General features: G+C 42.4%; 5 protein-coding genes across 8 annotated transcripts in view; 1 reads left to right on the top strand and 4 right to left on the bottom strand.

The window, feature by feature from the left end:
- tollip (toll interacting protein) overlaps positions 1-9,909 on the bottom strand; it is a 14,022-nt gene extending 4,113 nt beyond the window's left edge. The window contains exons 1-3 of the mRNA XM_083917709.1: positions 9,630-9,909; positions 6,090-6,239; positions 2,051-2,233 (exon numbers count right to left, since the gene is read on the bottom strand). Of these exons, the coding sequence (XP_083773835.1) occupies positions 2,051-2,233; positions 6,090-6,239; positions 9,630-9,662 (366 nt within the window). The 5' untranslated portion in view covers positions 9,663-9,909. The remainder of the gene's footprint in view (positions 1-2,050; positions 2,234-6,089; positions 6,240-9,629) is intronic.
- Positions 9,910-18,250: 8,341 nt separating this feature from the next.
- On the bottom strand, positions 18,251-58,845 carry celf1 (cugbp, Elav-like family member 1). The gene is made up of 14 exons (XM_083913002.1): positions 58,703-58,845; positions 54,019-54,138; positions 37,551-37,738; positions 34,869-34,951; positions 32,350-32,398; positions 30,570-30,704; positions 28,227-28,306; positions 27,944-28,105; positions 27,739-27,808; positions 27,067-27,189; positions 26,109-26,222; positions 24,776-24,961; positions 23,198-23,341; positions 18,251-21,145 (listed from the first exon to the last, which is right to left on the bottom strand). The coding sequence occupies exons 2-14, from the start codon at positions 54,120-54,122 to the stop codon at positions 21,018-21,020; spliced, it is 1,566 nt and encodes a 521-aa protein (XP_083769128.1). The 5' UTR covers positions 54,123-54,138; positions 58,703-58,845; the 3' UTR covers positions 18,251-21,017.
- A 5,729-nt stretch (positions 58,846-64,574) lies between these two features.
- LOC310946559 (alanine aminotransferase 2-like) lies at positions 64,575-103,039 on the bottom strand. Of its 3 annotated transcripts, XM_083913058.1 has the most exons (18): positions 102,678-103,039; positions 99,305-99,394; positions 98,299-98,407; positions 98,045-98,178; positions 95,558-95,801; positions 91,759-91,838; positions 89,447-89,583; positions 87,636-87,810; positions 85,553-85,708; positions 84,286-84,398; positions 73,150-73,347; positions 70,024-70,146; positions 68,959-69,061; positions 68,796-68,871; positions 68,622-68,713; positions 68,453-68,531; positions 65,995-66,068; positions 64,575-64,911 (listed from the first exon to the last, which is right to left on the bottom strand). In XM_083913058.1, the coding sequence occupies exons 1-18, from the start codon at positions 102,948-102,950 to the stop codon at positions 64,729-64,731; spliced, it is 2,439 nt and encodes an 812-aa protein (XP_083769184.1). In that variant the 5' UTR covers positions 102,951-103,039; the 3' UTR covers positions 64,575-64,728. The 3 variants fall into 3 exon arrangements, with proteins under 3 accessions (XP_083769184.1, XP_083769186.1, XP_083769185.1); XM_083913060.1 differs by lacking the exons at positions 64,575-64,911; positions 65,995-66,068; positions 68,453-68,531; ... (3 more) ...; positions 70,024-70,146; positions 73,150-73,347 and adding an exon at positions 76,012-76,313; XM_083913059.1 differs by lacking the exons at positions 64,575-64,911; positions 65,995-66,068; positions 68,453-68,531; ... (3 more) ...; positions 70,024-70,146; positions 73,150-73,347 and adding an exon at positions 81,719-82,300.
- Positions 103,040-104,315: 1,276 nt separating this feature from the next.
- txlng (taxilin gamma) lies at positions 104,316-125,106 on the top strand. Its single transcript, XM_083918477.1, has 11 exons — positions 104,316-104,358; positions 107,064-107,172; positions 107,776-107,923; positions 110,912-111,003; positions 111,992-112,162; positions 112,542-112,736; positions 114,896-115,015; positions 115,133-115,207; positions 115,340-115,432; positions 115,516-115,611; positions 120,679-125,106. Exons 2-11 carry the CDS (start codon positions 107,080-107,082, stop codon positions 121,045-121,047), a joined length of 1,452 nt encoding a protein of 483 aa, XP_083774603.1. The 5' UTR covers positions 104,316-104,358; positions 107,064-107,079; the 3' UTR covers positions 121,048-125,106.
- A 1,016-nt stretch (positions 125,107-126,122) lies between these two features.
- On the bottom strand, positions 126,123-140,719 carry LOC310949238 (histone-binding protein RBBP7). Of its 2 annotated transcripts, none has more exons than XM_083916602.1 (12): positions 140,570-140,719; positions 139,565-139,709; positions 137,697-137,842; positions 135,813-135,989; positions 135,589-135,704; positions 133,792-133,952; positions 132,147-132,273; positions 131,972-132,049; positions 131,093-131,169; positions 129,935-129,992; positions 127,280-127,390; positions 126,123-127,077 (listed from the first exon to the last, which is right to left on the bottom strand). In XM_083916602.1, the coding sequence occupies exons 1-12, from the start codon at positions 140,583-140,585 to the stop codon at positions 127,006-127,008; spliced, it is 1,284 nt and encodes a 427-aa protein (XP_083772728.1). In that variant the 5' UTR covers positions 140,586-140,719; the 3' UTR covers positions 126,123-127,005. The 2 variants fall into 2 exon arrangements, with proteins under 2 accessions (XP_083772728.1, XP_083772729.1); XM_083916603.1 differs by having other exon boundaries at positions 135,813-135,986.
- Between the last annotated feature and the right edge of the window lie 3,460 nt (positions 140,720-144,179).

Genomic DNA, 144,179 nt, shown 5'->3' with positions numbered 1-144,179 from the left:
TTAGGGCCTGTGTGTGTGTGTAACATGAATAACAATAACAGAGTGAAATATTGAATTTCCCCATTGCGGGACAAATAAAGGAATTCTTCTTCTTCTGTTTGTTTGAGGAGGTGGTCCGAGGGGCCGTAGGTGCTGATTAGCTGCCACGCTTCCGTCAGTCTGCCCCAGGGCAGCTGTGACTACCATCGTAGTTTATGTCTGCGTGAATGAATGGAACCTGGACTCTGTAAAGCGCCTTGAGTACTGAGAAAGGCGCTGTATAAATGCAGTCCATTATGATGATTATTATTGTCCTCCGACTCTCTGAGTAAACATTACTACTGCAGCAAAGCTCGGGGGGGGGGGGGGGGGGGGGGGGCACCTCAGTGTCTAATGAGGGAGGGGCAAGCACGGCTTAAGTGTTGTTATGTGGAGACTGTGTTGTTATTTTAATAGATGTTGTTTAACACAAGTCCATATGTTTGTTAAGTTTATTTGTAGGCTTTACTGACAGGAAATGCAACTGTTTAAATTAGGCTTGGGCCAGTGTAATTCTTTTCAAACAGGTTACATATTGGGCTAAAGCCAGACTGGACCGGTATGCTGACTTTTACCACCAGATGTCGCACTTGATACAGCAGCTGCTCTTGCATGGAAGTGAGAGTCCATGAATGAGAGTGTAGCAGCTCCAGTCAACTATGTGGCGGTTATGCAAAAAAGATTTTTTTCCTGCAGTGTTGACCCTTTGCCAATCTTTTTCAGCTTACCTCTTTTGTCAGCTTCAGATCCAATATGCAGCGCAGTTTTAGATTTCTTTGCGACTAACTCAGAGATATAATGTCTTGTTACCCCAAAAAAATAGATTTCTAGTAAATACACTGTGTGTATTTACGCACATGGAACAGTAACTTTATGAACCAAAACGTTTTGTTGTGTTACATCTGTCAACAGGTTTCATAGGTTATTAGTGTATTTGGCAATATGCAGTCAAATGGAGTTGTTGATGGGACAGAGGAGCTGCAGCTTTGCACACAAGCAGATCAGTTTCCTCAGCAGAAAACACTCGCTTCTCCAATTTCCCAAACCTGATGTTTTAATGTTCAGTGCGCGAGAGAAAGAGAGAGAGAGGGAGAGAGAGAGACCCGACAGGGCCATTTTCTACCTGCTAAAACGGCCTGCTGAGCGACTGACATGCAAATTAGGGACGTTTTTGGCGAGATGGACCCGCCTTTTTCAGGGTAGTCGACCATTGTGGAAACACACCTAATGTTAATCCTGTTGTCATATTGTTTAGTATCAGTGTTGGGCAACTCAGTGTAGTCTATATTAAATTAGTCTTCACTACACATATTACATGTCTGTGTGTGGCGGTGGTGTCACTGATCCTCAGCAGTTTTATTTCAGATCGCAGCAGATAGCTCCGCTGCACTCAAGCTTCAGCTACTGAGAAAACAGTGACTCTACTGACTATAACAGCATCACAGTGCTAAATCCACATTGTGTTGCGACAGTGTTGGGCTGAAAAGCTCTGCTCTCTACTCTCATTTTATGAAGAATTGTGCAACTTTCAAGTTCCATTGACAGCTCGTATAAAGTGAATAGGCTATTTTATGACAAGTCTAAGTGTCCTATAACTTTTAGTTTAGTCTACTTTTATGTAAAATATTAGAGCGTCTCTCTGCCGTCTGTCGACAGCAGAAATTTACTAAACCAAAATAGTTTTCATGTCAGCTCTATGGGAAGAAATAAACGGCAGTCTGATGTGGCTGTGAGTCTCTTCGTATGTTGACAGGCGAGGGGGGGGTGCTACTGTGCTACTGTATACTGTGAGTACCGTAGGCTACACCTCGGCTAACACAAGTACTGTGCAAAGACACCTACAGCACCAACACAGCTCTCTGCTAAAATCAACCCCCCTGTAAAGAATGAAATAATGTTAAATAGGGAGAAAGTTAGTCTGGAGCCCTGTATACAAAGTTCAGCTGCAGTTCAACAGAATCTGAAAGATCGACAATCCCTGACACACACTGTACATAATTAGCAGGTCAGATGATCCACAACACTTCCTCACCTCATCAAAGATCTCCAGGTAGAAGGAGTCCACCCCAGGAGGCACCGTACACTGGATCACCTTGTTCCAGCGCGGGTTCTTGGCTCCGTTGTGAGCAGTTGGTGTCTCATAGACTGCATAGCCCAGTCGGATCCGACAATACGGATCCATTCGAGTCATACCGTAGTTTTTAGCCAGCTTGGCCTATACAGAAAAACAAACAAAGTGCCTTCAGTTAGGCGTCACAGTTCAACTTGGCACGTGTTCCAATGTATTCAGTAGATTGTGGTATACAGGTGGATGATTTCAAATGTACAATGGAGGAACCTGCAAATGACAAAGCTATTCTACATGATACAGAGGTCAATGGGATCATTTAGTGCCCTGTTCTAAAATCAGTACTATTAGTGTTATTTGTGTCACCATAAACAAAATCAGATAAATAGCATCTCATTGTGCATTTAATTGCAAAGATGTTTGATATTTGCTTGATTCTGGACGTCAAACTCAACTAACCAGAGGAGGAGGTAAGACAGGACTTTTGAAGCTGCAGCCTGCAGGTCTGAGGGCACAGCTACAGGGGAAATGAGAAGGGACAGCAGAGGACTTTCTCCGTGAGGAAAGTTCCTGTGGTTGTACCGGGAACTTCAGGTGGAAATGCTGCTCATGTCTGCACCCCCACCTGGGGATACAATACGCTGTACCATACACGAACATTCCAGGCAGCTACAAAGCCCTTCTCCGCCCCACTCTGGACAATAAGTTCAGATTTCCCTGCATCTCCTGCCTATTTACTCCCAACTGATTAAAAGGGGTCAAACTATCAGAAGAAGACAGATGAAGTGTGGACAGATGGGGCCACAGCAGCTCCACAGACTCACATAGGTTCAGAGATCATGCTGCCCAATAGAACCACATCAATCTTAAGGAATATACAATATCAACACTAAGACAGACTGACAGCTAGGAGGCATCAGGAGAGACTGGAGACAAGCCTCAACACCAACACCACAGATACAGTGGCCATGGAAAGTCGTGATACCCTTTTTGAAATAGTCACTTTTATTGTTTTACAGTCTGAACTGATAATACATAAACAAATATATTTTTCCAGTCTGATTTACACATTTTGCCTAAAGACATTCAAGTGAATTTTTCTTCTAATTTTCTGAAAATGAATAGAAAATGAAAAACTAGAACAGCAGTGTTGTAAAAGTGATGATTCCCCAGATGTAATCCTTTGTGGAGGCACCTTTTTCTCTAATTACAGCCATCAGGCTGTTTGGATCTGTCTCTACCAGCTTTGTGCACCTAGATTAGGAAATATTTCCCCATTCTTCCTGCAGTACTGTTGGATTTCAGTCAGATTCTGTGGTAAGCGCTGATGGACTGCACTCTTCAAGTCCATCCACAGATGTTCTGTTCTTTAATTTTCATAAATTTGATTTAAAAAAAAATCACTTGAATGTTGTAAGGCAAAATATGTAAATCACACTGGAAAAATATATCTTTTTTTATGTATTATCATTTTAGGCTGCAAAACAAAAAAGTGATTATTTCAAAAGAGTATTGTGGTTTTCTATAGGCACTGTATGTGGCAGGCGATCCACACCACCCAAGCCTGCAAAAGCAGAAGCCCCTCAAACTTCCAGCAGCTCCAGCGATTTGCGGCAGGGTTGTGCGAGAGTGTCACTTTAATGGACCGTTTGTGTTGTGTCCCGTTGTATTCTGCAACCCCCTGATGTGGCACAAGTAGATTTTATATTACACAATCGTTTATTTCGTTGTTATGACCTTGACATTTCCAACTGCGCTTGAAGGTGTCACAGGTTGTGTCCGTATGTGGTGTAAGAAGAATGTCACGGCCACAAAGGTCTTGCTCTCACTCTGGTTTTCTCTAATCTGGTCTCTGGTATAGCAAACACATTGATAGCCTCTGTTGCAGATTACAACAGTGGTTGCATTTTTACATCTGCCAATCAGGGTGTTGATAAAAAAAATGATGATATTATTTTATCAGGCCGTTCTAGAGAGACAAATCAGGTTTGACGAATGTGCAGTTAAAAAAACAAACTGTTCCAATTGATTCATACTTCATGGAAAATTATTGGTGTCAAGGAGCACTTTGAGACAAGCTAACAGACTAATTTGAGACAAGCCAATAGGACACAGAGTGTGAGCTGCTGTTGAGAGATCTCTCTCAACTTTTCGCCCACAGGCCGCAATGTTTTTCTCAGCACCCTCTTGCGGCCCCCACCACCTAAATTCCCAACCCCTCTCCAAAATGAATGGGAGGCTTTTTAACAGGACTGCCTGATCTAGTCTGAATGCGCACTAAGGGCGCACTAACACTGTCCTTCCGTACCGTGCCCCAGGACATTTCACGGCTAAAGTGTAGTTCGTTTGACCAGTGTGAGTGCACGTCCACGGCCCTTTTGGGAGAGCTGGGCTTTTGTAAAGCATGTTTGCACATGTACAAGCACGAGCGTGCGCACGTGTACGAGCACGAGGCCTATGGCGGTTCTGACGTCATTTTATGTGCGCCTGTTCGGACATAGAAAAAAGAAGGAGGGACCATGCTCGGACATTTAAAACAATGGCGGCGAATGCTCACGTTGGTGTGATGCAGAGCACGGGGCCCCTAAAGCACGGGGCACGGTACAGACGGAGAGTGTGAGTGCGTCCTAAGGCCACTTTGCCAGTTGATCTTAACACCTTCTATACTCGCTTTGAAAGAGTCAGCTGTCAAGTCTACTCTGCCTCCAAAGCCCGGCCCCTGCCAGTATCCACAGCGGATGTGAGAAAAATTCTGATGAGAGTGAATTTGAGCAAAGTTGCTTTGCCTGTCACTGACAGCATTTTAAACACGTCACTGTCATAGGAGAATTTCTCCACCTTGTTCAAGCCAGCCACCCCGTCGCTGTCCCTGCAATGTCTGCAGTGTCTGGTCTAAAACAACTACCGTCCTGGTCCACTCACCCCCGCTCTTATGAAGTGCTTTAAAAATGGTTCTCCAGCACATCAAAAACAACACTCCAGCCCTCACCAGGACCCTCAGCAGTTTGCACACAGAGCCAACAGATCCACAGAGGCTACATCAGAATGCTTATTGGGGATTTCAGCTCAGACTTCAATACAATCTCCCAGGAGAATGAAAATGATCGGCAAACTTAGCTCTCAGGGCTTGAGTAATGAAATCTTCAACTAGGCGCCAGTAGCTCAGTCCATAGGGGACTCAGAGATGCCAGTTCATCCCCTGGGCACTGCCGAGGTGCTGTTGAGCAAGGCACAAAACACTGCAAGGCACTGCAAATGCTTGGGGCGCCGATTCCATTGTCAGCCCCCGATTGACATGTCCCCATTAATTCCATGTAGAAAGGTCCTGTTTGTGCATGTGTGTGTGTGTGTATTCCAGGCCTGTGTGTGTAACATGGATAATAATAATGACAGAGTGAAAGTGCAGGATTTCTATAAGTTACCATTAAAATAGATGTTTTTGTTTTACACTTACAAAGCATAATAGTTATTTTCTTAAAATACTAGTGACTAGCATGATAATCAGAAAATTATGAAAATTATTATGAAAGGTAATTCATAATATGCTTTTACTGTATATCATAAAGGCACAATGAGTAGAATTAGTCAGTTACGGTTTGTCAACAACATTCAAAGTTGGCCCCTCTCCACGGCTTTACAGGGGTTAACTAATGTCTTGGCCACAGACGTGACGTCAGCATCACACTTGTGTACTGACAGTGTTCATGTGACACTAAAGTGAGTGTCTGTAGCAGTTCCGTCTGGTCCAAAAACTGGACCAGTTCGTCCAGCAGCAGGACAGACAGTGAACCTGTCAGTAAATGTACAGTGTGTTACAGTTTGCTCATGAATAAACACTGCAGCTCCTCCATGTCTAGTGTACTGTCTAGGCCTGGTGCTCACCAGGGGGTGAAGGCTCACCGGAGATTATCTCTTGTTTAGGAACAACCTTTGTCCACTAGTGGTACAAAAATTTCAATGAGATGCAATTGTATTTCTAACAGTGAAGCTGAATTGTGTTTACCTGGACCACAGTAATGCTGAGTCGCCCTACGGTGCCTATGGAGCCTCCAAACTGCAGCTGCCTGGCTGCCTGGGCATCCAGCTGGACCTGCTGCTGCTGCTGGGTGGGAGTGATTCGCAGGAAGTCCTGGGGAAGCTCCCCAATATACACCTGAAAACACATATATACTGTACATAAAGGGGTTTAAAGACAAAAACATGCCTCCATCACACTACTACTGATAATAGTTTCAACTAAAAGTGCTAAATTTAAGGAGGCAGTTAATAAAGTATGCTTGAATTTAGGCCTTGAGATTATGGCACAAATCATCTATTCCCGTATAGATCTAAATAACGAAATCCCGATATATGTACTCTGGTTATATAATAAATACATAGTCTATATAAAAAGAAATACACGGTCATCTTTATATATATATATATTGCCGTAATGCTGTTCGGCTACTGGTTTTGTGACACTGCAATAAACAGATATAGAAAAATATATGCAATAGCAATGTAATTGTTTTAATGAGATCTATTGGTCAATATGGCGATTTTGATTATAAAACCAAAACTGCATTTTTCAAATGATATTCCCTCAGGTATTTCAGAACCATTTTTTTGAGAAGTTTGGGTCAATGTGCTTGTTATTGTCATTTAGACGACAACATTTTATATCACGATATCTCAAAATAGGATTTCATAAAGACATGATTCCACTGAAAGACTATAAAGTATCATATTGAATTATTGCCCAGCCCTACTTGAACTGTGCCCATCTTTCATTTTGGAGATTAATGAATGAATGACTCGGTATGTTTTTATTTGAGACCATGGAAATAAGACATTGGAAACACTGCATGTAGCTCAATTTGACTAATAAGTTGAATGATACATTTTTTTTTTGGGGGGGGGGGGGGGGGGGTATTGTTGTTGTACTGTGATATGTATTATTCTGTTTTCCAATGTGCATGTTGAACTCCTGATTAAATGACTTAATGCTATGGCCAATTTGTATTCTCGTGAAAGTCATGTGCGTGTGATCAGCAGAAAGTGATGAAGTATGACAGACCTTCACAGAATCACCAGAGGCTCTTGTAGTTCTAGCCACGTCCTCTCTCACACTTTCTATGAAGACCACATCTATAGTGCATTATAGGGGCATTTTGTTGGTGTTACGTCAGACTGAACACACTTGAATTTATAAATCCTAATAAGTTTCATCTCAAGACACCTGTGTTCATGTGAAGACTGACAGCAGCATAAAGACCACAGTGTAGAGGATATCCACTCAATATCTGTAACATAGTTTACATGCAATTGCCAGTTTACTCAGTACACCTAGCTCAAACTGATGCAGTCCTGATTTAACTTTTCAGAAACGTGCTGGTGTTGTCACTGTTGCTCCTTATCACAGGCCCTTAAAGTGAAATTCCGCTGCTTTCCATCTATTATTAACTTACATTTCACCAAACTGCCACAAACCACAAAGTTTACATGTTTTGCTGGAATAAATCATCAATGGGCTCCTTCTCTTTGGATTGTATTTGGTTGTTGACTTGAATGGAGCAGCTGGTACAGGGGCCAGAAGGTAAGTCTTTAAAACACTCTTTTAATAAACTCTGGGTTCACTAACTACGTTGTTGGTGCTTTGTTTTCTGTGTAGGGACTCTTCTCATGCTGCTGCAGAGGTTTGCCGTTATTTTGAACAGTATTGGTGGTTAAAAAAGACGCTTGAATGCGTTCAACTCGCCGCCCAGAGCTCAGCGGTGTTAACTGCGACAGGCTGTTAGCGTCCCTCTGGAAAATCTATGTTAATAGTTTATACACAAAAAAAAAGACCCTGGGATGATTTTGCACCGGAATTTCCCTTTAAAGCTGTAATCTAATACATGTTCGTTTAAATAATCACCAAGTTATCTATCGGAACAGATTTTAGGGGCAACTGTGGCGCAGGAGGTAGAGCGGATAAAGACAAAGATATATAGTTTAGTATATCCACCGTTTGTCAGTTATTTGTATAGACCTTTTCAACAGAATTCCATTGCTAGGCAACAGCCTTGGTCCTTGTTAACTTCCTGTCAGCTGATGTCATTCACATTCACGGCAACAGGAAATAAACTAGGACACATTTAGAATGTTTATGTTTACGTCTTTGAAAAGGTCTGTATATATATTTACATTACGTTTTAGCAGTTGGCATTTCACAGATTGGCACTTTATGCTAGGTCTATGTGCTTTAAACCACAAGGTTGGAGGTTTGATTCAAGGCTTACCTTCTACATGTTGAAATACCCTTGAGCAAGACACTAAACTTTCAGTGGGGAGGCACCGATTCAATACCCGATACCGGCTCTGAAATCGACTAATTAGCTGGGTCTGATATGGGATGAATGAGGCCGATCAAGCATTCTGATCCAGTCACATATTTTTTATTAATATCAGACACAACAAGTTAATTTAGCCATTGTTTGTTGGGTTAAGGCAGCTGCTAGATTTTATATTACATTTGAAAATATCTGTTTACAGTGCACTTTACATGGTGTTGTTTATTTTTGCTACTTAAAAAATAATATTAAGTACATTTATACCTGTGTTAATTTGTTACCTTTTTTAAACAAGGCTAAATGTTTATATCAAGCCTGTTGCCTTCCCTTACATGGACAGGTATACGCTTCATTCATTCAACAGTAGGATCGGATCGGTATCGGGTATCGTTACGCTCAGCCCAGGTATCTGATTGGATCGGAACATAGTGGATCGTGCATCTCTAATTTTTTGGGGTCAAAAGCAGAAGTCAAATTTCACTGCATAGTTCTAACAATTGTATGTGACCACTGATGAATAAAGTTTTAAAGTAAAAGTTAATGACCATCTTACCTATGGCCCACTGATGAAAGTATGGCAATATCTATATATCTGCAGTGTTATAAACTGCGTGACCACAAATACCCCTTTTCTATAGTTATGGTTGCAAAGTTATAGCAGTTAGCCCAGTTATCCCAGAGGAGTGTGACTTGGAGGAGCCACACACTGAACATTCCTCCTCAGTGTAAACACTGACACACTCTGCCTCTTCCCCACTCCTGTTAGATCATGTGGTTGTGACAGGCACCATTTCAGCCATAGATGGTTATGTCTCCGCTAACGTTAAACTGGGTTAACATCTGGGTGTATGGTCACTGTGATGAACTGTCATCATCCTCTCTTCAGAAACAAGTCATCAGTGAGCCACTGACGTCAGCTGAATCACTACTGTATTAGCTCCATTGTCGACAGATATCGTAGTGATTTAACAGCCATAAACTCCTAACGTTAGAGCGTGGGGACTAACGGGAACATATGCTAGCTAACCGAACACTAGCTCGGTCTGCCGTTACTGGTCATTTCCTCGCTAGCAGTGTCGGTGTTGCTGTGTTACAGTGCCGTTCTGCTGGTGTCTAAGGACTACGGGGAGTTAACTATCGGAGTTATTGATGAAGTGCAGTCTGGGCTAGTTCCGCCTAGCTGTCTGCCGGAGCCTCTGCCCTGAATGAACACACCGTAAGCCGCTGTTTACCTGTCCCCGCTGAGTGCTGACGGTGGTCGCCATGTTGTCTTCGGTGTTTGGGGGATTACCGTCGGGTTCTCGAGTCTTCTTTAGCCGCGCACGTCCTTAGTCATGCAATAAGAACTTCAGACACGAGCTCGAGCCAAAAGCTGCTCCCTCCGATTAATGGTTCATTTAGACGGGCCCCGACCCGGAAGTGTTAGGGCGGTGTGTTCTTGTTGTTGTTGTTGTTGTGCTTTTAAAAAAAAGTTTTAAATCTTTATTTATAACCAACTCCCACATTACATACAAACATAATCATATAACTGCAGTTTTTTGGTGGGGTCCTTGTTAACTTCCTGTCCGCTGACGTCATAAGCTTTTAGTTTCCTTGGTCTGCAACAGGAAGTACAGCAAATGTGAATTTTGTAAGGTTAATGAAGATTATGCATTTATTCTGGGAGTGGCAGTATATTTTTAACACTCAATACAGTCATTGGATTTAATTGGAAGCAAAAGATGTCATTACCTGCTCTGAAAACTAAAACTAAACAACACAGTGGATTCATTGAGGATTGATTAATATGAAATTAATTCATATTCAACTTCGACATTATTTTGAGGCTATCCAAATGATAAATAATAAGAATTGTTTTAAAGGAAATGTAATAATATAATCTCTTTGTATATAAATATTTCTTATTATTTCTTATTATTTTCCACCCTTTTGTTTTATTGAGTGTTGAAGTCCTCTCTTTTCCCAAGTTCACTTATGCTCTGTCCTTATAATTTAAGATTGTAATGCTCACTGAAACGAGAAATCCCTGCCTTTATATGCCCTTTTCTCTTTGTCAAGTGCTTAACCGAAATGTTCTACAAATGTTTTTATTATTAGATTCGTGAAAACAAGCAAATAAAGTTTTAAAAAAGCAACAGGAAATACACATCTATAAGGTTTCTGTTTACAAAACACTGAGCAGAATCTAATGACATAAAAAGGGATGCAGATAAGTGAATTTCAACTTGAGTAACATGGTAATAATAATAATAATAATAATAATACATTTTATTTATAGGCGCCTTTCTTAGCACTCAAGGACTCCTTACATTTGTTAAAAACAGTGCAACACAAACAACAATAAAAATGGGGAGTAAACAAAATTAACAAAACAACACAGTGCAAATGAGATCAGAGGGAAAAGGCAGTTTTGAACAGATGGGTTTTCAGTGTGGATTTGAAGTGAGGGAGTGTTCCTGAGTTCAGAGCAGAGCGGCTGAATGCTTTGCACCCATGGTGGTGAGACGGGCAGGTAGGACAGTCAGGTGGATGGAGGAGGAAGCAACGTGGAGGAGGTGGGGGGGGGGGGGGGGGGGCTGTGGGTGGACTTAAATGCTAAGAGGAGGATTTTGAATTCAATGCGGAACTTGATAGGGAGCCAGTGGAGCTGTTGTAGGATAATAATAATAATAATATTTCTCTTACCACAGTTTCTTAATCATTGTATGCAAGAACATATAAAATAAGAATAAAATCATGTATGGAGCTTTTAGAGCTTGGGGATTGTTCATCTTCTTCAGGGCTATCATGATGGTATGGTGGGAATATATTTACAAATATATAGACTACTCTAATGATTTAATAGGCTATATAAACTGGAGATAAACATTACAGAACAAATTATTAAAACTTGATTTATTCTGAAATATTGTTTTTTATTGTTCATTATTTGATAGAATATCCTCTGTGGCTATCCCACTGCTGTACAAGCATGTTTGTTTTTTAAATAACCAAGGCACTTCAACAAAAACCTTTATTTAGAGAAAAAAGCAGTGATCATAATTAGAGAACAGTAACCATTGTGTCAGAAGAGAAGATTTCAACAATGTTTTCTTCTCTAGGATTCAAAAATGAACAGGAAGTGTAGAGGCCACAGCTTTGAATGACTTCAGCACATCTGTGCCCACAGGACATCACTAGTTTCTCACACTGCTCTGCTTTGATCTTGGTCCATTCTGACTCAGTCTCTTCCACAGTTCACTAACTGGAGTGGGTTTCTTACACATTACTTCTCTATGGGGTTGAAGTCATCTATTGCCTCTTCAAAAGTTGGTTTGAATATGTTGTAATTTCTTCGGCATGGAACAAATCTATTATTAAACCCATTCCAAAGTCACCAAGAAATTACCCTAGAATATGCATCAGTTATAGGGGCATCTGCCTCCTCAGCACAGTTTATAAATCGCACACTAAATAATTGGCTCACACAATATTTAGAAATGGGGCCATATCTTGCTGATGAACAGATGGTATTAGAAAGAAACCTGCCTGTATCATACACTCTGTATCCACTCTTATTTGATCCAGAACCGCTATAGGCAAATCTACTTTTGTATGCTTTGTTGACTTTTATAAGGCATTTGATGGAATAAATAGAGACTTACTTGCCTTCAAACTTCTAAGGCACTATAAAAAAATAACTCTTGTCCTGGCCTGCCTAACGTTACAACCCTTCTGTTGCTGAACATGTTTGTTTGTTTTGCTAGTCCCACTGCCACAAGGCAGATTAGGCAATTTGACAGGTGTCAGGACAGTCGCAGTCATTTCCTAATCTTAATTTAGCAAAACATAACATCATTATTACATCACGGATGACCTGACTACAGTATAATCAGAGGAATCCATTCAATTGTGTGTGTTTGTGTGTGTGTGAAAACATAGATATTGTGACGTTGAAGGCCCAGTGGCAGACCCCACAGTTTGCTGCTGCATTTTCATTTGCTCTGTGTTGCAGCTGTTTCCTTACAATAATACCGTTTTCTTCCTGTCGGTTGATCCTTTGGTTTGGTTTGAGGGCTTGGTTTTGGTGCTGTGGTCACAAGGCTTTCCAGGGCATATGGTGTTGTCTGGACAGAGCCCCAGGACCAGGTCCAGCTCCTGGCAGGTCAGGAGGGAGAAGGATTGAATATAGACTGCACCCCTGCCTTACCCCATGACTCTGAGAAAAGAGGGCTGTTTGTTTGTGGGTTTTTACTGCACATTTACTATTTGAGCACATACATATAGTTATGTTGTTATTTTTAAGCTGATTTTTGTTCTGCTTAATTATGCCGCTATAGGCCTAGTCTGCAGGGGGATAATACTTTTCCAGATACTCTGAGCTTCTCTCCTCTCTGTCTGTATCATTCATGACTCATCAATGCATGTTACTAATTCAACTCCATGTTTGCCACCGTAATTATTATTTTTGCCGTGTTCTGGCACTCTAGCTGTGCCTGTTTCTGGCTGTTCTGCTGTATTAACTGCCATAACATATAATTCATATTTACATTACTTTAGCTATCACTATAGTCACTGTTACTTTGTGGTAGCTTGCATCTCTGGAAGTGTGTCTGTCTGTCTGTCTTTGTCTCTCTCTGTCCGTCTGTCTGTCTTTTCTCTCTCCCTTCCTTCCTCCCCAACCGGTGCAGACAGATGGCCGTCCTCCACAGAGCTGGGTCTGTCTGATGTTCCTGCCTGTAATAGGGAAGGTTTTCGTTGCCACCATACTCTACAGAGCAATTGTTGGGTCTATGTAAATCATAAATAAGTCATAAAGTGTGATCTTTACCTAGTCTGTAAAGTGTCCTGAGATAACTTTTGTTATGATTTGGCACTATAAATAAAATTGAATTGAATTGAAAATTGAATTAATTACATCACATGTTTTCCAGAATGCCACTGTTGAACAGGAATTTCCCTATTTTTCAACCTGGACCCTCTTTCCCCATGTATTTCTGTCTAAGTGAATAATGGCAACAACTTTTTTTGAAGTTGGTCCAGTATTGATTGTGAGCGCTGCAGCCTGGCCGCTGTGAACCAAGCTGCAATTTAATCCAACGGGGCACCTGTGCAGGGAAATATATGTCAACTAAAAGTGTTTTTACACAGACAGGCTCAGATTGTTATTATCCCATCAATGCATGTCACTAATTCACTTCTTCCCCAGGAGTCGTGTTGTCATCTCTCAGGTATCTGCTGATTGTGGTGGTGCCTGCTGCAGTGGCCCTGTGTGACGCTTCCTGCTTCTTTTATTATTATTCAATTCAATTAAATTTTATTTATAGTGCCAACTCATAACAAAAGTTATCTCAGGACAATTTACAGAGTAGGTATAGACCACACTCAATGACTTATTTATTTATGATTTACAGAGACCCAACAATTCCCCCGTAGAGTACGGTGGCAACGAAAACCTTCCCTATAACAGACAGGAACGTCAGACAGACCCAGCTCTGTGGAGGACGGACATCTGTCTTGATCCGTCTTAATAGGTAATGATAATGTATCTATATATACATTATCATTACCTATTAATTCTAATATTCACTGCCATTTTTGAAGTATTACAGCTATTATTGCTACTATATATCCCTACTACATATCCCCTTAACTGCCATTATTTCTAATATTCATATCATTCAAGAATATTAGCTGCTGTGACTTGTTGGTCATATTCATGTTATTGATATTACAGTTGATGTTAACCCAGTGTTAACTCAAAGAACAGGTTGAAGTGGAGGTGCAGTGCCTCTTTAAGCTGAAGATAGCCCTCCATCACCATCCCACGGGCTGATGATCCAAACATTTCTAACAGAAGAACGTTGTAAAAATAAGGGGACTCATTTGTCACCAATCCGACCCCGTGTATGACACGAAATATTATTATATTTCCATGAGATGTATTGAATGAATAATCATTATTTTTTAGGTGGCTTTTTGCTAATCGGCTTTAATAAAAATCAGAAATCAGACTGATTACTTTATTAAATATCGACTTCCAATCTACCAACATATTTCCTACGTATTTTATTTTTAAGGATTGTGACCAGTTTTCCGTTACACTTGTGCTTATAAATGAACACAGTAATACAGCAGCCCATAGTGTAATGCTCATACAGAACAGGAGTGTCATGGCGGAGTAATATTGAGTGATGCGCACAGTGTGGTGTCATTTGAGCAGGTTCTTAATATCTAGTTGACCAATCAGATTGCGTGGTCTGTTCTACGTTGTCTAATGTTTGCATGTATGTTGTATGATAGTATTTTTTAAGCTGTATGTTTTATTTACGTTGTTTTTATGTGTTTCTTGTGTATGTTTGAAACTTGTGTGTACTGCTGCTCTCTTGGCCAGAGTATACACATCAATAGGTATGAGTAGGCCACTCATGTTTGTCTGTGAGCCCTTTACGTCTGTATGTTTCCACACAAAACGGACTTGATGTTGCAATTAGCCCAAAAGAAAATAAAGCCTGAGTCAGCAAGTTCAATAAAAGGGGAAAATACTGATTGTGCAAAACATTTGGCACCAGTTTATTCATCATTTAACTTAACACAAACTAGATCACATTTGTCAAGAACTTCAGTGCAGATATATATATATATATATATATATATATATATATATATATATATATATATATATATATATAAAAACATGCATACTAAATACACTGTGAAAAAGCCCCAGAACAGCATCATGTGCTTGTGGTGGTCAGGGGATAGTCGACTTAAAGTAAAAACTCATTTTTACACTGACAATAAATGTGACCTCCTCATTACACCGCTCCGGGGGAACTCTGAAGGGTGAACCTTTAGTTATCCTAGCATTAAATTACTAATCTCTAACAACATGTGACCATTAATTGAACTGAAAAGTGTTACTAATTTAAGAGACACACACACACACCAGTACTCTCACACAACACCAGAGACAGATAAGCTGCTTTCACACCGGAAACACAACAAAGCCAGATGAGGGGGCACTGGGATGACTGCTCCACAACACAGGAGATAAAAAAACAAAACAACAACGTTAAAGTCTTTTTGCAAAAAATCTAGTGGCTGTGTGAGTAAGTTTGAGAATAATCGATTCTCTTTTTTGCTTGTGATAATCAGAATGGAACTTTCAAACATGTTCAGGGGCAGTCTTTCTCGTGCCCCTGTTGGCTGCACAGAGGACACATGGGAAAGGACAAAACAAAACCTCCCAGGAGTTAATGCCAAGCACAAGGTCAATGGTGAAAGCATCAGAGAAGTGCAGAAGACAAGGACTGGACGATGAACTGTGACGCCACATCAACATGCTAGGGCAAACAGGAAGAGATCTAGAAAACAAACAAAAGAAAAACACAACAGGGAGACAAACCTAGGTTACACCGTAATGAAACATGGACAGGAGAAAAAGAAACCAAGAATGATCAACACTATGTGGTGTCGATTACAGTCTAAACACTCAACGGTGAGGATGAGCCACATGCTACCAGGAACTGAGGTGCACGACAACAGCAACACACACACACACACACACACACACATATATGACAGTCTGCAGAAAAATGCCAGCACAGAATCAGTGACGACATGCAGGAACAGCTGCTGTAGTCCAGCATGTAGTTTAAACTCAGTATTAAAGACTGATCTGGTACTAGCATTTACATTATCCAATTAAAAAACTGAGCATAAAAATGAAATGTTCCATACTCCATGCTACTTCCAATCCGTCAATGGATTTGGAAGCGTTGCATGTTTTATCCTATTTACTACAAATGATATATCTGAGGCCACAGCGAACCAGAAAATGTTCCTGTTCAGATTTCTGGATGGAATCTTTCTCACAAGCAGTTCACTAGTTTCTACTTATTTCTGTAACATCTGAGCGTTGCAGGCCCATCACTGTGAACATGATTGGGTTCTTTTTTTTTGTCACAGCTACATTATTGTTGCCAAGTTTTTTATTACAGATTCATTTGAAAGTCTGTGTTGCTTTACTGCACAACAGAAATGCAGCTTTGTCGAAGATGAATGCACATTTTGTGTGCACTCTGATGGATTAGACCAGGCACCTCCGACCCCTGCTCCTGGAGGGCCACTGCCCTGCACGTTTGGGGTTTCTCCCTGCTCCAACACACCTGAGTCCAATAATCAAATAAACAAACCTGTGAGGAGCTTCAGCTGCTTGATAATGAGCACATTAGAATCAGGTGAGAAACCTCAAATATGCAGGGCGGTGGCCCTCCAGGAGCAGAATGGCAATGCCTGGATTAGATCATTTGAGCAGGGTTCTATAGTTTGCCATTTCATTTTCCTGCCATAAAGAGATAATAAAAACCAATGGCTGTCTGAAACAGAAGGGGGAACCCTGAAACTACACAGCGTCATTTCAAAGGTCAGTAAAAATGTAAAGTGTACATGATTGGAAGTTAAAGCCCCTGAACCCCCACACAGGTGTTTCCAGTTCACCTGGTTGATTAGACCTCTTCTCAGGACTGTGTGGGTGTGTCTACTGTGATTGATTGACATCTTCCTGAGTCTCCTTTAAGCTTTGTTTCACCTGTGAAGGCGAGACAAAGTACACCTTTATCGTTTTTAGTGGTAGACGGACATTTATGACCTCTTAAATCCCCATCAAAGCCCCGCCCACCTTCAACCCAAGCAGAGGTCTAGTCAGCCGGAGTAACCTGTGTGGGTGTTCAGGGGCTTTAAAGTTTCTTGGGATGATTTTGCGCCGGAATGACACTTAAAGGATCTTTTATATAGTATTTTCAGAATATCTTTTACAATATACAATTTACCTCAACGTCGATACTGTAGTTGAACTAATAATTGCAATACTTTTTTTTTCTCTCAGCTGTCCTATATAAATGAAGGCACAAAAGGCCAAAAAGATAGTTAAAAAAAAAGATATATAGAAGTGCATGAAAAAGGATTTATTAACCCTAACACTTTAAATCTGGTAGCTGCATATTAATGTGTTATAATGTACTTGTAGTTTAACAATAAACATGTTTATGATGATGCTGTTACAGGACCTTAATATAAAGTGTTACTTCAAAAAAACTTTGACATTTCCTTCATCACCATGAACACACACACGGTAGTTTATTTGGACTTAACCCCACACACACCGTCCTGCTGCCACAGATACTCGCCACAGCACCAAATGAGGATTAATAGGCTGCTGAAAAAAGTCCCCAACAAATGCACTTTCCTCCTGTTTCAGTTATGTTAGCTAAAACTGTTTTTGGAAATAGTGATTCCATCTTCCATAGGGACAACGGGCTCAGGGCTGAGAGCCAGCTGGAGTAGGGGAGACAGAAAGTACCGAAGGAGAAGGACAAACACACACTGTTTTTATGTCTTTTCATTGGATTGTTTGGGGCTTCAAAAGATGTCTCTTATGCACACGCAGCCAGTGAGCCGCAGTAAAGATGAAACAAATTCGTTCTAAACAGGATCTGTGAGTGGCAAACTGTTGACCTCTTATCTGAGCCAAAGGATGCTCCAACCACATTGATGCAGAAACTGAAAGTGATTTTAGGTGAACCTATAAAACGTACCACCAGAAGGTTTGCTTCAAAGGGCTGACAAAGTATAACATGCGGTGGAATTGGAACCCAACCAGTCTTAAATCACAACACAGCAACGTCTGCTATGATTACAGTCCCTGATATAGAATTGTGATTTTTGTGAAATAGCAAGGATGCGTTGATATATATATATATATATATATATATATATATATATATATATATATATATATATATATACCAAGATACTTCTAGTGCTAACATAAAAGTGACAAAATGGGACAATATTACCCAAAACGTGGCGACTTTGACTTGGTGGTGGCCCCTGTAGCAGTAAGAGACTCTTAGGATCTTGTTCATACTCACATCACACATAGTTTTACTCAGTCTAGACTCATCTTTGGATTTGGACCCAGAATCACTTTTAAAACTAGTTCTAGCACTAGAAATATGCCCGAGATATTGTCTGGTATAAAGTTCTTGACAACACATAAGATCATTATTTATTCACACAGACAGACAGGACCAACAGACATGTATAGACATGGACTTTTAGAATAAACTATGCTCCCTGTGTTTTTGGAAAATGAGTGATTTATTTAGATGAAGGCATGTATGACAGAGAGGGGTTCTATGAAGTCTGTAGCAGCACTGATGGATCCTACGCACAGCCCATGCCACACTGACAAGTAGTACACATCACCAAAAGGAAACAACGCAAAACAGGCAAGAAGAGGACACACACCAGGAGATCAAATGGAGTTATTGGACTTTACATTTGTCTTTCAAAATAATTTCAATTCAGATAAATAATTTAGGCAATAAATAGTTCCCCAACACACAGGGGAAGTATAAAACCTATATAAAAATAGAAAAGGCATAATAGTTTAAATATACATCTCAACAATTGTCTCGCTTCCTAGTTCTATAAAAAAAAAACATGATTTCTAGCAAGTCGAAGCAACTAACAGGTTTGCCTTGAGCAATTTGACATGTATATGAATTCTCCAATCACAGGAACTAGTCAGTGAGAGACACAGTGGTGTAGCCCTCTGTAGATTAGCCAGCTACCAGCTAGCAGGACAGTGACTGAGGGATGTTGATGCATTTTTACAAAACACCTGGATTCAAGGTAGAAACTAACTAGAACCCTCCAATGTAATTATACGCAGCATTATATCTGCATCAGACAGACTCATGTATATTAAGATGAGTGGAACAGCCTATAGTGTTTGGTTTCTATGGCCAAACTTCACAGTTTTGCTAGTTACAGCTGACAGTTGGGCTTCACAGCCACATGGGCCTGACCTTTGACCTGTCACTCAGAGTGCAACAGCACAGGAGGAGCACCATTAAAACATGCTGGGTTTAGTCCTCTAGAAACGTCTATACTTACGGATCTTAAAATACAATAAATGCAGTGAGCGCACTGATGGACAGAGGTATTCGATCTACAGAAATCAATTCCAGCCAATGTTTGCATACAACACAACCCATACACAAAGTGAAGCCACTGCCTGAGGCTACTTGATGATTGTAAGCCAGGTAACATCTGCAACAACCACACAAGTCTGATAAAAACAAGCATGTAGCTCAGAAACAGGTGGCAACAGCTCAGTCAACAGAGCTCAGAAGAGAAAGGTCACCAGAGGAAACCATCTCCTCTCTCCCTCTCAGCGGGAAAGTTATGGAAGTTAAGGACCTGTTTATACGACAACGCTCGCGGGTGAGAACGACAAAATACTTTATCAGATGCGCCTTTCATTTAGAGGGTATTTGGGGCTTAAAAACGCAAGAAAGTGAAAGAGTAGAAATCTTAAGAACGCACCACCGCTGTGTTTCCGTGTAAAGGGGTAAAAACACAAAAGTGAGCTCTGATCTGCTCACGCTGGCTCACGTGGCGTACATTTTTCCGTAAAATCCATGTGCAGAGAACAGGTAAACAACAACAAACATGTGGGACTATTTCCATCAGTGGGACATTCAAGTGTCCTGGGTGGAGCCGAGGCGGTGGGAGGCTGCAGACCGTGCTGCAGATCCCTGTCACACTGTACAGCGCCCTACTTCTCCGCTGTTAGGGAGGGAAGGAGAAGGAAGTTTTGACGCATGCACCAGCTCTGGGTGCTGTTGTGTGGCAGTGCTTCACAGCTCCACCTACACACCTGACGTGCATACTACATCCAATTTACACACTTTTGCGGCACCGTATGCACGCAGAGTTCCCCCCCAAAGGCGTTTGTCTAAACGCAGAATAAAAAGTGAGAACACAACTCTTTTCTAGATTGTCTTTGTCTAAACAGGGCCCAAACTGTCTTCAGTGGAAACACCAGAGATCAGGAGCAGCAACACAGCACACACAGCACACACACACACACACACACACGCACACACACAGAATAAGTACAGTCTAAACGTTGTGCATGTTTTAGTGGAGCTCCTCCTCATGAACAATGAAAGCTTCTGTACCTCACAACTAATTTTGATGTATATCACAGACATTGCCTCCATGTCAAAAGATAATACAGATATCTAATACAAAGGTAGGGAAATCCACCCGTTTGGTCTGTGGAATTTTAAAAGAAAACCTAGTAATGATTTCTGTTTCCTTATCAAATGTGTGTCTTTTTTCTTCCAGCTGCTGCCTGCTTTAGGAGCGTTATGCTAAGTGTGGGTGGAGGAGAGGAAGGAGAAGAAGTAAAAACAAAGGGATTTGGCACCTACAGTATCTGACCTGACTGTCAATGTGCAACACATCCTAACAATCAACTCATATGCGTATTATGTACCACAGCAAACTGATAACATTTCAACTTAAATGAAAATACACCTGTTTCTCACAAAGTGCGTAAACCACAACATAACACAGGAAGAACCCAGTCTAGCCTGAAAACTCTCGCATGTAGCTTCATGTGACTCGGTGCCTGGACATGTTATAATGACCAGGGGAGGCAGTGCAGCAGACATCACCCTGTAATGCATAGACAAGTTTCCGTGTGGACCAGTCTGAGTACTGTATACTCCACTTACCATAACACCACCCTGTCTAACTAAGTCTGCAGTGCCTCAGCACCTTCAGTAAGGCTTGCTGTCATTCTTTGAACGCTTCAGCTGCACCTTGAGCCTCTTCATTCCAATCTGGAAACCATTCATTGACTGGATGGCTGCCTGTGATGACACAGGGTTGTCATAGCTCACAAATCCTGAAGGAGAAATGGAAACATTTAGAATGGCAACAGAAGTTGTCTTAAAATCCTCTCAAAGAGCGAGCAGTGACACGACGTGAATTATTACAAATAACCAATCCTACGTTATTCACAAGAGCTTGACAATCTCTCCTGTCCCCCAAGGGGTCAGGTTGCAAGATTGTAATCAATCATTACTGTAGTAAAGGATAGGTCCACATTTTTTCAAAACAACAGTCAGGTGCCTGTATGTCCATTGAAAGATGCTTTTCTGGATGAACTCCTCCTATCCATGTGGGCCCTGAAAAGATCCCTTCTTAAAGTGTAATTCCAGCGTAAAATCATCCCAGGCTCTTTTTTCTGCAATAACATACATCAAATAAGCCATCGAGACAGTTTTTTTAGTCTATAAACCATTAACGCTGATATCCGGAAGAATTGCAACAGACGCTAACAGACAGACATGACTAACAGTGATTAGCTTGAGACTTACCTACTGGCCCCTGTACCAGCTCCTCTCATAGTAAAGTCCAGTCACTCAAAAGGAAGGAGCCCATTGATGATTTTTTCGAGCAAAACACGTAAACTTTGTGGTTTGTTGCAGTTTGGTGAAATATAAGTTAATAATAGATGTAAAAGGTTTGGAAAAGTCTCAGACAGCACTTTCCCTGCAGCACTGAAATGTCATGCGAAGGGGTGGGGACGTCTGTTGAATGGGTGAATGTGAAAAGTAGTGTGAAAGCACCTTGAGTAGTCAGAAGACTAGAAAGGCACTATATAAATACAAGTCCATTTACCATAAAAAAGCTGTTTTAATGCCTTCACCGTACTTCCCTGACTCGTTAGCGACTTGGACCGGGATTTCTCCATTAATAGTTTCTACACCAAAAAAACTGTCTCAATGGCTTATTTGATGTATGCAAGTGTCAAAAAAGACCATGGGATGAATTTACGCCGAAATTACACCATTTTTCAACCTGGACCCTATTTCCCCATGTATTTCTGTGTAAGTGAATAATGACAATAAGTGTTTTTGAAGTTGGTCCAGTATTGACACTTGAAATGAACCTTGAGCCATCTTCTCAGGCAGTGTTTTGCCCCACCTTTATTTTGCTCCAATACCAAATCAAAGTGAGCAAACCTTCCTAATAACTGGACCAGTCCCAGCCTGGTCAGATGCGTACATGAACTGATGAAGCCTCTTGGATGAGAGGTGAAACGTCTTCCTAGACAAACAACCAGTCCAGTTGTTTTTGACTGAAATTGCTTTGAGGATAACGATGACCTGGACGAATGAGAACATTCACAGGCTTCCTACTAACTGACCTACTTTTAACTAACCACCAGAGTTATGCTTGTTTCAGTCCTTTCTCTTGTCCTCATTAACATATATTCAACCCTGGCTTCACTCCACTGGCTCCCTGTACCTTTTAGAATTCATTTTAAGATTTTCCTGATCACTTTTAAGGCTTGTCAAGGTCTAGCCCCAGAATACATCCTAGACATTGACCCCATAACACCCCCCCCCCCCAACCCCAATTAAATCAATGAACATTTATTTAACAAGAAATTAATAAGCTAATAATAATTTATTTTGTCCTCTGTACACTTTTATACAATGATGTGTAATGTATGTTGTACCTCATTGGATTATACTATTATTATTCTTATTATTTGTTTTGTTTATACTGTATTTGTGTTTATATTTATATTTTTGTTATGTCAAAGCACTTTGTAACCTGCTGTTTTTAAAGGTGCTATACAAATAAAGTTGTTATTATTTCTTTTTTTTTCTTAGGGCTCAATAAAAACAACTAAGCTTCCTCATTAGCTCTTTTATTTTGCTGAGCCTCAACACCCTTTCACCGGTCACACAGACACAGAGTAGCCACAGCAGGAAACAGGTCAAATGTAACTGTGCTGAAAGTCCATTAACAATTACGATATTTAATAAATGATTTTAAGCAATAAGACAAAATCCAAGGCCAAACAAGGTGTAAAGTCATTCAACTGTATTTTCGAAGTTTGAAAATGTATATATATGAGTGTAAGTGTAGTTTGTGAACTCACCAAAACACTTGCTGAGGTTTGTCTGTTTGTCAATGAAGACTTTAGCAGAGATGACATTTCCAAAGGGCATAAACATCTGGAGCAGGTCCTGGTCTCCAAACTCTTGGGGCAGGTGGTAAATGAACAAGTTGGCACCTTCAGGACCTGCCAAGCAATCAGTCTGTTTTACCAATCCCAGAAACATTAACAACAGTGATATCTTAACAAATGACTCGATAAATCCATCTTATCGGCCCACACGGATGAAACACTAACACAAAAACAAGGACAAGTCTCCTGTTCTGGAGTGAAGCTGTTGATCATGATTAGCGTGATTATCTGAGGCCATGACAGAGAGAAGTTGGTGAGCTCTTACCTGTGGTGCGACTGTTGCTGGCTGACGCAGCAGATTTAAAATAAGACAGAATCCTTAGCAGAGGGTAAGATCAACACACATCACACACATCTATACCAACCTGCCCCCAACAGTACTGTAAAGAGTAACCAAACCAGACCTTTGACTGAAGTGAAGGGGGGCTAAGGCGGAATTCACACAGACTCAGGTAGATCCGTCAAACTGCCGCAGGGTATTCCGGCAGAGGAGGTTAGGATCTTAGGTTCTTTAACCCCCTAATGTAGCACAAGTAGACTTTGTATTTCAGTTCTCATTTTTGTTTTGACATGTCCGACAGGAAATTAAGGCAGTTTCATTTCACGGAGAAAAGAAGAGAGAGTTTTTTTCATTTTTTCACCCTTTTTTCTGCGCCACTCTGCCGCTTCCATCGCCGCAGCATAAACGGACGATGGGGGACTGTTTTGCCCTGACTACCTGAATTGGTCTGAATGAGGCCTAAGAGATACCGACTCCTCTCCACCGTCTTCAGAACTGAAGAGTTGGGAGAAGTTGGTTAAGGGGGGGGGGGGGGGGGGGTTGTTTGGTCTGCTGATCCACTGGGCCACTGTCCTGCATGTTTTAGATTTCTCCCTGCTCTAATACACTTGATTCCAATGATTAATAAACCCCTGACAAGCATCAGCTACTTGATAACGAGCACATCATTGAATCAGGTGTGTTGGAGCAGAGAGAAACCTAAAACATGCAGGACAGTGGCGCTCCAGGAGCAGGGTTCCCCACGCCTGCACTAGAGTTATCTGCCAGCAGGTCAGCAAATAGCAAAATTATTTTGCAATAGCTGGGTTTCAAACAGTAGAGGGCAGTCTCTATGTATATTTCCGACACAATATGTAGAATATTAGCACTAAAGGATTTGGTACTTGGCCCTAAAATGTCAAGATTTAAGCTAAAAAATGGGTTTGGGGTTTAATTATTCTTTAAATGACGTTATGAGCACCCAGTTATTACTGTTTGCTTTCTTACATCTGCAAAGGGAGTCTTTGGCAGCCTATTGGAAAGCTCAGTTTATATGCAAAAAGGCAGATTAGGAAAATTATTGTGTTCAATTTGATTCCAAAACTGGAGGGAAGAAAGGACCAATTGGAAGCATGCTCATGAAGTGGTTATATAGTATATAGCCCCCAGCTCCTCTTTAACCTCTCCAGTCACTTTATCTGTACTGTCCCCCTGTCATCTCAGCCCACCTTCCTTTTGGCTGCCCGCGGCTGAGACACTCTGCTGGGACAGCAGGCTCTGGTTGTACAGGCTGGGAAGGGCAGCAGCAGCATACTGCTGGATGCCTGAGTAGGCCTGGCTCAGTGCCTCCATGGTGTTTCCTGAGCCATTAGACAGGCCTCCAGAGCCAAGGCTGCCATTCAGTGCTGCCATGCCTGCAGGGTTACATTGGTGAAAAGGTCAAATCTCATCATTTAAACTCATAGTACTCAGAAATAACAGGAGTCAATGTCAGTGTCCCTGTTTATTCATTAATAATGATAAACTTTAATTATAAAGATAGATTAATAAATAGATAGATAAAAACTGAAATGATCCCAAGGAATTTTCAGCTGTTTAACTATTACACTCAAGTAGCGAGCAGGACATTTACAAAAATATAGAAATATAATAGAATTACGAACTACAAAAGCACTTTAAGATACTCAAAGATGCTTTACACAGCACATGAAATAATGCATCTAATAACTGAACTCTTACACATACTGTCATGTTACTATTACACAATTATAAACACCTGGAGGGCATTTAAGTGAGGCATTAATTTGTTTTGATACTGTATAATTTCTTGCTGCTGTACCTGGAGTGCACATTCACATTATATTCCATGTGTCTGCTCTGTAAATCTCTAAGACAAAGACTCACAAGTGTACTTCCTCACAGTCATTTAGGGCGTGATCACACTGCCCTTTTGGCCGGTTTTTCAGCTAAAGCCTAGTACCTTTAAGCCATGTGAGTGCACCCGCTCCGCGCTCAACTGCGGCCAGCGGGCCGTCCCAGCCCGCTTGAAAGAGGTGGGCTTTAGCGGAGCCGTTTGCACATGTACGAGCACGAGCGTGCGCACGTGTACGAGCACGAGCACGAGCCCTACGGCAGTAGCGTTATGTCCGCCTGTTCGGACATGTAAATAGAAGGACGGACCATGCGCGGACATTTAACAATAACAACAATGGCGGTGAAAGGTTCACGTTGGTGTGGTGCGGAGGTGGAGTGTTTACTGCAGATTTGGTCGGATGAAAATATTCAAAAACAGTCGACGCACAAAAACTCTGAGGTCTGTGGAAAGATTTGTAAACAAAGCCACACACACGCGATCAATGCGTGTGACGTGTTACGGCGGGATGGCGTATGGACAGCAAGAAGCATTGGCCGGCCCTGGCAGTGTGAGTACAAACGGGGCTGGGGCGCGGGGGGGAGAGGGAGGGGGGACAAGTACCCTAAAGTCCGGGTCGTGGTCCGGGAGGACAGTGTGATCACGCTCTTAATCAGTGGAAAAGTACAGGTTGAGTGTAGGTTAAGTACCTGCCAGTGAGCCCATGTTAAGGCCGGCTCCACCACCAGCAGCCAGAGACTGCAGGGCCCCCAAAGAAGCCATGGGGTTCATTGATGAGTTGCTGCTGGAAGTGGGGGAGGAGCCTGCTTGGGGAACATTTACTGTTAATGTTGTATTAAACACAACTGCAAAATATTAGCCAAAGCTTTGTTTCAGTCTGTATGTTAGCACTCAGCAATGTCAAAATGGTCACGCCATCATTTCAACCTCGAAATTAGGTTTATGTCATTATGTCTGTAACAAGGGAAATCATAAATAGGCAAAAAAGTAAAGTTTGGAGAATTAATGTTTGATAAACAACAGTTGTTGATTCATGCCGGTTTATTTATATATGATATAGTTGATATCTATCTAGATAGATAGATAGATAGATAGATAGATAGATAGATAGATAGATAGATAGATAGATAGATATGTCAACATACCACTAAAGGCTTCCTCATGTTCTACATTAGACATGCATGCGGATACTCGGTACGGTACTCTGCTTACATTTCGTCCGTATTTCTGCACGTATCCTGCAAGCTTGCGGATGCGTACCTATACGGACCAAACGTTGCAGTACCACCAGAAATCGTGGAGGCAGTGTTGAGTATTGTACACAAAAAGTGTTATAAATATTAGGAATGAGCAAGTCATCTAAAGCTCCGACGCACATCCTGAAATACTGAAAGTGACGTTCGTCGTCCTCAAAAGAGGCGGGTTTGTTGTTGTCATGAACTCTTTTTTTCTCCAATAAGTTTATTGGAGTAACTTTTGAATCTCAGCGACGCCCTCCAGAGGATGTTTTACTTTACGTCCATCCCGACATAAAGGACGTATAAAAGCATGAGGGCCGCGACGATTAGAACATTGTTAACGTAAGCCTTAAGCCCTACTGCATGTTCCTTGATATGAAACAGTACTGTAAATTGTTTTTTTTTTTACCTGAGCTTGTTAGTGCACTTAGGGGACTACTAGATGTCGTCATGGCGCTGGAACCTGTGGGCGTGACCTGCGTGGCAGTTGCTGCTGCTGCTAAAGCAGCCAGGTTCTGCATGGCATTAAGACCTGACAGAGAGAGACGCGCACGCACACGCACACGCACACGCACACGCACACGCACACGCACACGCACACACACACACACACACACACACACACACACACACACACACACACAGTTAAGACCAAGACTCCACCACTCCCTCTGACCACTATATTATATGAAAACAGTACATATGGATGTCTCTCCTGGAGTTTGCTGGCTGTTCAAATACCCAGAAGCCACTCAGGATTATTATTCAGCAAGCAAAACATTTTCACATATTCAAATCTAAATCTGCATATTTGGACTTGTTAATGAATGGTATATGGACTTGTACTTATATAGCATCTTTCAAGTCTTCTTAGGTTTTACACATCCTGTCACATTCACCCATTCGCACACAATCATACAGATGGCAGAGGCTTCCTACCATTGTCTAATCTAATCATTCAAACCTCTGGGGTTCAGTGTCTTGTCCAAGGACAATTTGTCGTGTGTGGGCTCTACCTCTGAGCCACAGCCGCCCCTACACTGTTGAATGTCTGTTAAAGCATATGTGTGAGTGTGTGTACCTGAAACAGGGTGCAGGTTGTTGAGTGCATTCCCCGTGGAGGCTGACTGCTGCAGCAACTGTAAGTAGAGCTAAAGGCAGGAGATATGAGAAACAAACTGCTAAAGTGGAAGTGACAGGGAAGTTTAAACTGGGAAATTGCTTATCAACAGGCTGATTTTTATAGTTTACATCAACACGCATAGGGAACCTTTAAACACACTCACTGCTAGGTATTGTGGCCCCAGGCTGTTGAGCCCAGTGAGATTTCCCCACATTGAAGCTGCACTGAGTTGCTGCATCTGCTGCTGCAGCTGTTGGGCCATGCGCTTTTGCTCCTTGTCTTTCTGAGTGTCTGCGAACTTCACCACAATGGGAGATGAACAGCCCTGAACACGGACAAAGGAAATGTTTTGTACTCTGAGAGCTTGTTTTTACTGATCAATTTTGAAATCTGGGTCACAACTTTACTACATCACATATTGCTTTTAGTCTTAAGTTGAAGATCACCTCCATGGTCTGGGACTGGTGCATGGACTTGATGGATGACTGGGCCATTTGTCGGGCTGTGAATGTCACAAATGCACAACCTGAAAGAGAGAAACCCAATATATCATGACTTAGAGAGATTTCTCGGAAGAAAATTCTATGTTGCAGCATCTCACATCACATGCTTTATCCAAGAGTGAACTTGATTTTAACTTGTTCCTGTATTAAATCCAAGCCACGCATCTCGTGTGAGCATTATGTGCCAGCAATCTCGCTGACACTGCGGCAGGATGCGCATGTGGTGTCCACACAGAGAGCAGTTGCTGTTGCAGCACCGCCTTTCTGCGTTAAATTTATGATTACAGCCATAAATAATGTAATGTTTAAAATCCTTGTCTTTCCACAGAAACGCTGGGATTTTAATTTGAAACAGAAACAAGAAGTGTTGACTTAAGTTTCTAGTGAACATGCTTTTATACTGGAGCAGCTATCAGCTGAGATCCAAACGAGCCAGGTAAATAATGGCCCAATAAAAACAACATTTCAGTTCAGGCCTGTAGGATTCCTCTGTAACCTTTACGCTACCAGTATCAGGTATCGGTCTGACACTGTGCTCATGGACCTGCCAACTTCGCCGAGTTGACTCATTTGTCTGGCGTGGTGACATGAAACTGCGGTTCTCGGATGACAAAACAATCAAGCCAATCTAGGTCTAACCGTTTTGTCCTTTAGTTGTACCGAGTTAGGTAAACTTGTTTGGCTACTAGAATCTAATCGCTTTGGAACATTTGGAAAGTCTAGAAGAACCACACAATTTAATTTTTATTCTTTTTTAAGCTTATTTTTGGAAGTTTTTCAAGCCTTTTATTAGTTAGGACAGACAGGAAATAGGGTGAGGGGGGAGGGGGGGGAGCAAAGGGCCGCAGGTCGGAGTCGAACCCACAGCAGATTTGGCGACAAACTCTCCGGTGATTGGATTCTCCACAGCATCTCCCCGTCTCTTCTTCTCTGTTGTTGGTGTATTTCTGTGGCAGTTACAGCACCACATCTAGGCCTGGCATGTGCACTACAGCGTTTTAGCCGTTTAACTGGTTTCATGTGGAGGCAGAAATTTTTTTGTGCCGAGGCCGTGTGGACGGAAAACTTTTTAAGAATGACGGAGAAAAAAAAGGTTGATTTCGATTGTATGGACGTACCCTCATTGTCACATATTATAGATTAAAACAGAAACAGACTTACAGCTGATCATTTAGAGAAGCTTCTTTTCATCAAAAAGAATCTTGATTTATTCTGAAATACAATATATTATACTACCGTATTTTTCAGATTATAAGTCGCAGTTTTTTTCATAGTTTGGCCGGGGGTGAGACTTATACTCTGGAGCGACTTATGTGTGAAATTATTAACCATTATTAACGTAAAATATCAAATAATAGCCCGGGCTATTATTTATGTCAGTCACGTAAGAGACTAGGCGTATATCAGCAATCGTCACGCACACACACAGACACGCGTCAACCAATCAAAATTCGTCGGGGGCGCGTCATGGCAGAAGTGCACTGTGAAAAAAAAGATGCTAGCTGCTACTTCTGTACCTATGAGTTGGCGGAGTTGTTCAGAAGTGACACAGAGGAAGAAGAGTTCATTGGATTAAGTGATTAGCAGTGACAGAGTGTTTGGTAAACGTATAGCATGTTCTATATGTTATAGTTATTTGAATGACTCTTACCTTAATATGTTACGTTAACATACCAGGCACGTTCTCAGTTTGTGCGTCATATAACGTACATTTATTCAGCCTGTTGTTCTCTATTCTATTTTTATTTAAAATTGCCTTTCAAGATGAAATGTTTATTCTTGGTTTTGGATTTTATCAAATACATTTCCCCAAAAAATGCGACTTATACTCTAGTGCGACTTATATATGTTTTTTTCCTTCTTTATTTTGCATTTTCGGCCGGTGAGACTTATACTCCAGAGCGACTTTTAATCCGAAAAAATACGGTATATACTAATAATTTTTTTATTTTTCAGAATTTGATAAAATATCTGCTGTAGCTACACCACTGCTTTTTTTTTAATAACAAAGGCACCTCAACATAAACCTTTATTTTGTGAAAAAAAAAAACAGTGAACAAAACTAGAGAACAGTAACTATTGTGTCAGAAGAGAAGATTTCAACCATGTTTTCTTCTCTAGGATTAAAACATGAACAGGAAGTGTAGAGGCCACAGCTTTGAATGACTTCAGAACATCTGCTCCCACAGGACATCAGTAGTTTCTCACACTGCTCACACTTGAGCAGTGTGTGTGTGTGTGTGTGTGTGTGTGTGTGTGTGTGTGTAAGAACAGAATGTGTCTTACCACGGCTGAGTCCGTCAGGGCCTCGAAGTATCCGGCACTCCTCTATCTGTCCGTATGGTGAGAACATCAGTCGGATGTCATTCTCGTTACACTTCTTGGAGATCATACCAATAAACAGCTTCCTGTCCTCCACTGCTGTATTCAATACAACACAACATCAAACACCTGCTCTGTGTCAAGGTAAATGGTGCAATATACAAGATATGTATTCAAGATGCACATGTGTTTCACTGGGGATCTTTTGCAATTTATGTTATCAAAGTGACATGATATGAGTTAAGTTTAGGACAATAATTTCTAACAGCTGAGTTCTGTGCCACTAAAAGGATAGGTGCACGATTTCTCAAGTCTATCTGAAAACATAAGTCAGGTGGTCTTATAATAATTGAATTCCTCCTGTTCATACTGGTCATTAACAGATCCATTCCTAATGGTAATGTGATTCTAATGTAAGTGGTGTGGGACAAAACGCACACTTTTCCTTCTGTGTTAAAAGATTTGTTTCATTTGAAAAACTCTGACTTCTGAAGCCTCATATTAGCTTCATTCTGTAAACTTTGAATACATTTTTGCAAAAAGCAAGGACTTTTCCCTATCACTTACATTTAAAGCTCTTTTTTAGGGGGGGGGGGGGGGGCATTGACATTTGACATGGCATTTGACATCAAGCAGTATGCCAGGAGTGAGTGTTACATTGACTCACTGATACAACGATCTACAGCACCACATGTCATTTGGACTAGATAAGTGTGGTCTGATGTTATCAAAGAACGGTAAGATGGGCACAACTGATGGGGTGGAACTTCCAGAAGGCAACAAGGTAGCAGATGTTCAGGACAGCTTTAAATACGTTGGAATCCCTCAGGCAAATGGAAAACATGAGGAGGCCACAAGAAATGGCCACAGCCACGCACCTACTTAGAGTAAGGCAGGGCTTGTCCTTTGACCACCCAGAGCCTCAGACCCATTAAGATTACCACATATGCCTGCTGTAAATTACTCAACTGTTGGTTGGAACAGGAAATCTCAACACAATGAAATAATGGCTGATGCGAACAACCTGTGTGTTACAAACAGCAGTGGCAGTAATTTAAGTATGACAGAGAAATCTATAGTCAGTCGGGACAACCTCATAAAGTATGCCGATATTTGCCTTGTTTTTAAAGTTTCGCATAATAAAACACCCCCACCTCTTCAACAGTGTTTCACTCAGAGGTCAGATACAAGCCGGACAACCAGAGGCTCCTCAACTGTGTTATGAGTTGTGAGGACGTTAGGACTGCAAATGCTTCCCCTGAAGGCTTCTTGCTTACAGTCGTGTCCTGCCTGTTTCTTATGTGATCATGTCCTGTCTTGTGCTGTGTATGTTAGTGTGTAAATCAATGTGTTGGTGGTGCGTGTTTGTGCTCTTATGTAGGTGTGTTTGTCCTGTTTTAATCTGCAGCAGCATAGTGTTGTAATGTCCACAGGGTATAATGTCTTATATGCTGGGTATTTATTTTATTGTCTATTTTCCTCTGTCTGTCAATTTGTTCTTACTATGTTGTTTCTTTATAAGCATGCATAAGCCTGCATAAGCATGCATTTGATTTCATTAATTTTAGGTTGCCTTTTGAATATCTGGTCGTGGACTACAGATGCAAATAAGCCTCTTTGGCTAACTTTGGCTCACTAACAGCTTGGCTATTGGTTAGTGTGCAATGTCCCTGAAATAAACCAATAATTAAATAAATACTATCAAAGGAAATGGAAGACAGATTAAAGTGCTAGAAATCCTTACCATTGTTTTTCTCACTGTCCGCTGGCTTCATCTGGATTGGGTGGTGCATCTGAACAAGGCGACAAATAACACATTATAATCATAATGCTGACATATGCACATCTGTGGTGACATGCCTAAAACAGTTTATGAAGGGAGACTGATGACACAATGTTAAATCCAATGTAATGCAAAGCATTTTTTCGACCTCCTAAGAAAGAGCCTAGTCCAGTCCTGTGTTAACCTGACGCTCGCCAGATGACTTTCGTTCTGCCTTGCTTCCATCTTGACTGCGCCTAGCTCCACTCAACTATCTGGATTTGCTCCATAGGAAAGTGATTTCAGGGTCTGCAAAAATGGTCAGGCCAATCAGAACCCCCGGGCGGGGTTTTATAGCTGTGAGGTAGCAGAGAAGCGACTGTTGTGATTCAGACAACAATGGCAGCTCACATCAAGGAAGCAGACGTCGACATGGATGCTGCTGTTTCATCAGTGTTTCCAATCTAAAGAATCTTTATTCTTTAAAAGAACCAGAGAACGGCTCTGAAGGCTTTTGTTGGTGGAAACCATGTTGGCTTTTCTGTTTGGCTTCTCCCTGCGTCGCTCACATCAGAGTTACAGGTTGGTTTCCATGTGAGTGGTTTAAGTAGCACGTCAATAAAGCTGACGGACAAGTGGTTTATCCAATCATATGCAAGGATTTTTGATAAGACCCATCCATCTGGGATTGCTGCATCTAATAAGAAATTTCAGAACGATGGGTCTTATAAAAAATCACCAGATGGATGAGTGAAGCAAGGAGGAACAAAATTCATCTGGTGGGAGTCAGGATGTGTCAGGATGTGATCCTCAAAGAAAACACAGCCAGCACTGAATGAACAGGATTACTGATGACAAAAAAAATGAATTGTCAGACTCATATATGATTCAATAGTATATTCTGTATACTCTTAATGCTTCTACAATGGATGTTTGATTGGTGGGCTGCAGTGATTTCAGAAAAAAGTTTTCTTGGCCTTGTTTCTGAAATAATCAATGAAGCTGCTGTTTGTAGTGTGTAAATGTGTACACACTGTGTGTCTTTACGAAAACCTTGACACACGTGCCTGATGAAAAATGATCAGCTGGCTGCTGCAGCAATGGACAGCAGCTCTGCTCTCTGCTACATTTATATAATGTAATTAATATTTTCATTAATGATGTTCGGTGCCCACAGACAAAACTGCAGTCCACACGTCACTTCTTTTTGCACCACTTCATCTGTAGAGTTGCACTTTTTGTTTACTGCTGTAGTGTGTTCATGTTATATAAAAAGTACAACAGCTTTGGGGACAATTCTTTAAGTGTAATTCCGGCGTAAAATCAACCCATGGCCTTTTTTCGACACTTGCATACATCAGATAAGCCTTAGAGACTATTTTTTTTGTGTAGAAACTAATAACGGAGAAATCCGGTAGAGTCGCTAACAGTCACTAACAGCCGGACGTGGTTAGCACTGATTAGATGGGCTCCTTACTTTGGGATTGACTTTGGTAATCCACTTGAATGGACTTTACTATGAGAGGAGCTGGTACAGGGGCCAGTAAGTAAGAAAGTCTTTCAAAACACTCTTTTAATAAACTCTGGGTTCACTAACTACGTTGTTGGTGCTTTGTTTTCTGTGTAGGGACTCTTCTCATGCTACTGCAGAGGTTTGCTGTTATTTTCAGCAGTATTAGTGGTTAAAAAAGACCTTTAAATGCCTTCACCATTAATAGTTTATACACGAATAAAATTGTTTTGATGGCTTATTTGATGTGTGTAAGTGTCGAAAAAGGCCATGGGATGATTTTACGCCGGAATTACACTTTAATGCAAAGATTCATATTTCTAATAATGCACCTGGTTAGAGGGTACCTTGTACAATTTACAACATTTGTTGTCCAGAATCTCTTTAATATCCAAGAACAATTGGCTTCATAACTGAAATATACCCAATCTAATCGATATTGAAATTAAATTGAACTGAATCAGGACCTGGTCAATTGGAATCAAATTAATTCAGAAATGAGTGGCGACGCCCAGCCCTAGAATAAGTATATGTCTTATGGAAAACATATATATAAATAAGTAAATAGATATAGATATGGGATACCAATAGTATCTGCTGTTTCATCAAGCAATATAGTTTTACAAAGTGATTTTTTTAAATGCAAATAAGGTAATCCTGTTGGACCAACTCTCAAAGTCTTGAGCAAACCCACAGAACAAATACCACAACAACTTTCTTTGAAAAATAACATATTGACAAAATGCACACACTCTGCCAGAGCAGCAAGAGAACACTTATATTATTTTGTGTCATTTGGAGCACTTATAAACCATGAGGAATTACATGTTTGGTTGATTTGAACCAAACTGACCTACTGAAACAGAGCTCATTCTAGATGCAACATCTCAGGTAATCCCAAGCTTTTTTTGGTGAGATAACAAAATAAACAATGTGCTTCTATATGAATGACCATGCATTGAAAGTGTATATTAGGGAGGCTGTCACCTACCCCTGGCAGAATCTTCATGTTGTGCAGAGCATTCTGTGCTTCCAAAGCGGATTTGCGAGTATAGTACGTTATAAAACAGCAGCCTGCCGGGAATAAGAGAGAAACCTGTGTCACACACTGAACTACTTACTACATCTTATGCTGGCCCCAGAACAGTTTGGCAGTCCTCATCATTCAAAAAAACTATTGATAAAAAGAACATCTAAACACAAAAACAGAATTTAAAACATTCTTCTATCCGAGACAAATAGAGGGGTTCTTTGAAAAAAAGCCAACAAAAAAAAGAGTTTGAAAGGTTGGGGAAGCAGCATGGACCGTTAGGGGTTGGCCAGCTATGTCCATGCGCAGTTCCTTTATGTGTGGCTGTAAACGGTATCTTCATTGAATCACCTGAAAACAACAGCAATCTAGCAATCTCAACATGTCCACTTCCCTGCCCTCACAGAAGCCGCACGCACATACCTCTGGGCTCCATGTCCACCTGTCGACAGTGAACATCTTTTCTCTGCTGCAGCAGTAATGGCAATGCAAAGAGAAATAGGGTCCTATGCAAGAAAGCACAAATGCTTCTCTTTGTCACTAATGAAGTAGGCCGGGACTTTAGTGGCACATGGAAACAAAGTACATTTACTTTGAGAGCATTAAGTTGGAGTTTTTTCAAAGACTACAGTATCTGTTAGAAATATGTCAAGGTCTATTACGTATGTTTCTGATATTTTGTGTGTGTGTGTGTGTGTGTGTGTGTGTGTGTGTGTGTGTGTGTGTGTGTGTGTGTGTGTGTGTGTGTGTGTGTGTGTGTGTGTGTGTGCGTGCGTGTGCAGACAACAGTATCTATTAGAACTATTCTTAACGTTGTTTAATGAGGAAATAGTCAGAACATACATCTGATGCACACATACACGCACCCGACAGTCCCTGCCCGAATCGCCAACTGGCCAAAGCTTCTTTTTCTTTCACATTATCCTCCATAAAGTCTGAGTCACAGTTAAGAAAATCCTTCTTCTTTTTTTTTAACACATGCGCGATATTGTAGGCAATCCTGAACAGTGCTGAATGAGTTCATTAGACAGCCACGGTGACTGAAACGGAGAACTAACTTTACTCATGTGTTCACCTGTATCAGTCTGCTCACGCCTCACTCATTTCAATCGACCCGTTCATGATTGTGATTGTTAAAATTACAAAAGGGAATTTACTGCAAACTTGTAGGTCTGTGAAGACTTTTCAGGTGGAATAGTATGATTCAGGACTCTAACGTAGCAACATAAACCTGAGCTTGTATTAGCAGCAGCCGTATGCCATTAGCTACTGTTAGTGAGAGGCTAAGTCTTCTGTCATGTGGTAGATTCTTTGCAGGATGAAAAAAGAGCTTTGGAGAGACGCAGAGGCCTGATCTTCTCTGACATCACTTCATTTACATTATCCTCAAGGTAATTTTTGCCTAATACTGACAAGAATAAGCTGCCTACTGAGCCTTTAATAGACATTACGGTCGGTTTTCCATGGATATTGACAAGTTTATTAGTCATAAAACCTTGTCAGGATATTAAGTTTTATGATCCTTAGCTATGGATGATCCAAACTTTTCCACAGATGTGGGTTGATCTGGACTTTCATTCAAGTGGACCTATTATGTTTCTCCTTATTTACTGTCAGAAATAAGCGTTATAATATGGGCTGTTCATGCTAAACATGACAAAAGTCTCAAATATTGAGGTAAATGTGTTTATGGGTAATCAGTCTAACCCCCCATGAGCAGATCTGCAGACTTCTTTCAGACACTTCTACTTTCTCAGCGGTCTGACATCAAGGCTTCACAGATTTTTAAATAAGTTAATCTGTTCCAGGCACGACATGCCAGGCAGGCCCATGAATTACAGCTCAAACAGCTCTGGTAGGATGAGCTGCTGAAAGCCAACTGTAGCTACGTGCTCACGGCAGACAGAGCTGTAATCTTTGTTGTTTGTTGTTCATTGCTCCCTAATTTAGGACCACACTCCTGCTGCAGCTTGTTCAGTGTTTGGTTTAGAAAGAGTTCCTTTTGATTTCTGACAGTACAAAGTTCTTCTATATTCCACCACAGTCTACTGTTAGCTACATGTCGCTTCATGCTCACAGCAGTAGCACAGAGACATAGCAGGGAGGAGACCAGGAAGTGCCTGACCAATCAGAGCCGACTGGGCTTGTCATGGGGGGGGCTTAAAATAGACAAGCGCTGCAACAGAGCGTCTCAGACAGAGGGTGCTAAATCCCTAAATATCGGCCATAACAACAATGGTAATATCGGTATCGGCTAAAATTTTTGTATCAATCCATCCCAAGTTTATTAAAGGCATTATTTTAAATTATTTTTATTTTAAATGTTTTAAAATATTCAATTATTTAAAAAATAAATATATATAAAAATATATATTTTTAGGACTGTAAAAAAAAAGAATAACCAAAAAACTAAACCTACCTACCCAACGAATGTATTTCCAAATATTCTAAAATTCGTGTCCTGCCCCACCCCTCGCCTATACCGAGTGGAGTTTTTCCAGTACGTGAGAAACGTCTCACACAGATCTCCTGTTTTGTGCTAAATATTTAAAAGAGCAACTCAGGACAATGTCCAAACCTGATTCGTCAGACATTATCCAGAGCTCATATGAGAAAAGGGCTTTTTTGATACCACAGGCTGACCTTTGCTCTGTGGTGGATTCTGGCTGCGGTCTCGGAGAACATTAATCTCATAGACTGCTCCGTAGGGCTCAAACAGCTCACGAAGCTGCTCTTCAGACCAGGACCGGGGAATCTGCCCCACGAACATCTTAATGGCGTCAACATCTGGTTGGTCGGGGTGGTCCAGAGAGCCATTCATCTTCTTCCCCCTATAAAGACAAATACCGTGGCATTAGATGGAGGCATGAAACACATGTTTATTTCCTAGACTTATCCCTCACGCACGCACACACTCACGCACGCAGTTTCAAGTATTCCATACCATCAGACTATATTCACCTTCAGATAAAATTTAACAGAAATCTTGATTAGGGAATGCACAATATATATATTTACACAGTATATTCGGAGCCAGCAAAACTGGGTCTGAATAAGGGTTTCTGCCTCACCACCGCTCTCCTCTGTTCTGCTCTCTAATGTCAGGGCTCAGAGTTCGCGCCCCACACAGAGGCGGCAGCAGTTCTGAGCACAGGCCACAGTTGAAAGAATGGAACAATGCTCTTTTTCACCAGTGCAACTAAATCCTCCAGTCAGCGAGACAATACGTGAGTCATAGGACTACTGCAGACAGATTAACTTCTTCCATGGCTGTCAGCTCTCTGTCCTCTCGTCATCCACAGCCGCTCTTTTGTACCCTTTACACTGCTTGTTAATAAAGTCAGAAGTAACAAATCAGTGTGTTGTGATTTAGCATTTTAATATCATTCATTTTTTTTTAAAGTTTTTCAGCTTTTTGAAAATGATGGAAGTCAGTGGAATGAAGTCTGGGTGACAGGTGCAACGGAAGATAGTTGCACAATTCTAGCCAGGATTCACAATGTGATTTAATAATTTACCAAGTCTGGGTAAAATCCAGTTTGTTCTTAAACATAACAGTTCACCAGACTTTAACATTCAAAACTTCACTTCCTCTTTTGTGCTTCAACAAACAGCATTTTATTGTTCTCCTTTAAGTTTTTAAATCTCCAGCGGCTGCTTATGCTCTTCTTCCACTTGAACTGACTGCTTCAATGACACCAGCTTCTTGCAGCACTTCCACTGACACTTCAAACCCTTTCAGCTTTTACACTTCAACTTCTCTCAGTGTTTACACTGGAACTGACTGTAAACTGAGAGTAACAAATCACATCACAGAAATAATGCTTCTCCTAGCCAAGCATGCGCCAGTCGTTCAGAAATGGACCATCCACCAAAAAAATGCGCACACCCAAGCCGCTTCAGTTTGTGTTTACTATTTATCTGACCTACAGTCACAGAGACAGATGAGATGTGCCTGACCTTAAAGAAAACTTTAAGGTTCAGGTATGGCAATCCTTTGGCTGCTAAGATCTGCCTTATTGGCTTTTTGGCCACATGTGGGCACCTGTTCCCACTATAAACTTTCTTAAACTATAAGTAAGTAATCTTACACTGTCATTTCATTGCACATACTTTGTGTGAGTATATCTGTATATTGTTGTAGCTTCAAGAGATTACAACTACAACCCTGTGTGAACCTTGAACCTCATCGCCCTATAAATTAAATATGGCGAACATGTCAGTAAAGAGTTGTTTCTGTCCATCTGATGAATAACATTGCCATCCAATATTTACTCTCTTTAAGCTGTGTTTTAAATATCTGTGCCCCTAGTTTCCCATATAAGCGATACTACGATCTCTCTGCGATTGTCAACACATTCTCATCCTTTACAATCTTATATTTCGTCATATCAACGGCCCCTAAGTTGAGTTGAAAGTAATGTCTCTAGTGACATGGTAAATACATTAGAGTTTGTTTGAACAGACAGGCTAAATCTTTTGTGAAATATATCTATTTGACAGTAAGCACCAGTGCTACTTTTATAAAATAGGCTTATTTAAATGTATTATGGAAAAGTAATGTCTTCATTTAAGTCCCACTCCAGACACGTCTTAAAGTATTTAAAAACTACTCTAATATGATTCATATTCAGTTTGACATTGATCTACCACATAAACTTCAGCGATGGAGCTCGAGCAACATCTACTGTTTCTCCCTCAATGTTCAATTCTGCGTTAGGCCTGCTCGTAACCACGTTTAACCGCTAGCTTCAGACCCTATGGTAACTATGTTCTACGTCTACTGGAGGTTTCCAAAGAGGCCCCAGGTTTAAAGAGAAGCATGTGAACGATGACTAAACACATTAGAGAGAATCAGCCATCGGCCTCATGTTTGAGCTTCAGACAGGACGCAGCAGGGCAGCGCAGCCCCTTGGGCGGATCACAGACTCGCAGTCTGGCAGGTGCAACTCCTGGAGCCCCACAGGTGGGCGGATAGACACAGAGCCTGAGCTGCCTGCCCATGGAGTTAATGTTAGCCATCTGGAACTAGTTATAAGCTACTGCATCCTGACCCTGGTGTCAGTCAGACCCAGAGTCAGATGAAGAATATGTTAGTATCTTTTCATAGTTTTTGTTGTTTGTTAGCTTTTTAGCTTGTAACTGTTAATGCAAGCTATGATGGCAGTGTGTTTTTGCTCTGTACTGACAGTCCACTCTGTCTTGGTTTATTTACTAGTGATAACATCCAGGGGATTACCAAAGCCACCATGACAGAGTAAAGCCTATCTCCAGTCTGATCTACCAGGGGACCCACTGTGTGCTGAAGAGGCAGCACCCTGTACGGCTTTAGAAGTTAAATCACCGATGGCCTGACCTCACTACACACTGTTCATCTGAGAGCTCATTCCTGTTCTTTTTTCCTGTCCAACTGAAGAAGGAGTCATTCTTTGATATGTTATCCCTGAGGACTCCGGAGGCAGCTGCAAGGTACCGACAGGCCCGAAGGGATGGATATAGGGTGAGAAGTTCAGCCATCCGTGAGGAACTCGGAGTAGAGCCTCTGCTCCTTTGTGTTGAAAGGAGCCAGTTGAGGTGGTTCGGGCATCTAGTAAGGATGCCCCCTAGGCGCCCCCCTAGGGAGGTGTTCCAGGTACGTCCAGCTGGGAGGAGGCCTCGGGGAAGACCCAGGACTAGGTGGAGAGATTATATCTCCACACTGGCCTGGGAACGCCTTGGGATCCCCCAGTTAGAGCTGGTTAATGTGGCCCGGGAAAGGGGAGTTTGAGATCCCCTGCTGGAGCTGCTGCCCCCATGATTCCGGATAAGCAGTTTAAGATGATGAGATGATGAAAAATGAATAAATGAAATAAAAACGTTGGGAAATTTGCAAGAACTCAACTTAATTCAAGAACGAGGGGAATTTGATAAAATACAGCCCGACCCAATCTCTAGCCCTATCAAGTTCGGGCTTTGGGGAGCACAAAAGTACTGAATATGTTCTCATTTAATTAAGAACGTTACTGCAAAAACAAAATCATGGTTTTATTGCAGTTAAATTATTCTCCTCCATTATTATGCGGCTAGAGTCTAATGATAAACAGTAACGTTAATGGCGGAGCAGCTAACATTATCGGTCCTGCCCGTCTAACGTTGCGATGACAATTTAACAGGAGAACACACTAATGTGTCTGAAAAGCCAACCAACAACGAGACAGAAACAGTGGCTGCTGCTATACCAACTCTATTTAATCAGAAGTGATAATATGGTGCCACATCACCAGAAACACAGAAGATTTTTTTTTATATATTTATTGCTTTATTGGCTTAATCTGAGGAGAGAGCTATGCCATAAGCATAAATATAATAGGCCTGTATATTTAGCAGAGTAAGTAACAAATGTGTACAAAGTTGCACAAAGTAAAAAAAAAAAAAAGACGCCTCATGTTGCAGCGCACAGTGTCTCCACTCGCCTGCATCCCAACTAAAGTGCAACATGGAAAAAAAAAAACCAGGAGAATGAACTTTGATCAAGTCTGTAGGAAAGTCTGAGGGATGGAAGCATTTCAAACAAGTCGTGGGCAGTGACAACATACTGTATGTGTGGGCTTTGTCCGGTGCATTAAGGTTCATTCTTCTTCCTTCAGATCCTTTTGTGATCAATTCCATTCTGTAGCTCAAACAGCTCCGAAATATGAGAACGTCAGATAGAACAGGCCGCTTATCATGATCATATTTTAAAGAAAAATACTGGTTAGCCCATTTGACACAAACCAGTTACAACATCTGACGTGTTATTTTATTGTGTCTGTTTTTATTATGTGTTGTTATACATTATTGTAGAAGCTGAATGTTGACTTCTTCTGCTCTGAATGCACTGGTGCCATGCATGTAGATCATGTGCTACAGATCGTCTAAATAAGGCCCTGAGTGAGTCGGTGCAATCTCAGTCATAGAAAAAAGGGTATTGACGAACATATTTCAAAATAGTTTTCAGTAAGAAAATGAACACTAGTTAATGCTAAAGCTTTAAAGTTATGTACAATTACTGTTTTTCCAATCTTTCTATTTCCTTTGATTCTTCATTTTTCAGTGTATAACTTCTGCATACTTTCACCTACAAAAACTATTCGATTATTTAAATGTTCAGATCTTGAAGCACATTTTGCTCCAATTTAACTGGTTTTCTACCTTTTATAATTTTTCAAATATTAAGCATTTTTCATATTTTTTTAACCCCCCCTCTTAAATATATTCCACTTTGACACGCTAGTCGTTCCACTTACACACTTCTTTTAAACTTTAAACCGATCACAAGACTTCGAACTATTAAGGCATGACTCTGCTTTTTGATATCTTTAACAGTTTGTGAATTATAACAATTTAAGTTTTATGATTTTTGGAAACCTGATTTAAGTTTACAATGAGTGTGTGTGTTGCGCGGCTAGAGCGTGAGAAAGCCGTTTGATCTTGCCTCACTAGAACTTCACTGTACATTTCTTTTTACATAACTAAAACTCCGGTAGGTTCCATAACTTTCGCTTCTCATACATATTTATGAATCAAAATGAATATATAGGGGGTGTGTATATATATATATATATATATTATATTATATATATATATATATATATATATTAAAAAAAAAAAAAAAATATATATATATATATATATTATATATACAGTATATATATATATAATATATATATATGAGCATAAGGATTTATAGTTTTTTAATTCTGTGGCTTAAAGCACCAAGAGAGGCCTCTTCCCCCAAATGATTCATAGAATCGAATTCTTTTTTTTTTAATTTATAAGTAGAGGTTTAAGAGCTGCTTCTCGTCCTTTTCTGACTTCTTGCGTGACCCAGATATTGCTTGAGCAACATGGAAATGTTTGATTGCAGTGTCTGCAGGTGTGTGTGATGATAGCATCAGTGCAGTAGTGCCATGACTCTGCTGTTTCCCCTCTAGAAATGGACAGGTTATTTTGATGAGAATAGAGCTCCATCGGTTTCTCCCTCTGTCTGTCTGTCTCTCAGTTTGTCTGTTGCTCTGCCTGCCTGCCTGCCTGGCTTAGAGGGAACTTTACTGGCCAGTTAACTTTGCCAAAGCAATTAGAAATAAAATATATACATAACATAAAAGTACAAACAAAGAAGAATTTAATATTTGCCATTTCAAATAAGTACACATAATTACAAAACTAGAAATATAAATTAAACATGGCTTCTTTGTATGGTGTGTGTATGTGTGTAACGTGTGTGTAACGTGTGTGTGTGTGTGTGTGTGTGTGTGTGTGTGTTTAGGAGGCTGTCCCCAGGATCTTCAGGCTCTGATAGTTATTGCTGCTATCATCTGGAAATCATGTTTTTCTCGCCTCTGTCTCTTTCTGTTGTCTTTCTCTCTGTCTCTGTCTGTGTGTCTGTCTTTCAGCTAGAAAAAACATTCAGCCTATTTCAACTTCTGCCTATGATATTTTTTCAAATATTAAAGCTGTACTCCATAAGATTTCCATCTTTTTTATTGCCTTTTAAGTTCCTATCTATCACAGAGTGAGTTTAAACAATGGTGATTGATCATGTGACCCACTAATGAAGGCACTTGTTGCCTTTTTGCTGAGTATTCTAATATCTGTGTCTGTGGCCGGGCCAGATGAAAATAAGCCTCCATGTTAGTGACCCTGCTGACAACGGTTGGTCTGCCAGCCAAACTCGTCACTCGTCAACAGTTTTGCTGCATTCATTTGTAATTGAATTTCGGGAACTTCCAACTTCTAAGTCTGGCTTGTGGTAAAGGCAGAAGTGTAATAGGAACATGTGTGTGTATGTGGATTTAAGAGGGGAACATATAGGGGACGGATGGAAGTTGAGAAGTGAATGTGTTTCAATAAAGTTTATAGAAGAGCAACAAAAAAAAAGTCAGCGCACATAGTGACCGTGAACGTGACAAGACAGGGGCTCTGAAAGAACAGGCTCACATGCAGTAACATCTTACCACCAAAGAGGCAGCTAGAAACAACATATCTCAAATCTTATGGAGTTTTTTTTCCCATATTTTTTCAAACCTTAAGCTTTTATCATTGTATTTTAAATATTACTTTTTTTTCATGTTTTTGTTGAATATAGCGAGCAATGAAACATGAATTGCAACCAATCAAAGTAACAAAACGTGACCTACACCCAATCAGAGCATCTAACCTAAAACCAATTAGAGCAAAGAAACATGAACTACAACGAATCGCAGCAACAAAACAGTGAGACAAGTTGCGCTGGTACATGGTTGGTGCCTGTTGGTCCGTTTTGAAGCAGGAAAACAATAGTAGCCGGGTCGCAAATTTCCTAAAAAGTCTCAGTAGCTCATTTACTATAGGTGTCAATGAGCTTAGCTGCACTTAATCTGATTTGCAATAAGATTGAAATAAGATGGTTTAAGGAATTGTTTTTATCTGCATTTTTCCAACAGAACAGGGCAACACACGTTCCCTGCTTTTGTTGTTTTTTCTTTACTGCAGTACATATACAGATGGACCTCAAAGGGAGACAGAGCACTTGCTGTTTGGCCTCCTAGAGAGACAGAGCCATTTTTCTGGAGTGTTTTTTGTTATTAAGCTGTATTACTAGTTATTTTTTTCAGTATTGTCTAGAGGGGAGTGAAAAGTTGAAGGAATTTTGAAATAACAACAAAGTAGAGATCAAAATTAGAGAAAAAAGAATTAATTCTTGATTTATTCAGAAATACTCTTATTTTTTACAGTTCAGAATGTGATAGAGTATCCGCTGTAGCTACATCACTGCTTTTTTTTTTTTTAAATAACCAGGACACTTCAACAAAAACCTTTATTTGCTGAAAAAACAGTGATCAAAATGAGAGAAGAGTAACCATTGTGTCAGAAGAGAAGATTTCAACCATGTTTTCTTCTCTAGGATTCAAAAATGAACAGGAAGTGTAGAGGCCACAGCTTTAAATGACTTCAGCACATCTGCACCCACAGGACATCACTAGTTTCTCACACTGCTCTGGTTTGATCTTGGTCCATTTTGACTCAGTCTCTTCCACAGATCACTAACTGGAGTGGGTTTCTAACACATTACTTTGTCACAGAGGATTTTCCAGAGATTCTCTATGGGGTTTAGATCTGGACTCTGGGGTGGACCTTTCATTGTTTCATTATTCTCAGCTTCAGTGAACTGCTTCACCTGTTTTGCAGTGTGACAGGGGACATTGTCTTGTAGGAAAATTGCAGCTGATTGGAGACAGTTGCAGTGAAGGTGTTGCATGTTGCTGAAGGAGGTTCACATAAACATTTGCATTCACCCTGCCATGGAGCTGAACAAGAGGCCCAACTCCTGCTACAGAAAAAAAAAAAAAAACATGACACACTCATCACTGAGGTCACTCTGGACCAGTTCTCCTCTCTCCACACAACATGCTCCTCAGATAAGGAAAGTCTAGCCTTTTTATTCTTTCTGCTGATGAGAGGTTTGGTCACTGCAGAGTGGGCTTTCACTCCGAAAACTCTTAAACGATGAGACACTGTGCAGAGACAGATCCATTCTCTGTTCATAACTGAACTGGTGACCAACTCCAGCTGCAGTGTTGAACGGATTCCCCATTGAGAGTCTTCTCATAATCCTGTCCTCTGTTGCACTTGTTTTACGTGGACGGCCGGCCTGTTTGAGGGACCTAAATGAATCTGTGTCCTTGTAAAGTTTCAATCTTCTTGAAATCACAGACTGTGAACGCCCAACCTCTCTCTGATGGCTGAGAGGGTCATCCCTTTTGCCTTCATCTGGACAACCTGCTGTCTCAGGGTTTCAGTCTCCTTAGAGCAGCTCGCCATCTTACAAAGTCACCAGGAGAGCTGCAGATAAATAGGGTGTGTCCAACAATAAAGTCTATTGTCACCAGGTGCAGATTAACAACAATAACTGGGAGGGATCTGAAAGTGTTCTCTAATCTTGCTCACTGCTTTTTTTTTCACAAAATAAAGGTTTTTGCTCAAGTGCCTTAGTTATTTAAAAAAAAAAAACATGCTAGTACAGCAGTGGGATAGACACAGCTGATATCCTATCAAATTATGAACACAGCACAGCAGACTAGTGCAGGTAGATTTTTTTTCTTGAAAGGTTGTGACTTTATTTACATTAATTCATCACTGTTATAATAAATAAACAATAATAGTTAGATTTTTTTAAAGCACTATTCAAGGGACCCAAGCCGCTGCACATGAAGGCCAAGAACAAGTGACACACAAATAAAACTAAATAAATCGATCGTGGTTGCATGTTCGAGGGAATGAAATTATTTAAGCAACGTTAATCTTCACCAAGAACAGAGATATGTAGGATACGTTTTGAGTGTGCAGAAAGTTTTGAACATGAGCAGAAATCTTGCTGAGACACATACGAAATATTAAAATCCGGGGCTTATTCGACACTTTATAGTGTCAAAATATAACAGAAGTCATCTCAGGACACTTTTCATAGTAACTCTGGCCTACATTTGTGTTGACTCAGCAGGAGGGTTGGCTGATACTGACAACTGCCACAATCTACAGGTTTGGGAAGTTGATGAATTTACTGTTGGCAGACCGCTGGCAGACACACCCCGCTGCCAGTGTTGCAAGCATGGTAAAAACTGACTAACTAACTGGATCGTTAGCTAGCTTGCTAATTCCCTCCTGCATTAATGCTACACTTGTTAAAGCAGATGAGGTGAACAAAGTTGTCACTCGTCCTTGAATAGCAATGTGCTTTCCTATGTTGTGTCAAGAGTGTGGGGAAAAAGATTACCCTTTACTCGTGTAAAGCTAGCAGCTGGCTAACAACGTACATCACATCCAGCAAACTTCAGGGAGAACAGCAAGGGCAAAACAGCCTCACCGAACATTCTCCCTCTAGCTCCGCTAAAAAAAGCCAAATCCATCAGCATGCTAGCGTGTCAAGCCAAGTCAATTTGTAACCAATCGGCTTCCTTTGTTCAACTGACTATTGGTTTAGCTAACAGACACTTGACTGTCCTGCAATTATTACAGACATGTGAACTAAACACAGACAGCCTCGTTCATGGACACAGAGGTGCACTGCTGTAGGCTGAAGAGGCCTGAAGAAACCGTGTGCAAAATTCAGAACTGGCGTTGCATACTAAGACATTGTTCTGTTAACATGGCCAACCAATACTGTGTTAAATAATATCGCCCTAGCTGATTCAGCAGAGATAACATTAAAGTCATATTCCATACGATTTGAGATACATTGTTTCTAGAGGCCTCTTAGGCAGTAAAGTGTAATTGCAGGCGAACCTGTTCTTTCAGAGCTCTCCGTCTTTTCACATTTCCTGTCACTATGTGTTCACTTTATTTAATTATTTTGTTTGCTCTTTTGTTAACTTTATTCACACACATTCACCTCTCTACTTTCAGTCTGTCCCCTATATGTTCCCCTCTTAAATCCATACACACACACACACAATCCTGTTACACTTCTGCACTTACTATAAGCCTGACTCAGAAGTTGGAAGTTCCTGATTTCTGTTTACAAGTGAATGCAGTATAACGGGCATTGACGAGCTCGGCCGGCAAACCAACGGCCGCCAGGACACAGTGGTTAGAGCAGTTGCCCCATCTTAAAGGCTGAGGGTCCTCGAGGCAGCAGCCACAGGTTCGACTTTGACCTTCGGCCCTTTGCTGCATATCTCCCCCTCTCTCTTTTACTCCATTTCCTGTCTGTCCTACTGTATTTAATAAAGGCTTGAAAAACTGCCAAAAAAATAATCTTAAAAAAACAAAACAAAAAACTGCTGTCAGCAGCGTCACTAACATGGCGGGATAGTTACATTTAGTGAGGGGATGTCTCCACAGACACACAGATAGGAATACTTGGCAAAGAGGAAACTTGGCAGACAATGAACTAGATGAAAATCTTAGGGATTCTAACTTTTTAAAAAAAGACAATTTTTATGAATTTTGGCCCCAGCCCCTCTAATATCCTTCGTACTCCACTGCTGTGGTATACAAGGATATACTGTATACTGAGAGATTAAAGACTTTGGTTTATTATTTATCTAAAAAGACTTTCTGTCTGCAGTCCCTCCCAGTCATTTCCATGTTCTTCATCTACCCACCAATGGCTTAGAGGAGCTGTACTCTGAGCTGGGATTGTTTCCACACAGCTTTCACTCACCATCCCCCAACTTGACAAATACTGACGCTTTGTCACGGCCTCAATGTCTGATACTGACCGATGCACAAGACACTCACATGCACTAACATACATTTTATAGACCAAGCAACTAATTGATTAACTGAGGTGGCTGGAGTCTCCCTTAGAGAGAGTGTGAGAAGTTCAGCCATCCGTGAGGAACTCGGAGTAGAGCCGCAGCTCCTTTGCGTTGAAAGGAGCCAGTTGAGGTGGTTCAGGATCATCTAGTAAGGATGCCCCCTGGGCGCCTCCCTAGGGAGGTGTTCCAGGCACGTCCAGCTGGGAGGAGGCCTCGGGGAAGACCCAGGACCAGGTGGAGAGATTATATCTCCACACTGGCCCGGGAACGCCTCAGGATCCCCCAGTTAGAGCTGGTTAATGTGGCCCGGGAAAGGGAAGTTTGGGGTCCCCTGCTAGAGCTGCTGCCCCCGCGACCCGACCCCGGATAAGAGGTTGAAGATGAGATGAGATGAGACAATCGACACATTATTGACAATGAGAATAATATTTACTTGCAGCCAACACAGAGGGAGAGTGACTTCATTCTCTACTCAGGACGCCATTACTCGACTATATAATTACAGCAGATGGAAAGACCCTTCTTTAGGAAATCATATCATCATCTTGATGGTGCAGAGCGGCATTTCTAGTATCTGCTAATACATTATCAGATATTTTAAACCTTCAAACATCAATATCAGCACCTGCCTTTAATTTTGTTTTTCAAAATGTATTGTGCAGATATTCAAACTAATTCAATTCCCAATATACACACATACAGTATAATGGCAATTTGTCATTGTTCTCTTAAAATTCATCGCATAAACTGATATCTGTCAGTAAACTATCAGTCAATAATCATCCTTTCACTCAGTGTGGGGCGTCCACATTATCTACAGTAGGTATCCCATGGCTAGAGTGAAGCTATTTAAGGCTCCCATCGAGCCCTTGAAACCAAGAGAAAAGTACAGGCCTAAGAGTGTGCTGTGCCAGGGAACAAGTTAGTATGAGGACGCACGATACCAACGGAATAACATATCACAACAATTGGGATCAATCCGCATTCGGCGATGACGTTACTTTAGGGATGACAATTGATGCTTTCACAGGAAATTTGCTCAAAAGACTATTTTAGGAAAGGAAATTACTGATAATTGTGGTTATCATGACTAAAGTAGGACAGACATTCATTGTTCGAGCAGCAGCCTATTGAGCACTTCTGGTTCTCACACAGATACAATGAAGAATCATCAGAGACAGGTTTCCATCAGAACAGGAACTGATCACCATCTCAATTGGAATCATAATCAAACCTTAGAGGAGGCATATGGAGAGGCACCACAACATGCTACGTGCTATATGGAAGAGAACTGTGACTACAGGAGGCCTTTTATCACCATGACACAAACTACAACACAGCTGCTCATTATTATTACTAATTACTGTATATGCTAAAGCACAAAATAAGTCCATTCAAACTGTGTTTCAGAGACACAGTGCAGCCTTAGGAAACATACACTGTAATACTTACAAAGATGGACAGAGTGAGTTACTTACACAGGACTAGAAGTCAAAGAGCAATGATCCACCATCATCTCAGGGAGAAAATCCAACTTAAAAGAAGCCATGGTGGCAAAATCAGTCTCTTTTTCTTTCTTCTTCTTTGAACAAAACACAGCACAGCAGCTAAATTGACACAGTGATCAGAGGGTGGTGGTAAACTCCAGATTTTACAGTTGTTGGTACGTCCCTGGCGAAGGCTATAATAAGGCCAACAGTGCACAAAAGGACGGGAAAAACAGTGCGCCGCGACAAACCAGTGCACATGGAGAACCAGTCCACTGAACACAAATACAACAAAACAAAATCTGGCTGAGGAGCCACCTTCGTTTGAGATGGAAGAAGAGCACAAATGACAGACACAAAGTGACAGGCCCTCAGGTCGGCTTTCCAGGTTCTGGGACTAACCACTGCATGGAGATCATGGAGGGCTGCTGGGATCACTGGGGCCAGAGATAGTAATGGCCATTTGGGGTCCCACAATCAAAGTGCTGATGATCCACGGCCTTTGTGAACATTTCACCTAGGCCAGCAGATCTGGCTGCAGCGTCAGATAAACATGGTGTCAGATTGATGGTGATAAGGCCCAGTGGGCAGAGGGAATGAAAGAGGGTGTGAATAGTACTCCCCAGCCAGTAGCTAATCCCTGGACTAGCCACACCAGGAGCTAACAATTAGGTTCCGGCCTGAGGGGGGCTGTGTTTACCCTGTTGTCCTACAGGCTGCACTGGTTTGTGTGTGATTTGTGTGTGTAAAAACAGAAGGGAGCCAATGTCAAATGACACTGGCTTTGGTCTTTGTGCATCCCAAAGTGCACACACAAACTCTCCCACACAAACACATCCACACTTATGAAATGGGCTAAACTCCAGGATCTGCCAAACTGCCTTCAGGTAGTTGTTTGCTGGACTCAATGTAACCTCTTACTGCTGCACTTTGGGATTTAGATATTAATATGAAATGTTTGTGTTGTTACACAAACTGGTGCAATTTTTTTCATTTCACCATTTTCAAAAACTACACATAAATCTGTATAATGACAAAAACTAATTTCTAGAGGGTTCATACCAAATTCCTTCAAAGGAAATAGGCTTTCTGATAGCTTTAAAGCAGCTAAAAAACCCTAACCCAATGATATGAGTGGACCTCCTGTCTTAATCACAGCACACATTATGTGATGTAAATCGGAGATGGCTCAGAAAAACCTTGCAAACTTGTCCTGTGTTTGAATTGCGTACTGGAAATAGAGTTGCAAAATCACTAAAACTGGCAGTAGTGGAATGGCTGGAGTTGGAGAGGCCATATGACAACACTTTCACCGTGTGATGTTCATGACCGGCCCATTCAGTTAAAACTCTAGAATCACGTATGTTCCTGTGAAAATCTCCAAGATCTTTGTAATACTGAACGCCGGAGGAAGTCTTTTCTTCCGGCGGCCATCAAACTTTATAATTCATCTCCCCCCAGTCAGGTAAGGAACAGTGGAGACACTGTATCCTGAAAATGTCACTTTGTCACTTTATACCATCACTGCATCACTTTATTCAGTTGTACTTTATTCAGTTGTACTGTCACTTACTTCAGTAAGTAATGCTGCTATACTACACTGTCACTTTATACCATCACTACATCACTTTATTTATTTATTAATGGTTTACTGTAACTATCTGCTGATATACTTACTGTGCTTTAGGACATGCTGCTACATTTCACTGTGGTTTACTGTAACTAACTTAAGTACGAAATGCTCCGCCATACTGTCACTTAGTTCTGTAGGACATGCTGCTACATTTTTAACATTTTTAACACTTATAACTTATCGCTCCTTGTCACTTATCTAGTTTGTACTTATTTTATTCAATCTGCTGCTAAACTGAACAGTGCGTATTGCTGTATATTGTATATACCTACGCTTAACCACGATGTCTGTTGCACTCTGTCACACTTGGTTCATTGCTCGATTTATTTTACGTTAGCTTTATTTTGATTTGATTTATGTTTATGCTTATTGTTACTCTGATCCTTTTCCGCCTTTGTATTGAAACTGTTGCAAAATAATTTCCCTCGGGATAAATAAAGCTTCTTGAATCTTGAATCTTGAATCTCCATAAACCATACAAACAGAGTCCACCACTTGTGTCTCTACATCTCACTCATGGTTGCTACAGTGTCACACTCACTCTCATTAATCCAGCCTACTGATTTTGGTTTAGCCTCCTATCTTGGTCTAATTATTTTGATTCAGACGTTACATAACTTTCATGACCACAACTATAAAATGGCCAAAGATTGAACTTGTTTTTTTGTTCATAAATTAATGTAGAATGGTCGGAGCAAAGTCTCATGGGAAATGGGAACTGCGTATCGCTCCAATGATCGCTCCGCGTTTATCCAATGAACGAATGGAGATGAATGAGCGGCTGTCAGACAGAGAGAAAGCGGGCAAGGTTGAAGGAGCGGATTTTCTTACAGTGGAAAAAGAATCGGATTTGCTCAGTTACATCTGATGGAGGGCAAGAAGAGAAAGGAGAAAGGAGGGAATGAAAAGGCCAGAATAAAGAAGAAGCAGATACTTGAGGAGAGCGCATCAAAATGGTCAAAAATTACAGATCTAGTGATGCAGGTGAGTTGACATGAAAACTGTTAGCTCAAGCTTTGACATTGTTGAGAATTAGCAAAACATATGAGCAGAGTTCTTCATAGTTCCTCCTCAGTGGGGCGGTGTCGTCATATCGCGGTCTCCACCGCAAGTTTTTAAGTTTTTGAGTTTTTGAGTTCTTAAAAATAAACATCCAGCGGAGCATTTTCCAAGTTTTTCATTCCGTTGTTCTGATCTGATCCGGAGACTTTACCGATCCCCAGAGACTTTGTCTTTGTTTAAAACGACTAGCGTTGTGTCTGGAGACTCTGTTTTGTCACTGTTTGAAGGACAGTGTGAGTGCACCCTGAGAGGACACTGGTCATGTCCCTGGAAAAGACTCCTAGTTGGTACGACAAAGTCACAGATCATTTTCTTGAAAAGGAACAAAGGGTAGAATTTACATATAAATAAACAAACACATTTATGATGGAGGCCGGAAAAATGAGCTTCCCCTCCTTAAAGGTCAGCAGCCGCCATATATATATATATATATATATAAATAAATAAATATATATATATATAAAATAAATAAATATATATATATATATATTTGTTTCATTTTTTAAATTATTCAATAAAAATAATAGATTTAATATTGTTTTATTATTTAATTGGTTACTGTTTAACTATATGATTTTGTATCCTCCAAATTGTGTAGCGTATATTGTCTATCAGTTTTCTTATAGCCTTATGATGGCTATTTGATGTCTTGTGTTATCTTTTTTTTCAAAGAAAACAATAAAAATAACTGGTTGCAAAATCAATTATTTGGAGGAAAACATTTTTTTCGATGAATCAATTAATAGATTAAATAGCTGATAGATTAATCCATAGAATTGGTTTTTGTAGGTTTTAATAAAGGGATCTTTTTCACCCAGGGTTTGACTTCAATCTCATTTTTAAAAAAGACAAATCATATCATGAACTCAGTATGGTGAATCATATTGAATCATCATTTTGAAATGTGTTGAGTATATTGTTACATCCCCACATTTTGATCTGCTAAAAAGGTAGCAATGTCAGCAAGGAGGTCACACTGTATACAATAGCGTTAGTTCTAGTTTCATAAAACGTACCCCAATATAATAAAATGGATGTTACAACAGGTAATCGTCGCAACGTCTGCTGTTCAGAAGCCGGTGAGCCTGAGAAGCGGTACAGGAGAGGATAAACATCTTATTTCCTATGAAATATTCAAAATAAAAGTCCCTCATTGCTTTATTATTTATTTTATTTATTTAGTTATTACAAGGCCACTAAATCAGGGTTTTCATCAGCAGTGGCTTTACACTTAAAAAGGTTTTTCTCTCGTCTCCTGAACAGACATGAGTTGAATATTGCAACACAAGCACACGCCACTTCCGTGTCAGCTCAGCTCGCTGAGAACCTAGTACTAACAAAGTATCAGGTACCAGTTACTACCTACAAGTTTTTCTAATGAAAAACCAAAAAGGAGCGAGTACCCAGCCACACCCGCTGATGAGCCAATTTGAAGCTATGTGATTGCGCAGCATTTTATCATCCCTCAGGGATAAATAAAGTTCTTTTTTCATGCCTGTGCACATCCCTTTTTAAAATCACATATACATTATACATTTTACTTCCTGTTGTGGTTATGCCCATTGCACTGTAGGTATGCATTCTATTGTTTTGTTTATAGTTTTCTATGTCTGGACTGATTGACTGACTAACCCCCTGTTGTCCCACAAACTCTTTTTGGAGCTTCTTACCCCCCTAGTGCCAAGGTGGAGACTTCCGAGGTAGGGAGGGGGAGCGTGGGCTGTCCAGTCTGCTCTGGAGACACATACAGGGTTTCAGGGTCCAGGCTATCCATCCAGGGCCTTGCACTACTACAAGCAACACACAGGACACACAACACACCAAAACCAGACACACAAAAACAATTACAAATAAATACACACAACTAATATTTACACATGTAACACTCAAGACATGCATAAGTAACCAAGCTAACGTGGAACACAGATAGGAGGTAATCACCCACATGTGCCAATCACTGGGAGAAGGAAATAGCAAACCAGAGCCCAATTCCTTATCCAAGCTTCTTCTGCACAATGTAGTGAGCAAATGTTTTGTTGCTTTGAATGTTTAAAGCTGTACTCCGTAAGATTTCCATCTATTTATTGCCTTTTAAGTTCCTATCCATCACAGAGGGAGTTAAAACAATGGCGATTGATCATGTGACCCACTAATGAAGGCACTTGTTGCCTTTATGCTGAGTATTACAATATCCTCCATGTTAGTGACGCTGCTGACAGCAGTTGGTCTGTCGGTCCAAATCGTCACTAAAGTTTTGCTGCGTTCACTTGTAATCGGAAATCGGGAACTTCCAACTTCTGAGTCAGGCTTGTAGTAAGGGCAGAAGTGTAATAGGAACAGGTGTGTGTGTGGATTGAAGAGGGTAACATATAGGGGACGGACTGGAAGTAGAGAGGTAAATGTGTTTCAATAATTGAATGTGTTTACAAAAGAGCAAAAACAAAAACAAAAAAATAGTCAACACACATAGTGACCGTGAACGAGACAAGATGGAGACTCTGAAAGAACAGGTTAACTTGCAGTAACATCTTACCACCAAAGAGGCCGCTAGAAACAACATATGTCAAATCTTAGAACGATTTTAAATATACACTAATTATATTGTATTTTCAATTTCATAGCATAAGAGCTGCTTTTCACTCTTATAGCCTATTACAACCTGCTGTCGTTTGGGAAAGTGTGTGTTAAGTGTTCGTACAGTGTACACAAGTGGTCCCGATTCTTCACGATTTTTACAATTAAATTAGTTTACCAAAGTTGCCAGTGAGCAAGCATGGGTAGCACTGTGAGTGAGCCACAGTATGTATGTGGTAAATGGAACTGTACTTATGTAGCCTTTCTAGTCTTCTGACTGCTCAAGGTAGTGGCAGCTTTTACACTACATGTCACATTCACCCATTCACACATACATTCATACATCTAATCTAACTAATCTTATCATTCAAACCACAATCACACAATCAGTTGCTCCCACTGCCCAAGGACACTTCGACATGCGGACTATATGAGGGGCCAGAGGGAACCACTGATCTTTCTAATGGAAGATGCTCGTTCTACCTCTCAGCCAAAGCCTCCTAACCTGACTCCGCCAGATGTGTAGATTCTCATTTGCTCAGCATATCCAACTCTGGTTTGGAGATCGTTTGCGAAGGGGTGAAAATACTGGTTGCTGATTGGATAAACCATCTGTCTATCACCAACATACGGGCCAAATTAACCAATCAGATCAACGAAGCGTATGACGTACTAACAGTGTGGAGGCAAAGCTCAGAAAGTAAACAACATGTGGGTAAAGGATATTATTATTTTTTTACAGATTAAAGGCCCAATTTCAGGAGCCCGGTCCATATTCAACAGAAGGATCCAGAGAAAAAAAGAGTTAGTGAGCGGCTAGCTCCATAGCTGTTCATCTCATCCGCGGAAGCCTCCATGTTGTTTACACTAAACAGTTGCTTCTCCTTGCATCACTTAAATCAGCCTCAAAACCAACGCTGATTGGGAGTATTCTAGATTGCTTGTTACCAGGATGATCTGCGAGTAAAATACAATGGAGCTTGCGAGATCTGGATGGTCTCACGAGGCTAACAGACCGCCCCGATGTGACATTATCTGACAGCACACACACCTTTTCTCTTCAAAAGCATATCTTGGTTCCATAAAGATTGGAATAGTTTGTGCACATTCATAAGATTTGGTGTTTATCTCTGACATTTATTAGCGCAGCAATAATTTAATGTTAGTATTACTTCTATATTCACTGTACATAACATAAGTTGGACATAAAAGAACCCATTTCCTTTTTGTTTTTTGATCACGTTCATCTGGTTCTTTGTCAATTTAATCAATTTCAATTGTCAAACAACTTAACAGTTGCTTCACCATTGTCTGAGTAAATGCAGCAACACACGGGCTGGCGGTTTTGCACCGGGTGGTTTTTAACAGCAATATTTAAAAATCAATAAAGCAAGAAATATTAAACATATATATATATATATATATATATATATATATATATATATATATATATATATATATATATATATATATATATATATATATAGGCAGTGTTAGTACAAACGGGCCTGGAGGGGGGGACAAGTACCCTAAAGCACGGGGCACAGTACGGACAGACAGTGTGAGTGCGCCCTCAGACGACATTCAGAGGTGGTCCTGGCTGCATATGGAAACATTCTTTTAGCAGTTTGTATGAGAATGTGCCCTGAGCCACACTGAAGGGCCGCTCACTCAACAGGCGTCCTCTGTGGAAGCCAGCCACGGGTCTGTCGCTGGGCTGGTGCGTCTGAGTCCACGCACTTGGGACTCAGACCCACCCACCAGAAGACTGGAAAAAGATCTGGGAAGTTTGTATAATGAACAGCAGCCAATGAATACTAATATTTATGTATTATTAGTATACAAAAATAGGCTTTGCCTTGTGGTTATTTCATACAGACTATTAATGTATTAAATTACCAGAGAACATGCTACATTGTGATGTAGATTATCGTTATCCAGATCTATATCGGGATAGAAGATTTTGGCCATATCGTCCAGCCCTCATGTGGAGACACATTCTAGAGCCAGGGATCACCCAAGACGCATGTTTGCCAGGTCTGGGCAGAGCCTAAAGGATCCTGACCAACAGGAAGCACTCAACAGTAAGCGTCCACCATTACAATATGTCCATATTCAGCTGCTTAAATTGGGAAAAAGCAACTTTCTCTGTTTCAGCCAGTTTTGGGTTTGGTGTTTAAGTGTGTACTGGGTAAACACATAAAACGATAATGGCCTGAGACAGCGTTGGTCCCCTTAAACTCTCTCTGGGGTCATTTATTTTAAATGTCAATATGGCCAAATACACAGCAGAGTTGTTATTAACCTGGATTGAATTTCATTTTGACAGATGGTGTCTAAATGATAAAATAGCCATATTTTTAGCGAGAGCATCACAACAGAGCCATTTGGGAATGACAGCTGATCGACAGCTAGTAGTTATCGGCCGTGAATAAATAACGATTTTATGACCCATTCAGTTGTCTGACAACAGAAACTGAAAAATATGGAAATGTGAAGTAAACCAAATGCAACTGCCCTTGGGGGAATTGTTGAATCGTTGTAAATCATATTGAGTCTAGAGATCTGCTCTACACATAAAGTATCCTGAGATAACTTCTGTTATGAAATGACACTATAAATCCCCAAAGCTATTTCAGTCAAAAGCAACTGGACTTGGTTATTTGTCAAGGAAGACGTTTCACCTCTCATCCAAGAGGCTTCATCAGTTTATGTACACATCTGACCAGGCTGGGACTGGACCAACTAACTGGTGTGAAGATCCAGGTATTTAACCTCTCACAAGGCCGATGATGTCACTGGAACCCTTTGTTCTAACTAACTATCTAACTACCAGTTAGTTGAACAGGTCCCAGCCTGATCCTGATCCTGGTCCTGGTCCTGGACCTGGTCCAGTCCCAGCCTTGTCAGATGCGTACATGAACTGATGAAGCCTCTTGGGTGAGAGGTGAAACATTTTCCCAAACAAATAACCAAGTCCAGTTGCTTTCGACTGAAATTGCGTTGGAGATAACGATGACCTGGACAAATGAGAACATTCACAGGCTAATGACACTATAAATAAAATCGACATTGGTGTATATGCACATGGTCACACTAAAGCCCTTTAAAGCAGACGTCCAGCGCTGTGTTATTGTGCACATATTGCCATATGGTCCTATTTCAAAGTGGGGTTTGTCCAGCTCATCATAATCAAATAGATTTGTTGAAATACCTATCTGTACTTCCATGTTTCATTTAGATAAGTGTGTGCTGGTAAACATTAGATATACACCAATTCCCCTCTTTGGCAGTAATGCCTTTAGCCAGCAGCCTTTTTACCATTGTAGCAGGGCTTATTCTTGAGTGCTGAACCTCTCTATGGAGCTGACAGTTCCTGCGTGTGGGAGGAGGGACAGTGGCGACTTCCGCATGCGGGGACACAGTCTCTTTTCGGATCTAAACAGCGTGAACTACGGCACTAACCTTTCACTAGCGAAGCGAAGCCCTGTACCGTCGCGGGTGCACATCGGCCGACACACAAGTTACATCATAGTTGACTTGTGCAGACGACAGCAACTCTATCATGACGTCATTTCAGCAACGCATTCATGTCAACATGTCACTGTGTTACCAAACTGCCGTCCACACCATACAAGCATACATGAAGCCATGACAACCAACGGTGCTAGCTAGACGACCAAGCTAACAAGCGCTTAGAAAAGCAACAGCACCGTGGCTATGTTATGGCAACGTTAGCTAGCTAGAATAGCTTTTGATAACTTCAAATGACCAACTTACCCGTGTTTTTACGCCACTGTTAATTTGGCTTGTGCTTAAAGCGAAATGACGTTGTGGCTGTTTGCTTACAATACAGCGTTAAGCACGCTGTCCTTTAGGAAACAAGCGGACTGCTACATATATGAAGAACTTGTGCTCTGTCACTTTGGAGATTCAGCGAGCAGTCACTGTAAAATGGCAGTCTGCTGCTGAACCGTTACCACTGCAAAGGGGTGAGGGGGCGGAGGGTCGGGGGCTGCCAACAGCCGACATTACATGGGCCGTTTGCTTCAGGACGGGTTCTAATGGTAGTGTGTAGAATGGGGATTTTAAGGAGACAAACTTTGAACTATGATTCATGTTTGGCATTTAGTGTTTTTTGAGACGCTAGTGAAGCTGCACGTGACAGCTCCCTGGGTTACAGAGTAACGTGGTACAGTCCATAGAAAGGATCCCCATCATGGACAATTTTCCAACTTCATTCATTTAGAGCAGGGGTGTCAGACTCCAATTAAAAGTGGGCCAAATTTAAAAACTCAATATCGACAAAAAAAAGACTGCAAATGTTTTCCTTCTCTCCAGATGTGTAACGTTGAACCTTTTCAGTGCAGGTCCTTGTTCTTGTTGTGGTGTTTCTTCTGTTTGATTCTTTGGTTACAGCCAAGGTGGCTCTGCAAACGAGACAAACAGCTCTTTACCTTCAGACACAGATCATCTGCCTCCCACCGCTGCTGAAAGCTCCTGTTTTCCATCTTTCTTTTGGGCGTTTTTGGGGAGGGGTGGATTCAGTGTGTCTGCAGAGACTGGTAGCATGGATGCTCATGTTTGTTAACAGAAAAGTAGACGTGTATGTGCTTTAAACACACGGGCCAGCTCTCACAGAACCTTGATATGATCTTGAGGGCCAAATATAATTACACCACGGGCCAGATTTGGCCCACGGGCCTGAGTTTGACAGCCCTGCTTTAGAACATAGGATGAGTCTTCATTTATGCCCAGAGGGGGAATTCGGCTGTTGCGGTAGGATAAGGAGAGGAATAAGAAGGTAAAAATACTTGGAAGCATATGCCCACAAAATAAAAAAAAAGGATAAACAAAAAATCTGTTAAATGGCAGTTAGACTCAAAATGACAGTGTAAGCAGAAGGCCTTTGTTGTCACAGGGCTTATTACAGCCAAACCAGAGGGAGCTGTTTCATTGTTGTTTCCACATTTGGTGTGATGTCATGGTCATTTCTATGTGGCCAGTAAACGCTGAGCTTCATTTTTATGGGTCAGAGTCATTTTGCATGTTGGTGTTGTGTTTGTAATAAAAGTTTGTCGGCCATTGGACATTTCATAATCAATTCTATTTTATTTACAGTGCCAAATCATAACTAAACTTATCTCAAGACACTTTAAATGTAGAGTTGGTAAGGACCACACTCTGTGACTTATTTATGATTTACAGAGACCCAACAATTCCCCCATGAGCAGAAACAAGTCACACTATCTTTATTATTAATAATAATAATAATTTTATAGTTATTACATACAGTATTAATCCAGCAATCTTGTGCACACACTGGCGTTGAAAACCTTCCCTTTAACAGCAGGAACATGGGACAGACCCAGCTCTGTGGAGGACGGACATCTGTCTGCACCGGTTGGGGAGGAAGAAAAAAGAGAGAGAAAGAGAGAAAAGACAGACAGATGGACAGAGAGAGACAAAAACAGACACAAAGACAGACGGATGGACAGAGAGAGACAAAGACAGATGGATGGACAGAAAGAGACAAAGACAGACGGATGGACAGAGAGAGACAAAGACAGACGGATGGACAGAGAGAGACAAAGACAAACAGAAAGACAGACAGATGGACAGAGAGAGACAAAGACAGACGGATGTACAGAAAGAGACAAAGACAGACGGATGGACAGAGAGAGACAGAGAGAGACAAAGACAAACAGAAAGACAGACAGATGGACAGAGAGAGACAAAGACAGACGGATGTACAGAAAGAGACAAAGACAGACGGATGGACAGAGAGAGACAAGGACAGGTAGACAGACAGGCTGACAGACAGACAGTTCCAGAGATGCGGGCAACCACAAAAGTAATAATAACTATAAAATATCTATAGTAATGTGAATATGACTCACATGTTACGGCAGTTATTATTCCAGATGATATAAATATCAGAATCAGAAATACTTTAATATTCCCAGGGGGAAATTGTTTTCATAGTAGAAACAACTGCAGTTAAGGTGATAAGAAATATGAATAATAAAAATAATAATAATAATAATGGTGGTAAAGGGTAAATATATCGACGATATGAGTAGTAGTAATAACAGCTTTGATACTGTAAGAAATATGACTATGAATAAAACTATGAATATTATAATTTATAAAACTAACGATAATATATGAATATTAGTGATAATAGCAGCAGGAAGCGTCACACAGGACCACAGCAGCAGGCACCACCACGATCAGCAGAGACCTGAAAGACGACAAAGACTGAAAGGTTGAACATGGAGAATGAGCAGAACACCGCCATCTAGTGTAGTAGTCGCAACAACAAAAAATAACTCCAGCAGTCGAGTTGCCAGGTTGGTCAGACCCGGCCAAGTTGCCTACAGGAGACCAGAGTCTGTTTGAGCCTTGTTTGAACTCGTCCCCTCCAACAAATCACACCATAAAAACAAGGATTAGAGGAATTTGACTGATAGTTAGCGTCAGTGTTAGCTGTTAGTGTTAGCTGTTACCGTTCCAGCTAAGTAAAGATGATGAAAGTGATGTTAGCAATCAAGGAGAAGCGTAGCCATTTTGGCGTGCGTTTGAATGGCGTTTCTCTCCTTTCTCTCAGTCCATGGAGTGAAAGCTCGGCCTATAGTGACTCTGGTTTTTGCCCGTCTCCGCTCACTCAGCTGCTGGGACAAATAACGCCCCCTCACTGAGGCTCCGAAGCAGCTGCAGGATTGGCAAACTCCATTTCACCCAGTGCCAGCCTACAGTAGCTGCACCCAACAACAGACAACCCTGGCAACAAGCAACGCCCAACGCTATTGGCTGCTACCATGGAAACACAACAGGACACAAAGTCATTGTCAAACCCGTCAAAAAATGTTTTAAATATTCAGACTAAATTTTTTTTTTTATGGAAAAGCAATACTTTCATTCTGTACCCCTTCTATATATTCAGTCTTTAAGAGGAAGGTTGTAGCTTTAATTTCCGCCTACTTTTCAGTTGCTAGCTAAAGTCGTGGTAGCTAGCAGAAAACCTGACCATGTCAAATGTTTTATTCCTAATGAATTGTTATGAAACTGTGGCTTTAATGAAAGCTAGATTTTTTTTAACACTGTAAACTGTTAATTCAAACAGATAATCATGTTTCACATTCATTATTTCAAACGTATACAAACATATCATTTTAAAACTTATGTGGTGTCTCTAGCTGAAAAAAACAGTGTACCCATTTCAACCCCAGACCGTAAGCTTTCCTCTGATGTAGAAATGACTATTGTATGAGTATGAGTAAATGTGGCAACCAAGCCCAGTATCCCCTACCCATGACCAACTTTTAATGAAATACTGTGACGTTATGCATAAACACTAGTTTGCATGAAAAAAAGATGCACCTGATGCACCGGCAGTAGCTCAGTCCATAGGTGACTTGGCTGGGAACCGTAGGGTCGCTGGTTCAATTCCCTGTGTGGACCATGTATGGAGTGTGAACTGGTGGCTGGAGAGGTGCCAGTTCATCTCCTGGGCACTGTCGAGGTGCTGTTGAGCAGGGCACCGAACCCCCAACTGCTCGGGACGCTGGTCACTGTCAGCCCCCTCGCTCTAACACTTCTCCTTAATTGTATGTATATAGGCCCTGTTTGTGCATGTGTGTATTTTCGGGTCTGTGTGTGTAACATGTATAATAAGAGTGAAAAAATTCAATTTCCCCGTGCGGGATAAATAAAGTAATTCTTCTTCTTCTTCTTCTTCTTCTATAGAATCAAATACCTTCAGAGCAACAATGCAGCCTAACTGGATGTGATCTTTTGACTAAAATTTCATCCACATTTTCATCAATAAACTTAGCTGGAAGGAAAAAGGATCAATGACTATAAACACTAGACATAAACAAACAAATATTATCTTTTGACCTTGAGAGAAAAAATAAGATCCATATGCATATAAAAATGCAATAAACTAAGTAGTGTACAGTATGACCAAAGCATTTTTGATCGGTTAGCCTTCCAAACTGAATCTGAAACTTAGCCTACCGTATTTTCAGGGGCAGTCATTCGAGTCCTTACCAAAAAATGACACTCTACATGGTTCAGCTTTAACCAGAGATTTTCTCTATGCTGCCAATTCAGACATCACCAATCAATGTGTGTGATCATACTTTAGATCACATTCTATCAGAATTAGGTCACTTTTAAATGTGCTACTGAATTGGATACGGATCAGATTATTTTTGTGAATGCGACTGCAATCTGAACAGCCGGGTCACATTAAATGACATCATTCTGACCCGCACTGCACTGTTTTGTAAATAAAAGTTGACTGAAAAAAAAGGTGTGCCACAGACAGGAGTCAGGAACAGAATCCAAACAAACATGGAGGACAGCAGTGAAGCAGGCGCCCAGTGGAGGGAGAGGGAAGTTTAGACCTGTTTTAACACTGTTTGTAGCATTAAGTCATAAAGTCCTACAATACAGGTCGCCGTTGCCATGTTTGCTTCTGTAAACACCGTTGTGGTATGATGTCATCCATGATCAACTGAGCATGTGGGTCACTTCAGGAGCGTGAGCTGTTCACATAGAAGACTGTAGACAGGCCACATTTAAAGACGTAATGTGACAAACAGACAAACAAAAAATCTGATTTGAGCAATAAATCGGAGTTGAGCATTAAGACCTGCAGTGTGAACGCAGCCTTAAAGAGGAGAGTTCCAGAATGTTCCCAATGGGCTTGTCTATCTTAGTCTGTTTTTCCGAATGTGATAGTCCAAAAGCAAGTACATGGTACAACAAAAAATGATAATTCAAAATGAGAGCCAAACACTAATTAGACTGCTGAGGAGAGCTTTACAAGTGTGTAGTGGAGATCACAGGGTTGAGGTCAAAGGTAGGTATGGTCTGAGCAAAGGCACCCCCATTTAGGCCCCTGGCCCTTGTGATCACATCACAAGATCGTCTCAAGTTGTCAGGCCCACCACAGCTTCTTCAGCAAACTGTCTTTAAATGAAAGGAAGGATAGGAGAAAAGTATCTCTTTTGAAAACATGAGTACTTCCGAATATATGTTTGCTATTTTTATGAATTATTTCAATGCAGGGCATACATTTGACGTGATTGGCCAGTTCTTAAACATTTTTTTCCCAAAATAAGGGCAACAAAAATGAGTGGATGTTGTCTAGCCAGCTAGTGAGACAGTCCGTCTGTCCAATCAGGAGGGTCCTCTGATAGATAGGCCCTGTCTTTTCCGGTAGAAGTTAATATTGTCGTGTTTTGTTATTTGATATTATGTTTTTCTATTTGTTGTTGTGTTTTCTGATTTGCTATCATGTTTTTGTATTTGCTGTTATAATTTGCACTTCGGGGCCACCGTACCTTAGGGACACAGTCTTTATACCATGTAATGTAACCTGAAATTTTGCTTCACCTGGTATGAGGCTTCAGCAGCCACGCTAAAATCTCTGTGAATCTGTACTTTAGCACGACGATGGTTTGAGCTACATGCTAACGCCAGCACACATGCTGTCAATGACAATATTAACATGCTGCCGTTTAGAACGTATGATATACTGTAGGTCTCTGTCTGTTTAACCAGAAATAAACGTCATGATTGTCCCTGGTATTTCTCAACAGCACATTCATTTATTGCAAATAAATGAATAGTATTGTAGTAGTAGTATAGTGCAAATACAGTAGTACAGTAAATCTACTGTACATGCAGATGTCTTACAACAGACAAGAGTAACACATTTACTGCAGTAAATCCCATTAGGTGATGTCCTGTCTGCAGTGTTCACGGCAAGGAATAAAAGGATGGTTGTTGCGTCACAACTTTGAGTTCTCTCTCATCTGAGGAGGGTCAAGTCCTCGTTTTCTGCTGACAAACAGTCCTTCAGCTATCTGATAGGGTTTCTTCTTCTGCAGCGTCTGATGCAGGTAGCCATTGTAGAAGTCGGTGGCAGTCAGCCTTTTTTTCAGGAGCACTGCCTTAAATCCCACCCAGCCATCCTGGAACACAGAACAACACAATGTGTTGAGCCACAAAAATGGGTCTCGTCAGGCTCAGAGTAATGGGTCATGCACAGACGGTAACCCCTGCTGGTGGAAACTAGCAGATGCCATTAGCAGCACACAGGGAGAGCTCTGGGAGCAGACAGGCACAGAAGGTGGAGGTGGAGCGACATGACTTTCACTGATCGTCTGTCTCATTGTGCTGTCAGGATATAGTGACAGTTTCAGCAAATATGAAAAAAACAACAATTTTCTTTAATATGACACCCTGTTTGAAACAAAGACTTTTAGTCAGGTCAATATATGAAAAAAGGTTGATCAAATTGCAACAGATGAACTGATTTTCGAATCCTCAAAATGTCCAGAGTAAGAAAAAGAAAGCCCTGAAGAATCCCAACAGGGGAAAGTTTCTAAAAAAAAAAAGCCAAATATTCCCTATGCATTCACCTTTTCATTATTTTTCTCACAGGAATAGGGGGAAAAATAACCTTCAGCCATGACCACAAAAAATGACTTGTGGATTACTTACATCAAGACAATTGAATTGAAATTGTTTGCTCACAAGGGCAAACGGGGCATCATCTGATTATGTATGTGCTAATTTAATAAATACCACAACGGAATGAAACATCGGGTATAGACAGTGAAAATGTCTTGTTGACATACAGTAGAACAGTAAAAGACTTAATGTTACGGTCTGAATGGAACCCATGAGCACCCAGTATTAGGGTTTTTTTCTAAACTTCCTCCTATTGGGATTCTTCAGGGCTTTTTTCCCTTACTCAGAACACATTGAGGATACAAAATCAGTTGAGTTTGCTTCTGTTGCATTTTGTCCAATGTTGACCCCTATTTTGGCTTCAAATGACTGGGCTATTTACGGGCATTCTATTTGAGTGATATGAGGGACATTTGCACAGGTTACCACATCTGAATTCTGCTCATCAGGACATTTACACACCAAGTAAAAACACAAATTCAGATGAATTATTGGAATTGTATGCATCACGTGGAGTAAAGAGGGACAGGGGTGCAGGTTGAAGCCGTTTTCAATAGAACATAAATGTGAGCTGAACCGACCTTACAGCAGACAGCCAGAGTATCGGACTCCTTCTGATAGCTCACTGAGCCAGGCACCGGTTTCCTCCTTTCATCTGCAAACAACATGTGAGGGATACATGTTAGCTCAGGGTCATACCACATTACTGGGGCAGCGTAGTCATCTGGCTTCTAACTGGCCTCTGGTTCGGAAAACCAACCGATTCAGAAGTTTCCTTTTAACGATGAACGGGTTTCTCAAAACAGACCCAGCAATCTCTGAGGTGTGTACTACGGAACGAGATTAGTGGGTATAGCAAGGTATGTTGAGCCTGCAGTCTTCAATGTCACGGTGACTTCTGCTGCACAGCTAACCTGGTGCGGACCAGTTTATGTTCAGAGTTTTGGCTTGAAATGGGCTAAAAAGCGCCTTTTTAACTAATCAACTCCTTTTGAAACAGTGTCACCATTCCTATAAAAGCTTGTGGAGCTTGTGATAGAACTGCAAGGCTCTCTCTTTGGAGGGAGACAGTGATTGCAGACAGAATAGATCTGCTGGCTTTTCCTGAAGATAATCTCTGTGAGCGATACAGATTCTCCACTGAGTTAATATGTTCTATGCAAACTTGTTGAGTTGTACAAATATGGCATTAAAGAACTGCCAACTGCACCCATCATGTTGTCATGTGAATCTGCATGCATTCAATAAATGATGGAGAAAATCTAAGTGAGAATACGGTTTTATTTGACTAACAAGATTGTTCTTGTTCTCACTTATCTACAGATTATGTTTGTAATGTTCTCTGGCCAGCCAATAAAACCGCGGATAGCAGACATGGTTCGTTCACTATAATATTAATGAGTGTGATGTTTAAGTGCATAGGAATGCAGCATTATTCCTTCAAACCATATCCCATTACCACTTTGGATGAGATTTTTATGCTTGGTCCTTGTTTGCGGAAGTCTGTTGAACACTGTTGGTATTGCAGCGAATAGAACGCAGATTACAAACTTGTAATAAATACTGTCATTAAAATTAATTATATTTTAATATGACTATAAAGCACTGCGTTCATAGCTTTGCGAGATTAGGATGGTCTCCGTTGTATTTTACTCTCAGATCGGTCTGGAACTGGCAACAAGAAAATTTGGAGCCATTTACCAAGCGACAGAACCAATCAGCGTTGGTTTTGATGTGGATTTAAGTGACGCAACGAAAATCGACTATAAACAACATGGAGGCAAAGGATGAGATGAGCAGCTATGGAGCTAGCCGCTCACTAACTCTTTTTTCTCTGGATCCTTCAGTTGAATATGGACCGGGCTCCTGAAATTGGGCCTTTGATCCGTGAATTCTCATTACACAAACGGAAAATATCCTTTACCCACATGTTGTTTACTTTCCGAGCTTTGCCTCCACACTGTTAGTACGTCATACGCTTCAGTCATCTGATTGGTTGATTTGGCTTGTATGTTGGCGATAGATCATTTATCCAATCAGCAACCAGTATTTTCACCCCTTGCCAAAAGATCTCCAGACCAGAGCTAGATATGCTGAGAAAATGAGAATCATGCGAATCAAAACATGTGGCGGAGTCAGGTTAGTGATTTCCATGGCACCTTCATTATGGGACAGTTCTGATGCATCAATTTGAAAGTCTAAGAGTAAATAAACAGAAGGCATTAAGAGTGTTGCTCTATGGAAGACTCAATGACTCGGATGCGTTATCAACTTGCACCTTTGAAAATTAACAATATCTTTTAGTTAATCCAAGCTGATGATTGTTTGTCATATGTTCCAGAAGCTCCATATGAGTCTAAGTGACGGGCCGTAAGGTATCCTCTCTGTTAGGTTTGTGAATGTTCTCATTTGTCCAGGCAATTTCAGTCAAAAGCAACTGGACTTGGTTTTTGTCTAGGAAGACGTTTCACCTGTCATCCAAGAGGCTTCATCAGTTCATGTACGCATCTAACCAGGCTGGGACTGGACCAGGACCAGGACCAGGCTGGGACTGGTCCAACTAACTGGTGTGGAGATCCATGTATTTAACCTCTCACAAGGCCGATGATGTCACTGGAACCCTTTGTGCTCCAAGTGCCAAACACACACACATCTTCTTATACAAATAACCAAGTCCAGTTGCTTTTGACTGAAATTGCTTTGGGGAACTTCTGTTACTAATATGTACATAATTGTATAGTTATATTCATATTTTTTATTTTACTGACTGACTAAAACTGGGTTTGATTCCGGGACAAAGCTGCACACACGGCAGACAGCGGTCAGAAACCCTGATGTGGTGTGAACGTGACTGTCAGAGCATCCCAGCCAGCATATTCATTTTCAGAAACAGGCTTGATTCATTTTCTGAAACCAGAATGTTTTTTTAAATTCACAAACACATAAACTAGATGTTCCAAAATCCTTATTATAACTGGAACCAAAGTGTACATGTTTTGTAAATTTATGATTCTATTAATCTGATTTTGACAAACTCACCTAATAATGAAATGTGACATCTTCCTACAAAATCCAGAAATGTTATTGTCCTGCCCATCCACGTGCTTCTCAAAGGTGTCTGATGGCAGAGAGAAGAATCATCACAGTCATGTTCAACTGAGTCTCGACACATGGTTCAAACTGAAGAGTCCAGGTCGGTCCTCATTACCCGGGAACCGATGGCCCGATACAGACGATCAATCTGGTCACAGGTCTGTTCCTCCCACACCAGCCAGCTCATAGATGTGTTGATTTTTGGGGCTATTGGAGGAAATGTGTACGTTAGAATGCCTCTTGTTGTATATGTAGTAGGACACGGCCTGTGTACTTGAGACATACGTACCAAATGTGGCACCCGTCTTTCCTTGCTCCCTTCTATGTACTACTCTTTCAGGCAGTGTCCTTAACGTGTCAACCAGCTGTAATCAAGAATACAAATATGTTACCACCCTGTTAGGAAGAGTATAAGATAACCGCCCTCTACTATACATGCTCCAACAACTCACCAGATGTGCTCCCTTAGTGGCTAGGGTGGCTCCAAGCTCCTCAGCAGTACAGTTCTCAGGGACCTGATGAGGCTCCTGGTTGAGAATGGGGCCCACATCAAACCTGGAATGTTAAGACATTTTTAAATGGGTGCATCCACACGATCGAAAACAACTTTTCTTCTCTCTCCATCATTCTGAATGTTTTACGTCCATGCGGCAACGGCTCAGGAAATATCTGCGTCCACATGAAACCAGTGAAACCGGCTAAAAACGCTGTAGTAAACATGCCAGGCCTGGATGTGGAGCTGTAACAGCCACAGAAATACACCAACAACAGAGAAGAAGAGACGGGGAGACGCTGTGGAGAATCCAAACATGAGGGTTCCTCTCCACCTTGAGACTTCCCAAATCCTCCTCCATCCTAGAGAGAAATGTGTCACTGTTTCTGCTGTTAGTGGAGACTTTTGTGGTGTTTTAGACTCTGATGCACCAATCACTGTGCAGTTAGTGTCCTCAACGAGCAGAGGGTGCTGCTGGGAGCCCCTTCCCCGCCCCAAAGCACTCACAGGAAGGCACTGTCTCACTACATTTAGACTTTTTACACCTTCTTAGAACTGGATTTAGAAAAAGAGACTAGAGAGCAGTTTAGCTCCTTATTCAGAGCATCAGGGAAAAGGGAGAAATCTGTGCTGGGCCTCATTCATTCCCATGCATGTGGCTCAGAGTCCAGTTCAGTAAACAGTCTCTGGGTCCGTCTCTGTCCTCTCACGCAGCAGCACTGTTGTTGTTATGGGACGCCGCAGGGTTAGAGGTCAGAGGTGGGGCGATGACAGCATTGTTTAACAATGTATGAGGTTTCACCATCCAGACGACAACGCCATGGGGGGCGTTTTCAAATCTTCCCACTCTGGGACCTGGTTACAAAAGATACCATTTGCAGGCTCCGATAATACCAGCTGCGTGTCGATGGTCGGCCAGAACAATACTAAAGTAATGTGGTTACAGGAAAAAGCGTCCCCATGTGGACGGGCCTTTATCTGTTGATGTTTGTAGTAAGGAAGAACACTGAGATCTCTTGTTTACCTGTGAGGGCGGATCTGGATGATGGTGACCCCTGTCACAGTATCACCATGCATGATGGTGTGGAAGATGGGTGCTGGACCTCGCCACCTAGGCAGCAGGCTGGGGTGAACATTCAAAATCCCACTGCAAAGAAAGATACAGTTATATACAGTGTATCATTCATGCTTACTGTGGAGATTAAACTCTATGTCTGTGCCACCTTTTGTTCATGTTTCGGAACATTGTTTTGAGATGTCTTTGGATAATAATGTCTTTCAATTTCAGGCATTGTCTTCTCTCCACCACAAAGTAGCGTGAGTAGACAAAACATGGGACGTATTTACCCAAAGGTTGTAGTCTAGGATTGTTATTGTCCAGGGTTTTCACTGGCAGTGTGTGGCTTATCTAGAATATGTTCACATCCTGCCTGTACACAACAGCACTGTTAAATAAAATACATTTTACATTAGATTTGGGGTCTCCCAGTGCCCACTGCAAAGGGGGGTTGGTAGATCTGTCACAGAGGGTCCGCAGAAGATACATTTGGATGAGTTGCAAACCCAACAAACATTGTCATCTGCGCTACCTTTATTTTCCAAGCCAATGTCTAAGAAAATAAAAGGGCATATTTACATCTAACTTTAAAGATGGTGACTGTAAGCTATCGAGATAGCATAATTCCCTAAAATTGAAGCAGCTGAACCCTCTCCACAACTGAACTAGCCAGCCAAAAGTTATCTTAAACTGATAAGTGGAGGCACGGGTAAAATGGTGAAAATCTCACTGAATGGGAAATGACTTAGTTGTCTAGAAGGTATACTAGCCCTGTAGAAAGCAGTAATGTTACACCAACGCATCATCTACCAGTCATTGCAATAGAAGGGAGCGCCAGTAGTGGTTGTTTCCCAGTGGAACTACCTGTAAGTTCATCACACTCACTGTGCCAAATAGCACAAGGTAGTTAGTGTGACTGTTGCTTCAAGTGTAATTCCTGCGCAAAATCATCCCATGGTCTTTTTCGGCACTTACATACATCAAATAATCCATCGAGACAGTGTTTTTTGTATAAACTATTAACGGAGAAATCCCGGACAGTCGCTAATAGCCAGACGTGGCTAACACTGATTAGCTGGGGTTAGCGGGGTAGTACGGTGAAGGCATTCAAACCTCTTTTTTAACCACTAATACTGCTGAAAATAACAGCAAACCTCTGCAGCAGCATGAGAACAGTCCTTAAACAGAAAACAAAGCACCAAATGGCTCCTTCCTTTTGATTGACTTTGGTATCCACTTAAATGGACTTTACTATGAGAGGAGCTGGTACAGGGGCCAGTAGGTAAGTCTTTAAAACACTCTTTTAATAAACTCTGGGTTCTCTAACTACGTTGTTGTTGATTTGTTTTCTGTGTAGGGACTCTTCTCATGCTGCTGCAGAGGTTTGGTGTTATTTTGAGTAGTATTAGTGGTTAAAAAAGACGTTTAAATGCCTTCGCTGTGCTACCCCGAGCTAATCACTGTTAGCCACGTTTGGCTGTTAGCGACTCCGTTATTAGTTGTTACACAAAAAACACTGTCTCGATGGCTTATTTGATGAGTGTAAGTGCCGCAAAAGACCATGGGATGATTTTGCGGCAGAATTACACTTTAAGTACTACGTGTTATAAATGTTAATTTTCTATACGGTGTGAATCCAGATCATATCAGTTTGTTTGGTGCAGCCCTTCTACCCTACGCACCACTGTCATCATCATCGGTTTATTAATCTGAGCAGTGGATTCCTGTGTTGTGTTCTGGACACACCTGAAGCAACGCAGCAGCCCTTACAGTTGGATCAGGGCCCAATCATCAGCCAGGTAAGGTGTAGAGATGGGAATTGATAAGATTTTATTGATACAAATGCCAGAATTGATTCAGCTTATCGGTCCAATTTTTTATCGATTCCTTATCATTGGTAGTGGTGGAAGAAACGTCGGCCTACACAGGTTTGAATATGTCTAAGTCTGAACAGGGTGTACATGAAATATGAGAATATTTGTACAGCATTTGTGTTGATATTGGTTTTCTTAGTTAAAGACAAAATGTGCTTGCTTGATTAAGAAGCAGTGGGACTTGTGCATAGAGTGTCAAATACAAGGCACTCCTGGAATTTCAGCCCGTGTTGAGTTGATAAGATGTTTCAGCAGGTTGCTACTGTTTCCTAACCTGACTTCTCCAGATGTTTTGATTCTCAAGATTCTAATTTTCTCAGCATATCAACCTGGGAACTCTCCTTTGGAGATCTTTAGGGAAGGGGCGAAAATACTGGTTGCTGATTGGATAAACCATCTGCCTATCACCAACATACGGGCTAAATCAACCAATCAGATCAACGAAGCGTATGGCGTACTAACATCGTTGGGGCCCAACGATGTTAGTACGAGAAAATTAGAATCTTGAGAATCAAAACATCTGGAGAAGTCAGGTTAGGAAACAGTAGCAACCTGCTGAAACAAAGTAAACATGTGGGTAAAGGATATTTTCCGTTTGTGTAACATGAATTTACAGATCAAAGGCACAATTTCAGGAGCCCGGTCCATATTCAACAGAAGGATCAGGAGAAAAAAGAGTTAGTGAGCGGCTAGCTCCATAGCTGCTCATCTCATCCGTGGAAGCCTCCATGTTGTTTACGCTAAACAGTCGCTTCTCGTTGCGTCACATCTGCCACATAACCAACACTGATTGGTTCGGTCGCTGGTCAAAATTTTCTCTGCCTCACGTTACCAGACTGATCTGTGAGTAAAATACAACGGAGCTCAGAGATCAGGATGGGCTCATGAGACTAACTATATCCGCCTTTACTTGAAAATATGGTTTTACAGAAATCACAAGCTTTGAAGCATTTCTTCCTCACTTCTTGTTGCAAGTTTCCGGGAGTGCATTTGTTTGATGTTATTGTTTTTTAATGTGCAACTGTACAGTACGTTGTAAAAACATGCCAGCATTGATAAAAATGAATTGATAAACTCAAAGACACATGATTCTGATCCAAATTTGCTACCAGCTCTCAACGGGAACCAGTTGTTGATTGTCATCCCTATACAGGTGTGCCAGAGCAGAGAGAAGTGGGAAATGGGCAGGTGAGGGTGCCTGGGGGCAACAGATGCTCACTATGGAAACTTGTTGATCAGTCTCTCGTGGAGTAAACAGCCAAAAGACACCACCACCCCAACATCAAACTGTCCATCCACACGGTCAGGGGGCCAGCTGTGGACTGGAAGGTGGTTCTGTAGGGCAAACCTCTTCACTGGGACATCACCAGACAAGGTGACAACTTCAAGGGACTCCACTATCCCTTCACTGGAGCTCCTACAAACAGAGAATGGAGGTTAGTTAGCATGTACTCACTTCACTTATTACCACACGATGAAGCCAATGCACCAGTCATTTTACTAGCTGCAAGATGAAGATGCTCAAGAAATTTTAAATGTTGTCCAAATACAAGCAGGTGAACAAGGGGAGGCCAAATTAGGATTTATTACTTCAAATATATTATCAAATATTAAGTGCATTCTGTATTCTGCAGGCCAAACAACAATACAGCCTTTTTGAGAAGCGATACAGTATCACAAAACATACCTCAACACTCAAGTGTATCAACATTTTCTTACACTGCTTCAATAAACATTAAAAAAGAGCAAATCAATGCTATTTGAAAAAAGACCCAGATGTCGGGGAAATAAATATTGCTTTACCAGTAGAACACACAAAATGGAGAACTGTTTGGTAAGGAAGTTCCAATGGAAGTTTGAATCCAGCAGTCAGTGAACTGAGAGAGTTAGGGTGCAGGGCAATCAAAAGACCAATTCACTTTCAGATTCCAAATGTCTTTGGTCAGTTATAGAACCTATTGTGCTCGATGAAAAAGAAGACCTCAACTTTGACCAATGGGAACAGCATTGATTTGAAAATGCACACACTGAATTCTGTAAAAGTATCCTGCAAGTGCACAGGACAACTAACAATGCCTGCAGAGCTGAATTAGGCCAATTTCCATTATTTTGGAAACCCCAATAATGATCAATTAAATATTGGTTTCATCTAAAACAAACAACTTCTACTACCACAGAGCCCTGCAGTGAGTCCTTCAGCAGTCTGACACAACAGAAACAAAACTCACTTATTGGAACACACACACACACACACACACACACACACACACACACACACACACACACACACACACACACACACACACACACAGTGACTGATGTTAAACACAGAGACATGTTAACAGGCTACAGGCTGACCACAGCTGATCACATCCTGGCCACAGAAACCATAGAAACTGGCAAAAAAAGACATGTCAGCCAAAAGAGCAGCGACTGTAGCAGACCTGTGGTAGAGAATCGATTTGTTTGTCCCAAACGAGGTTAAAAAAACACACTACACAGTTATTATCCATAAATGAATGTATTCATAAATGTAGACCTGATGTTTCCCTTCTGTAGAGAAGGAGTGCTTGTACTCAGTCATGTAACTTAGACACCCAAGGTCTTGGTCCCTATAACATCATGTATGGCCTTATTTTTGACTGTAGAGACAGATAAAAAAGAAGCTGATAATATGATCAAATTGTTGTGTCATTTGTGCAAATATGATCACAAGGCCAGATTTATTCAGTTCTTTTACGGTGAACTTCAGACATTCTATGACGGAGGGCGGCAGTGGCTCAGTCCACAGGTGAGGTGGGAACCGTAGGGTCGCCGGTTCGAGTCCCTGTGTGGACTGGTAACTGGAGAGGTGCCAGTTCATCTCCTGAGCACTGCCGAGGTGCTGTCGAGCAAGGCACCAAACCCCCAACTGCTTGGGGCGCTGAGCCATTTGGCAGCACCCTCGCTCTGACACCTCTCCATTAATTGCATGTATATAAGTCCTGTTTGTGCATGTGTGTGTATTTCGGGCCTGTGTGTGTGAGTGGAAAGACTGAATTTCCCCTTGCGGGGATAATAAAGGAATTCTTCTACTTCTCTGTATGTCAAGTATTTAAAGACAAAAAAACTTTGAAGACTTTGGACGACATTGCCAGATGATGAAAGCTGGTTATTTCTAGTTGTGGACTGATATTGTAAACTGTATGTGCACATAGTTAAAATACACCATGGACTGTTTATTTAATTGTAATAATACTGTGTCGATAATAAAGTGTGTTAAGTTTAAAATAAAAAAATATCTGTGGTAGAGATAGTGCAGCACTTCTTCATACACTGTAACCCTGTCCTGGACGATCATTCCTAAACTCCAATAACAGCCATTGCACATTTCATACCTGTGTTTACAGACGCACTGTATCACTACCATACTTTCTACTGTATGTGAAAAAGAGAACAGCGGGCGGTGTGTGGTTGTGTAGGCCGTCCGGACTCGCACGCACCTGCTGTCTGTGAGGACTTTCAGAGACTCCACGGCGAAGTGATCCGAACCGAAGAACAGGAGTCTCCACGGGGGCCCCGGTGATGACACGAGCCTACCGGGCCGCTGCCCCCCTCCAGCCCCCCTCCTCCACGCCGTCTGTATACAGCCTCGAAGGAAGCGGTCCAGAATGTTCCGAGCGGCTCCTGCTCTCCTGCCGCTCGTCCACATCCTAACACCGGCTGTGTTCCGCTCACAGTGGGACTACCATGTGTCCGGAGTATCTGTGCTGGCTTTGGGAAACCACTGGAACACATTTGCCCTGAAAGTGTCTACAGGGATACACAGGGCGCCGCCATGTTTGACACTACACTTCCGTCTCAGTCTTCTTCTTCTTCGTTGGTTATTGGTGATTGACACACGCGCTTGCCGCCACCAACTGGACAATGCCCCGAACCGGAAATATCTGGAACTTTCCTTCCGAATAAACTAAGAGAAGTCTCTTTCAAATCATATAGAAAGATGCCTATTTAATTTATTGATCATTTTAGGAAAATGTCATATTCACAATCAAATGTAGTAACTCTAAATCCTCTTTTATTGCTTTTGGTAAGGTACATCAAAACCATATTTGAGTTAAAAAAAAAAAAGAAAGCTGCTGAAACCCTTCACATACGCTTTGTGTATTTATTTGAAACTCTCCCTGGCTCTGTCCTTGGTTTCTAGATGTATTAATGACTCTGTTTGTTTTTTGTTGTTGTTGTTTTGTATCCAAAGATACTTCTTCTTCTTCTTCTTCGGAGTTTGACGGCATCTGCAGTGTTGCATTTTTTGCCAAGTCCAGAGGCTCTCGATAATTCAAACATCACTTTTATTCCTTTCCCTTCACACTCTCGAGCCAGTGTCCGTCACCATGTTATAATCTGACACCAACACAAAATTGTGACATGTTAACATTCTTAATATTATAAAAATGCACATTTTAGTCATTTTCAAAGTTAATTATTTTCAAAATATGAATACAAACATTAAAAAAAACATATTAATATGAATATGAAGAACAATAAAAAACTTCAGGTGGGCCCCCCTAAGTGAGATCAGGGCTCCTATTGTCATTGCAAACTTTGCACATTGTCACTGCTGTAGTTTGAAGTTTGTCAAACCTCGGGGGCCCCCTTCTGGCCTGGGGCCCCAAGCAGTTGCCCGCCTTGCCTGCTTGCAAGCAGCGCCTCTGTGTGGCCTGGCACTCCTCAAGATGCATAAGGTGCTGTTCAGATTAGTGTGTCCTCTTCTCATTCTTGCTAACATCCTCCTGCAGCATTCCGGCACTTCCTGTTTTGTTGGGTGAGTCTCCCCATGTCCCTTTAGGCTGAGCCGCTGCTCCTCACTCTAAACCCTGATGACTTTTTTAATGTGGACCCTCCATGTTAACCTGGAATCAACGTGAACCCCCAGGATCTGGAAATCTTGAACTCTCTCCAAATTGTTGCTGTATAGTTTTAACTGGACGTCAACCCCAATCTTCCTCCTTGTGAAAAACAATGTCTTTGTCTTTTCAACAGAGAATTTAAAAGCCCCCCCCCCCCCCACTCTTCAACCTGGGCTATCCCCTGCTGTACTTTTTCCACAATAACATCTATTCCACCCCTTCTCCATCGGCTGCCGTCATCTCCAAAGAGTGACCGCCCCATCTCCGGTTGAATGCTCGCAAATATATCATTGATCATGAGTGAGAATAGGATTGAGCTCAGAACGCTCCCTTGGTGAGTGCCATTCTTGACATTTGCTAGAAATGTCTGACCTTATTTTAACCTGAATAATTCTACTGTTCATATAATCCATTACTCAGTTAAAAAATGTCCTCCTACTCCCATTAGGGTGCACTCACACTGTCCATCCGTACCGTGCCCGGGCTTTAGAGTACTTGTCCCCCCCTCCAGGCCCGTTTGTACTCACACTACCTGGGCCTCGGCAAATGCTTATTGCCTGTCCATACGCCATCACGACGTAACGCGTCACATGCATTGATGACATCATTGCGATGCGTCGCTTTGTTTACAAATCTTTCCATAGACCTCAGAGTTTTTGTGCGTCTTGTCGACTGTTTTTGAATCTTTCCATCGACCAACTCTGCAGTAAACACTCCACCTCCACATCACACCAACGTGAACCTTTCACCGCCATTGTTTTAAATGTCCACGCATGGTCCGTCCTTCTTTTTTCTATGTCCGAACAGGCGCACATAAAATGACGTCAGAACCGCCGTAGGCCTCGCGCTCGTACACGTGCGCACGCTTGTGCGCACGCTCGTGCTCGTACATGTGCAAACGTCATCTCATCTCATCTCATCTCATCTCATCTTCATCCGCTTATCCGGGGTCGGGTCGCGGGGGCAGCAGCTTTAGCAGGGGACCCCAAACTTCCCTTTCCCGGGCCACATTAACCAGCTCTAACTGGGGGATCCCAAGGCGTTCCCAGGCCAGTGTGGAGATAATCTTTCCACCTAGTCCTGGGTCTTCCCCGAGGCCTCCTCCCAGCTGGACGTGCCTGGAACACCTCCCTAGGGAGGCGCCCAGGGTTCATCCTTACTAGATGCCCGAACCACCTCAACTGGCTCCTTTCAACGCAAAGGAGCAGCGGCTCTACTCCGAGTTCCTCATGGATGGCTGAACTTCTCACCGCCCACCTCTCCCAAACGGGCCGTGGCGCAGTACGGTTGCACTCACACTGGTCAAACGAACTATACTTTAGCCGTGAAACGTGCTCGGGCACGGTACGGATGGACAGTGTGAGTGCGCCCTTAAATGCAGCTTTATAAGAAGACCTCTCCGAACCATATCGTAAGCCTTCTCTACGTCAAAGGACTCTTTTAACTTGTATCCTCTAAGCACAGAAGTGGATCATATTAGCCTGCCTCTCCCTTTCTAAAACCACTCTGATGATTACCGGTAGCCACTATTAACCTGACTCTCCATGAATTTCCTTCCTCCTTGCTTCTCTCATCCATCTGGGATCGCTCCACTGGGAGGCGATTTCAGGAGGCTGGGCCTTGTCCATCATCTTTATTGACGTGCTACTTCAACCATTTACATGGAAACCAACCTGTAACTCTGATGAGAGCGACGCAGGGAGAAGCCAAACAGAAAAGCAGACATGGTTTCCACCAACAAAAGCCTTCAGAGCAGTTCTCTGGTGTTCTTTTAAAGAAGAAAGATTCTCTAGATTGGAAACACAGATGAAACAGCAGCATCCATTTTGACGTCTGCTTCTTCGATGTGAGCTGCCATTGTTGTCTGAATCACAACAGTCGTTTCTCTGCTACCTCACATCTATAAAACCCACCTGAAGTCACTTTCCTATGGAAAGACGGAAGCAAGACGGAACAGAAGTCATCTGGTGCTAGTCAGGTTAAGCCACTATAGCTTTTTTTTCTCCGATAGATGTGATGTAAAAGCTATAACTCTGTAATTTAGTGGATCGCTTGAATCTTCTCCTGTCCTTCTCACGGGCCCAATGACTGCTTCCTTCCACCTCTCCAGTGTTCACCCTTCTTCCCACACCTTATTATACAGTATAGTGCCAAAAGCTTATGGCCCAGTTTTTTTCCTCCGATGAGCCAAATATGAATCTGGGTGGAGGACCGTGGGCCAAAAATAGTACCCTAAAATAACATTTATTGTAATTCATTGATTTCTAAATCTAAAATAAACATATAAATAAATGAAAATACTACTCTTTAATCTGTTAATCAGTAATGTATTATTTAACAAAAACAAAAAAGCTTTTTGGGAGCATAGACATATTTGAAAGACAACTTTATGACAGAAAGTGTATGGAACTCACTGTGCTTTGGAAAACTCAAGTTGAACAAAGCTGTATTGCCCACTGTAATAATAAAGAGTGGATATAAGACTCAAAAAGACTTGCCGTTTAAAAAAATATACCGTATATATATTTTGTCTGTGTGCCACTGGCTCATTCGCTCCTTCTTGATCTCCTACCCTTCTTAAGTAGGTTCTTCTAAGCTGTGATAAGACAATGGCCTTATGGACAAAACTAGTCTGATAAGTAGTGGGAGCTGTGAACCCTACCAGAAATCCATCTATCTACAACCGCTTGTCCCTATCGTGGTCGTGGGGTGGCTGGAGCCGATCCCAGCTGACATCGAGTGTGAGGCGGTGTCCACCCTGGGCACATAGAGACAGACAACCATTCACACTCGAATTCACACCCACAGGCAATTTAGAGTCATCAATAAACCTAACACCTGCATGTCTTTGGACTGTGGGAGGAAGCTGGAGAACCCGGAGAAAACCCACGCAGAACATGCAAACTCCACACAGAAGGGCCCCCCCTCAGCGGGGATTCGAACCTGGAACCCTCTTGCTGTGAGGCGACAGTGCGAACCACCTACCAAAAGGGTTAACCATTAATTCTGCATTGTCTTTGTTTGAGACTGCAGTTTTATCTCTATTTGTTAGGGTACAATACCTCCCCTCCCTTTTAATAAGTCATGCTCACATTACTATAGACATTATAGTTACTGTTACTTTTGTGGTTGCTTGCATCTCTGGGACTGTCTGTCTTTGTCTCTCTCTGTCCATCTGTCCGTCTTTTCTCTCTTTCTCTCTCCTTGTCTTCCTCCCGAACCGGTGCAGACAGATGCCCGCCTCACATTAGAGAGCGTTAACATTTTTGAAGTTTGATGACAGAGATGTCCCAACTGGTGGACAGTACGGCGCGTGTTGAGCCATTTTCAACTCATGAAAAGCAGATTTCATTATAACATTGGTGAGAAATGTCAATATTAACACCAGTACAGTCATGTTTAAGTGTGCAGTACCAGGCTCTGCTCGAACTGCTCCAACACCATCAACTCACGCAGCTCCTTAGAATCACACACCTGCTTCCTGTTGTTGTGCAAAGTCTAAATAATTCTGTTCCAGTTGCACTCACTCTGTATGTCACTGGAACTAAATCCTATCTTCTGAGCACAGCTGACCGAACCACATCAGCCATTAATCTGACTCAGGTCCGCTTCCTCAGCCTCCCCTCTTAAGGAACCCTGCATAACCCCTTTTCCATTAAAAGGGGTTATGGTTCCCAGGCGGCCACTCCTCCTCGTTGATCAAAAACGGCACCGAGACAAGGTCTTGCTTACTTCAGGGGCTGTGGGTAGGGTTATCATGACAAACCACAGCAACGCAAATGTTGTGAGTGCTGTTTTTAAAAACACAGCTCTGGTGACAACCCCAACTCAGCGATATCAACATCTGAAAAATATGGACAAGGCAAAACAGAAGGTCGATGGAGGAGACAAACTCTCCTCGGAATATGATCCTCGTCTGAGGTCCAGAATAAACTGGAGGAAGCTTCAAGAACAAAACCTGTTCTGGAGGAAATCCAAAGGGAGATGGCTGCAGCAGGGTTCAGCTGAACTGTTGAGCAGATAACCAAGAAAGTATCTCATCTCTTCTCATCTTCAACCACTTATCCGGGGTTGGGTCGCGGGCCAAAGAAATGAAAGAAGCTCAAAAAGGACTACAGGGACCAACAGAAGGACCTCTGGTGCAGCGGCAGCGGGTGACCACGGAGGTAACCTCACTTTGAGGTTTTGGACTCGGTACTCGGCGACAGACCAGCGTGCAACATCACTGGGGCATTGAACTCTATGAGGGTCACCTACTCCGCTTTAGACCAGTTTCACTGCACAGCATTCTCCTCAAACATCTCAAAGAAGAACTCAACTCGAGCTCCCTCGCCTTAACTCTTTCCTGTCACTCAGGCGCCCTTGTTTCCACCAGTTTCCATAATTTAAATTGATCCAGTTTGGCTAATATTAAACATGTCTCAGCATCTTAAAAAGACTCCTCTGGCTCAAAAGTGTGACATTTCCACCTCTGCAAATGCTTGGAATATTAAACAGGGGAGAATACTAGATCCAGTGGAGTGCACATAACACTTTCCAACCACGAGTTAATGATCAAAACCCAAACATACGCAGCAAAAGCAGACTAGGCCCGGCTCCAGGGTGCATCTGAAATGAGTGGGGCTGCACTGGAATTTGTATCTGTCGTCATATGTGAACGATTTGCTGCTGAGCACAGCCATGGTTGGATTGTGACGTTGGGGTCGGTGATGTTCCTCTGACTTTCCAAATTCAGGACGTCTTCCAGTTGAAACTTCCGACAGGAAACTCTGAAATTCTGACTTGAATTTCATTTTTATAGAATTCATCTTGTTTATTAATTTTACTCTCACCATCTGAACTATTGCTTAATCATCATCACAAATAGTGATTTGGGTGAACCAACCCTTTAATGTTATATAAGGCAATACCAAAACAAACAAACAAAGAAAAACCAAACAAATTACACTTGAGATATGCCTTACAGAGGCCTTACATGATAAATTAGTAACAAAGCTTGAAGTAGCCCAAGTATCAAATAGATGTGTGTGGACAGGAAAGAGCAGATGGTTGAATGCAACATTCTCAGTGGATGTTCCCCACTGAGCCAGCAGAGCACAGATCAGTGAGAGCGTGATGGGACGACTAAAGATCAGTTCCTTCCTAGTCATTATCTGTGTGCTCTCCTACTCAGGGCTTTGATGAGAGCACGCACGTCTTGACAGGTAGAAGATACCTTGCCTCTTGAAATATCATCTGAGGAGAAGGCACAATTTCTTACTAGTTCTAAAAAAGTGAGCAAACTCTGAAAGAATATTAACATCACACAAGCTGTCAGTTTAAGCATCAGTCAGTTGCTTTGACGTGTCTCTGTGTTGCTCCTGGATGGCAGTCGTGATCAGAGGTTCCTGCTGTGAATACTTTTCGAGGAATCGGAGGTGGAATTCCTTCAGCTTCCCGAGGAGGACCTTGAGCTTCTCCGGGCTCGGCAGGATGGTCATTCTGCGACACAAACACACATACACACAGTTAAAACACATGCGTGTCTAAATACACTCACTGTCCAACTGCTCTTTAACGAAAATTTCTAATCAGCCAATCACATGGCAGCAACTCAATGCATTTAGGCATGTACACATGGTGAAGAGGATGTGCTGCAGTTCAAAGCAGCATCAGAACGGGGAAGAAAGGTGATTGAAGTGACTTTGAACGTGGCATGGTTGTTGGTGCCAGACGGGCTGCTCTGAGTGTTTCACAAACTGCTGATCTACTGGGATTTTCACGCCCAACCATCTCTAGGGTTTACAGAGAATGCTCCCAAACAGAGAAAAGATCCAGTGAGCGGCAGTTCTGTGGGGGCAAATGTCTTGTTTTAGCCAGAGGTCAGAGGAGAATGGGCAGACTGGTTGGAGCTGATAGAAAGGCAACAGGAACTCAAATATCCACTGGTTCTAACAGAGGAATGCAGGAGAGCATCTGTGAACACACAACACCACCTACTTTCTACAGAGAGGGAACAGCAGCAGAAGACCACATTGACACTTTATTAAGCACCTCATAAAGTGGCCAGGGAGTGTAAGTCCGGCACATCTACTGACACAACGATTTGTTAGAAAATTCCAGTGTAGTGTCCGAAATCTGGTTTGGTCATTCCCTATATAGTGCACTATTTAATAAACACTATATAGGAAATAGTGAGTGACTAAGGGAATGATTTCGAACACAGCTATAGTGCCTATTTCACACCTAACATACAAGTATCTATATCTACATTAACAAAAGGACCGTACCACAACAAGAACGTTAGTGTTCCACCTACTTCATTTTGATAATGTATGATCAAATTTCTTCAGTGTGCAGGGTGTAATGTAGTTTATTAGTGTATTATCTTTATTTGCAGGATCTTCTATCTGACACAGTTCGATATTTTGGTTCTATTTTTAAGTGCTGTATTCCAATGTGTTGCAATTGTAGACCTATGTCACGTATTTTAGTTTGAGAGCTGTTGTCAGGGGAAGCAGAACACAACAACCTATACATTGTTGAGCATGTCCCTCTCCTGCCAGCACACCCCATTAGTTTCCCTTCAAAGTCAGTGTCAAGTGTTTTTCCTGAAGGAGGAGACGTCTGTGCACTTCTCGGAAATTTGACGCTCAAACGTACCCCTGGCAGTTCTACTTGGTACTTCACAGAAACCCTAAACCTCCTGAAAGAAACCTGAAACCCCCACTGAAGAGTGGACTGTCAGTACAGAGAGAAAACACACTGACAGTTACAAGCTAACATGCTAACAAACAAAAGAAACCAAGATGCTAACTACACCTGTGCTGTGCTCAGGCCAACATTTAGCCGCATAATCATAATGGGACCATTTCCGTTGATTGGCATTGCTCATGTAAGATGGATCAGTGTAGAACTGTGGGTCCAACACTATTGTTTGCATCATCAACCATGGCCAAAATCACCAATGAAATTAACCACGGAGAATTCAAACACCTCTACAAGATGGCGTCCAAACTATATAGTGCCCTACTTCTGTGATAGGGAACTATTTTGAACACAGCTCAAGTGTGACCAAACTTTGTTCATCCTGTTGAATTAGAAACAACGTAAACCAAAGAGTTTAAGCATGAAGAACTGGCTGAATCACTTCCCCAGGACACTGTTGATTTTAATGGACCCTGGAACTTGATTCCATATATCCAGTCAGACTATTATTATTGAATCAATGTTTTTATATTCTGTGCCCCCATCCCCTTCTTTTCAAATGTGCCTTTTAGACTATTAGCCTTCTTAGTCTTTTATTTAGTTTGTTTCTTTTTTGTCCTTTTATGTATATTACTGTCATTTAATATTAAAAATTACTAACGATAAAAGAAAGAGGTGACAACACCTCTCTAGTGACAAGACATTTTAAGGGGCATATAAACAGAAGAAAAACCGTGGAGTGGAGAAGGACTTAAAGTAAACGTTATGTTCATACCAACCTGAAGTGGTAGGTGTCCTCCCTCTGGCCGAATCCACTTCCTGGGACCACACAGATACCCGTTTCCTCCAGCAGTCTGAGGCAGTACAGCATGTCAGGAGCCATGGACAGGGACTGGAGACACACAGAGACAGTTCACTTTCAAAATGATTCTTCTGTTCTATTCAGCTGGCGAGCATCTGGCCATGGGCTGGAGACATGTTCAGGGATTCATTCATTCTTCCTCTCAATGACACTCAACGCATGCTGGAATAGACTGTCAGGGCTTTTTCAGATTTAGGGTTCGTCCACATGATCGAAAACAACATTTTTTTTCTCTGTTGTTCTTAAAAAGTTTTCCGTCCACACGGCCTCAACTCAAAAAAAATCTGTGTCCACATGAAACCAGGTAAACCGACTAAAAAGGCTGTAGTGCACATGCCAGGCCTGGATGTGGAGCTGTAACTGCCACAGAAATACTCCAACAACAGAGAAGAAGAGACGGGGAGATGCTGTGGAGAATACAAACACCGGAGAGTTTCTCTTCCCAAGTCCTCCTCCATCCTAGAGAGAAATGTGTCACTGTTTCTAAGTTAGTGGAGACTTTTGTGCTGTTTTGGACTCTGATGCACCAATCACTCTGCAGTTAGTGTCCTCAACAAGCAGAGGGTGCTGCTGGGAGCCCCTTCCCCATCCCAAAGCACTCACAGGAGGGAACTTTCTCTCTAGAGTTAGAGACTTTTCAGACCATCTTAGAACTTGATTTATAAAAAGGGAGTAGCGACCGATTTATCAACTTATTTCAAATCTTCCCACTCTGGAATCTGGTTTCCAAAGATACTGTTTTCAGGCTAACGCCGGCTAAGTCTGGGTGGTCAGCCAAAAGCAGACTAAAGATTTGCGGTCGGGCCCTGAGTCCTAAGGCTTCATATGATGTAAAATGAAAGCTTGGATTTTTGACACAAGCTGGCAAAGACATGGACTAACATTTCATAGACAGACAGACAGAGAGAGAGACAGAGAGAGAGAGAGACAGACAGACAGACAAACAGACAGACAGACAGGTGGAAACCCCCCACCCCACCCCACCCCACACTGCACAGCGTTTTAAACATGTACTTGAAGGAAAAACGAATAGAATGGAAGATTCTATCAAACTGTGTCGTGGGGAGTTTTGTACTTATTCTGGTACATTTTCACAACTGTGTGACAGGCCCCTGGCTAACCACCAGACTACCTGTGTTTGCACAGGAACAAATCCCCATTACAGAGTGCGCGGAGTATCAGACCTGGGCTTCTTGAATTGCTCGTGGTGGGATGAAGATCCGAGGGAAGGCGTACATGGCTCCTTGGACTGGGTTGCACTTGATCCCAGATACAGAGTTTAGGATTTGCTCTGTAAACCTGGCCTTGTGAGCGAGGACATCCAGGACCAAACTCTTCTCCTGGGTACAAACATAACACATAATACACAAGGGTAAGAACAAAACCGAGAAAACAGAACCTCCGCTGAGCAGTTCGAACCAGCTGGAAGTGAAAACTCTCACTGGTGTATCTCTGAGGGTCTTTGAAACACACACGCCTCTGCACCACGAAGAGAACGGCACAAGGAGAAGAGTATGGTTGCACTTAAAGGGTTAGTCCAGCTTTTTTAAAGGGAGGTTGTATGAGCTTCTTCTCCATAGCCAGAGTGTTACTACAGTAGATGGCAGTCAGTACACCCCCTGTTTGAAGAAGCACACAAGAGTACAGACACAGAAGCTGCTGTGGACGTGGGCAGCAGCTCAGAGGATTTTAGAGACTCCTAAAAGATCCATTTCAGTTAAAGTATATGCTGCATGTTGGATATTTTCACCTGGTTCCCATGCTGTCAGACAGCTCTCTGTCTTTCCCCCTCTCTCTCTCAGCTGTTTAGTCTCCCCCTGCAGAAGTTCTTCTTCTGTATACTCCGCCTCATAAAGGGATTCTCTTGTCTCCACAGTGAACAGAATTTTGTCATCACTGTTAAAATCACTTGTTTTTATTTTCTAGTATTTGTTTATGCCATAAACTGCTGAAAATCTGACTCAGATGGTCTGGTAAAGCAGTGACAATATTCTATATATAAACGTAAACTTACAATGATATTGATTTTTATTTTTATAGGTGACTAAAGTAACTTCAGGGTTCGTACACCTCTTCCAAGGTCAAATGCAAGCACTTTCAAGGTCCATTTTCAAGCTTTTCCAGCATCTTACAGCTGTGGTAAACACATATTTATAATATATATGAATTAATATATACATGAAAATGATGGAAAATGACACATTACAAGATGGCATTATGATATAAACAACCAAAATTGTGTTTTGTAATTACAGAAGAGAAGAATTTCATTTAAATTCCTATTCTATAGCTATTTGTTGTGAAAGAAATGCAGATAGAATTTTGAGCATTTCAAGCACTTTATCCAAAATTAAAGCACCTTTTGAAGCCTTGAAAACATAACATTAAAATTCAAGCATTTTCAAGGATTTCAAGAACCTGTACGAACCCTGTGACTACATTTTTGCAGTGTGATAGTAGCCCTATGATTATTTATATTTATACTTGTATTTCCCTTCTGGGGTCCTGAGTGGATTGGAAACCACTGTCCTTGATGATGCCAGGATAGAAGAGCGCACATGAGGACACTGGAAACAAACCGCCTGCTTTGACCGGCCCTGAATACAAATTCCACCGTAATCTGTCCTGATTTCGCCTATTTTACATTAACCGGCCTGAAAACCTCCTGATATGGCTAACGTCAGACAGACAAATATATTACATCAACGTTATATGGAAAAATGGCCCACTCACTATCCAGAGATGACACACTCGCACATTTATTCTACCTCACTGAATCAGCAGGTAATCAAAACTATGACAACCATCCCTTTCTCTGTCCTTAATATCCTGTGGTTTTAGTTTAGCTCTGTGAAAGGAAAACAAACAGCCAAGGTTTCGTCCACCTCAGGTTAATGAGGGTGAAAATGGACTGTTTTTCTCTCTGTCACACACACTCACTGCATCTTTCTGCCATTAATACATATGGAAATGTGACTTGTATTTCCTCAAATTAAATCAGATTTATTTTTATAAACTAAGTACTCCTGTTTCTCGTATTAGCGCGTACACAACACTGAGGTCTCCTTTGTTTTCACCGGCGGGGGGGACGTGGTCTTTTACGCAATGTAGGGTTGCGGTCTTCTTTCCCCAGGTGTGATTTAAAAAAACGAAACTGTATTGTTAAACGGCAGCCTGGACACTGACAGCTCATTTTTTCCCCTGTTTTACAGTGGTGCAGAGGTGAGTCACAGCGCTCGGGTCAACAGAACGGATTCTGACACAAACCTTGGTAAACTGAGCGTACGAGGGCTCGTGCACTTTGGGGGGATTGACGATGACATCCATTGCTGCCTGTCCGGGGACAGGGGGGCAGAGGCGAACGGACAGCAGCTTGACCAGATGAGCCTTCACCTGTGGATCCATGTTCAACACCTCCATGTAGCCTCCACGGAAACCACATCTGAGGGGGACAAACAAAGAGTAGAGCACAGACGATATGAACACTGACACCGCACCACCATTAGGTTTTTCAGTTTGGTACACCCTGTGAAACCAAATAATGACAATCAAATGAGAAACCTGCTGGACGATGTGATTCACATTCACTGATGAGTCGAATTATAGCTTTTCAGTCAGTTACAAGTCCCCAGGACAGGCGCTCTCGTCGTATGCCACCATGGGCTTAGCGGCAAATCGCGGTGCTGCAGCACTCCCCTGTTTAAGTGGCGGTCCTGTGCCCAGGAGCACATTTGCCCATTCACTCCCATACATAAGGGGAAGAGAAGATCACCTCTGAAGTTATTTCAGAGATACAAATCAAAAGGCTCATAATTATCTTCAGACCCTCTACTAAAAAAAGGAGCAAAAAATCGACCAAAATGGAGTTATGGGCAGGAGAAGGAGGGTGCGTGGCTAAAAAGAGTCGTACATTCAGCAGCTTAGGTCCCGTCTCCGTAGAGCCCAGAGCAAGGCTCCGGCAACTCTGCTGCTCACACTTTTTGTGCATTGTGTCGGATGTTTTTTCTATTGTTTTTCATTTTTTTGTGTTGTTTTGTGTTTGGCGCTGGGGCATTGACTTGGGAACACAAAGATTTCTACATCCGGTAAGTCCTCCCACGTTCACCAGAACCAAAAATGGCAGTATCCTTAAGGGAGCCTACACCACTGAGCAGCTTTCCATAGGAATGAATGGGCACCATTTTCCCGTCCGCCGTCCATTCCTTTTTCTATGTCCATGGTCAGTTACAAAACAAGCGTGTTTTTACACTGGACAGTAAGACTGTAATTTTGCTGCCTTTTTTTTTTTCTTCAGACAGACCGAGGTATATCACCGGCCTGATGTAGGCCCTAATGTGGCGGCTGATTTAGGCTAGACAGCCAAATATCTACCACCGGGATAAGCAACTGGAAAGCCTGAGATATCTGTGAGATGCTGACCATCACAGCAGAGAAAGTCTGAATTATCAGATCATGGAGCTATCTTCTTCCCACACGTGTTGTATGTCACTGTACGCCCAACTTTGTGCTTCACGTCACGTCACATGTTCACCCCTATCACAGAAAAACATATTTTGAGAAAGGAGGAATATTTCGCCTCAGACGTCACATTTGCAGCCTTTGCCTGGCTACAAATGTGACGCATTTTCTATATAGAAACCCCTAGAGTTAGTTATGTCTCTGTTATTACAACCCACAAGCAAAACGACGGGAGCCAGCACTGAGGTTTTAATCTGAGCATTTAACTCAACAAGTAACACCTTTTTAGTTTGTTACTTTGCATTTGAGAAGATGCAGTGGAGTCCTCTCCAACAACAACAACAATGGAGCTTTTCTAAGCTACATTAAAACACTAAAGACCCTCTATCTACTCAGCTTTACCTAGGGAATGTCTCTAAACCTCTAATACATACACAGATATTAAAGACCTCATACACTTTTTGAAAATGTACTGTATTTAAAGCAAATAATAAAAGCACATTTGAACACATTCAAGGGCTCCTTCTCTTCCTGTGCAGCAGGAAGAGAAGGAGCCTTCTCTTCCTTCTCTTCCTGTAATGAGATAAGCTCCGGGTGTGTTCAGTGCAGAGGACACTTACTCTCCAGAGTAGCCCTTGGAGGTGGAGTGGAAGGAGGCCAGCTCCACATTGTTGAAGTACTCTGGGCCCATCTCGTAGAGGACCTTCTTAAAGGAGTGGAACTGACAGTCTGGCGAGTACACATTGTCCTGGTATACCTGTAAAAAATACCAGCCAGGGTGAGAACAAAAACAGTGTGTCTCTCTCTGACACAGTCAGGCTGTTGAGATAAGAGTCAGTGTGAGCTGCATGGAAGGGTCAGAGCCAGTGCTGCGGAATACAAGACACAGTGTTTTCTCTTACATTAGATTGTTTTAGGACTTCTGTCTGTGAGTGAGAATTCAATTAAAGACTAAATCTCACCTTCTTACCATGAAGATGTACTTAAAGTTGTACTCTATAAGATGTTCATCTATTTAATTGCCTGTTAAGTTCCTCTCTATCACAGAGTGAGATAAAATAATGGTGATTGATCATGTGACCCACTAATGAAAGCACTTGTTGCCTTTTTGCTGACTATTACAATCTCTGTGTCTGTGGAGACATTCCCTCCCTAGATGTAAACAAGTCTCCATGTTAGCGACGCTGCTGACAGCGGTTGGTCTGTCAGCCCAGATCGTCACCAACGTTTATGCTGCGTTCACTTGTAATCGGAAATCGGGAACTTCCAACTTCTGAGTCAGGCTTGTAGTAAGGGCAGAAGTGTGATAGGAACAGGTGTGTGTGTGTGTGTGTGTGTGTGTGTGTGTGTGTGTGTGTGTGTGTGTGTGTGTGTGTGGATTTAAGAGGGGAACATATAGGGGACTGAAAGTTATAAAAAAAAGTCAACAGTGGTGGTTATGCTGCGTTCACTTGTAATCGGATATCCGAACTTTCAACTCCAAGTAAATTAGGAATGGTGTGTGTGTGTGTGGGGGTGTGTGTGTGTGTGTGTGGGTGTGTGTGTGTGTGTGTGTGTGTGTGTGTGGATTGAGGAGTGTAACGTAGAGGAGACGGACAGGAGGTAGAGAGGTGAATATGTGTCAAAGTTTACAAAATTGTTGTATTTTGATTTATTCTCACAACCTCAGATTTTCTTTCTCCTCCCTTGTACACAGGTTTATCTAAACAAACAGTTTTAAAAACAATATTATTTCCCTGTCAGCAGACTGACATGTTGGTCCAGAATCATTGTCCTGAGGGATGTTTCACAAAAACAGCAGGGCCGATTGTGCAGTGTATCTCTCAAATGAGCCAAACAAACATTTGTCATAATCTGCGTTTCTATCAAGAAGCTCCTGGTCATTCAGTCAGTTCTTTCAGCGCATTGTTATCTGCTTCTCTATAGCAGTCTATAGACCTAAAAAGTAGTTAGTTTGCTTCTGTTGCAATTTGTTCATTAAACCCTAAGCAAACACCCTTAATAAGTCCCAAGTAATGAAAAAAAAAAATAGGGGAAAGTTTCTAAAAAAAGACCCAAATATTCCCTATGCATTAACCTATTCATTAGTTTTAAGAAGTACTTAAAAGCTAACCCGACTCTCGCCGGATGAATTTCGTTCCATCTTGCGTCCATTCAAGTCGATTACCAAATACAATTCAAAAGGAAGGAGCCCATTTATTCCAGCATGACATGTAAACTTTGTGGTTTGTGGCAGTTTGGTAAAATATAAGTTAATAATAGATGGAAAAGTCTCAGACAGTGAATTTCCCCACAGCACTGAAATGTCACGGGAGAGGGTGGGGGCGTGTGCTGTCGGAAGGGGCTAAAGGTAGAGGTAGCATCAGACATAGTATCAGTCTCTGTGTGCAGGTATTTTTTTGGTTTATCTGTGGGTACTGTGAGCCTATGACCACAGAAGAAGAATATTTATGCTGCCAACAGAGTGACATTTTTCACTGTGGCCTGGAATCATTGAATACTGCAGCAGCTGTGTGACTGCTATGGAGGATTCAGAGCCAATGGGCTCCTTCCTTTGGGATTGACTTTGGTAATCCACTTGAATGGACTTAACTGTGAGAGGAGCTGGTACAGGGGCCAGTAGGTAAGTTTTTAAAACACACTTTTAATAAACTCTGGGTTTTTTGCCGGAATTTCACTTTAAGTGTGGTTTACAGCACTCCTAACAGGAAGTAAGTAAGTATTGATGAATGAAACAAAAGATCTGAATAGTTTGTTTGGCTCACTGTTGGAAATATTTGGAATAATGTAAATACACAACTCAACTAAATATACAACATAGGTCTAATTGTTTTTCGACACTTGAATGCAGAAATGTTGCATATTCTATCTTTAAAGCGAATAAATATATATCTGATGGTACTCTGAGTTCTGTGCTGGCATTGGGAGTTACCTCATCAGCCATGACAAACAGATTCTCCTCGTAGGCAAAGTGGAGCACCTCCTCAATGCACTTCTTACTCTGCACCTGACCTGGACAACAGAGCAGCAGACACAGACAACTGTTAACACTGACACCACAGCTACCAATACACACATGCTTTCTATCCACGTGTCCACGAGAAGTCCAGATGCCAGTCTGTGGCTGCAGTACGTTTTCATGCATGAAATATAGACAAAATTCAGAAGGGACAACCTTAAATGTTCTACAATGAGTGGGGGAAAAAAAAGTCAGAAGTAGTAACAGAGGTGTGGTATCAACTGTAAGACCGGTGAGAACTGAAGAGAGAAGCAGCAAAAGGTAGTGTGAGAGCAGTGAACCCAAGGGATTTCATTTCAATCCAATTCATCCTCAGATACATCAACTACTATATATACACGTTGTTAACAATATACAAATGATGATAAAGCACATACACTACTGTTCAAAACTTTTAGGCTACTGAGGTGAGGTTGTGGAAGACAGTTTCATGTCACAGGTCAAACACCATGGCAAGACTGAGCACAGTAACAAGACTCAAGGTAGTTATGCTGCATCAGCAAAGTCTCTCCAAACCCAGTTTTCAAAGCAGACTCGGGTTTCAAGATGTGCTGCTCAAACTTTTGTGAAGAACAGGCATCATTGAGGATCTTAGACACAGTGATCGGCCAAAAAAACATCAAGCTTATTTCCCTTCAAAATGTGAAGATGTGCAGCAGTGCCATCAGCTCAGAACTGTCAGAAACCAGTGGGGCCCAGGTCCACCCATCTACTGTCCCGAGGAGTCTGGACAGAAACCAGTGGGGCCCAGGTCCACCCATCTACTGTCCTGAGGAGTCTGGACAGAAACCAGTGGGGCCCAGGTCCACCCATCTACTGTCCCTAGGAGTCTGGACAGAAACCAGTGGGACCCAGGTCCACCATCTACTGTCCTGAGGAGTCTGGACAGACACCAGTGGGACCCAGGTCCACCCATCTACTGTCCTGAGGAGTCTGGACAGACACCAGTGGGACCCAGGTCCACCATCTACTGTACCGAGGAGTCTGGACAGAAACCAGTGGGGCCTAGGTCCACCCATCTACTGTCCTGAGGAGTCTGGACAGACACCAGTGGGACCCAGGTCCACCATCTACTGTACCGAGGAGTCTGGACAGAAACCAGTGGGGCCCAGGTCCACCCATCTACTGTCCTGAGGAGTCTGGACAGACACCAGTGGGACCCAGGTCCACCCATCTACTGTCCCGAGGAGTCTGGACAGAAACCAGTGGGGCCCAGGTCCACCCATCTACTGTCCCTAGGAGTCTGGACAGAAACCAGTGGGACCCAGGTCCACCATCTACTGTCCTGAGGAGTCTGGACAGACACCAGTGGGACCCAGGTCCACCCATCTACTGTCCTGAGGAGTCTGGACAGACACCAGTGGGACCCAGGTCCACCATCTACTGTACCGAGGAGTCTGGACAGAAACCAGTGGGGCCCAGGTCCACCCATCTACTGTCCTGAGGAGTCTGGACAGACACCAGTGGGACCCAGGTCCACCCATCTACTGTCCCGAGGAGTCCGGGCAGAAACCAGTGGGACCCAGGTCCACCCATCTACTGTCCCGAGGAGTCTGGACAGAAACCAGTGGGACCCAGGTCCACCATCTACTGTCCCAAGGAGTCTTGATAGAAACCAGTGGGACCCAGGTCCACCCATCTACTGTCCCAAGGAGTCTTGATAGAAACCAGTGGGACCCAGGTCCACCCATCTACTGTCCTGAGGAGTCCGGGCAGAAACCAGTGGGACCCAGGTCCACCCATCTACTGTCCTGAGGAGTCCGGGCAGAAACCAGTGGGACCCAGGTCCACCCATCTACTGTCCCGAGGAGTCTGGACAGAAACCAGTGGGACCCAGGTCCACCCATCTACTGTCCCAAGGAGTCTTGATAGAAACCAGTGGGACCCAGGTCCACCCATCTACTGTCCTGAGGAGTCCGGGCAGAAACCAGTGGGACCCGGGTCCACCCATCTACTGTCCCAAGGAGTCTTGATAGAAACCAGTGGGACCCAGGTCCACCCATCTACTGTCCTGAGGAGTCTGGACAGAAACCAGTGGGACCCAGGTCCACCCAACTACTGTCCTGAGGAGTCTGGACAGAAACCAGTGGGACCCAGGTCCACCCAACTACTGTCCTGAGGAGTCTGGACAGAAGTGGTCTTCATGGAAGAGTTGCAGCCAAAAAGCCAAAGCTCTGATGTGGAAACAAGGCAAAGAGATTTAACTTTGCATGAAAATTTAGGGACTGGGGTACAGAAAAATGGCAGCACGGTCTCTGGACTGATGAGTCCAAATGTGAAATATTTGGCTGTAGCAGAAGACAGTTTGTTCGCCAAAGGGCTGGAGAGTGATACAATAATGAGTAACTGTAGTCAACAGTGAAGCATGGTGGGGGTTCATGCAGGTTTGGGGCTGCATTTCTGCAAATGGAGTTGGAGATTTGGTCAGGATTAATAATGTCCTCAATGCTGAGAAATACAGCAGATACTTATCCATCATGCAACACCATCAGGGAGGCGTGCGATTCTCCCCAACTGTATTCTGCAGCAGGACAACTAGCCCAAACATACAGCCAATGTCATTCAGAACTATCTTCAGAGTAAAGTCCTGATGAAGTGATGGTCTGGCCCCACAGAGCCCTGGTCTCAACATCATCCAGTCTGTCTGGGATCACATGAAGAGACAGAAGGATTTGAGGAAGCCTACATCCACAGAAGATCTGGGGTTAGTTCTCCAAGATGTTATGAACAACCTAAGAGCCGAGTTCCTTCCAAAACTGTGTGAGTGGAACGAGAAGAACTGATGCTGTTTTGAAGGCAAAGGAAGGTCACAGCAAATATTGATTTGATTTACATTTCTCTTCTGTTCAGTGGCTGCATTTTGATAATTGACGAAATAAAACTATTAACACTTCCATTTTTGGAAGCATTCTTAGTTTACATTATTTTTTCACGCCTGCCTCAAACTTTTGCACAGAAGTGTAGATGTTGATAAAGAAGGTGAGTGATGCTGTCATCTTTTTAGTATCTACTGTTTCCTCCAGACACATTTCCACCCTGATGGACAATAAAGACATCTTCTCTTTCTGTAGAAAGGGGAGTGGAAGGATCTTTTTGCTCCTTGCTGAAGTAAACATTTCTATTTACAAAGGCTGAGAACATCATCTCTAAAAAGTAGACACTCTTACCCTCCATCAAAAGTTGAAATAGACAAAGTGTGACTAAGTTTCTCACTTGTCTAAACAGATCAACATAATAAAATATAGAATAAAAATACTTTTTTGGTCCACTCTCTGGAGCCTTCCTATATAGAAATACAGACAACATAAATACTGAATAAACTAGAATAAGAAATATGTAAACATAATTACCTTCTGCTGCGGAAAATATCAATTCTATATATGTAAAAAGAAGAAATAGGTCTAAAAAGGTGCATAATATAATATATAATATAGCATATGTGAAAATAGAGACAGGACATGCGTGTGCTACAATACGATATATGCAACAGTTGAAATGATAATAGTGCTGAACTGAGAAAGTACTACTGTATAAGTAAATGCATTGGTAATAAATACTTAACCAAGTATAACTGAAGTAATTACTGTAGGTGTATTGTGAAGCTAAAGGATTGCACTAAAGGCACTGAGTATTGCACACAAAGGTTACTATTGCACAGCTGCAGATATAAATAATACATAGAATACAGAATGATGGCAGATCTAAATCCTACCTGTGGGGTTTCCAGGGTTGATGATACAGAGGACTCTTGGCTGGCAGTGCTGTTTGGCTGTCAGGTACGCTCGCTGCAGTTCTTCAGTGTCCAGTGCCCAGCAATTGTCCTCATCCAGGTAGTAGTTGATGTGCACTGCCTCCAACTCGGATATGGCTGCAGAGTACAGTGGGTACTGAGGGATGGGAATCATCACACCCGTCCTGGAGGTGCCCTCACCGGATACCAGCAGCTTCAGGATGCTCTAGAAACAGCAGATATGCCTTCAGGGATTCATTTCACTATCACACTTATTCACTACATACAGTCGTGTATTGCTAACCCGGTCAGGAGGACGTTAGAACATTCTTCCGCCGCTCTCCTGAAGAAATCACACCGCACACTTCACTACTGCATTTACGACGACACTGTTTTCAGTTCCACTGATAAACGTGGAGTAAAGGTGAAGGCACGCTTCTGTGCAGGCCAGGACTGATCCAGATTCCTGCTGGGCTCCTTTCCTCTCTTCTCACTAGGTGGAAGTGGCAAAAATGTGGAGAGAAGGCTTTGAGGAGCAGCTGGACCACTGGCCATGTTCACACTGCCACTTGCGGTGGAAGGAACCTTGAGTTTTTTAAAGTTACAAAATGTGAAACACAGACCGTCTCTGTCCAGAGGAGCTTTTCACAGCACTGCTAAAGAAGCATGGGAGAGTTTGGGAGAGTTTGAAGCCCTACTGCAGGCAAGAGGTGCAATCACTATTATCTATTATTATGGGAAAAGATGAATATCCCGATACAATTTCTCCATGTCACGATCTACAATATATATTTTGAGACCTCCTTTAAAAAGGATCCTATGAAATCACACTTTTACCCTTTACTGTTTTCACTACTATCCCTGCAGATTATATACCTTCCTGGTTAACTGATTTCATCGAAACATTTTAGATTTGCATAGTGATTAATCACAATAGAGCTGAAATAAGACTACAGAGTGAGATCTACAAAATGTAGTATTTCTATTTAAGTTTGGTATGGTGCTGCACCATGGACGGACAACAGCTGATCATTCAGTCGATATGATGACTTATCTGAATGAGACAACGTCCTCATTTCACAACAAAACCTGAAAACATGTTGTTGTTGCTAAACAGGCCAGATAAGGTGCAAATGACTCTTACTCCAGTGTGAGTGAGACTGTGTGTGTGTGCGTGGCAGGTTTGCATGGGCGGCCTCTTTGAAGTGACGGTGCTCACTCTTTTTAAACACATTAGTAGTCCGCTGGTGCACATTTCACCTGTTTTTCAGGGGCATATTTTAGAGCTTAGAAAGAAACGGAAGTTCCCTCCCTTCCGTACCTAGATGTAGTGCAGGATTGGTGGGTAAGTGTGTGACACGAGTCTTTGTTTTTTTTTATCCCTCACTCAAGTTACTGCCTGACGGAGAAAGCCACTGGAAAATGTTTCAAACACGAAACCAAGGCAAGTCTCGGCTGCTGCTTGAAAAAAAAAAAAAAAGACCATGAAATACTCGATACATACGATATAAAATTTTTAAGTTATCTCACACATCTATTTCAGAGATATATCGGGTATATACGACATATCGCACAGCCCTACTCAGGGTATGTCAACACGATGGAAAACAATCTTTTTTCCCTCCTTGTTATTTTCCGTCCATACGGCGTAATCTTAAGAAATCTCTGCGTCCACACGAAACCATTGAAACTGACTCCAAATGCTGTAGTACACATGCCAGGCCTACATGTAGTGCTGTAACTGGCACAGAAATACACCAACAACAGAGAAGAAGAGACGGGGAGACGCTGTAAACAAACAGTGTTGCCAAGTTGGCAACTTTCCTCGCTAAATCTGTCAACTTCCCAAATCCTTTTGGCAACTTTTTTTGTCAAAAGCGACGAGTGACCAATCTGTCAACAGTTCCTGGTGTTAGTGGAGACTTTTTGTGGTGTTTTGGACTCTGATGCACCGATCACTCTGCAGTTAGTGTCCTCAACGAGCAGAGGGTGCTGCTGGGAGCCCCTTCCCCGTCCCAAAGCATTCACAGGGGGGCACTGTCTCTCTACATTTAGAGACTTTTCACACCTTCTTAGAACTTGATTTATAAAAAGCGGCTAGCGGTAAATTTAACGACTTATTCAGAGCATGAGGGAAAAGGGAGAACAGAAATGAACCTATGATAATTCATTACCATGCATGCCCCTCAGAGTAATCAACCTCTACAGCTGCTGAGGCCCGACTCTCCCCCCATCTCCTCTAAGGCAGCAGCACTGCACAGGCACTCAGTAGGGGTGGTACAAAATATGCGGTTAAGCTGTCTGTTTTTTAACCACTCTGGGACCTGGTCATCATGTTGTGATCATGTTGATCACATCCAAAACGATAAAAAATGTTTGCAGTTACAGCAGAACGCGTCTTCCTGTGGACGGGCCACATTGTTTTCTCCTCAGTTTGTCACTTTAATCAGCACAGACCACCGCTCATACCATGATGCCATCACTGGCTCCTGTGGTGAGGTAGATGTTGTTCCAGTCAGAAGGTACGCCCTGGTCTCTCTGTGTGATGTAGTCAGCAATATCCTGACGGATACACTCCACCCCCTGGCTGGCACTGTACGAGCCTGTAGAAAAAGAAAAAAAACACACAACATACATTACACCAGTTGCTTTTAACATGCATTAACAAGAAATATAAGAATAATCTCCATCAGATATTATTGAATGCACACAAACACACACACCCAGGCTGTGTCCTCCACAGTCCTGGAGGATGCGCTGGGCTCGTTGCTTGGCGTCATCAGGGAAAGCCGGACTTTGCAGCAAATCTGGGAAACAACACAGAGCCACCACCTGCAGACGGGCAGAACGACAAGGATTATAGGGAATCACAGGAACGACAAGAAGAGGTGAGGAGAAAATATTCAAATGTTTGCTTATAGTGTAATGTACTTAGTGTACTGTGTAATCAACCAGAGCAAGCAGTCAATATTAACATTTTCTGAGAGGAAGCTCAATGTGAAAATGCATTTTCATCTTTAAATCACAGACAACAAGCATAAGCTTTACCTCCGGATCAGAATCAGAATCAGAAATACTTTAATAATGATGATGATGATGCATCTTATCAACAAAGTAGGTGAAGAGAAGAGGCTCAGCTGGAGGTCGGAACATATACAACTTCATTTTGATACCAATATAGGTCTAACTGATGGCATTTAATGGTCAAAAAGGATTTATTAATATTCAAATATTAATAAACAATATCAATAAATAAACAAATTTCAAATATGATGTTTGGACAAGGGCTAGACGGTGGTGTAGTGGTTAGCACTGACGCCTCACAGCAAGAAGGTTACAGGTTCGCCTTTCTGTGTGGAGTTTGTATGTTCTCCCCGTGTCTGCGTGGGTTTCCTCCGGGTTCTCCGGTTTCCTCCCATAATCCAAAGACATGCACGTGTTAGGTTAATTGATGACTCTAAAAATGCCCGTAGGTGTGAATGGTTGTCTGTCTCTGTACGTCTCTATGTGCCCTGTGATAGACTGGCGTCCTGTCGCCCCGCCTCACGCCCGATGTCAGCTGGGCTCGGCTCCAGCACCCCCGCGACCCCGACCTCGGGATAAGCGGTTGAAGATGAATGAATGAATGAATGAATGAATGTTTGGACAAAAGTCACAGCCCTAGCTAACACTGTGAATGACTCAGTCTACAGATGAATCTTCATCTTCTAATGCCTGTCCAGTCCTTACCTGACGGAGGAAAGTGATCGGCAGCTGGCCCATGGCATGGGCATCACCAATGTTGGCTTTGATGACCTCAGCGAAAGACTGTTTCACTCCCTGTGGAGACAGGAAAAAGATCAGCGCAACAAACCACTGAGCTACTTTGAGGCTTTTGATGCTGAACACAACAGAAAACCACTCTCATCACTGCACACCGCGGACGAGGCTGTCCACACACCTTTGGCCATACACCGAGTCCTAAAACCACATTGATTTATTAGGTTATCAACAGAACCCACAAGAATTGGGGATTTCAGACTCTTTGCAGGTGTGTCAAGCATGCCTACATTTCATCTAAGCACCCTGGGAAATAATAAATCATTATGAGTTATTATCATTTTAACCCTTTAATGTTGAAGAAGTAGTTCCATGGTTTAGAGAACTGAAAGAATGTTAACTGAGGTTCTTCTCTAGCTCAGTGATTATCAGCTAATGTTAACTCTCTGAGCTGGTACTGCAGTCAAGCCATCTGTCACTTACATCTAGAGATACACCGATCCAATCAGATACCTGGGCTGAGTGTATCGTCCATACCTGATACCGATCCGATCCTACTGTTGAATGAATGAAGCGTATACCTGTCCATGTGAGTGAAGGCATCAGGCTTGACATAAACATTTAGCCTGGTTAAATTGGTAAATTAACACAGGTATAAATGTATTTAATATTATTTATTGACAAATAAAGTGTACATTAGCAGCAAAAAGAAAGAAATAACCCTTCCATGTAAAGTGCACTGCAAACATATTTTGAAATGGAATATAAAACCCTAACTGCTGTTGAAAACATAGAACTGAAGTGACTACATCGCTGTAACTGTATTACCGTTTATGATATTTAAAAAAAGAAATGACTGGATCAGAATGCTGGATCGGCCTCATTCATCCCATATCCGATCCAGCTAATAAGTCAATATCGGCGCAGATATCGGGTATCGGATCGGTGCCTCTCTACTTACACCTCCCTGGATAAACCAGCTGAGGCCTCAACTGTAGGTCCTTTATAATAAATGCATTCAAACAGCCCGGACAGAACTGACAGGAGACAGACGTTACAAGTCACTACGGCAGAATGGTTTCGATGTGTTGGCCACAGACGGTTGCTCTGTCCTTATCCTCCCTGACTACTTCTTCTCTGGCGTTGTGTTCTGCTAGTGTCCTTGTCACCACTGTAGCAGGAGCTGGTACCTGCAGTCCAATCAGGTCTCACAGGTAGTCCAGCTCCGCCAGGAGGAACTGGCTAGCAGCTGCCTTATAGTTCGGCTGCAACCCAAGGTACATCTAATATATACATATGTATGTGTATATGGGTGGGGAACCCCCTGCTTACCCCTGGATGCCCTCTCCTGTCCTCACCTCTCATTGCGATATATTATTACAGCACTGTGTAATTAATAATAACTCTTATGATAGTCATAATCTTGATATTGGTTTACATTAGACTATTCTTATATATATATATTTTTTTCCTTTTATTATTCATTACCCTATATACTTTTTATCTGTATTCTATCAACTGTCTATGTCATGTTAAATGTGTTCATAAATACTGTACCACACGCACATGCGCATGCCCGCGCACACACACAGACACACAGTAACTTTTCATCGTATTCTGTTTATTCTGTTATATGTTGTTATCTGTACACTGTCTGTATTTGTAATCCACATGGTGTGATGTATTTGTCCCTCATGTCATCTTGTCTGTCATGACTTAATCAAATTTTTTGAAAAAGGAGAGCTGGACAGGGCCATAGGAGGGCATCAACGACCTGCTCCTTTGTGCGAGGAGGAAGAGGAGCACTGCCAGAGCCCTACAACATGACCTCCAGCAGGCTACTGGTGTGCATGTTTTGGAGGTGTCAGAAACAGACTCCGTGAGGATGGCGCAAGGGACCAGTGGATGTGCCAGTGCTCACAGCCCAGCACCGCCCAGCTCCATCGTGACAGAACATCAGAATTGATGCCTATATCATCCAGCATGGGCAGAGGGCCAGAGATGGTCTGGGGGCATATCATTGGAGGGTCACCCAGACCTCCATGTCAAAGCCAATCCTGGTGCACACTGCTGAGTCACATGTTGAGTTATTGGGATAAAATTCACAAAAGTTGAATCAGCCTGTGATTTATATTTTCCACTTTGATATTCAGTGTGATTTGGAATCCAGCCCTCAGTGGGTTAATAATTTTGGTTTCAAATGACATAATTTTGCTCTCAACAAATTATACAATCAACATCAGGAAAGATAATCAATTTAAATAATTTGTTCCTCAATATCTTTTATGTGATTTACGTGTTGTAATTAAAATTAATCAATAGCTTGTATAAAAATGGACGTAGCATACCCATCTGGGTCCGTTCTCTAAACTTGATCCAATCGTCTTCACCTACGGGAGTCTCCATATTGTCAGACTTTGACTCCGCCTCATTTCCTCTGACCAAAAAAGGGCATGTATGTGACGTTGGGGGGAGGGAGATAGGTCCATCTGGCTGACGTTTACCTCAGAGGAGAAGTGAGGGCCAGAGGCTAGCTGTCGCTCAAGAGGCCACACCTCTAATTATTCATACACAATAACCTCCAATGGTCCAAAAAAATTCACCTCAGTGTTGTCATGGAGATATGAGCTAAACATACAGACATGTTCTTTTGTCCCAGGTCTTAAACAGGTTTAATGATGCTGTGAAAACAGCCTGTTTAACATGGGGGTCAATGAGAAACTGCTCTATTGTGCAACATGCCCCTAGTGGACACTTCCTTATTGGATCAACCAGGAAGTGGCTGTGGTGGGTACTTGGGTTTAATCAGATTATATTTACAGGAAGTACAAAACATGTAACCAGTTTCCCTTTTGAACAGGTTTTTAGGCAAATGTGTTCAGTCTTTGATTCTGAGTTGCTGAAATAAGAATTTAATGAACACTTCCTGCACTATTTTTTTGCTTTAAAAACTGGTCCATCATTTCTGACATTGACTACTATATTTGAGTTCAGGACACTGGGGGGGCACGCACTTCAAAGAGTTCATTGTCATGAGGGGCTGGGCCCCCCTCACCGCCCCATGCTCACGCCCCTGGGCAGCAGCTGGAGGAACCTGCTGGTACCCAGCCAGGATGATGCAACCTTTCTTTAGTCATGCTGTGTGTCGAGAAGCTGCAGCGTCACATGGACACACTATGTGGAATTTACCCAACTTACTGATGCAAGTCGGGCTGTTTCATTGACCAAATGAAGCGTTTAATAAATGATATAAGCACCAATGGCCGCCCGTCGCCCACCGTTCCCTTTGTTCCCTTCACCGTCACACGGGCTGTATCAGTAGGTGTAGCCGTGATGAACGCACCTGCTGCAGACCCCTCTCGATGTCTCCCGCCTTGATAACGATGGGGCCTCTCACGGCGTACTCCACCGCCTTCACCTGCGGGTTTAAGGTGGCCATGGTCAGCGTCTTCTCTCGCGTCCTGGCCGGGTCACCAGTCTCCTCCGCGGTAGCCTGTTCCGTGCTGAACCGCTTCAGTCCCGGCTGCACGGAGACGCTAGGCCCCTGCGCTTTCACCGCAGCACGCTGCCACGGCGGTACGCGTGTCCGGGGAAGAAAGCGTTTAAGTCGGTGCATGTTTCCTCAGGGCAGGCTCAGCGCTTCATCAGTCAAACACAGGCGGGTAACGTCGACACCACACGGGCGGGAGTGGTTTCCCGCTGACTCACTGTCCCTCCCGAGGACCGAAATAACCATCACACCATATTAAAGTCAGCCTCCAGTTTTTCCCCCGACACAACTTTATTGACAAATGAATTACTAATTTATAGTTTATTCACCATACTAGTGAGGCTCGCGCTATGGGCTCGCGTGGTGTCCCACACAGAGAGAACACATTGTAACCCGGGTCCGCCCCCGAAAGTTACCTGGGTCAAACACTTCAGTTCCTGCATCCTGGGGATTTTTATGCAACTATTTGTGCCTTTTCTGCATCAATTTATGGTGAAAATGTCTTTATTTGTGTATATTATTTATGTAATTATTACATATTTGTGATTTATCCTCCCGTGTTGTGCATATTCAAAGCATCATTGGGTATGTTTTTTCAGGAATCATGAACATCTCAAAAACAAATCTACTAGAGAATGAGACCTTGACCAAATGTGTATGGATCCATTCTCTACACGGGTTCAGCTGCTGGTGGGAGACACGGGTGAAGATCGCGGGTAAAAAAACAACAACTAAATTATTCAAAATTGAACAAACGTATTTTCAAACTTCATATTCTTCAACTTTTTAGATTCACATCTAAAAAATGATTGAAATGGTGGAACAGATAAAGTTTGACAAATCTATTTTTTTTTTTAACTCCACATCCATCTCTGCTCTGCTCCACTACAACACACATGAACCTGTGATCAGCAGGCTTTAAAAAAGGGCTTCATATTTTCATATTCATCCATATCAGTTAATCATGCATAAAGTAGTCCCATACACTGGAGGAAAGGGAGATGGTGAGAAGAACTGGGGCTGAGGAGACTTAACATGAGAATCAGGTGTGTTAGAGCAAAGAGAAACCTAAAACATGCAGGAAAGTGGCCCTCCAGGAGCGGAACTGGGCAGCCCCGCTGTAAATCATAGATACGTCATAGAGAGTGGTCTTTGCCTACTCTATATGTAAAGTGTCTTGTGATAACTTTTGTTATGATTTGGCACTGTAAATAAAATGTAATTGAATTTAATTATTTAAAAAAAACAACCTAGTACAGCAGTGGTATTGCCAAAGCAGACATTCTATCAAATTCGGAACAATAAAGAATAACAGAATAATGAAGTATTAATAATGTGTTGTCTAATGTTGATCTCCAGTGTACATACAGTATGTACTATACACGCTGTGCTGCATTGTGAGCGTCTGTGACAGATGTACCTGGATACTTGTTTCTTGGTTCTGGGACAGTGTCAGCAGCAGCTTGATGACGTCACTCACTCTGGGACAGACTCAGCGGCAGCTTGATGACCATCAGATCCAGGGTACAGACAGGTAAATGTTCCACCTGTTCATGTATTTACTGCTGCTGTGGTGTGCTGGTTTTACGGCACTTATGAGCTGTATGTGACTCGTCACTGTCAGCCGGAGCGGGTAGCTTTTCATTCACTATTAAAGGTTTGTATTCACCGAAGTAAAGTTCACTTCTGGTGTTAGCTAACAGAGCTAACAGGGCTGTTAGCACCAGGTTAGCGAGAGCCTCGCTAACAATGGGTCACATTTACACTTGAAATGTCTTTACTGTTCCCCCGCTGTCTTGTGTTGACTAACGTGTTAATGTCTCCGTGCTGACACTACACGTGTTAACAACAGTGTAGTGTCGGTGAAAAACACTGACATGTGCTGTGCGTGTAGCTAACGTTAGCAGCTAACACGAGCTGTACCCGCCGCTCTGTCCTCACTGGCAGACGTCACACCAGACTCCATTCGAAAACAACAAGGTTTTAGATTAACTCGTTGATTTTGATAAACCACACTGCTGATAGCCATTTGTAATACCTTTTTTCAAATTTAAATGGGTTAACTTTCAATTCGGCTTAAGTAGTATACTTAAATGTTGCACATCCCTTTATCTTTTAAACTTTGTGAAGTTGGTTAAAGTTAATTAGCGTCAGGTATCGACCTCGTGTACTACCGTGTTGTTTTTATCGAGGGCTGGAACTTTTATTGGTGAGGGGATGTAACTGCTCCGTTGAAGAGGTCCTTTACCCAGAGGAGATCATCCTTCCCACGGTTTCTGCAGTGAAACACGCTTAACGTTTAGTTTTTGTAAACTCTGCATGGCAAGAAGTAATGTGACAACTGCGGATAAGGACGCTGCGCCCCTGTCTTGTTTATTCATGTCCAACACAGTTTAAAACGTGCTATTTGTTTGTATTCCTGTAGGAATTAATGTTAAGGTTCTTAACAGGACTTAAGGACTAACATACAGAGGACAGCACCAGAAAAAACAATAAAACCACACAGCAACAAAAAGCAAAACAGAAAATCCAGTTCAAAGTAAATGTAACAGGTCCATTATGCAACATTGAGTGAAATACAGTGGGAGCCAAACAAAGACTAAAAGTAAAGAATCCAGTATTTTACACAAATGCTCTCGTCAGTATAGCAGAAACATTTGCATTAATGTAGTGAAGAAATGGTTTCCCTATTCTTTCAGAGGCATTAGTTTTGGAGTGCAGAAGACAGGCGAGAAAGTCCAGAGGTCCATATTTTCCTGTGCCGTCCCAACACTGAGGGGGCCTCATCTGTGATCCAGTGATTTAGACTATTTTTCCTGGCACAAAAACATGTCTTAGCATTATACAGTTTTTTCTGATACATATCAGTGACACGATCATCTGGAAGACCCAGAAGAAAGGAAACCAGGGTTGGTTTCAAGCTTTTTCTTAAGAACCTGCTGTATTTCAAACAAGATTTCATTCCAATATTTTTGGATTTTTACACAAGGCCAGAAACAGTGAGTAAGATCACTAATTTCGCCCTCACATTTAAGACGAACTGGAGAGACATCCTTTCTGTATTTAGAAACATATCAGCGGCTGTTGTGGTAGCCGTCATTGGCACCGACTCCACAAACTCCTCGGTGAAGGTCAAAGTGTCATCAACTCGGCGGATGAATATGGCCAGTTGGGCAACATCTGTAATGTCCGTGCTTTGCGCTTCAATTGGCTGTCCAAATCTGCCGAAGCATCAGATATCCTATTCTTTCTTGTCAGGCTGATATTTCCAAAAGCCGCAGCCTTCATCATGCAAGTCTTCACAAATCCCCCCTCACTAAATGCTTTTGAAGGCATTGCGATTTCATTTGCAAGGAGGTAGCTGGCTTTTACTGCAGCATCATTGATTTCTCACCCATGAGGAAGCACAGACTGCTGTTTCTTCAGACATGTCAACAGTTAATTCACCTCATTTATTCTCCGTCGTCCTTGCAAGTTGCTGTATTTTTCGGTATGATGAGTCTCATAGTGGCGCCGCTGGTTGGATTCTTTCAGCACTGAAACATCCTGTGAACATACCAAACACACAGGTTTCGCAATTCACTTCTGGGAATAAATAGGACGATGACCGTTTTTTTTGGAAAACTCTGCACTCTGTGTCCACTTTACAAAGGCATTTTAGGGCAAAGCGCGTTATGTTCAAAGTAGAAGTAATTTCCCTCCGGGGATTATTAAAATATTTCTGATTCGGATTTCTGAAGATGTAATAAGCTGAACTACAAGTCAGCGCCAGGCTAGCAGTACTTGCATACTTGCCCAGCCCCACTAACAGTTTGTTTGCTTAACAGAGTTGCTATATCCAGTGGACTCTTTCATTTTTATACTGTACTTGCGGGCTGGATTAAACCCGTTCGAGGGCGGGATCCACAAGTTTGACACCCGTGCATTCAAGGGTCTTGCCCGATTGCTTCTGCTAGAGGCTCACCACTGCAAATACAAGTGGCGACAGAGGACAGCCCTGTCTTCTACCCTTCTGGACTACAACATTTGTGCACCTATGTCCATTGGCTAGAACTGCAGTTATTGGTTCTGTATACAGGACGTTTACTCATCTAATAAAGGCATCGCCTAAGCCCAAACGATCAATTGTTAAAAAATAAATAAGACCATTCTATGCGGTCTAAAGCTTTACAAGTAGCCTATTTAGTCATGCAGTAATCTCATATGTTCTAACAATTCTTGTTTACTATGATTTTCTAGCTTGTGATCAGAACTAATGGAGACAACAGAAGTTTGTGAGATTGATGAGGTGACCAGAAGAATAGTGGGAGGCAGTGACTGTCCACCCGACCTGGACAGCCCGTGTCAGGTAAACATCATCAACTTGTGTTTTGTGTGTGTATTATTGTGTTGTGGATGTTCTCTTTTGTGTCATGCCATTTAGAGGTGGGGTAAAAAAACGACTTGTAGCTTCATCGCAATGCGGAAAATTATGAATCGATTCACAAATGTCAAAAATCAATTATCTAAATGTTACTTGATAAAGACTTTTACTTACATAAAGTTGTTTAAGACAGATTTTGCAGAACTGCTTGAAATCTGTCCAATCACTAAATATGTAAAGATTATTGATCTGCCCAGACAATTCAGTACTTAACGTGATTGATACTCTGTGCAACAAACACATTTTAGATATCAACCCTAAGCATGGAGTTTGCAAAAAGCAGCTATTTGAAACCTCGGATTAATCGGAAAATTGAAGGTGGGGGAAAAAAAATAGTGTTGTGAGCAACATTTCCCTCCAGCAGCACGTGCTTTGAGGCAATGTTTAGCTAGGCAATGAACACCCAGCTTCTTCAGTGGAGCTGCTCTGTAAAAACTCTGGTTAAACAAGCTCTTCAGTGAGACGTTATAGCAGCTTTGTGGTCATTTGGATGTCTGCTTGTGTTTGTGTGTGTGTGTGTGTTTTCAGGAGGAGGTAGCACAGTTTGGTTTGGAGTTGTGTTGCGCTGAGGAGGAGAGGGGGGAAACTCCAGGCAGAGAGGACAGTCCTAGCGACCTAGGTGAGGCAGAGCTCGACCCCGGGGGAGACCTCAAGACTGGAGAGGACAAGGCTTTTGGTAGGAACACTGCAATGTATCTTACAAACACTCTGGGACATGCTTCTTCTCATCTTCATCTCATCTTCAACCGCTTATCCGGGGTCTGGTCGCGAGACCAGCAGCTCTAGCAGGGGACCCCAAACTTCCCTTTCCCAAGCCACATTAACCAGCTCTAACTGGGGGATCCTGAGGCGTTCCCAGGCCAGTGTGGAGATATAATCTCTCCACCTAGTCCTGGGTCTTCCCCGAGGCCTCCTCCCAGAAGGAAATGCCTGGATGACATCCCTAGGGAGGCGCCCAGGGGGCATCCTTACTAGATGCCCCGAACCACCTCAACTGGCTCCTTTCAACGCAAAGAAGCAGCGGCTCTACTCCGAGTTCCTCACGGATGGCTGAACTTCTCACCCTCTCTCTAAGGGAGACTCCAGCCACCCTCCTGAGAAAACACATTTTGGCCACTTGTACCCACGACCTCGTTTGTTACGTATTCCATATCTGAAAATGGCTATAGAGTAGATAAAGGTCAGATTTTACCAGACTGCCGGAATTCTATTCTATCTTGTTAAATCATTATTGAAAACAATCATAAACTCATCAAAGCAAAATATATATACCTGGAAACAATATGTATAAAAAAATACAGGGGGCCCTTCATTCAGTCTAAAAGAATCTAGTAAATATATAGGAGTGGTGCAGATGTAGTAGTTTCAGTCAATAGTTTATGGGTTATAAGTATAGTAAGGTAATATGAGCCAAAGCATGGCTCTGTGCGCGACTGTAGACCTTGTTTCTCTCCATTTAATCCCTGAAAAACAGTCTTCTACTGTTAAATCATCAGCATCATTTAAAATGATTTTGCCCATTTGCTAACACATTTTTTCTTATTATGGATGAATAACACAACAGCGCAGTGAAACTGGGCTTTTGCTCTCTTTAATTTGCGGCGGAAGTAGAGGGAGCAACCCAAGGAATTTGGTGCTGCGCTCTCTCTACAGCAGCACCGTTGATGGGCTGTTTAGGGTTGTGGCCAGTGTCATAGTCTACGTGATATGCAGGTATACACCGTATACTCATTAGGAATGGTCAAGGATTTCGGTTTACCCACTTACAAAAGCGCAAGGATACGTAACAATGTTGTTTTGTGACTGAACTCACTTTCATTCATAAATTCCCCCCTTCTCTGTTGCGAACCACTGACTTGGCTCTGTTGTTACCGTCTGTGTTTTTGTGTGTGTTGTCTGTCAGTCCAGCTGTCTATGTGGACAGACAGACAGGATGGGATATTTAAAAACAGACATTCATGGTTAGAGTGACAGAAAGTTACAAGTCACTTCAACAAGAACCTTTTTATTTTAAGAAAAAAACTGATCAAAATGAGAGAACACTTTCAGATCCCTCCCAGTTATTGGTGTTAATCTGCACCTGGTGACAATAGACTTAATTGTTGGACAAACCCTAATTATCTGCAGCTCTCCTGGTTACTTTGAAAGATGGAAGCTGCTCTAAGGAGACTGAAACCCTGAGACAGCAGGTTGTCCAGATGAAGGCCAAAGGGATGACCCTCTCAGCCATCAGAGAGATGTTGGCCGTTCACGGTCTGTGATTTCTAGAAGATTGAAACTTTACAAGGACACAGATTCATTAGTCCCTCCAAAAGGCCGGCCGTCCACGGGAAACAAGTGCACGGGTGGACAGGATGATGAGAAGACTCTCAATGGGGAATCAGTTCAACACTGCAACTGGAGTTGGTCTCCAGTTCAGGGCTGAACAGGGCAAGGATCTGTCTCTGCACACAGTGTCTCACCGTTTAAGACTTTTTGGAGTGAAAGCCTACTCTGCAGTCACCAAACCTCTCATCAGCAGAAATAATAAAAAGGTTAGACTTTCCTTATCTGAGGAGCATGTTGTGTGGACAGAGGAGAACTGGTCCAGAGTGACTTCAGTGATGAGAGGACGTTCACTTTATGTGGGTCTGATGGAAACATTATGTTGGGCGTAGGACTGGGGAAAGACTGAACCCAAAGTGTGTAAAGAAGTCAGTTAAATCTGGAGGAGGAAGTGTTATGATTTGGGGATGTTTTCTGCAGCAGGAGTTGGGCCTCTTGGCAGGGTGAATGCAAATGTTTATGTGAACCTCCTTCAGCAACATGCAACACACTACAAATGTCTCCAATCAGCTGCAATTTTCATGCAAGACAATGTCCCCTGTTACACTGCAAAACAGGTGAAGCAGTTCCTTGAAACTGAGAATAATGAAACAATGAAAGGTCCAGCCCAGAGTCCAGATCTAAACCCCATAGAGAATCTCTGGAAAATCCTCTGTGACAAAGTAATGTGTAAGAAACCCACTACAGTTAGTGAACTGTGGAAGAGACTCAGTCAGAATGGACGCAGATCAAACCAGAGCAGTGTGAGAAACTAGTGATGTCCTGTGGGAGCAGATGTGCTAAAGTCATTCAAAGCTGTGGCCTCTACACCAAATAAAGGTTTTTGTTGAAGTGCCTTGGTTATTTAAAAAAAATAGTCAGTTAGATGGGCGTATCTCCTCAAACATCACATACATGCCCTTTTTTGGTAAGAGGAAATGAGGCGGAGTCAAAGTCTGACAAGATGGCGACTCCCATAGACGAGGACAAGTGGATCAAATTGAAATAATTGACAGTCACGTAGAGTTATATCCATTTTATAAACTATGTCTGGTGTAAACGTAGCAAAAGAAGAGGTAAAGATGAGGGCTCATCGGTGGCCTTTTTATAGTGCTAACACTAGGTACTCTGAATTGTTTACAGCTGCCTCTTATGAGCGAATAGTAAATTATTGGGAAAATGGACACATATATGGGAACCATTTTTAACACATTCATTTTTTAATCCTGTAGCCCTAAGAAAACATTGTTGAAATCTTCTCTTTTGACACATTGGTAACTGTTACTGTTATTTTAAAAACATGCTATATATATTTAGTGTTCATTTAGTATTTCTCATTGTGTTGTGGTTTATGTTCCAGGGAAGGAGGTCGTTCTTTTGATGCAGGCCCTGAACTCCCTAGCTACTCCTGAGGAGAAACTAGCTGCTTTGTGCAAGAAATATGCTGACCTGGTAAGCTGAATATCTGCTTTTTGATCAGTCACACTTGGATTCTAAGGCCACAGACAAATTAGCGACTGAAGCTTGTGGACAAAGCCACCCTGGTTCTAGACGTGTGAGGAGCTGCTCACATCTTACATTTGTACATTGATTCAAATCAGTCAGGTGTTGTGCTCGCTGGTTCCTGGGTTCGAGCTAACCAGAGTTTTGTAGGTGGGATTAAGAATGTGGGCTGGGCATCATTGTCCTGTACCAAGCCTGAAAAATGGCCCCAAGCGTAAATGAGATCAACAGGGCTGTGCAGGTTGTTGTACTGTAAGTGGACTACCAAAGAGAAAAACTCTTAACTGAACATATATCTCAGTTCATTGTGATGAATGATACATGACTGCTCATGACGTACAACAGAGTCATTTACAGTCAGTCATTTTTTGTGAATACGACACCTATGATGGTTTGCCGGAAGAAATAAAAAAAAACAATTAAACTCCAACTCCAATTATTGCCCAAAACAAAACTCTAAATAAAACCAGAGCAGCCTGGGAGGAAATGAGTGTATGCACACTGTGTGTGTTCATGTGTGTTTGGCAGGACGGAGCTTTGGGGAGACTGCATATGTGAAGTGATGCCGCTGGCTCCTTATTTGCTTAACACGTTGGGAGACAGCTGATGCACTCTTTATTTACCTGTTTTTCAGCATATTTTACAGCCTGTGGCACACATTCTGTGGATTAAGTTTGGACAGAGGACATCACAAATGTTCTTTGCATGCAGAGCAAACTTTGACTAGCCTTCTACTTTCAGTCAAACAGTATAATGTACAATCTAGATTTGCCTTTTAACATTAAACATATGTTTTTATCGCTCCCTGTTTTCAACTGCAAACTGCATGCACAATTAATAGACTTTAGTTTTCCAAATTAATATACTGTGCTTTTATTTATCCAGGAAAGGTAAAAGTTAGACCATAATTTGATGACTTTGTGTGTTGTGTGTTCAGTTGGAGGAGAGCCGCTGCATGCAGAAGCGGCTAAAAGCCCTGCAGAAGAAGCAGTCTCAGATAGTAAAGGAGAAGATCCATCTGCAGGGCGAGCACAGCAAGGCCATCCTGGCCCGCAGTAAGCTGGAGAGCCTCTGCAGGGAGCTGCAGAGACACAACAAGACACTGAAGGTACACCTCAGCCTGCTGTCACCAGTGTTTCTCATCTTCTGGCTTGTCTTGACAAACAGAAGCACCACCTTGCAAACAATCACTTAAAAAAGAAAAAGTATTTTCAGAACATTTATTCACAAACATTGCAGTTGAACATGTCTTTTCCAGGGGACTTCCAATACTATTTTACTGCTAAGATGAAAAAGTTTCAGTGGGTGTTTCGGTGACACGGGTGTTCTAGCCTCGGATACTGAAGGACCCTTTTTAAGTTTAAGACATTTGTGCAGCCCAGTGCTCATTGCTTCTCTGCTTATACAAAGTCATCTGGTGCAACTGCAAATTTTCCTCCTCTCTTAAACTCCTGGTTGACCTCTCATTCCCCCTCCTGTCACCTCAGGACGAAAACGCCCAGCGGTCCAGGGAGTATGAGGAGCAGCGGAAGGAGGCCATGCTGCACTTCCAGATGACCTTGAGCGATATCGAGGTGCAGATGGAACAGCATAGCTCCCATAACACCAAGCTGAGGCAGGAGAACATGGAGCTGGCCGAGAAGCTCAAAAAGCTCATCGAGCAGTACGAGCTCCGAGAGGAGGTATGGGAACAAAACCTGCATTTAAAGCAGCAGTGTCTTCATTTGTGAGCCCCTTTATACCCTCCACTGCAAAGACAGATATTGTGATAGTCCAGAAACTGAAATATCATTTAATATCTGTCCTCTCTGCTAACTGAAATCTGAATCATGGCAAAAGGGTATTGCTAACAATGAAGCTGCTCACCCTGCACGCTGTTGTTGGCTGGCTGGGGGGGTTCACACCCACATTGGGCTCATAGGTTCTTCACTGATGCCCTAAAATGTCCTGTTCACAGCATAATAACAAGAAGGTTTCACAGTGACAACAGTGAAAATTTAAAATTCAATAAAATTGAATGTTTTTTAAAATGATGTAATTTAGAATTTGATGGCAGCAACATGTTTGAAAACAGTTTTGACAGGGTCATGTTTACCACTCTGTTGCATCACCGTTTAACAACACTGTAAAAGTTTGGGAACTGAGGAGACCAACTGCTTTCATTTTCAAAGTGGACTGTTTTCTCATTCTTGCTTGATGTTGGATTTCAGGTTCAGGGTCTCCTTTGTCCTATATTACGTTTCATAATGCTCCAAACATTTTCAATGGGTGACAAGTCTGCAGGAGGTCAGTTTTATGCAGCAAAGGGCCACAGGGTTAGGGTCAGGTAGGAATCAAACCTGGGCCACTGTATTTGGGGAGCCTGCTCTGACCTATGAACCACCGGGCACCCCAAGAAACATTTTATTCTTAAACTGTTGCACTATTAGCCAGCTCAGTTTTTCACAGAGTTGTGAACCCCTCCAAATCTTTACTTCAGAAAGACTCAGCCACTGTGGATGATCTTTTTATACCCACTCATTAGTGGTGCAACGGATCAAAAAACCCACGGTTCGGATCGTTTCTCGGATCAGTCAAAGATCGAATCATTTTTCAGATCAGCAAAAAAAAAAAGAAGACAAGACAAATGAACATAAGTTTGTCTTTCGTTTATTATTATTATTATTTTTCCAGCACAGATGAGTGCCTGTGTGACTCTGGTAGAGGGGGCATGTCTGGAGCACTGGGCTTCTCATCTCCCAGTCGGCTGTGATGAAGTGAGCGGTTATCGTCACTAGCTCTGCGTTCCCTTGGACGCGTGGCCATGCTTGTTGCGTTTCCATTGGTCTTGTGCGACAGTGGCTACACAGCGTCCCGATTCTATTCACTAACTTCTTTCCTTCATCATATAACTTGACAGGGAAGCAAAAATGCTCCCAAACAGGGGATTTAAATGACGTGGGGCGTTCAAGCTCCTCAACTCGCCATGACCACGCTGCCCTTAAGTGTGTGGACTAATCATGCAGAATTTTTTTTCTTCTTTTTTTTCATAAATTAATCTGCAGATCACGTGTGCCGAACCGAAGATATTGATCCGAACAGACCACAGATCAATGATGATATGTTGCACCACTACCAATCATGTTACTGACTGTTGCCAGTTAACCTGATTCAGGTTCCACCTGTTGTTTTCTTTTAACAACTTGTCCAATCTGTTGTTGCCACTGTCACAACTTTTTTGAAACTTGTGGCCGGCATCAAATTCAGAATGAACACATCATTTAAAAACGAAAAATCAATGACATTTCTTAGTTTTAACATTTTGTCTTTGAGCGGTTTCACTTAAATATGGGGTTTCAATATTTTACAAATCATCACTGTTTCTATTTTACATTTCCCGACTTTTTGGAAACAAGGTAAATGGGTAATTCATTGATTTTAGTGATGAAATATTTTTAGTGACACTTTTAAATACGTTGTGTTTACTGTGCCACATTCCTGCTAACTCACAAATCTAGCATCAAAATGCTTAATATAAGATTATTCTTCAACTGAATCCACTGAAACTCAAAATAAAAATAAAATTGTACCCAAAAGGGAACTAGCTCTTTGCTTCTGCTCCAGACATTTCATTTTTATTTTGCCCGTCCAACATTTCTCACAGGCTGCTGCTGCAGGCTGCTCAGCTCAGACAGATGCTCAAAAGTGAAGCCAAAACATCTGCATGGACTTATTTGGTGCTTACTGAAATGGAGATCAGTTTAAGATATTTCAAGGGAATATAACATTCAGGGCTTTAAATGAAAAGCTTGTGACCATGGGTCATCCAGCCTAATGGAAATCTGATGTGTCCCTCTGGCAGCACATAGACAAAGTGTTCAAGCATAAGGAGCTACAGCAGCAGCTGATGGACGCCAAGCTGCAGACAATCACCGAGATGATGAAAGAAGTCGAGGAGAAGCAGCAAAGAGAGAGAGACTTTGTGAGTACATCTTCACGGCACCATCAAATACCAGTTAGTATCTGAGCAGACGTCAAATCAGGCATGGGTATTAAACCTTATTCCCAACCCTAAACTGACTGTGCTGTGATGCTTCAGCTGCTGAAAGATGCCACGGAGTCCAGGTGCAAGTGTGAGCTGATGAAGGAGCAAGAAACACAGCTCAAACAACAGGTAAGTGCTCTCTCACACACAAATACACAGATCAACACTGTAGTTCTAGGGAATATACAGTAGAAGCCATGTGTCAACACAGCTGAAAGGTTTGAAAATGACTTCTCACTGCTCTCATCTTGTCTCTCTCAGCTCTCCCTGTACATGGACAAGTTTGAGGTGTTTCAGAGCACTCTGGCTAAAAGCAACGAAGTCTTCACCACTTTCAGACAAGAGATGGAGAAGGTGACTGACGGACTTCCTGTTTGCTAGTGTTTGTGTCTCCCTGTTTTCCCTGCCAGCTGTTAACTGTCTGGAATTGCCTCCAGATGACCAAGAAGATCAAGAAGCTGGAGAAGGAAACGACACAGTGGAGGACCAAATGGGAGAGTAACAACCAGGCCCTGCTGCAGATGGCCGAGGAGGTGACTCTTCCCATACACACTCTTCTCTTTGCTTTTGGTTGGAGTCAGGACATAGCCTAGCATAGCAGCTAGCTTCCTTAGCAAATTGCTTTGTGGTAGAGAGGGTTTCCCCCAGAAAAGTTGTTTCCCTGGAAGGGGCAGTGGGCTCGTTATTACAATGAGACTGGTCGGCCCACCTTAACTGAACCACTGGAGGTACTAATAAAGGTATGTTTTCCAGAAAAGAACATCAACAATTAAAAAGTTTAACTGATCCTTAAGGTGAAATTCCATTGTTAAATCATCCCAGGGTCTTTTTCTGCAAATTTGGTCATCAAATAAGCCATCGAGACAATTTTTTTTCATGTATGAACTATTAATGGAGATTTTCCGGAGAGATGCTAACAGCCTGTCGCGGCTAACACGGATTAACTCGGCTGGAAAGTTGAAGGCATTACCACATCTTTTTTAACCACTAATACTGCTCCAAATAACACCAAACCTCTGCAGTAGCATTAGAAGAGTCCTTACACATAAAACAAAGCACCAACAACGTAGTTAGTGAACCCTGAGTTTATTAAGAGTGTTTGGAAAGACTTACCTACTGGACCCTGTACCGGCTCCTCTTATAGTAAACTGACACAACATTTACATGTTTTGCTGTAATAAATCATCAATGGGCTCCTTCCTTTGGGATTGACTTTGGTAATCCACTTGAATGGACTTTACTATGAGAGGAGCTGGTACAGGGGCCAGTAGGTAAGTCTTTCAAAACACACTTTTAATTCAATTCAATTTTATTTATAGTGCCAAATATCAACAAAAGTTATCTCAGGACACTTTACAAACTAGGTAAAGACCACACTCTATGACTTATTTATGATTTACATTGACCCAACAATTCCCCTGTAGAGTACGGTGGCAACGAAAACCTTCCCTATTACAGACAGGAAAGTCAGACAGACCCAGCTCTGTGGAGGACGGCCATCTGTCTTGACCGGTTGGGGAGGAAGAAAAGGAGAGAGAAAAGACGGACAGACGGAGAGAGAGAGAGACAAAGACAGACGTACTTCCAGTAACTATAATAATAACTATTAATAAACTCCTGGTTCACTAATTAAGTTGTTAAATTGACTCGATGGCTTTTTTGATGACCGAATTTTCCAATAAAGGCCCTAGGATGATTTTACACTGGAATTACACTTTAAGGTGGACTAAGGTGGTAGCTGGTCCACCTTAAAATCTGGGCGTGAGCCTGAGCTGAGAGTTGTTTCTGTTGTCGGGCTGGTTGGGTCTTTTAGATGTTGCAGCTTTGTTCACAGGCGTGCATGCGTGTTTGTGTGTGTAGGCATTCCTTCTGTTATAGCGTCAGTCAGTCAGGGAATTCCACTATGTTCTGTTTTCTATGATTTAACAAACCCATGTACCAATATGACAAGCTAAACTTCATGTCACTCAAGGTCCACTTGGTATCCATTCTCAGGGCTTTAAGTCTCAAGACAGAGAGATGTGATTAAAGCTCGGAAAAAAAAAAATTAAATCTTATTTACTACCGTCCCCAACAGTGGGGCAGATTAGCTGAACAATTGTTCATTTTGTGATAAAAGCATCAAATGTGGTAACTCATTGCTGAATACATGTTTAATGAATCTGGATATTGGGCCATCGCAAAAAAAAATTCTGATGGCTACTGGCGTGGAATGCTTGGCTTACCCTACAACTACTGTTTCATGTTTTCAGCACCACAAATATAATTTAGAGGCATGTTAAAGTGACAAAAGCTTTGTTACAGTCTAATAGAGAAGAACATACACTTTTTATAACATTTTATGAGGTCTTCATATCCCCATTCACAGGCTACGGCCTCCTCTTTGGTTTGTATTCTTCTGTTGTTCCTTAAAAAGGAAAGATAATTTGCCAGATTACATTGCTAGATTCATCCTGTGGGTGCACTGCTGCACAGGTGGCAGTGAAGGTAAAGGGGCCTTGACGGACCAGACATGGGCAGCAGAGGCTGGCTCTGTGGACGTGGAATGTCACTTCTCTGTCGGCGAAGGAGCCAGAGCTTGTGCGGGAGGTGGAGCGCTACCAGTTAGATCTGGTGGGGCTTACCTCCACACACAGTCTCGGTTCTGGAACCGTACTCCTGGATAGGGGTTGGACCCTATTCTTCTCTGGAGTTGCCCAGGGTGTGAGGCGCCGGGCGGGTGTGGGGATACTCACAAACCCCCTGGCTGAGCGCCGTGGTGTTGGAGTTCACCCCGGTGGACCAGAGGGTTGCCTCCTTACGCCTGCGGGTGGTAGGGGGAAAACTCTGACTGTTGTTTGTGCATATGCACCGAACAGCAGTTCAGAGTATTCGGCCTTCTTGGAGACCCTGGATGGAGTCCTGCATGGGGCTCCAGGAGGAGACTCCATACTTCTGCTGGGAGACTTCAACGCCCACGTGGGCAATGATGGAGACACCTGGAGAGGCGTGATTGGGAGGAACGGCCTCCCTGATCTAAATCCGAGTGGTTGTCAGTTATTAGACTTCTGTGCTAGTCACGAATTGTCTAAAACTAACACCATGTTCGAACATAAGGATGCTCATAAGTGTACATGGTACGTATGTTTTGGACACTCGAGTGAAGAGAGGGGCAGAGCTGTCAACTGATCACCATCTGGGGATGAGTTGTTCAGAGGATGAGGAAGATTCTGGACAGATCAGGTTAGCCCAAACGGGTAGTGCCCGTGAACTGGGAACGTCTGGAGGAGACCCCTGTCCGAGAGATCTTCAACTCACACCTCCGGCGGAGCTTCTTGGCATCCCTGTGGAGGTTGGGGGCATTGAACCGGAGTGGGCAATGTGCAAAGCTTCCATTGAGCTGTGGCCTCAAGGTCTTAGGTGCCTCAAGGGGCGGTAACCCTCAAACCCCGTGGTGGACACCAGTGGTCAGGGTAGCTGTCCGACTGAAGAAGGAGGCCTTCCGGAATATGTTATCCCAGAAGACTCCGGAGGCAGTTGCAAGGTACCGACAGGCCAGAAGGGCTGCAGCCTCTGCTGTGTCAGAGGCAAAGCAGCGGGGGTGGGAGGAGGAGAGTCATGGAGAAGGACTTTCAGGCGGCACCAAGGTGCTTCTGGAAAACCATTTGACACCTCAGGAGGGGGAAACGGGGAACCGTCCAAGCTGTTTACAGTAAGGGCGGGACGCTGGTGACCTCAGCTGATGAGGTAATCGGGCGGTGGAAGGAGCACTTTGAGGAACTCCTTAATCCGACTAACACGCCCCCTTTTGTAGAGGCAAACCTGGAGGCTGATGTGGGATCATTGTCAATATCTCTGGCGGAAGTCACTGAGGTTTGTCAAACAACTCCACAGAGGAAAAGCCCCAGGGATTGATGAGATTCGCCCAGAAATGCTGAAAGCTTCGGGTTTGGAGGGGCTGTCTTGGTTGACACGTCTCTTCAACATTGCATGGAGGTCTGGGAGTGGCAGACCGGGGTGGTGGTTCCCCTATTTAAAAAGGGGGACCAGAGGGTGTGTGCCAATTACATAGGTATCACACTACTCAGCCTCCCTGGTAAAGTCTACTCCAAAATGCTGGAAAGGAGGGTTCGTCCTATAGTCGAACCTCAGATTGAAGAGGAACAATGCGGATTCCGTCCTGGACATGGAACAACGTACCAGCTCTTCACTCTCGCAAGGATCCTGGAGGGGGCCTGGGAGTATGCCCATCCAGTCTACATGTGCTTTGTGGATCTGGAGAAGGAGCATGACCGGGTCCCTCGGGAGATACTGTGGGAGGTGCTTCGGGAGTATGGTGTGAGGGGGTCACTGTGGGCCATCCAATCTCTGTACACCCAAAGCGAGAGCTGTGTCTGGATCCTCAGCAGTAAGTCGGATTCGTTCCCGTTGGGAGTGGGCCGCCGCCAGGGGTACACTTTGTCACCAATCCTGTTCGTAATTTTCATGGACAGGATATCGAGGCGTAGTCGTGGTGGGGAGGAGGGATCTCTGCTCTGCTTTCACATCGTCGGACAGTGACCTTTAGCACTCACTGGATCGGTTCGCAGCAGAGTGTGAAACGGCTGGGGTGAGGATCAGCACCTCTAAATCTGAGGCCGGTGGATTGTTTACTCCAGGTAGGGATTGAATCCTGGTGTTGCAGTCGCTCTACCGCACCGTTGTGACGAAAAAGAGAGCTGAGTCGGAAGTCATGACCGAAAGAACGAGGTCGCGGGTAAAAGCGGCCGAAATGGGTTTTCTCAGGAGGGTGGCTGGAGTCTCCCTTAGAAAGAGGGTGAGAAGTTCAGCCATCCGTGAGGAAGTAGAGCCACTGCTCCTTTGCGTTGAAAGGAGCCAGTTGAGGTTGTTCAGGATCATCTAGTAAGGATGCCCCCTGGGCGCCTCCCTAGGGAGGTGTTCCAGGCATATCCAGCTGGGAGGAGGCCTCGGGGAAGACCCAGGACTAGGTGGAGAGATTATATCTGTTGGTTGTCGGTTGATGTGGCCTGGGAAAGGGAAGTTTGGGGTCCGATGCTAAAGCTGCTGCCCCTGCGACCCGACCCCGGATAAGTGTTTGAAGATGAGATGAGATGAGACATTGCTAGATTAATTATTTTCAGTATACTGAATGTACAAATTAGATGAAACACTGGCCTCTAAGCTTAAGTTATTGAGAGATCTGGCTAGCGCTCACATTCTCCCTTACAGAAGCACAGGCCTGTGCACATTCGATGGCCAGCCAGATTGTGGTGGGGCAGGAAAAATAACTATTAATAACTATATTATTAATTCAATATATGTATTTACACTTTTTATTTTAAATGTGTGTATTATGTTTACATTTTTTAAATAGTTTAAGAAATCATTTAAAGATTTTTAGTAATTTTAACAAAGAAAATGACTGCCATGGCCACTAGGGGGGGCTTTTGAGGTCCGTAATTAGGTTGAAACATAGTGACCAACACATCCACACATTTCAAGCTTTTATCCCAAAGTGAACGATTGGTGTAAAATGTTGAGCTAATCCGCCCCACTACAAACTGCTATTTCCAGGGTAAAAAATGAACTTTGACGCTCAAGAAACATTTGTTGTGTTGTAGAAAACTCTGCGTGACGGCCACTTCAAGGCCCTGCAGGGGAAGCTGGAGCTGCTGGAGAGGCTGTGCAGAGCCCTGCAGAAGGAGCGGAACGACCTCAACAACCAGCTCAGCCTCCTCCAGGAGCAGGGAGACAAAGGGACCACAGCACCTCCTGAAGCCCAGCCACGGGAGCCCTCTGCCGGGGAAGAGGACAAGGACGAGGACGACGAGGAGGAAGAGGAGGGTTTTGCACAGGGTGATGAGTCAGAGGGCATCCACCAAGCTCCCAGACCACCTGAACTGGACCCCACACCGGCTGCTACTGACAAAACCACTACTGCTACCATGACAACCAGCCAGACTGCAGAAACGCCATCACAGCAGGACTGAACGAGCCTACACGGCCTGTGTGTAGGTGAAAAGGGTGTGATCGGAGAGCTCCACACCTCCAGCCTAGTTCCATAACTAGCCAGAAAAACCATCTTCAATGGGGATAGATTTCTTTTTTTTAATTCTACACTCGCCTCTCCAGGGTTCTACAAGGAAAGTGCACCCATATCCTTTTTTTTTGTGCGATAGCTGAAGATGAATATAATGTTCTAAAACTAAGCCCACCTTTACGTTGGTTGTGATAATTGGCTTTGTACTGAGCGTCTGGTACTCACTGTTTTCTACCATAACTGTATTTTCATAGGAAATGTCCACGCAGCCAAATTGAAGTTGTTCAAAGTCAGATTGGCCTTTATTTCTCTCCTTCCATGCTCTCTCCCTGTAGTGTCAAATGTGTATTTTGAAATTCTAATTTTTATCAAATTCAGAAGTGGTTATATCACATGCATATCGTCGTAGGCTGCTTTATAAATGTAGCCTGAAGGCCTTTACACCCCGGGGACGTGACAAATACACAACACGGATATAACTGCTCGCCTCCAAACATGCGTACTGGGGATGAGCTCAGCCTGCCTGTCGGCTTAACATTTCCTCAATCTAGGGCATTTATTGTGAAAGCTAAGAATGGAAAGAGTGGCTCTGGTGTGTGCTACCTTTATCAAGGTTGAGAGTAAAGTTTGCGATCTGAGTTGTTTTATAATCCTCATGCCTTTAATTTGAAAAAGAAAAATATATTCTCAATCTGTGTGAAAGTACTAACGACAAAAACAATTTGGAAAAGATTTACCTGCAAATGAAACTTGTGAATAAAAGCGCCCCCGGTGTGTAAAGAGCAGCTGTCATGTGAGCTGGAAAGCTGGGAAAGGAAATGGGATGTAATCCAGAAGAAGTGTACAGTCAGCTGGGCTTCTTTGACTTCCTCCAGGCCACAGGGTATTAAATATTGTTTTTGGTTAGAGCAGATCACAACATGGATACGTTTGATTCTCTCCATTAAAGCAGGAATTGTCCGAGCTAAATTAATCTGCACATCCTCATCAAACAGGTGGTTCTGTTTCGAAGCTTGGCAATGTAGTGACAGTTGGTGAGCTACCTTAGCTGTCGAGTTAACCGACAATATGTTTGCTAATTGCCAGTTAGCAAGGTAGCTGTTAGGGCTGTCACTTAAAGGTTGATTCTTGTAGATGTAGAACCTTTATTAAAAGTTATAGTTTCAAAAATAAATAAATACACCAACGGGCGGTTTTGAGGGGTACAGAATGAAAATATTGCATTTTCATCAAAAATACATTTAGTCTGAATTAATATTTAAAACATTTTTGAAGGGTTTGACAATGACTTTCTGTCCCGCTGTGTTTCCATGGTAGCGTTGGGAGTTGCTGGTTGCCAAGGTTGTTGTTGCGACTGCGATCTCCAGACACTAGATAGCGGTGTTCTGCTCATTCTACATGTTCAACCTTTATAATGAAAAAGAAAAGTCCCATTCAATCTTTAATAATCCGTTTAAAAAATAAATAAATTGTGAAGTCCTTTAGCCCAACAGGCTTTCTACTCCAGCGAGGTAGTCCCTGTGACCCAGGCCCCCCCTGTCCGTAAACTAGGCTGAAGATGGAGAAAACTAGCCAGCTGTGGTGAAAACATAACCCTCTGAGAAGTAACGTGTGCAGGAATGTTGGATTTTTAGATTGAAAACGTACTGATAGTAAGTGATATTCCAATCAGATGTTGTAAGTGAGGCTAGTCTGTTTTGCAAGGGCACTGTTGCTGCATCCAGATTTCACCAACACCAATAGCGATTGGTTTAGAGACGTACTGAATGTTGACTCATGCAGCCAGACTACTGCAGCTCCGGAGTTTGCTCCGCCAATGCAAAACGAATGTGACGCCGACTTTGTAAAACACAACACAGCTTGTCACCCAATTGAGGTGGTGGAAGCCTCGCAGATGTTAAACATCAATGTGACAAAATTGGATTTGAATTATTAAAGGTCATTTCTCTGCCACAGGTTTCACCAGATCAGCCAGGACTGAAATGTGAAGGATTAGAAATTCACTTTGGTTTTGTTAGTCTCACCTCCTACTTTAAACGCTCTCTGTCCCTCCTAGGAAATGTGGTAATAAGGGAAAACGTGTGAGATCGAAACATGAAATGAATGATAAAAGGTCAGGACACGTATTGTGTTTGTGGCTTGTCGCCCACGTGAGACACAGCTGACGTGTAAAGAAATGAAAGCTCAGTGAATGTCCTTTGTGCAGAACGTGTTGCTTGATTTGAATCTGCATCTTTCTTTTTTTTCTTTAAATGAACCATGCAATTTGATTTCCATATGGCCGTCTCCCTACGGAGCACAGAAGTAGAAGAGCCAAGTCGGGAGTTATTTTCTGTAAATCATGTTTGAAAAATTAGTATTTCAGAATAATGGGCCTCGATGTCTTTGACACTTAATACTGGAAGAAGATTGAATATGTTTTTCTTTTCCAATGTGTGTGAATAAAAGTGTTCGTTTCCATCAGCGCTGCATATCAATAGGAGCTACAGGAGCTGCAGTTATTTTAGGCAAACTAAAACACACTGGGATTGTTCTACTAGTGAAACTATTGGTGTTAAGAATAGACTCCTCTCAAATCCAAGTCAATTCACACACTTCTGTCCTTTCTGCATATTTTATTCTAAGTCACTAGTTTTCTTTTTTTAGCACCTTTGTCAAACGTTGAACCCTGTCTGCGCCACTACTGAGCTCATAATGCAGCTACTGTTCGGCATCAGGTGCATTTCTGTGATCTGCTAACCCCCTATAACTGATCTGCATCCTTATTTGGAATCTTCTTTTATTTGTTGGTGGGTGGCAACTTGTCCTTTCCAGATACATGTTAAAGCGTGATTGCGGTGTAAAATCATCTCAGGGTATTTTCTGTCAAATTTGGTCATAAAATAAGCCATCGAGACATTTTTTTTCCATGTATGAACGATTAATGGAGAAATCTGGTAGTTGCTACAACACCGGCAGTGGCCGGCTGTTAGCTAACACTGATTAGCTCAGGGCAGCACGGTGAAGGCATTCAAACGTCTTTTTAACCCACTTATTCTGCTCAAAACAACAGCAAACCTCTGCAGCAGCATGAGAAGAGTCCCTACACAGAAAACAAAGCACCAACAACGTAGTTAATGAACCCAGAGTTTATTATAAGAGTGTTTTAAAGACTTACCTACTGGCCCCTGTACCAGCTCCTCTCATATTAAAGACATTTCAAATGGAAGGAGCCCATTGGTGCTTTGTTTTCTGTGTAGGGACATTTCTCATGCTGCTGCAGAGGTTTGCTGTTTTGAGCAGAATTAGTGGTTAAAAAAGACGTTTGAATGCCTTCACCGTACTGTCCCAAGCTAATCACTGTTAGCCACATCCGGCTGTTAGTGACTCTACCGGATTTCTCCGTTAATCGTAAACACTTATAAAAACTGTCTTGGTGGCTTATTTGATGACTGAAGTTGCCAAAAAAAAAAAAGACCCTAGGATGATTTTAGACCGCAATGACGCTTTAACTCCGAGTGTAGTGGTGAACCAGATTCCTACAGCACTGTAGCGTGTTCCTGCCATCACTTCTTTAAGCGTCTGTCCTTTTTGATGCTGACGACTCATTTTCCATAACAAAGCAGGACAACCAAAGTGTGACTGGCTGTGATTTCCTCTGACCGTTGCCTTGCAGTCTGACGTAGTTTATCTGTGACCTCTCCCGCTCACTCTGCGTTCGTCCTCACATTGTTTGGATTCCAAAACTATATTTGTGCGATAGGTGGCGTGTAATTTCCTTTAGTCCCAGTGAGCCGAGGGAAGACTCTTGAGCAGCCGCTTCCTCTTTCCCCCAGATTGACTCAGGTAATGTCAGAATCTACCTCTGCAGGTGAGACTTACTGTGAAAGAAGAGGCATGAGTCACCACAGCTTCGGAGAGCTCTATTTTTACTATCGATTCAATGAGGAGCCCACACCCCCTCTGATTGTACAATGTTCTTATTGTCCTGTCTTGCTTTTCAATAAACATTTTCTAGAATTTGCAATAACTGGATTCATGTCCTCACTAAGTCATTTTGTCACTATTTTCATAATCAAGTAATTGTTTAGTCATTTAAAAAAAATGTCTATTTTCTGGTGTAATTCCTTCTTGGATCGAGCTCAAGGAAAGGTAATGGTGCTTTCAAACTATCTGGTGAAATGAAAGAACCTTGTAGCGGGTTCAGAAAAGAAAGACAATGCTTAATGAAGCTTCATTTGGCTATCCCGAGAAAACACTGACATTTTTTCATCTTTATCTGACATTTTATGTACGGCAAACCGATGAATTGAGAAAATGATCCGACAGAACAATCAATAACAGGGCTGGGTATTGTTCAACAACGTTTGATCTTAAAGGAATCTTCCTTCTGTACCAATTTTATAAAATCATCTTTGGTTTTATTTATTTTATCTCATTTACACCTATGTGATGCACTGTCAAATATATAACTCACATGTGAGGCGGCCTCTGCGTAGCACTGATTTTCTACAACATGTAACGTTAGCCAGCCAATAGATCTCAATACTGTAAAGACAGTTTGGGCAGGGCCTAGGTAAGTGTTTGTACACTGTTTCCAAGGTCAAATTCAAGCACTTTTAAGGTCCATTTTCAAGCTTTTCCAGCACCGTAAGGCTGTGGTAAATACCATATTTCTACAAATACATATAGATATTGAAATGTCTTATTTTACTTTTATTTTCTTCCATTAAAATCGTGTTAAAATAGATGACATTACGACACCAGAAATGCTTCGTAATACCAGAAGAATAAGAAATAAAAATATATTTCTATTCTATGGCTATTTGAAGTTGTTTCATGAAAACGTTAACATTAAAATTCAAGTATTTTCAGTCTGTTGATTTTCGGCAGCAGGCCCTAACCAAGAATGAAAATAATGGATAGTAGCAGCTCTAATGCAGATTGTTCAGCCAGTTCTCAGTCTGAGAAAGCATTAAAGTTTGTCAGAAGAAATTTTAAGTGTACATAATGAAAAGCTCATCATTGAAAAGTTATAAAAGTTTAATTGCAATTTGTGGTGCAAGAAACAAAACATAGCAATTTCACATTATGCAACAACGGAAAGAGGGAAACCGTGCGTGTCCTTCAAGTGCACTAATTTAGTCCCACACCTTTCACTCACTCATACAATACTGAAAGAGTTTATGTACCTTAAGAAAAGGAGAAAACACAGCAGGGAATGGTCCTCCAAAGGACAGCCACTGAGTGTCGGCCGAGAACAATATTATGCAACTACGATGCACGGCCACAATGGATTGACAGGTGGGAAGAGAAGGCATGAAAGAAAGCTCCCAGCACATGACCATGGTGGTTCGCTTCTAACCACTCAGTCTGCACAGATGTACACCAGGTTTCCCAAAAGCATTTCAGTGCCCTGATCCTCTCTACTGTCTGGCTTTCCTTTCCTATTTGTGTCTTGAAGGGACTTTACTAGCTTGGAGTTGTCTGGTCAAAATGTAGAAGGACAGTTGTTTTCATGAACTTATCTAAATAACAGCTTACAAAAGGCTTTGAGCGCAAAGGTTTTCTGCTCTCAAGAGTCTCCAAAGCCCCTTCACTGCAAGATCCCATTCCCCAAACACCACAACTACCACCCCGTGAGCAGGTACAACGTTCCGACTCTCACCCTACTCCGTGTGCTTGTTGGTACCTGGGCCGTGGTGAAGTGTTAGCGAGATGAGCCTGAATCTGTCTGTTAGCAAGGGTGGAGTCCATGCTGACTTTTGAACTCTCCACATTGTTTTTTTCATGTGGACAGCAGTCTTTTCGTTTTGCGCTTGATAAGCCAGAGGGAAGCGACAGGCTGGGATCGGTCTGGAGCTCAGGGGATGAAGGGTGGGGGGATGGGGTGGGGTCGTGCCTGGAGAGAGACTCATCCAGAGCTGGGTTATGATCCCTGAGGCTCCAGCTCTGATGCGGGGGTGTTGTCCGGCTCCTCGTCGTTGTAGATATTCTCTGCCTGCGAGACGTACGGGGAGGAAGAGGAGCCATTGATGTACATTATGAAGCGCGTCAACTTGAATATTCATCATCAGAAAATGAAGATTTTACAAGGTTAACTTTGACTGAGGTCTGATGTTCTTCTGGTACATGGGGAGGGACTGACACTATCAGAATCCCCCCCCCCAAAAAAAGAGTGTGTGGACGGCAGCTCTAATTACCATCTGCCACACTTGCATGATGTTGTCTTCTGACACGGAGCAGATGACCCATGGTTCGTTGGGGTTCCAGGAGAAGTCGGAGATCTTGGCTGTGTGGCCACCGTGGATGAACTGAGGGAAGGAAGGTGAAAAGTGAAGATTAAATCCAACCAGAGGTAAACGGGCTGCTTGCCTGTTTACCTCAACATGTTTAAACTAATGATTATTCTAGTGTCATTGAACAGTTGATCTGATGTATTATTTATGTGATTACTGTATTTTCCGGACTATAAGTCACACTTTTTTCCATGGTTTGACTGGTCCTGTGACTTATATATTAAAATATATACTCACTGGCCACTTTATAAGGTGCACCTGTCCAACTGCTCGTTAACACAAATTTCTAATCAGCCAATCACATGGCAGCAGCTCAGTGCATTGAGGCACGTAGACACGGTGAAGATGATGTGCTGCAGTTCAAAGCAGCATCAGAACGGGGAAGAAAGGTGATTGAAGTGACTTTGAACGTGGCATGGTTGTTGGTGCCAGACAGGCTGCTCTGAGTATTTCACAAACTGCTGATCTACTGGGATTTTCATGCACAACCATCTCTAGGGTTTACAGAGAATGGTCCCAAACAGAGAAAAGATCCAGTGAGCGGCAGTTCTGTGGGCGCAAACGCCTTGTTTTAGCCAGAGGTCAGAGGAGAATGGCCAGACTGGTTGGAGCTGATAGAAAGGCAACAGGGACTCAAATATCCACTGGTTCCAACAGAGGAATGCAGGAGAGCATCTGTGAAGACACAACACCACCTACCTTCTACAGAGAGGGAACAGCAGAAGATCACACCGGGTGTCTTCCTGTCAGCCAAGAACAGGAAACTGAGGCTACAATTCACACAGGCTCACCAAAATTGGAAAAACGGTGCCTGGTCTGATGAGTCTCAGAATTTGGCGTCAACAACATGAATGCATGGATCCATCCTGCCTTGTATCAGCGGTTCAGGCTGGAGGTGGTGGTGTAATGGTGTGGGGGATGTTTTCTTTGAACACTTTGGGCCCATTAGTACCAACTGAGCATTGTGTCAACGCCACAGCCTACCTGAGTATTGTTGCTGACCATGTCCATCCCTTTATGACCACAGTGGACCCATGCCATAAAGAGTGAATCATCTCAGACTGGTTTCTTGAACATGACAGTGAGTTCACTGTAGCCTCAAATAGACTCCACAGTCACCAGATCTCAATCCTATAGAGCACCTTTGGGATGTGGTGGAACGGGAGAATCGCAGCATGGACGTGCAGCCGACAAATCTGCAGCAGCTGCGTGATGCTATCACGTCAATATGGACCAAACTCTCTGAGGAATGTTTCCAGTACCTTGTTGAATCTATGCCACAAAGGCAAAAGGGTGTCCAACCCGGTACTAGCAAGGTGTACCTCAAAGTATAATTTCACTTGTACGTTATTTTCACATAGACAGCCGCGAGACCACGCTCTAGGCTTGTGTGCCGCCATCTGCTAGGGGTGTAACGATACACATATTTGTACCCAACCGCCACGGTACAGGTACTTCTGAGCAGGTAGAGAGGTGGACCGCGGTCCGTAAATGTGGCATACATAGTGTTAATATGGCGAATGTACAGTCTTGTTTTGAGGCGTGGAACTTAAAACTTGAAGTCGCCGTTCCCCCCCAGACCGCTTAGCCTCTGGCTCGGCCTGCCCGTGTGCAATAGCAACCAGCGAGTGAGAGGAGCAGGCGGTGGCAGCAGAGCCATAGCACAGTATTCCCCACGAGTATTCCCTGTACCTCCGCGAGCAATGGTGTGTGGATGGATGGCTAGTGAACAGAGAGCAGACTGCGTGCCCAACGAACAAAAAACTTGAGCTTGCAGACGTCCCCCTGTCATTCAAATCCAAGTGGGGGATAACTTCAGATGGTTAATAATGAAAATGCACACACATTTAAAAACGCACCATCATTCTGGTGTTAATGTCACTGTTGCTGTGAAAAAACCCAAGCTGTGCAAACCCAGCTCCAGACACTATTTCAACAACCCCTACCTGGGAATTCAGAACGGGCAAGTTAATGCTGCAGCTGCAATTGCAGCAGTATTTCTTCTATTGTATGTTTCATTCTGACAGCTAAAACTGTTGCCTGAGTGAGAAACTTGTGAGGGACTGGCGAAAAGCGTTACATACTCTAACTGCAATGGAGAAAACCAAAAAAGCTAATCGTGGGCTAAAAGCTCGATGACCACAGCTGGAGGAAAAACGGGTGCTGGAACAACGTGCTGCTGGGAAAGGCTTGTCCACGGTGCAGTTACGTCTCCACGCCCAGGTAGTTGCCAAGGCGATGAATATAAATGACTTTCTCCTTTGATGAAATATCTGTTCTTGGTCTCTGATATTATAGAATAAATTTACCCCCAAAAAGGTGACTTATAGTCCAGTGCGACTTATATTTGTTTTTTTCTTCATTATGCATTTTTTAGCTGTTGCTACTTATAGTCCTGAAAATACGCTGTGTTGTGCAAGTGTTGAAGTTACAACTGGCATTGTCAACAGAACAGGTGCAGGTAGACAACTTTGTGTTGAAGTATAGGAGGGTTTTGAGGCTACTGACAGTGAAGATGGTGATCTAAGGGTACTATAAAATTGACAAGTCATCACTTACCAGCAGCTCTGGAGGGCCATCCTCAGCATCTTCTGCCGACTGCTCCTCCCCAATTTTACTAGAAAAACAAGATCCAACAGAGAGTGGATTTGTTGTTATGAGTCCTCTTATCAGGTATGCAGGTCTTTCTTAAACTAAAATTACCACTTTGGATGTTAACTGCAACTTGACTGGTTGATGGAGGCATAAAACCACAAACTGTCCAGACTTACAGAATATATGAAGTGAAGGAATTTGGTAAAAAAAAGTGTATTTTTCAGCACACTTTCAAGATCATTGTCAAGACATTTTGATGTTACAGTGAAAAATATCAGTTCATCGTTTGTGTAATGTCAGAATTAGTGTAGGAATTCTAGATAAATGGACAAAAATGCATTTTATGGAGGTCACCATGACCTTTGACCTCTGAAATCTTATCAAAAAAAGGGGGGGGGGGGACTATCCTATTTTGTGTTCCACAGACTTTTTCCCCCTCTTTGCTGTGACATCGAAAGAGGTATGGAATATACTGTATATATATTTTAATACTCGTATTAAAATTTCAATTCTGGTACTGCAACTACCCTTATCAGCTGGGTGTCTGAAATAGGGATTGTGTCATTACAAAGTGGCATAAAGTACAAGTCTTTTGTTAAACAGCTGAAGTGGAGTCTTCACTGATACGGATAGCCTCAGAGTAACAATACAAGAAATACTGTATGCTGATGACACAATATATTGTACTGATAATTATGATGCCTTCTCTTTTTTGGCAGTGGAGGCTACATTATTTTTCAAGTGTTGTAAATAAGTTGAGGTAGTTTGGGCATCTGATTTGGAGGCCTCCTGGACGCCGTCATTTGGAGGATTTCTGAGTTATTCCAAGTGGTCGTTGACCAGGGGGGACCCAGAACATGCTGACGTGATCATAAGCCATCGAAAGCCCTTGGAACTGGAAAATGTTGCTGGGGAGAGGGACGTCTAGACTTAACTAGCCTCTTGCCACTGTGACCCCGCTCCAGATAAGTGCCACAAAATTGAAAGATGGATATTCTTCACACTGTGTTTGCTATACAATTACCGGATGATCATATTTTGCTAAAACCTTCTGAACCAAGCTTCAACAATATCAGTTTCATTTAAAGATACGGATTATGTGGAATGGTGGACAGTTTTTACCTGAGATCCCAGACATTGAGACGTCGGTCTGTTCCGCTGGAGGCCAGGATCGTCTCATTGTGAGGAGACCATTGTACCTAATGACAGACACTTGGTTACTGGCCAATGTAGTGCTCAGATAGCAGTTGGTACAATAGCACCTTAGAAAACAGCATTAAAGTGGAATTCCACTGTAAAATCATTCCAGGATCGTTTTCGGCGAATTCGGTCAACAAATAAGCCATCGTGACAATTTTTTCTGTGTATGAACAATTAACAGACAAATTCGGTACAGTAGCTACAACACCGGCAGTGGCTGGCTGTTAGCTAACACCGATTAGCTCGGGGCAGCACGGTGAAGGCATTCAAACATCCATTAACCACTAATACTGTTCAAAATGAGTGTTTTAAAGACTTACCTACTGGCCCCTGTACCAGCTCCTCTCATAGTAAAGTCCATTCAAGTGGCTTACCAAAGTCAATCCCAAAGGAAGGAGCCCATTGGTGCTTTGTTTTCTGTGTAAGGACTATTCTCATGCTACTGCAGAGGTTTGCTGTTAATTTCAGCAGTATTAGTGGTTAAAAAAGACATTTGAAAGCTAATCAGTCTGGCTGTTAGCGACACTAACGGATTTCTCTGTTAACCGTTCATATTGTCGCAATGACTTATTGTATGAATGTATTTGCCGGAAAAAAAAACCTGGGATGATTTTACATTGGAATTTCACCATAAAAAAGGGCTGTATTCAATATTCAGAACATTAACAGGAATAGACAGCATTTAATTATTATTGTTTTTAGGAACGAAGTTGGCTGTTTTTCTAACTGCAGACTGACATTCATACAAAGTGGCGTAGGACCAACGAATAAATAACTTTTGGAAGCAACTGAAGTTCTTACCTGGAAAATTTCATCTTTGTGGGACTCAAAGGAGTGAAGCTTGAGCTTGAGGTTCCTTAGATCCCACAGTGCAACCGTCTGAGTGAAACAAAACAAGCTTTGCATTCAATATTGAATTTGAGATTTATTCCAATCTGTTGAATTTGAGTTCAGAGTGTATTTTTTCCTTCTCTACCTTATCAGCAGAACCAGTGGCCAGAATGAACTCGCTGTAGGGGTTGAAGCTCAGACAGTTGACCTCTGCAGTGTGAGCATCTACTGCGTGGCTGGCTTTAGATGTGGTGTTGGATCGAGTGTCCCATCTGGTGGAGGATTAAGGAGCAGGGACACCATTTATGTGGTTAAAATTAGACTATCAAACAGAGCAGTTTCAACTTGATGAATCACTTGTCCCTGGGGCTGAACGGTATGGTCGAAAATGTATATCATATTATTCACAACGATGCACTTGTTGCACTTGTGAGTAAACACACAGACTTCACAGTGACAGTTATAAACAAATATTTCTGTCCAATTGCCGGCTTTCTGTGTTAACCTTCTGTTCTTTTTTTAAAGTGTTATACCATATTACCAATTTCTTTTAGCTTCAGAGATAGCCATCTCTAAATCTATGTGTATTATCTTTATTTCAGTTTAGAAAACACATACTTGAACTTGCTGCAATGTCCTCATGACGAATTAAACTCAAAAAAAGCAGTCACTAAATGGCGGCTTAGTGGCAGAAGGTCACTTAGACCACAGTTCTGTGACTGACGGTGTTGGTTTTCATCTTGGATAGAATAGAATGGCCTTTGTCATTGTATTGCATACAACCAAATGGTGCAACTCCTTTTGGTGCATTAAACAAACAAAGTACCGTAATTTCCGGACTATAAGCCGCTACTTTTTTCCCTCATTCTGGTCCCTGAGGCTTATACAACGGTGCGGCTTTTCTACGGCTTACGGTATCCAGGGGCGCGCACTACCGAGGATGCGCGAGACCGAGGCAGACATCTGGCGCCAGGTAACGAGAGCAAAACAAAGAGTAGGAGAGCTTCAGCGACAGTTTGCGCGAAGGAAGTGTTCATGCAAACACCTTCAACATGGAAAACAAACGGAGAAGTGCATATGTTGCGCTTTTAAGTTAAAGGCAATCGATCTGGCTGTCAAAGAAGGAAATAGAGCTGCTGCACGTACCCTTGACATCAATGAATGGCTGGTTATTTTGATAACGTAAACGGCCGCGGGTCTGCACTTTTACTGCCATGTTACAGGCGAGCACTTTGTATTACTTTGCACCGTTGTATTATTTGTACTCTGCACGAATGCTGTTTGCCATGTCAAAGATGTGAAAGTTTGATTGAATGATTGAAAGATTTTTTGTTAATAAATGGGACGCTTTGCGTTCCCAAACAGTCATCTCTGTCCCGACAATCCCCTCCGTGGTAGCAGGAACCCCTATATACTACGGTAATTACACATCAAAACGCCTGCGGTTTATAGTCAGGTGCGGCTTTTATATGGAGCAATCTGTATTTTACCCTAAATTTAGCTGGTGAGGCTTATAGTCAGGTGCGCTTTATAGTCCGAAATTACGGTAACAACTTTGTCAGTAAGTAACAACTCAAAATGTAAAAAGATTTATTTTTTTCTCGGGATGATGGTGAAAAAAGTTAGTTTAAACCCGACATCACAAATGCTCTGCCGGTTACACGGGAGAGTCAAAATCCATTCTGTAGCGCTAATTCCTACCGTCCTACCAGCTATACAGTACACCCCTACCTGTCCCCATTCACAAACCAGAGAGAAGACCATCCACTGTATTTGTATTGACAACTTACATCATGAGTTTCTGGTCATCAGCCACTGAGCCAAACAGGGATTCATGGAGCAAGTGCCAGGACACATCTTCCACCACTGCTGTGTGGCCGGTGAAGATGGTCTTGGCATCCACAATCTTCCCTTCCTTTGGGCCGGCCCCGATGTCCCACAGACAGATGGTCTGGCGAGAAATATAAGGAGGACGACATCTTTTAACCCCCTTGCTACAAAAATCAGTTATAAGCTTGGAAACTGCCACATCACAGGGCATACCAACTCTTTGTCATCAAGCCTTTCCAAGAATATCCTCACTGGTTTGAATCAGCAGCAATGAAGCGTCAGAGATGACACTGTACACCACAAGAATAGAATTTGAAAATCCTTCTCCTCACCTACAAAGCTCTTATTAGTCAGGCTCCGTTGCATCTTAAAGAGCGCATAGTACCGTATTACCCGACTAGATCGTTGCGCTCTGAGAATGCAGGGCTAGAGTCTCCAAAAGTAGAATGGGAGGCAAAGCCTTAAGCTACCAAGCTCCTCTCCTGTGGAACCAACTCCCAAGTGTTGTTAAGGAGGCAGACACCATCCCTATATTTAAGAGTAAACTTTCCCCTTTATAAAGCTTAAAGTTAGGGCTTACAAGCCCTTAATGATGCTGCTATAGGCCTAGTCTGCCGGGGGATAATACTTTTCCAGATACTCTGTGCTTCTCTCCTCTCTGTCTGTATCATTTATGTCTCATCAATGCATGTTACTAATTCAGCTTCTTCCCCGGAGTTGTTTGTGCTTTGTCGTCTCGCAGGTCTCTGCTGATCGTGCTGGGGCCTGCTGCCGTGGTCCTGCATGACGCTTCCTGCTGCTTTTATCACTATTACTCATGTATAATTAGTTTTGTAAATTCTAAAATTCATAGCCATAAAAAACATTATCAGCCGTATTTCTCATTGTATCAAAGCTGTTACTACTACTTATATCATTGATCATATTTACCTCCATAATTATTGTCATTGTCATATTCTATCACCTTAGCTGTACTTGTTTCTACTCAACATATCACTTAGGTCTATTAACTGCCATACCATGTAAGTCATAGTCACATTACTATAGATATTACTACTGTATAGTTAGTTACTTTTGTATTTGCTTGCATCTCTGGGACTGTCTGTCTCTCTGTCTGTCTGTTCATCCATCTCTTTTCTCATTTTCTTTCTCCTGGGTCTGTTCGATGTTCCTTCCCATTTAAAGGGAAGGTTTTCGTTGCCATTGTGCGCACAAGATTGCTGGATTGATACTGTATAAAATAACTCTAATAATTATAACTATTTGTATTAAAGATCGTGTGACTTGTTGCTGCTCATGGGTGGAATTGTTGAGTCTCTGTAAACCATAAATAAGTCAGAGAGTGGGTTTTTTACCTACTCTATACTTAATTATATATAATATACGAATTTGGCACAGTAAATTAAATTTAATTGGTGCTTTTTGTATGCAACTCATCAGCCCAATCAATGAGCTTAAGAACTCCAGGAACTTAACAACATTTATCTAAAGGAGTGTCCCTCATCTCTGGTTCTGCTTTTGTTTCCATTCTACTTGCTGTACTTCAGGGGCGAGTTCCTCAACCTTCATTTTGTCTCCTCTTTAGTGGTACTAAATGTTCCAGATACTCAAGGGGAAGGAATGCTACAGTTGGTTTGCAACAGGGTAGTACATAAAGCATGGCATGTGTTTAGATAATCACTGCAAGGAAACCTCTGGACCCTTATTTCTGGCACATTATCTTATCAGCTTATTAGCTTTTACTTCTAGTCACTTACATGGTCATCGGAGGCACTGAGTAGGTTGCCACTGAGGTTGGGATTCCAGGAAAGGCCATACCCTTCTTTTTGGTGGCCTTTCAGCCTTAAATCAGGGCTACACTCCCCACTAGGATCTGAAACACACAAAAAAACACTGCATTCACCTTCATGTGAGATTTACTGGATTTATATGTATCCTGGTACGTGTAGTCACAAGTTTATCAGCACAGCAGTGATCCAACCTGGCTTAGCCGGATGCTTATTGTAGTCAAAGACCAGCACGTCGGATGTGGGAGTCTTGGTGGCAATGATGCAGTGATTCTGGGGCATGTAGCGGGCTCGGTTGACCTCTCCCTCGTGGTTGATCTTGATCTCAATCTCAATTTTCCCACTTACTGAACCAAATCCACCAAATTCTGACAAAGAGAATACAGTCAGATTGTAGTACATAAAGGTATAGGTAGGACACTTGGTCAGCTGTCTATGGGAAAGCACAATAATGGTGGCTGATACATCACTCACTAATGAACGAAACATTATTATTATTGTTATTGTTCTGATAATGGAATTTCAGCTGGTGATAACATGTTGCATTTATAAGTGCAACAAAATCTGTTGGTCAGACACAATATTAGCAATTTATCAAATATATTGTAGGGTCAGTGAGGGCTCTCTTAACAGGGCTTCTGTGTGTTAAAAAACAGACCTTAATATAAAATTATAAACGTGATGGCTGTGTATCTCTATATTTTTATACTGTATCATGTTGGCAGAGACACATAAATGCCCCCTGCACTGCAAGGAAAATACGCTTGCTGTAATGTGTATTTGCTGATTAAAGAAAGCCATTATGTGTGAATGTACTAAAGCTGGTTTGGCAGCTGATTTCTGAGCAAAGGTTACAGCAGATGTGCTCAAGCACAATTTAAGAGCAGGACTTGTACTTGGACTGTACCTTCAAATTGTTCAGTGGCCATACGAACATACTAATACTACCTATGGCAACACACCAAAGGAGCAGTGAACCTTCAGCACACCTACACCAGCTGGGCAGCCATCAACATACCTGCTGGAAGACAGAAGAACACAGTTTCAGCATAAAGATTCAGTGAACATGACTCAGGTTTTGATTCAATGTATTCCCTCACCATAAAAATATCTGAGCTAATCAGTTTTTGAAGCAGATTTTAACAAAGACAACATGTATTGCTTCTGGCATCTGCTGAGTGGCACTAGAGACTAAACACATACTCAACACGCTTAGTGTTGCTCTGGATCAAGTGTAGATTGCATATTGAACATTTTATGTAAATGGGATGAAGTTTGTCATATTAGGCTGATTTCCTGTTGCTAGTAGGTGGTGCTTTGACTTTTGGTCAATATTGGCACGCGTTTGTTTACAGTCCTGAACTCATCATTGATTGATTGATTGATTCTTTTAATGACCACACAGCCAAGCTAGTGGAATTTGTTATCAGTACAGCTTGGTACAGGTCCCAACGAACATTTGATGCAGTTAGGACAAAGTATGTTGAAGTTAGAGCGACCTTCTCTTCCATGGCGAGAAGCACAAAATAGCCGCCATGCCATTACGCAAAATGCACAAAACATGCCTTATGTTTACATACATGAAGTGCAGAACACACAATGGGAATTACATTTAAATACGATGACGTTTGTCATCTTTTAAGGATGACACATGCAAAAGTGGAAAAATGGCCATAAATTCAAATCAAATAAATTCAAAATTTTGTAAGTCCGGAAGATTTATATATGCCTACTGATTTTCATAATTTTACACCAATCTGGGAGTCTGGGCTGTTTTCTAGGGGGCGCCCATTTCTGAAACCAATGGAATAGGTACATTTCCCCCACTGCTGATTTATTTGTAAAGTATGTGAGTTTTTGAATATGATAATGCTCCCAAAAAGGCAATTCATTCATCAGAAGAAAAGCAAAAAAACTAATTCAATACGTTCCTCACTGACGCAGTCGTCGGTGCTCGGGCAATAATGAAATTAATAATATTAGATTGTTCACGTTTGTATGGCAAATGTACACCTGCGCTCCTGACCTTCAAGAGACATTGTTATAGTGCAGAATGTACAGTATACTGATGTATTTACCTCCTTTCTCACTGTCGTAGTGTGAGGCATCAAACTGGGCGTCATCATTTGGTACCTGCACGCTGGCAATCACAAGGTGGTTCTGCTCGTCTGATGTATGGGTCCCCAAAACCAGCCTGTGCACGGCGTAGTCCTTACCCTCTGGCCTGCAGAGTTCCACAAAATGGACATGATGTTAATCTATACTCGGTAGCAAAGATAGCTTTGCCTTCGACAGGTATCTGCAGGTTTCACAAGTCAAGTTTAAGACTGTTTGAGACCTTTTTAATGCCATCTTAAATTAAATTTAAGACCGAAAACACTATGAATATAGGCGATGGTTGCGGGATCCCGCTGTATGGAAGTAAATCTGTCATCGGATTCTGAAACTAAAATGCTATTGAATTTCTGGCACTGAAAATATGTATCTGAATGTTTTGACTCGGAATTTCACTGTTTATTATTCAATCTTTATAAATTCAAGGTTAGAAAATTCAATCTGCCAAATTCAGAAGCAAAATACAATGTATAAAATGCTATGTTATAAATTCAACATAAAAAAATAAAAAATCAACAGGCCAAATTCATCTGCAAAATTCAGTGTATAAAATTCCCTATTGACATCTGGGGAACGATTAAAGAGCAATCGATTCCAGATACTACTCACAGAGAGGTGGGACAAGAGTGGCTGCTAGTTGGCGAACACGCCGCCGGACGCTCGCAGTTGCCCTGGGTACCTTCATCAGTGGGAGCCTTTAAACCTGTGCGGCTTGAAAATCCAGTAAGAATGGTAAGTTTGTGAATCTGACTAGAGAGCCGCTGTTAGTAGAGGTGTAACGGCTCCCACTGTGACAGACCCCCCTGTAGCGGCTCACTTGCCTGGTCCTGCCGATGAGTCAGAGCCAAAATCACAGTCTTTTGCTCTCGTCAGATTCACAAACATCATACCGATGATTTTCAAGCCGCATCTCATATCTACTGTGGCGGATATGATTGTATGAATGTAGTGCGCACTTATACAGTCACTGCTGTAAGTAGTGGTTTAATCCCACTGATGAGAGTACCCGGGGCAGCTGCGAGCGCCTGGCGGCTTCGGTCAGGTTCGGAGCTCTACTAATAAGCGAGACCAAAGAAGCAGATGTGCTCCTGTTCAGAGCAGTTAGCAGCTACCGCAGCCAACTGGAGCTGCAACTGCAGTTGAAGGTGCCTGTGTGTCTTCCTCCTCCGCCAGCGCTCTGCAGCGCGAAGCATAGTGGATCATAGATTAGTAGTAGTTTATATATCCATAGTTTGTGGGGCAATAAGCCAACTAGCAGCCACTGTCACAGCTCTCTGTAAGTAGTATTTGGAATCGATTGCTTTTCCTTGGGTCCCTGGATGTCAACACTGAATTTTATCCACTGAATTACGCAGCTGAACTCAGCTAAACTTTGAATTTATAAACATAGCATTTTATACATTGTATTTTACTTCTGAATTTGACATGAAATTTTTAACTTTGAATTTTTTAGCATGAATTTTTTTAACCCTGAATTTATGAACATTGAAAAATAGAGTTAAATTCAGTCATAACATTCAGATACATTTTCAACGCATTTATATTCTAGTGCTAGAAATTCAATAGCTTTTCAATTTCAAAATCCGATTGACACAGATTTACTTCTAGCAGGTGAATTTTATGTGGTATTTTTCATTTTCTCTGACCAAAAGTCACTGAACACCAGCTGGGAGACTGTCCTGTCATGCAGGTGGTGGACAGGCACACATCTTCTCTGGGAGCCACAACAGAGCCGGAGGACATTGGCCGTAATAAGCAGCTTGACAGACACCCGTTGACATTGTTTTTGGGAATTAAACCATGAGCAGTAAGATGAAGACCATGAAAATACCTGTTGACATCTGGAAGCCACTGGACAGTGAGGCTAGGCCACTCCAGCGCGTGAGTCATCACCAGATCATACAGGAAAGGTGTGTTTTTCTTCCAGATCTTGTACTCTTCATTGATGACCCTTTCTTCCACTGCATCGTCATACACTGTCGCAGAACAACAACATGGTAGAAGTTACAGGCATACTTGTTACAGGTATACAGTCATCTGATAGCAGCAGCTACTGTGTATTTCCCTCATTTGAGTATTTACACAAGGTGAAGGTTGATTAACCACACAGTTAGGGAGATTCAGAAGGGACCTGCTCATGGACTCATTATTCAAAACTACAGTTTAATGCTGGCTCACTTCAACATTAACAGACAGATGGCCGTCCTCCACAGAGCTGGGTCTGTTTGTTCCTGTCTGTTAAAGGGAAGGTTTTCGTTGCCACCGTACTCTACGGGGGAATTGTTGGGTCTATGTAAATCATAAATAAGTCATAGAGTGTGGTCTTTACCTACTCTGTAAAGTATCCTGAGATAACTTTTGTTATGATTTGGTACTGTAAATAAAAGTGAATTGAATTAACACTGTGATATAAGAATGATAAAAACAACACCTGAAGAATCCTAACCTTAGCTAGTAGGGTAACCAAAGATGGTTCATAATACAGAATACCAGTAACGTCCCTACCACTGCCACTAACTGGCTTCGTGTGTTGGTGAGGAGGCTGAGGCACAAGAACACAGTGCTGAAGTTGAGAAGTTGTTTGGTGGATAACTGAACTTAAAAAGTTACGTTAGCGTTAGAGCTTTGACAACAGCGCTCACTCAAACCAGACAGACTAAAACCAACCCGCCTCCTGACGGGACTTTACTGGGCTAAGCTAGCCTAGCCTAGCCTGTCATGTTAGCACCGGGGACATAGCACCCACGGCTGAGAGAACGGCCGTGGCGCGCACACAAAGCGGTGCACGAGGACACGGGCCGCCGCGTTATCCAATAGGTGTTTTTGGTGGACCTACCCTCTTTATCCGCCATGGTCCGGACTCTGCTGTCGCGATGCTAGGGAGCAAAGTCACTCTGTAGACGCTGTTCGAGTGAATGCTATTAGTACTGTACCGTTTATACTGTATGTCTGCGGTGCTAGTCACTACACAAGCGGACTCCTTCCTTTTCAGCGCCCAATTACTCCACACCTATTACGCATGCGTGAGACCACGCATACCAACGAGGGCCAATACTGCGCGTGGACTGCGCATTGACGGGGAAGGGACTGCGCAGACAACTTGGCCATGTTTCAATATTGAAGACGAGTGCTGCGTTTCAATAGTGGTTCACTTGCCCTCGTTCACTTGCCCTCGTTCATTTGCCCTCGTTCACTTTCCCTGGTTCACTTGCCCTGGTTCACTTGCCCTCTGAGGAATCCCTGCAGCCATCTTCAATTCAATTCAATTCAATTTTATTTATAGTGCCAAATCCTAACAAAAGTTATCTCAGGACACTTTACAAACTAGGTAAGGACCACACTCTATGACTTATTTTTGATAAACAAAGACCCAACAATTCCCCTGTAGAGTACGGTGGCAACGAAAACCTTCCCTCTTACAGGCAGGAACGTCAGACAGACCCAGCTCTGTGGAGGATGGACATCTGTCTTGACCGGTTGCGGAGGAAGAAAAGGAGAGAGAAAGAGAGAAAAGACAGACAGATGGACAGAGAGAGACAAAGACAGACACAAAGACAGAGACAGACACACTTACAGTAACTATAATAATATCTATAGTAATGTGAATATGACTTATATGTTATGGCAGTAAATACAGCAGAATAGTAGAAACAAGCAAAGCTAAGGTGATAGATTATAATAGTAGCAGGAAGCGTCATGTAGGACCACGGCAGCAGGCACCACCACGATCAGCAGAGACCTGCGAGACAACAAAGCACAAACAACTCCGGGGAAGAAGTTGAATTAATAACATGCATTGATGAGCCATGAATGATACAGACAGAGAGGAGAGAAGCTCAGAGTATCTGGAAAAGTATTATCCCCCGGCAGACTAGGCCTATAGCAGCATAATTAAGCAGAACAAAATCAGCTTAAAAATAACAACATTGCTAAGGGCTCGTAAGCCCTAGCTGTAAGCTTTATCAGAAAGGAAAGTTTTAAGTTTACTCTTAAATATGGGGACAGTGGCCCTCATTTATCAATCAAACGGGCGCAGATCTGAGCGCAGAATTGGACGTAGGACAGGTCCCACGTGTGATTTATGAAACATTCGTATCTGACCAATCTCAGCGTACGAATGAGCGGGCCTTGATAAATGCGGTGGCTGAATTCGATCGTCATTAACATGTTACGCCCTTAAATATTCCTGGTTCGGAGGCCTCGCCCACTGAGGTCAAACATGGAGAGAAGAAACACTGGGAAGAAAAGAAACTTTTCCGACACAGAGATCGGCATCCTGACATCCGAGAAGGAGCAAAATAAAGATGTGCTTTTTGTCTTAAGAGCGAAATAAAAGGGGCCCATAAAAACGCTGTATGGAAAAGAATAACGGAGGCAGTCAACCCGAAGCAGCGCTCAACTGTGACCTGTGTACGTGTGTGCGCACTGTTGAACCTGCACTCCTGCTCTGTAGCGGGGTTTGCCAGCGGGGTTATTAGGTATTCTGTTAGAGGATAACCTTTGTCACCTAGAAGAACCATACCAAGATGTTAATCATCTGATACCTTGTTTGATTTAATGCAATTTATCGAGGGTAGCCACTAACCGAGGAGATGACTTTGGCTCTGCAGTGCGCCTTCCTGCAGCCGCGCGCCAACACATTCATTCATTCATTCATTCATCTTCAACCGCTTGTCCCTGTCGGGGTCGCGGGGGGCTGGAGCCAAGCTGTTTTGAAATATAAAAGAATCTGGCCACCTGGCCACCACGTTTAAAAGCGATACCTTGGCATCACAAATCACCTGTACATTTATCGAGTGGTAGTTTTTGCGATTGATGAATGCGTAATCATTCATGGATGGTGCCTTCAGACGCACATGAGTACAATCAATTGCTCCAACCACAATTTTTTTTTTATTCGTTTTAAGAATCGTTTTGATCTGTTCTTAATATGTGACTGCTTATGCTTAACGACAGCTGAGGTTTGTTAATTATTTTCAGACAGATTTTGCTGTGCTGCACCGCAAATCCACAGGCTGAAATTTGCGTACACAATCTCAGACCTGACGTGGGATTTGATCGTAGGTCCCGCTCACGTCCAAATTGATAAATGCCGAAGTTTGCCAGGAAATGGTCGTACGCACGTTTTTCTGCCGTACATTCGTTTGATAAATGAGGGCCAGTGTCTGTATTTCGAATAACACTTGGGAGTTGGTTCCACAGGAGAGGAGCTTGGTAGCTGAAGGCTCTGCCTCCCATTCTACTTTTGGAGACTCTAGGAACGACGAGTAGCCCTGCATTCTCAGAGCGCAACGATCTAGTCGGGTAATACGGTACTATGAGCTCTTTAAGATACGACGGAGCCTGACCAATAAAAGCTTTGTACGTAAGGAGAAGGATTTTAAATTCTATTCTAGATTTTACAAGTAGCCAGTGCAAAGAAGCTAATACAGGAGAAATATGTTCTCTTCGATTTGTTTTAGTCAGTACACGAGCTGCAGCATTTTGGACCAACTGGAGACTCTTAACAGACTTGTAAAAGCAGCCTGATAATAAGGAGTTGCAGTAGTCCAGCCTAGAATTAACAAATGCATGGACTAGTTTTTCTGCATCTTTCTGAGAAACAAAGTTCATAATTTTTGCAATATTACGCAGGTGAAAATATGCAGTCCTTATCGTTAATTTAATGTGAGAATTCAAGAATAATACCCAGATTCCTTACTGTGGTGCTGGAGGACAACACAACATCATCCAGAGTAACAATGTCTTTAGCTATTGAGTTTTGGAGGCCTTTGGGGCCAAGTACAATGACCTCAGTTTTATCTGAGCTTAACATCAGAAATTTGCAGGTCAGCTTTTTATTTCCTTAATGCACATTTGAAGTTTATCTAACTGATGGGTTTCTTCTGGTTTGATCGAAAAATATAATTGTGTATTATCAGCATACCAATGAAAGTTTATGGAGTGCTTCCTTATAATATTTCCTAAGGGAAGCATATATAAGGTGAATAGAATAGGTCCAAGGACAGAACCCTGTGGGACTCCATGACTAACTTTAGTGTGAATGGAGGATTTGTCATTAACATGTACAAACTGAGATCTATCTGATAAATATGACTTAAACCAGCTCAGTGCAGTCCCTTTAATGCCAATTAGATGCTCCAGTCTCTGTAGCAGGATGTGATGGTCAATAGTGTCGAAGGCAGCACTAAGATCTAGTAAGACAAGTACAGAGACAAGTCCTTTGTCTGAAGCTATTAGAAGGTCGTTAGTAATTTTTACCAGTGCTGTCTCAGTGCTATGATTTGCTCTAAATCCTGACTGGAAGTCCTCAAATAACTCATTATTATGTAAAAAGTCACACAGCTGATTGGCAACTAATTTCTGGAGGATCTTAAAGAGAAAAGGAAGGTTAGATATAGGTCTATAGTTGGCTAGTACCTCAGGATCAAGACTGGGCTTTTTAA

The sequence above is a fragment of the Echiichthys vipera genome (genome assembly GCF_963691815.1).
Source record: "Echiichthys vipera genome assembly, chromosome: 1".
NCBI classification, from domain to species: Eukaryota; Metazoa; Chordata; class Actinopteri; order Perciformes; family Trachinidae; genus Echiichthys; species Echiichthys vipera.
Note: the sequence above shows the minus strand (reverse complement) of the source record. Positions and strands in the feature narration are given on the sequence as shown.

Bases quoted from the DNA above. Each gene is read 5' to 3' on its own strand.
- celf1 (XM_083913002.1), bottom strand. From the start codon at position 54,122: ATGGATAGCCTGGACCCTGAAACCCTGTATGTGTCTCCAGAGCAGACT. The intron at 32,399-34,868 runs GTAGGTGACAGC...CGCCTTGTTCAG, and splicing joins ACATGAAGATTCTGCCAGGG to ATGCACCACCCAATCCAGAT. The intron at 23,342-24,775 runs GTGGGCTGAGAT...ATTGCTTGGCAG, and splicing joins CGCGGGCAGCCAAAAGGAAG to GTCCTGAAGGTGCCAACTTG.
- LOC310946559 (XM_083913058.1), bottom strand. From the start codon at position 102,950: ATGCACCGACTTAAACGCTTTCTTCCCCGGACACGCGTACCGCCGTGG. The intron at 85,709-87,635 runs GTTTGTGTCAGA...GTTTGTACCCAG, and splicing joins CGTACGCTCAGTTTACCAAG to GAGAAGAGTTTGGTCCTGGA. The intron at 68,714-68,795 runs GTACGTATGTCT...TTCCTCCAATAG, and splicing joins AAAGACGGGTGCCACATTTG to CCCCAAAAATCAACACATCT.
- txlng (XM_083918477.1), top strand. From the start codon at position 107,080: ATGGAGACAACAGAAGTTTGTGAGATTGATGAGGTGACCAGAAGAATA. The intron at 107,173-107,775 runs GTAAACATCATC...GTGTGTTTTCAG, and splicing joins ACCTGGACAGCCCGTGTCAG to GAGGAGGTAGCACAGTTTGG. The intron at 107,924-110,911 runs GTAGGAACACTG...TTTATGTTCCAG, and splicing joins TGGAGAGGACAAGGCTTTTG to GGAAGGAGGTCGTTCTTTTG.
- LOC310949238 (XM_083916602.1), bottom strand. The intron at 132,274-133,791 runs GTAAGTTGTCAA...ATCCTCCACCAG, and splicing joins GATGACCAGAAACTCATGAT to ATGGGACACTCGATCCAACA. The intron at 127,078-127,279 runs GTAATTAGAGCT...TACGTCTCGCAG, and splicing joins TCATGCAAGTGTGGCAGATG to GCAGAGAATATCTACAACGA.